This window comes from Panicum virgatum, chromosome 9N (assembly GCF_016808335.1).
Source record: "Panicum virgatum strain AP13 chromosome 9N, P.virgatum_v5, whole genome shotgun sequence".
Lineage (NCBI taxonomy): Eukaryota > Viridiplantae > Streptophyta > Magnoliopsida > Poales > Poaceae > Panicum > Panicum virgatum.
In genome coordinates this window covers 55,601,010-55,743,470 of record NC_053153.1, presented here as the reverse complement: position 1 = coordinate 55,743,470, position 142,461 = coordinate 55,601,010, and the positions used below count along the sequence as shown (strand labels likewise).

Below are 142,461 nucleotides of genomic sequence, written 5' to 3'. Positions count from 1 at the left end.
AGCAAGGCTTATCCGACTAGAATATACTTAGTCCTCTAACTAGACATGCAAGGCTTTTGGTTGGAGGGGTTGTTCTTGCCGAAAAGCAACAAAGAATGTCCTTATTTTCATATTTTAGCTTTCAAGTTCTAGTTCAATTAACCATTCTACATTAGCATCTATCCAATAACATACATGCTAGAAAACAATTATCTTTCATCATCCAACAAGATTCATCATTATAATCTCCACTTGTTACTCTATGTGGCAGAAGTATTAAGCACTCTCAATATCTGTGAGAGACGGATGATTCGAATCGAATTTGTTAACCTTGCAAGGCAGACCTAAACACACATCACGTGGTTACTCCCAGAGTCACACGTGCAACATTTCCCCTTTCTTTTCGGGTCGTGGATCAGGGTCACCAACCTCGACTACAGAGTATGACGACTCTGCACCCGCATGTGCGTGCATGAGAAATGACGTTCAAAGAGGGTGAAAGTAAAGTCCACTTGCCGGGCCAATTAGGTACTTATGCTTACCGATTACCATATTTCTCGGCATGTGGTTAGTACATTCAAATGCTTTACCACCACTACCACACACTGCGGCCTTATCAAATTTCACTATAAGACGGGGCATCAGAAGTACCACAGCCCCGCCCGCAGACCTTATAGTTGCAGCATGTAGTAAACATCCAACTCCTATAATTCTCGCGAGTGATAGAAAATCACTCGACTTCTACCGAACCATTAGTATAGCCAACTAGTGACCTACTGTTATTGCCATAAATTAACATGGTTAATTAATGGGCCGCGAGCAAGTTGGGCTTAAAGCAGGAATTAAAGAAGGCTTGTGAATCGGCTCTTGCGTGAGTGTTTGGGCCATGTGGGCCATGTATCTTTAGATTTAGTTCAGTTTGGGTTAGAGATAGAGTCCGATTTGGACATGTTGGTTTAGATTGTTTTCCAAGTCTTCGGACTATAAATATGTACCCTATGATATTCGTAAAGAGAACGACATCACATCTCGCAACAACAATTCTCGGCGCACCGCCACCCCTAATCCTAGGGTTTCATCCAAGTAAGCGCCATGCTGCCCTGATCACTTCTTATGATCAGGGCAGCATTGTTCTTACTTTTACCTTGGTATTACTCGTCTGAAGTATTTTTTATGGCGAGTAGTGCTAGTTATCCTGGTATTCGTAGCATGACCTTTAGTAGATCTATCATGCTCTAGTTGTTGATCATCTACGAATATCATGTTATCTCTGCGTGATCATGTATTAATCTTATACTAATTCTCGTTGCATAGAGTTAGTCGCGTAGAGATAACACCCTGCTTCTTTTCTATCTAGTAGATCTAATCTGTTATGGTTTGTTCTTATACATAAGAATCGGCTTAATATCTGCTAGTTTAGGCCTTGCAAACGGGTTGGACGATCCGGCGACGTATTAGATGCTTTGCTTTGATCTTAATAGGGATTGATCCGGGAATCGGCTTTCGCTTATTCTTAGGCCTCTTTTCTAGCTAAAGTTTGGTTATCTATTACGCTCGTTCGGCCTAATTATGTGTAGGATGTTCCGATCTAGCAGTGAAGCTTTTACTGTTGTGGATTGGATTAACTAGATCTAATTGAAGCAGTTTTTGCAGTTATTTGCTTTATCTATTAACATCCAGATATGCAGATCTGATCTGACACCGAGACTCGATCGGCTCTTTAAAGCCGATGCAAGAGTCGTCCCGGGGAGCCGACCACGGCTCGGACTAATGTTTACATATGTTTGTGCATGCAGCCAAACCATCAAAAGCATGTTTGCACCTTACTGATCGGGTATAGGTCAGGTGGCACGCCCCGCATCTCCGGAAGCGTCGGCGTGTACCTGGATCTGGGCCGTTGACTGAGGGACCGGTGACAGCCAGCGCCCCGGCAGCCTCCCAGCTCTTCGTGTTGCCTGTCGCTACTCGCCGGTGGGTTTTGACCGACAACACCTACACATACTAGTGTTCAAGCATAGGTACCTAGGATCATGCAACTAAGATTCCAATCAACTCCCGTAAACTTAAATGCACAAATAGATAGGAATAATAATAATTTGCATAAATTTAAAATAGATAGGACATGCTCCGGGGCTTGCCTTCCTGAGCGGAGCTAGCCTTGGGCTCTTCTGAACTTTGGTTCAGGTCTTCAGCAATTTCAGTTAGATTAACTTTAGCTTCACGCTGCTCACTCTCGGACTCCGGCACCAGCTCGTACGTACCATCAGCGAGAGTAGTCGAATCTACATGAATGCACATGCATGAGTGGATGATGATAACAAGTTACGATTAAAACACTATAGAGTTGTAATCCAACAACTCAAGTTAAGTGGTACAACATCATATTTATCTCTTTACTGGACAATCATTTATGTTAGTTCATAAAAGGAAACTAGGTGTGGGTTTCAAACCTCATCCATTCAAGCAACTCAAGTAAATCAACATATACTGGTTAAACATGTATATATTCAAAAGTAAAATTACACTTAGCGTCTGGTCGTGAAAATTTTACACAGTAAGAATAACCTAACCAAAAACCTACTGTAAAAATTTCACTACGTTTCATGGAACATAATAATTATGAAAAATGTTTTACTCAGCTACTGCTAGAAACAAGAATAAATTGTACAGGACAAAAATGCAAGTAATGGAAATGAAATTTTAACTAAGTGTTGGTGATATAATGGTGAGCCTACTTTAAAATTTTCAAACCATTTCATACATCTGGTAAATCAGGAAAAATCAATTAAACAGTTACTACTAGCACAAAGAAATAAATCCCCAGACTAGAGAATGTAAGTTCTGGTAATGACCTTTTAACTGAAGATTCGATTCCTTAAAATGAGCGTGTAGTAATGTTTTCAGAATTAAAGGAGCTATCCAGAAAGAATGAAAAATAAGATTCCTTTCTAGAGCATGGATAAAGATAAATTTCTACAGCTAGTTTTATTATGTTTCAGAGGCTCATAATATACCAGCATCAATATGTACCCAAATAAAAGCTCCAGTAAACATATTAGATTTTTCCAGTTATTGAAACTATTTTTCATGATTTAATGTATTTCTCCATACCAAAAATCATTTGGTCCAGTTGGGCTCAATTAAAAATTCTCAAACATTTTCTACAATATTTAGGAACCAAAATAAAGGTACTATAAAAGTTTCAACTCATGAAACATAGTAGAACAACTTGGAGAATAAAACCATTTAACCTAGGCATTAATCAAGATCTATTTCAAAACCTAAGTTAGGAGTGAGCACTGGCCATCAGCCTACACTACTAGCATACAGATCACTGGCCAAAAAATGGTAGACATGCAATGCACAGAGCATGAGATCTAATTAAGTGTCTATTATCCTTGCATTTAACCTAGAGAAAAATACAGTGAGCAAATGAAAAAGTGCATGCAATGAAAGTTGTATATCTAGATACAAGGAACCCAGACAAATTGAGTTTGCATTTTTCTGATTTTTCTACAATTTGATATCAATTTTACAAGTTCGCTGTTTCTGAAAACAAAAGGAAAAACAGACTTGCAGCTAGGCCCCTGGAAATCTAATTCTAATTGCGAAGGGGTCCTTCACCGGAGTACAAAATAGGGGAGGCATTTGGCTGCCAGATTCCGGCGGCGAGGGGGAGTAGGGGAACCGAAAGAGGAGACCAAGAGCTCCCTTTTGGTGGGCTGAATGGGGTCGGGGAGGCCGGATTGGGGGGGGGGGGGGGGCGGGTCGCCGGCGTGCAGGAAAAGGGGGCGGCGGTGGTGAGTGGCGGCAGCGGCACTCCGGCGGCCATGGCGGCGGGGAAAGGGGTTGGAGAGCTTCCTTGGGAGGCGGAGAAGCAATTCTACGGGTCTATTAGGGGATGAATCGACCGGAGGCAGGGTCTCCACGGCGAGCTCCTATGGGGAGGCGACCATGGCAGCAGCGGGTGGTGTTCCGGTGATGTGGGAAGGTGGTGGCAGGGTGCAGGAGGTTCAGGGCGGCGAGGGGGAGCTAGCTAGGGGTCGTTCGAGGCAGAGTGAGGCCGGAGGGGGTGAGCTCCACGGCGGCTATGGAGGGGCGGCGCAAATGGTGGGCGACGGGCGGCTCTAGACGCCGTGGAAAGCTCGGCCTGGCGCTTGGAGCAGGGAGGGGAGTAGAGGGGGAGGTAGGAGGTTTGCTTGCGAAGCAAATGGGAGGGAGGGAGACGCTGTAGGGGCTGGGGCGCGGGGTGAAGGCGCCGGCCGGGCGGCCGAGGAGTCCGACCGTGGCTGCGCGCGGCGCGCCGAGGGCGTGCACGCATGGCGCCTGCGTGGCCGCGGCGATGGGACAGGGCAGATGTGGTCGGCGCCTGGTCGGGGCTTCGCCCTGGCGCGGCTCCTCGCCGGTAGGCATCTCCGGCCGTGTGGCGAGCTACGTCTGCGCGCCGAGCAGAGCAGGTGAGGGAGAGCCGAGAGAGAGAGAAGAGAGAGAAAGAGATTTGACCCGGAATCAATTCAAACTTTTCTCAAAAATTTTCATGGCAACTCAAAAATCTCCAAAACCTAAAGTTGTTCAAAATTCTATTTCCTACAACTTTTATTTTAGCCAAATCTTTATTTGAGCTTTAGTTTTCAAATTAATTTCAAACTCACATTAAAATGACAGAGGTTTTCAAACAAAATTCAAATCTATCTCAAACTCTTGTGTGGCAACTTGAAAAACTATAAACATGAAATTTGTTCAGTATTCAAAACTCTACAACTTTTGTTTTAGGCAAAAGTTTATTTGAGCTATAGTTTGAAAAGTACAGTTAAACTCATTTCGCTAGTGTTTGAATTCCTAACTTAATTTGTTTGAAATTTGAATTACTCAAAAGATAATTGGGGTAGTATTAAGAGTATATCTGATCCTATATGCCTCATGTTAAGTTGAGCACAAAAGTTATAACAATGACATGCAAAGGTTGTATGTCTACACATACACATGCCCACACACACATACATGCTCTTATAAACAAACAACCATTGCATTTAATGACACATGCTAGGATTAATGATGCATGATTTAGGTTTGCTTGTTAATTAGTCCTTCTTAAACACCTAGGGTGTCACAGGTGACTTGAAGATTTTATCCAGAGAGGTTGTTTCTCTGGTTGGGCCGTTGGTTTGAACGGCGGACGGTCCGCCCCTGGGGCGCGGACGGTCCGCCGGTCATTTGATAAAAGTGACCAGAGACGTTTTGTGTCTCTGATGGAATTTAAGGGATAACAGCGGACGGTCCTCCCCAGGGGCGCGGACGGTCCGTGGGTCAGTTGAGAAAATGTCCAGAGACTATTTCTGTCTCTGGTGGGTTGGAATCCATAACCGTGGATGGTCCGGGCGTGGACGGTCCGCCAGGACTGTAACGGCTAGTTCTGATATACAATCATTGCACTCTGATTTATTGGTTTTTAATCATGGACAGTCCGGTTTTTGAACCGCGGACGGTCCGCGATTACACATAAAAGAGTGTAACGGCTAGTTTTTGAGGGGACCTCTATATATACCCTTTGGCCGGTCTTGTGGAGGCTCTCTTGGCCATTTGGACTGCATACTTGATACATTAGAGCTAAGCTTCCCCTCTCTCACATATTCTTGCTTAGAGATTGCATTCTTGAGAGTGTGAGAGCATCCTAGTGCATTGCATCAAGAGTTTGAGCTTTGTGGAATCGAGGTGTGGAGCGGTTTCTTGATTCAAGCCGGCTCAAGATCAAGAGGGTTCTTGATAGAGGAGCGGTTGATTCTTGGAATCCACCTCAATATGGATTAGGGGTGACCGGCAAGTCATCGACACCACGGAAAAAATTCTTGTGTCAAGCTCGGTTATCTCTCTTGCTTATATTGTTTATTGCATTTGCTTTGAGCAATTTACTTTACTAGAGCTTGAATTGTATCTTGTCATCCTAGGTTACAAACCCAAACTAGAGGTAGTAGTAGTACGACATAGGGCTCTCTTGTTTTACTAATTAGATTTCTCTAGTGTTTGTGGTATTAGTTTTAAACCGCCTACTCACCCCCCTCTAGTCGGTGTTCTTGATCCTACACCTCCTCTACTCCCCTCCACCCCCCTCCTCTACCGCCGGCAACTCCTCCCCTCACCTCCCCTCCATTGCCTTCTACGGTGCTGCCTCCCCTCCTCTCCAATACGGCCTCATGGGCCCAGCCTCCCCTCCTCTCCTGCATGGCTGCATGGGCGCGACACAGGCCTCGGGGCCGAGCGGCGGGTGCAGGCCTCCCCTCATCTCCGGCACGGCTGAAACGAACCGGGATTCCCATAAGGCGATCCCGACTCCCTGTAACGTCATGATAGTCCCTGGATCAGACGCTACCACATACAGATTCATCATTTCAAGCAATACCGAAGTCATACCACATAAATAGTACAAACATTGGTTTAATTATTACATAATCTAGGGGATTCAGTACGGTTCTCCCATTACAAGCCCGTTGGGCTAAATTCTCAGAGCAAATAGAAAGCGACAGCGGGACTAGTCTTCAGGGCCTTCATCTTTGGGACTGCTCCTCCACAAGTAGATTTGAGCGTAGCCCGAGCCTCAGTCATACCAACCGTCGTCGTTGGTGTCGAACTCCTCCTTGGATCCTGCATCTTTCCAAGCTATCCCCAAGGATGGGATAGGTTCACATCACCATCCGTATGCAAGCTTTGTGGATGCATCGGTATAAAATTATAGCCAAGAAAAGGTAAAGGGTCTCCTATTTACAAACATATCTCAAATAGATACACAACTCATCCATCATCTCATCACGAGCTGTTCCGACATTCCAGACTCTCGGATCACTCACCCAGTCGGTACGAGAATTCCCTCTCCTCGCACGTCAGCTGCACACCAGCAGGAAAACAATACTAGGGGGTAGAAGTTAAGTAACACTACTCTAGTCAGTGAAGCTGGATCGAGAGTCGTACATGACCGAGTATGTGGCTATACGTATAGTTTTACACCCTGCACGGGTTGTACACCTAGACCCACTCGAATTGTAGCCAGTCAAGAATGACCCTTTCGGATAACGAGACACCGGTCTACTATCATGAAACTAACGGCTACGGCCACCATCCTGCTTTCCCGGCTCTGGGTACGATCTCCCGCGAGAGACCGTCCCGGGACTGTGAAGCCTCTCCCTGCTGTATCGGGTTTCGTGCGGATCAATACCACTTCACGCCAGTACTGGCCCCACCCCCTACACTGATCTCTATCCTCCTGCAGGCTTGGTGCCGTGCGTAGCTAGCTCGAACTAGATCCATCCTCATAAAGGATAAGTGGTGTGCACGCAGGCAAAGTTTCGTCACCAGGTCCTGCTAACTCGGTCCTTACTTGTCGAAACGAGAATCTTCGTCACAAGTGTGTCTCCGCCGCAACGGTCTGCGAACGGCACCCATTAAAAGTATTGCCTCACATACACCTTCCCTATACTATATCAGATCCCGAAGGATCAGTTCCCCCGATGGGAACGCACGTACCTACCATAGGTACTCGCAGAGCATGCCCAACACATGCCCCCAGCCCTCGATCGACAATCGAGTTAAGTTGCTCACTCCTGCGGTATAACCCTATCCACCTTCTCCTTTCATAAAGCACTCCACTCATGCCAAGAATATATCCATATCCCAGTATCCCACTCATAAATTGTACAGTCATATCCTCCTAACCATATAATGGTGGAGTAGATGGTCAAGGAGTTGGTATATAAATGGGTCATGGAGGTTCACTCAACAATATATAAAGCGATAGCAGTTCTAGCATGTGATGTCTATATGAGATAAGAGCAGAGATGGGCGTGAACCTGGTGGTTTTTTGAAAAACTCCCGTGCCTACTGGTACTCCTGGTCCTCCGTCAGCTCCTCAGTGGCGGGCCCTATTTGTAATTACATATAAGTATAGGGGCCAAAGTGCAAATATGCACAAAACTCTCAAATAGGACCCAAATAGCACTCAAAACTTATTCTAACATGTAGATCACGATTTTAGAAAAATTATGAAACTGGTTTCATAATGTTTGGAGCTCCGTTTGATTTATTACGAATTTTTGAAGTTAAAAAGGATTTCTAGAATTAATAAATGATTTTTGGAAAATTAAAATTTAAAATCATCCAGGGACATGTGGCAGCCTCTGGGCGTGCCACGTGGCATGCTGATGTGAGCATGATGTCATCTCGGGGCTCGGCTCTGCTGACATCAGCATGGGCCCATGCTGATGTCAGCGTTGACCGGTCAACGTCGACCGGTCAATGGGTCAATAGCTTGTGGGTCCGGCGGGCCCACATGTCAACCTTGGTGTGTTGCTGACCAACGAGCCCCACGTGTCAGTGCTTGAAAAAGAAAAAGAAAAAGGAACGTGCGACTAGGCCTGATCATAGGTCGGGCCGGGCCGGGTTCGGGTCAGGTCAACAGAAACCCGAAGTTCTTTTTTGTCGGCCTGCGCCCGACCCGACCCGAGCATCGGGCCAAAAATTTTGGCCCATGCCCGCCTGATGCACGACCCGATGGCCCGCGGGCTGACTCAACGGCCCGACCAAGGAGGGCGCTGGCCACCTGCACCTGGCGTCCTGGCTGCACCCTGCTCCCCGCCGTTGCGCTTGGCCATGCTTGGCCGCGCTTGGCCACCTACCGCCGCTCCCGGCCCCATTGTGGTGGCCGCCGGCCGCCGCTCCTGGCCCCATCCTGATCACGCACGGCTGCCCGCCACCGACCTTGGCAGCGTGCGCACCGATATGGACATGCAAGGCGCGACCGGCCACTCGCCGCAGCGCCTGGCCACCTGCCGCCATGCCGCGCCACGCCGCGCCAGGCCGCATGGCCGCCCGCCGCCGACCTTGGCCGCCGATGCTCCTAGGTCCCAGCTGAGATGCGGATCGGAGGTGAGATTCAGATGGTGCACGAGAATGGGGTGGGGGGGAGGGGTGGAGTGGAGTGGGAATTAGGGTTAGAATTTGCTATTTGTGTATCCCTTTGTTGGGATGGGCCATCAAATTCTTTGGGCTGCATAGGAAAGAAGGAGATTTTAATATAATTCTGGGTCGTCGAGCCGACCCACGGGTTTAAATTGCGGCCCAAGCCCGACCCGAATTTCTGGCCAGATCAAAAAAATAGCCCCGCGCCCGACCTGTGCATTTTTCGGGTCGGTTCAGGTCGGGTTTTTCTGGCGGGTCGGTTTAGGTTCATTGGGTCGGGTAGCCCGACCCGTTTCTTCTCCTCGCGCGAAGTCGGCCTGTTGCTCAGCTCGGTCCAGTGGTGCTTCTGAGCCGCGGCCCAACTCTTCTCCTTCTTCTTCTTTTCTTTTTCTTCTCTCTTCTCTCACTGATGACTTGGTCCCGCGTGTCAACACGTTCCTCCTCTCTCTGACAACCAGGCCCCGCCCGTCAGCATCTCCAGGATCTAGTGTGGCGCCTCCCCAATCCTGTGTGTGTGTGTGTGTGTTTGTGCGCGCGCGCGCCATGTGTGTGTATGTGTTTTGCACACAAGGTGCTCAACAGAACGCCCCAAGCCCGTGCGTGCCCAGCCCGTGACATCGTGGCGTGTTCGAGCGCCTAGGCCAAGAAAGGCTCGGCCTTTGGCTGCGCAGCGTGCTCTGCGCAGGCATGCGAGCTTGGCGAGGCGGGCCCGTGGCCTCGATAGCGACACATGCGTGGCAACGGTGGTGTGCGACGGTGGCGATGGCTCGGGTCGGTTCGGCCGGGGCCTAGACAGGGCAAAGGCCCAGCATTGGGTTCCTGAACGCACATGTGCACGCGGCCGGTGCATGGCAAGGCCATGGCGTGGCCGCGGCGGTGGCGGAGTTGACTGGCGGCGATGCGGATCTCGTCTGAGTGTGCCAAAGGGCGGTGTACGATCGGGGCGGGGATGCGCAAGGCAGCGCCTTGGCGTGGGTGGTCCTCGCACACGCGTGGGCCCTGGCATCCTAGGGTCGTGGCGTGGCCACTGCGAGCAAGCTCAGCGCGGCGGCGCTGGGTAAGGGTTACAACGGCGGTTCACTTTGATGGGTCCCTACAGGCGGCACACAAAGGGGCTAGAGGTCCTAGGGACATCTAGGGTTCGGCCATGGCGGCCAAGGCTCACCGGTGTAGAGGAATCGGCGGGGGCAAAGTGCTGCGGAGGAGCTCACCGTCGGGCCTGTGGACAACGGGTCTCAGTGCAACGTTGAGGTGATGCAGGAGGACGTTGAAGCAGTGTCATGACACACAACTGCGTCGACGTCGACGTACGGGCGCTGGCTCGGGGGAGATTCCCGGTGGCGGCGGCTCCTTCTTCCTCCTTCTTGTCTCCTCTATTTCTCCATTCCTTCTCCAATTCCTACGGCGGGGGTGAGGGAAACCTAAATTGGGATCTAGGGTTTGGGGTCCGCGGTGGTGTGGCTCTTATAGGCTGCTGCCAGGGCTCCGGCGAGCCCGGACGCTGAGGAGCGGCGAGGATGGAACGAGGGCGGCGCTGGGGTACGTGGCATGCATCCAGGGCATCTCCGAGTCAGGCTCTGGTTCGCGCGGGGGTCATCAGCGCGGTAGGCGAAAAAGGCGAGCGGAGGCGGGAGGCGTGCACGTCGCGGCGGGAGAAAGAAGAAAGGGGAACAGGGTTCCTGGGTGTGTGGCTGACAGGCAGGCCCGGCCTATTAGCGGGTCGATCGACACGGCGAGAGCGGGCGGTGCTGGGCTGGTTTAGCGATGCGGGTTGGGCCGGCTCGAGCTGTGCGAGTGTGTTCTACGCGCGCGGGTGGAGCTGGGCTGGCAGGATTAGCGGGCTAGGCCGGTGGGTTAGGTGGGTTGGGTAGTTAGGTGGGTTTCGGCCCATTAGTAGTTAGGGGTTAGTTTGGGTTTTGTGTTTAATTTGAATAGCCAATTCAAATTAACCACCACTCAAATTCAAACAAAAATCTTCCAACTAAAATTAAACATGGTAGAGGCATAAGTTCCAAGAGATCCAAATATTTATCACACTAGCATTTAATCCTTAGGTTTAATTTGATTTTTATTTGTGCTAAGAGAAGGATGAGTAGAATTATCTTTGGATTATCCTAACTATTTTACACTCCACACAAATCTTTTTTGAAAATCCACATTTTTGCACTTATAAATATTATACAAATTTACGAGATGTTACAACGGCCTCGTTGGCGCATGCGGCGGCCCGAGCGCGGAGCATGGGCGGTGGCTCACGCGAAGCAGGGGCGTCAACAATCTAGTTCAATGGCCCGTGTGTGGAGCAGGGGCAATGGCGATCTAGTTCGGCGGCCCGAGTGCGGAGCGAGGCAGTGGAGCGTGCGGAGTAGGGGCGGCGACGAGCTAGTTCGGCGACCTAACCAAGGTTCTCGACTCGGTCCGCCGATGGGAAGTTCCTGCCTACTCACACGGGTTCCGCCCTCGATGCGTCTCCCTATCTTTCTTTTGAGCAGGGGCGGTGGCGCACGACGAGCTATTTATTTTTTAAAAATTCTTAAAAAGGGTATCACCACCGCGTGTACAACTGGTGGTCTTTGGTCAACCCAAGACTATTGACCCTAATCCAACAGATCTCGGAACCAGTGGTGATGAGAGTTTTGACCAAAGGTGATAGTAGTCCTGTGTAGAGTGGTGCTACACCAGAAGTTCGTTGTTTGTTTGAGCTTATGATTTTTCACGCTGAGAAGCTAACAGGAAGTTCAAACAAACATCCCCTTAGCGGTCGGATAAGTTTTGTACCCGTAAACAACCTAAAACCAGGGCTCCGTTACGGAAACATTGGATGGCACCAGATCGGTCGATATGCCTACAAGCATGCTGCTTTTTTAGGTTGGGCCGCGGGACCATCGCTCAATGTACAGATCGGAGAGGTAATAAAGAAAAATTGTCCGAATGGACCAAACTATCTTTAGAGCTGCGAAAATCGAAACGATAATTAGTTGAAAACCCCGAGTTATTCACGAGGTTTTTTACCTGCAATTTGATTGGAACAGGAGGATCTCGTATGATCTCATTACTGTATAGGTTCACCCCAGACAGTAAAGTTTGGAGTTCGGCAGGCTAGCTTCCGGCCGGTCCGGCAATATCGCTTTCAGCTAATGCCTGGTTGATGGCAGGAGGGGGTGTAGTCGTGTAGACATGCATATGTACCGGGTCGGCGGGTCATATATTGCATGCATGCGTCATAACGAACGAACGGTAAAGATCCTGCAGCCTTTGCATGATGCATATGCCTGCCATGCATGCTTCCTTGTTGTTGTTGGCGTGCGCAGCAAATTTAATTTTTCCATGGTCCAGTCTATGCACGTATGGTGTGGTCTCCCTTCCATCAAATTAAGAAACGACATGTATCGGTATAAGTAAAGATAACTAATCTTGTTTAAAATAATCTTGTTTAAAATATATGTTTATGTCACAAAAGGTGGTGTATGTCTGCCACCACATACAGATGAACAATGCTTACTCAACACCATCTTGCTATAAATAATGCTACGATATTTCTAACTTTTCCTAATGGTTGGTTTGCAAGTGGACAACGGCACTTAGTATGCTTGGATAACTTCCTACGAATATTCTGGACAATGAGTCTATTGGCAATTAGTTCGTTGGTGATTTGATAAAACTATTAGAAAATATTACTCCCTCTGTTTTTATTTATATGTTATATTAGGTTTGTCCTAAGTCAAACTTCTAGTTTTGACCAAATCTGTAGAAGAATAGAGCAACAACTATTTTAACCAACATCACACTATCAACATATATTTCATGCTGGATTCAATGAAATAAATTTGGTATTTTAGATTGTATTATTTTTTCTATAAATTTGATCAAAGTTTGCTAAGTTTGACTTAAGACAAACCTATGTGATGTAAATAAATACAAAGGGGCCGGGATACAAATTATACTAGAAAACCTTCAAGTCCCTCCGGAAGAAATACTCACTAAACTTTATGATAGTTGGTTTCATGAGGAATTTGCTAAATTTATTTCACATTGTCAATATTTATGATTTTTGTGCTATTCATAATGGAAGCTAAAAATTTTTGACTTCGAACAAAGTGAAATATAATTATATTTTGGGATGGACATGTCTATCCTAAGTTAAAATATTTAATATTTGAATAATGATATGTCTAAGAATAATTATTTCAAATAGAATAAGGTTGTAAGTTATGATAATTGGTTTCATGATAAATCTACTAACACTATAATTGGTCAAATGATAAATTATTTTATGTTGTGAATCTTTACATTTTTTCTTCATAATTAAAGATACAAATTCTTAGTTTTGGATAAACTAAAATATAATTATATTATAGGACCGACAAAGTGATAAACCAAAAAAACCTCGACAAATCCTAATGTGACCAACGACATATCTCTACACCGGTTCTGACAGAATTAGAATTGTGAGCAGCGAATGCCCTAACCTGCACGTAACGTTGCCACCGCTCAGATAGTAGGTAGCGCGTGAACTACTTTAGTAGGGCTCACGAGATCTGTGCATAAAACCACTACGGCTTTTGTCGGCGAGATCCGGGTGCAACATGATACTAAACAAGCACAATTGACTTCCTGTAAGTTGTCATGATACATAGCTTATCCCACTGCCTATCTAGTGCATCCCCATGCCAGCCTCTAGGCTGACACATGATGAAGAGATGAAGCCATTAGGTGACCAAGGTTATATGTCTCTGCATCTCTCATTCTCAGCCGCTGGCCAAGGGGAACAACCGTTAGAGCAAAGCCATCATGCGCGCATATGCCGCGTATGGCCGGTCCGGCTTCCCTATCCTCTCTGCTGTGGGGAGGGAGCACGCAAGCATGCCATGCAGGCTTGCAGAGAGGACCGCAACGTCGTCATAGAATCCCCCCCAATCTCGGGGTTCGAGCCGACGCAGGGCGGTGGGTCACTGACATGTGGTCCTGGCGGGAATTCGAACCCACAGCAATCACGTGGTGTCATGTGCGGCCGCGTAAGGCAATTTCCAGCAGCGCACAGTTGCGAATGCAGAAAACGGATTGTATCCGCACCGTGGCCTAGCGCCCGCATCGCGATGAGAGAAGCCCCTTTCCAGCAGAATACGGACGCGGTCTCGCAAACAGCCGAGACAGTTGCCTCCTGCCAGTGGAGCGCCGGAGCAGGTTGCCTCCCACCAAAAAGGGATGCCTCCCGCCCAGATCGGCTCGTGAAGGTGGCTGTCTGTGGCCGGCAAACGGCGCTAGGCTATTCTCCAACATCGGCGTCGTCGCAGCTCCGGAAGGCATCGGCGACTAGGACGAGTAGCGGCAAGAATCATTGAGGCGACAGACATAATTGGAATTGAAGCGCCAGAGCATCGGATCGAGGTAAGAAAATGGCTTAATATGCATGTATTTGTTGTAAATCGGTGGTTGGATTAGTTGTTCCAGCGGATCCATCGCCCGTCCACCCAGGGCAGGTGCCCAGGCTTGCCATCGGCAGGTTGCAGAGCATTGGTTTTGTTTAATCAGATTTTGCCTGTTCTTTGGACTCTTCTTGCTCTCTCATACACGAACACGACAAATTGCAAAATAATTATGGAGGAGACATGCTTTGGACTGGTTGTTCCTTTGTAGAAATTGATGGATTTATAAAGGGAAATTACTGTTTTGGCAAGAACCCTAACTGTTTACCTGAAATTCTTTTCCCCATTGTCTGAATGTAGAATGGCTTGGAGAAGGAAAAGAGTGCGTGAACTCTTGTCACGGCAATTATTCGACGCCCAGCAGGAGATTGTAACTGGAGCAACAATACTCCAGATAATTGAGGAGGAAGAAGATTGTCCTCGTTGTGGCTCTGAAATTGGGAGGGAGATAGTGCCCAGGGATAGGTACAACGGCTATTGGAGGCTGATGATGGATTATTTTGTCGATCGCCCTGTCTACGGCGAGAAGTTCTTTCTTCGCCGGTTAGTGTTGTTCCTTTGATAGTTCTCTGCAGTTTCCTAGTGTGAATGCTCTGTTTAATGACTCATAGCATTGTTTAATGAATCATACCTTTGTCTACAGCTTCCGAATGTCCACAGCTATGTTCCTTGACATTTGTCATGCTGTTTCGGCCAAGAACAAGTACTTCGAAAGGAAAGTCAACGCCGCAGGCCTACCGGGTTTTGCCACAGTTCAGAAGGTAACTGCTGCATTGCGTATGCTTGCATATGGAGGGCCTGCGGACCGGCTTGATGATTATATTCGTATGGGAGAGAGCACGATCCTTGAGTGTGTCAATGAATTCACTAGGACAGTGGTTGAGCTCTATGGGAAATCATATCTTCGGCCACCCAATGTTGAAGATATTGCTAGACTTCTTCAGAAAGCTGAAGAGAGAGGGGTTCCTGGTATGATCGGTAGTATTGATTGTATGCATTGGGAGTGGGAGAAGTGCCCTACAGCTTGGCACGGCCAGTACAGGGGTCATTTCAAGAAATCCACAATTATTCTTGAGGCTGTAGCAAACTATGACCTTAGAATTTGGCATGCATTCTTTGGCATGCCTGGATCTTGTAATGATATTAATGTCTTACATCGATTGCCAGTGTTTGATGACCTTGCCAGAGGCATTGGACCTGCAGTGAAATTCAAGGTTAACGGGAGGGATTATGATATGGGATATTATCTTGCCGATGGTATCTATCCTCCTTGGGCTACTTTGATCAATGGCGTCTCTAGCCCTCAAAGCAATAAGCACAAGTACTTCACACTTAAACAAGCAGCATACCGAAAGGATGTGGAGCGTACATTTGGTGTGCTGCAAGCAAAGTATGCAATCATAAAAGGACCAGCTCGGAGGTTTAAGCCAGTAGCCCTGAAGTATATAGTTGATTGCACAATCATTCTGCATAATATGGGTATTGATTATGAGAAAGGGATGGAGGAGCTGAGAATTGAAGATTATGATGGCGCAACAATGCCAAGGTTAGATCCTAATCGAAACGTTCCAGAAGTTCGTCAATTGATTGCATGACACCGGCAAATCCAAAGCCGGCCAGCAAATGAACAGCTCAAGGCTGATCTGATAGAGCACATTTGGAACAAGTTCGGGGGTCAGTAGGTTAGTTTTAAATTTTGAATAACATGTACCTCAAGTTTTAAATTTTCAATAACACGTACTTCTTCTCTTAAATTTATTTGACATTGATAGCTAATGCAAGTATGTATGATCACATTCTTTTGTGCAAGAGCATCTCTGAGAATTTTGGAAAGGAAGGTGTGCCATGGAGCAAGTTGCTACATGTATTTTGGTTGCTCACAAACTCAAGGCTCTGAAGTGTCAATGTTAATGGAATGAACTTCAGTCTATAGTATTAACTTAAGTGTCCTTTTATAAGTTTCAGTTTGCTACATACAGTCTGTAGATGGCTTTTCGCTCTGATTTGTACATGGGAAAGGTGCCATCATCTGTCTACAGGTGTTGGTTAGTGTCACACACAGGGACTCTTCAGATAGTTCCTGCACTTATGTCTTGAGTTATGTCCTTGTTTATCTTTTTTTTGTGCCATGATTTGTCCTAAAATCAATGCCAAAATATTGTATACCATATATTCCATTACAATAGCAAGATGTGTGGGTGTTAAACAAACCTGTTACCCATTGATTCGCAGAACAAACGATGAGCTTGTCATGCAATTTGGTCTAAAGATGATAAATTTCTCAACGTCTGAAAATGATATAGGTAGCATACAACACACTATCATCTGAATTCATAACAAAGCAACTAGTTCAACACATATTATTACAGGTAGTGCACACTATTACACCTATTGCCCCCTAGGGCGACTGGAACCATCACCTCTCAGACTCATTGCAGAGATTTGTTTCTGTTTGTTGATGTAGTAGTCCTGAACCCATGGTGACAGCTTCTCGAGATCCATGCTCATGACCCGTTCCTCCCGATCTGCCTTCTGCAGTTCGAGTAGCTCTCTCTGTATCTGCACCTGGTCTTTCTGGACTTGCAACTACTCTTCCTGTAGAGCGAGTTTGCGATCTGAGCGAGAAGCGATGTCCTTGGCTTCTTCCTTGGTTGCAGCCTCAACCCGTACTTCATAAGCATTGCGGTCCATGGACATTTTTTGCAGCACTTCAAGGCAAGCTGAAGAGGTAGTGCTGCTGGTACGCAGCTTCTTTGCCCTGTCCCTGCCATTTGGCCTATCAATTCTAGGCGGGAGTGTGGCATCTGTGCTTTCCTTGGCAGGTTCAGTAGATTGCTCCCCAATGCTTGCAGAATGGAAGCGAGACACTCGTTCCATTTCATCTCATTGCGTAACATGTACCAACAATGAATGAACTTGAAAGTGGATTCGACAATACCCTCATACATCTGGAGGGCGTCTTTGACCTGCACATATATTCACCAGTTTAAACTTGGAGCTCTCTTTTTATTTTAATGTCGCAAAAATGAGAAAGAATGTACTAGGATTTATGCAATGCTAATAGTAGCACTAGAGCGTATAGTTCCTTGCCTTGTCATCTTCACTCTTGCCACTTTGGTTTTTCCTTTCAACCTCAGCGTAGAACCCACAGAATCTGGAAGTATCCTTCTGGATATCGCCCCACCTGTGCTGTAGCGAAGATTTTGACCTTGGGCAGTTGTGTTCTTCGCAGTAAGCTGTTATCCTTGCCCAGTATGATCCCGATGACTGGTTCACTACCACAATAGGATCCTTGCTCATGTTCAAGTATGTTGAGCATAAGATTTCATCCTCCTTTGTGCTGAAGTTCTTCAAACGTTTGGGTCCAAGTCCACCTTTCCTAGGCTTTGCTGGTTTTGCTGGCATAGGTTTCACGTTTTTGGATCCCTGAAAATAGATACCGACAATATAGTCAGTGCAATAACACATTCAACAATGATTTGAGAACACAATTCAATTCTACTAGAATTTCAATGTCGTACCTCAGGAGTGAAGTTGTTAAGTTGCTGATCAGTTGGCATGTAGGTTTCATCTATGTCGATGCCAGGGGGTGTAATTCACCTCACCCAACTATTGAGAAGCAACACCGATTCATTGCCACAAGTTGTCCATTAATTCTCTATCACATATGAAAATTCAGTATGGTGAAGAATAGAGGGTAGCTCGTGGAAATAAACAAATTTGCAGCCACTTGAACACAAACAGAGGGGCATTACATAAACACAACAAATTATTATAACAGAGAAAAATAGATTTCATGTGAGGGAGAGAGAAAAAACCAGGACAGAGAATGTAAAAATAGATTTCAAGTAGACAATTTCTTCATACAGTCTTCATCAATTGGTCAGGAAAAGCATTCAAAGCAGTGGATCTATGGGGAGTATGATATCGCATCCCTGAATCAACTAGTTCCCACATGGGTAAAGAATACCCCACCCTCTGCACTTCATCCACCTCTGCATCAAGCCCTATACCACCAATCCAGACTATGCAGAGCAAAGATCTCACCTTGCAACGACCGTAGCCGGAGCCGACGAAGAACCAGCGCTTCCGGGTGAGGAGGGGTGTTGGGATTGGGTGCGCCGCCGCCGCTTCCGTCGTCCTCTCCTTGCTCCTGTGCTTTCCCGCTGCCGTGCCCTCTTCGATCTTGCCTTGGACTCCAGTTCGAGGTCACCGTGGCCGGGAAAGGGGCGTCGACGCGAGGTTCGCCGAGGGCGGAGAGGAGCGCGAGACAGACGCGTCGGCAGTTGGGTCCGTGTGGATGGGCGGGGAGAGAGAGGATGCGGTGAGGAGAGAGAACGTGTGGATATGCGGTGCGTGGGGGCTAGCTCCTTTTTTACGCGACCGCATCCGCACCCCGCTGCAGAGCGCTATAGTCGCCGCGCGATGCGCATCTGCTCTTTTTTTCCGCATGCGCGACGAGACGGGGGATCTACTGGAAACATGGAAACAGCCTAACGGCAAGGTCGTCTCAGTTCGCAGGGATCCGCAGCGGCAGCGCATCCCCTCCCGCGCTCTGCGCACTGCGTAACGGCGCCTAGATTTGTCTCCACCGAAATCCTCGCTTACTCGGCTCATCGGACGCATGTGCAATGACATGCGGGACCAGCTGGTTTCTGGACCCACATCGCAGGGAGAGGGAGTAGATTCTCGTTACAGAGTGGCGGAATTAATGGCGTCATCACACAGGTGACAGGCGGGTGTAAAAGGGAATGAGAGCCTGCGCCGACGCTGCCACGGCTGCCCCCCTCCGCTGCATGCCTGCAACTGAGCGTGCTGCCGATGCCAGATGGGACCACGGCCTGCTGCTGGGCTGGACCTTAGAGCACTGGTCTGGGCCCCCGCCATATATTACCGTATGGTCCTAATGTTGTCATTGGGGACTACTACTGCATCTGCATGGTTAGAATTGTGCTCACTCTATATTCAACACAACCGAGAGAGCCCAGGTTGGAGCCCCCTATCCCACCTTTTTTTTTGTCTTGAACGAAACAAGCAATATGTTTCAAACAAGACTTCAAATCGACAAGATGGATTGGCATGAGGTCATAAGTCAAATGTTTAGTTCCACATCTGTTTAGGTAATATGTGTTTGTACTTGTATTTTATCCTGGTGGCGAGCAAGGAATTACCAGACAAAACGCATCAAGGAATCTCTTTCAACATAGATGGTCAAAGTTGATCTTTTGTCAACAAGCAAAATACGCCGCTTTATGCTTTTCGTCTTTGCAAGAAATTTCATCGGTGTAAAGTCATAAAGTGTGTGGTCCATGAGAGATACAACCCTGCAATTTGCACAGCCGCTCGCTCTATGAGAGAGCGTGTTGATCCCAGCATATTACGGCACTGGTTGAGCACGCGGGGCTGCTACTCCAAGTAGCCTTGCTTGGCCAAAATTTAGGGTTCATGTGGTTCCGGGATCGAGTAGCTAGCTAGAAGGGAGCAGCAAGTTGTTCGCTTCCAATTTGTGCTGTATTTATTTGGTTCGTTCTAGAATAATGCATCATTTTAAAGTTTATAGTTCTCATGTTGCACTCTATCATAAAGCGGCATTTAAAAGAGAAATTTTACAATGATTGAAAAATTAGGAGCTGTCCATCTGATAAAATTCTATGGTGGTGAAGGTAAGTTCATGGTAAAAGTACCTGAAAGTACCTATTGGTACTTCACAATCATTGTAAATAAAAGAGCTCTTAAAATATATACTTGGTCTTATGTGATTAGCATTTTTCCAACTAACATAATGTTGTGTGAAAAAATATGGATTATAATTAACCCTGCCAAGTTCAAAGTTTAAATTTCTTGATTTAACCACACATATATGAAGCAAACAATGAGCAGCTAATTTTATACGAACTCTGTTATTTAAACTAGCTAGCAGGTGCGCCGAACAATTGCACAACTCGCATATCAACAATCAAGTATGCACCTATTGATGTGTCATCTTTCCTTCATCATCAATTTACACTTTACATTATTACAATCTCTCTTTCTTTCTCAAATCAGTATCCTCTAGGCCTACCATAATATAATAATCTTTTTATTTGTTTGTGCACCACAATTACTTTAACCTCATTCACGTAGTTTTTCCTCTGCTGTACTTATGACTTATTCTTGTTTTCTTTTCAATTCGAATCAAATAACTTGTATTTAGGTTGGAAGGCCAATCATGCCCCCAACAACAATGCAATGCCTTCCATTGTCACTCTCTTAACGCATGTGACCTTGAGCTCCACTTTACCTTTGATCAAACTACGGTTGCGCAAGAAAATAAAAACCAAATTGTAAGTGGGGAATGAGATCAAATATTTTGTACACAAACATGGATGCTAGTTTTCTTTCACTAGCTAGTACTAGGTGGGGGTTCCCTAGCTATCAAAGGATAATGGCCGTAGAAAAGGCTAGCCCCATCGCGAACCAGAAAGTGTTATATACTGTAAGAATATAATATAACATCTCAACGTTTGTGGTACGTGCATCACCAGGAGTATGCCATCGCTATCTGGAACTTATACTTTTTCTCATATTCTTTATCACTTTGCGGCCTGCTCGTGCATTGAAATTAGAAAATGACTCGCAGGGCCATCATCTCTGCCTGTACGATCTAGATGTTGCCCTCACAAGGATCCTTGAAATGTCTCTTCTCGCCCTTCCATTTAATTATTTGGCCAAAAGGGAATAATAATAATGCTAGCCTTGGACCAATTCTAGACCACACTGAAGCTCAATTAAGTGTAGGGTAAGGAGCTGTGGACCTGCTCTCGTGGCTCCAATATGCAACTGTAGGTACCTTGCCGCAGGCTATATATGTGAGATAGACGGCACACACGGTAGATCCCATTTGGATAGACGTGACGACTATTAGATTAGGGCTTGTTTAAATAAAATGAACAACTATAAATATTAATTACTATGCTGATTCTAAAAAATATTATTTTTGTATCACTTAATTAAATAGTTAAAGTAAGCAAGAACTTTGAAGCTAATGTAAGTACCAATATATTCTAAATAGTACATGCTGCTTGTACAACTTTTCTAAGGCCAATTGATCCAGATCTTTTGTACGCAAGAAATATATAGTTTGTATGTGCACAGAGTATTGTCATTTCAAATCAAACTAGGCGTATAGCCTGCGCATTTGCGCGTCTAGTATTGAAAATTCAAAAATTTGCATGTCATTATACCCTTACTTAAAGATTATACTATTTTTTACTATATATAACCCTATTCATTATCGTAAATTATGTCTTATTGTTGTTTAAAACAATTCAAATATGATCTACATATAATAACAATTTGATTTGTTGAGTTTTTAATATTATGCATAAAATTATTCTTATGTTCATTTTATTTTGATTGATGGTTGTTAGCTTTAGTTTTCATTAATAGGATATGTTTGTAACTGAACATAGCTAAATGGTATTTTACATTTAATTTTTCATAATGGCATTGGTGGGTAATTTTTAATTAAGTATAGGAGTATTTTATGCTAATTTTATTATAATGTCAGTGGTGGATAATTTTTTTTTATTTTTCTCTGATTAATGTGAGAATTTCTAGGCCTTGAGAGCGAACGTGGAGGCTCCATTTGTTGGCCAAATAATAAGATAATAGATGAGGTCCAAACCCTTATTTTGTTGTCCAATAATTGTTATCTCCAACTTAATTTTTATTACTGGAGGAAACAACAATGAAATTAACTGAAGTTTAATTAGTCTTACAAAAATATGTGTCCTTTGTGGTTGCTGGGGGAATAGGGTAGAAAGATCTGAAAAAAAGAAAAAAAGATACACCTTGGCTCTGAATAGGGTAGAAATATAGTTTTAAATGGAAATAAACTGAAAAAAAATGGTGGCCTCATGGAGGGGTTTTTATTCTTCCAGTTAATTTGAAATGATGCCTAGCATTTTCAGTTTAGCTTTTAAAATTACGCATCCGTATGTAAAAATTCATGAAGCATAATAAAAAGAAGTAAACAGGGTTTCAATGTACCCTGTGATTCTTCAAATGCTTTTTCTCTTTAAGACTCGGTTTCATATACATATTATATAATCTGTTTTTTATAGATCTATGTATAGGGTGGTCCATACTACGCCAACTATATTGATAATTAAGATAATGACACTCTAGCGAGCAAATATGTCACACGATGTCCTTATGGTGGTTAGGAGCAATTAAATTTCAACATAATCCTTGTCCCTGTTGGAAGTTACAATTATCACCATATGAACATAACACAAGCTAGGTTACTATGCAGGCAGCCCTATAAGACATTCTGAATAAGAGCCGTACCTATATTGGGAGACCAGCTACCTTTGTGCGATGCACTGGTGCATATTAAAGTATAAAAGATGATAATAGTAGAGCATGCACACATCTACACAACAAATATGAGCAGAATTCAATGAAATCTGAATTGACCACAGGAAGTTCCCAGGCCTGAAGGAAGACCACTGGAATATAAGTAGTGTCCTTCTTTTGATTAGTTCTTACTTCTTAGAGTGGGCATGGTTTAGAGCTTGGAGACCTGGACTTCATAACGTTTACTCAAAGAATATTTACCTTTTTTCAGCATCTGGAAGACCAAGGGACGAATTTCTCATGCAGTTTTTTAGTGAGTTCAACAATGGATTAATGTGGCCATAAATATAAATAAATAATTTAACTCAAGTATTTTCCTTATAATACCATTTTTTTGCAGAACATGCCTATTTATATTATTTAGGATTGACACAACAAAAAAAGTTTCACGATCAACATGTGTGTGTGTGTGTGTGTGTGTGTGTGTGTGTGTGTGTGTGTGTGTGTGTGTGTGTGTGTGTGTGTGTGTGTGTGTGTGTGTGTGTGTGATTCCTACTGTTTCAGTGTATATCCTGGTATGGAAGTCTCAAGTAAAGATAATTTGTACTCCGTACTGTAAATAGACAGAATACACAGGCACTTCTTTGTATCCAATATAATATAGTAGTATTCCTGAACTTTCTATACAATGTTTCTATTAATTCTGAAGTATTCGTATGCAACTACATTTGCTGTGTTCTCTCCTCGATCGGTTTTGAAATAGTGATTCCCTAATTTAATCCGCCTAAGCACATTACTTTCTGAAACATGCATGTATGCATGCATTAGAAGGAAATTATTTAATGTTTAAGAACTGAGCCAGCACGATCTCTCTTCAACCTTGTACGGATTACAGAGCTGCAAAATGCAGCAATAGAAGCAGAAGCGGACCAGAATATCAGATGCAGCAGCCTGCACCCTGGCAGCAGGGAAAGAATTGCACAAGAACCAAGCCAAGAAGGATAATACAGCTGCAGAGATGAGGATACAGGAGTAGATATCCATGAAAAGCATCTGATGTTTAGGAGAAAGACTAGGGTCTGACGGACCTGACCTGATCCAGTCATCCAATAACTGCCTCTGCTACCTTGCTTTGGGAGGAGAGCCTTGTGAACTTGCCCGGCCGGAGGGTGCTTCAAGAAACTAAACTAAAAATTTACATGACCCAAACAGTAAGGTACACTCACAATGGGGATTTATTGTTATCATATGCATAGTGCAGTTCTTAGTTTACTGAACTTGGTCAGAGATTGAGAATATGTACAATTACAATGAGCAAGATATACCATATTCTCCAAATAAGGCTCAAAGGAAAGAGAGAAAGCCACACATTAGTTCAGGAAAGCAATAGTGGATTAATATGAGCAAGATATCATCAAGAAATAGTAATCCATCATCAATTATACATGCAGATGCAGTACTGGAGCTATATACCACCAGCTGCTCCACCCAATGCCCTGATCTTGATCAGTTCGCGTGTCAGTGCGTCGTTGCTGGTCTCAATTTCTCCCCTTCTGTGCTAGCTGTTGGTTCTCTTCACAGTCCAAGATCCAAACAGCACGCATCCTTCCCTGCCGTCGAGGAGGATGTTGACGACGATGGCGAGGGCAGCTGCACCAGCGCCGACGCCGTCCGGGTGACTCTGGCACCGTCTTCACCGTCCTGCGGGCAGTCGAGGTTCACCCCGAACAGGCGGACGCGCTTCGACCTTGTCGCCTCCACCGTGGATGCCGCGACGCTCACAGGCACCGACGTGAGCACCACGGCGGCCGGCACCTGCGGGCGCAGGAAGAGCACGTGCCGGCTGCTGGGCGCCGGAGCGGAGGCGCCGTACGCGCTGTAGTCCTGCCACGGGCAGATGGGCACGGACGAGAGCGGCAAGAAGCGCTGCGCCGACGCCAGCGGCGGCTGCAGGAACGCGAGGTCCTGGCGGCGCCGGCGGAAGTCGATGAAGAGGCGGGCGCGCGCGGGGCCCTGGCCGGCGCCGCGCAAGAACAGGACGGTGTCCCCGGCTCCGAGGCGCTTCTCCTTGACGAAGCGGCTCCATCCCTTGGTCATCACGTAGCTCTGGCTGCTGTTCCAGTACGAGTACCGGAACCGCCACGCCTTCCCCGCCCGGTCCTCGAAGCTGAGCACCAGCCCCTTGCCGGCGCCCGCCGCGGCCGCCGCCGACGCGTCCAGCGCGGGGAAGTAGCGCTCCGCGTGCTGCTTGGGGATGACCAGGCGGTTGAGCTTCCCCACATCGCTGGGGGTCACCACCTTCTCGAACATGTGCTCCTTCTCCACCCACGCCGGGCCGCCGCCGCCGCCGCGAGCCCTCTCGGAATCCTCGACCCCGCCGTGCGCGGGCGTGAACTCCATGGGGCCGGGGCTCTCCCCGCTCCCGCGCTCCGGCTGCTGTAGCTGTTGACTTTGACTAGTATGCTACTTCGGGCTGGGATCTGGAGGTATGTAACGGTACTATATGAAGCCAGAAGGGGTTTGGGTAAGATTAGCTCAATATTATATGGGGATACGACTGATCAGTTGAACTAGCTAGGACAGCAGATGATTGGATTGGCTGCTAGATTTGGAGTGCTATTTCGAGAGGATTGGCGATCAAAGATAGTGAAGGTTGGGATCTATCTAGCTCGGGAGCACTTGGAGGTTGCTGCTGCCTTGTTCTGGTGTATGCGGTTTGCAAGATTTTCAGCAAAGGCACTGTATCTGTATGTGCCGATGAGTAGGCATCATGTGTACATGAGATAGGGAGGGGAAAGGTTGGGAAGAGCAACACAGGCCGCCCCAGGCACAGCAAGGTTTCTTAAGGAGGAAGATGAGGAGGCATCTAGCATTCAACTAGTAGCTCGCTCGAGGCCGGCCGGTGGGGAGAAGCAAGAGAGAAGGCGCGCGATCGAGAGCGAGGGGGATCGATCGCTCGATGTGGAGAGGGCCGGGGTGGGGTGGGGCCCACGGGGCGACGAATGATAGGGCTTGAGCTCTGAGCATGCATGTCGCTCTCAGGCAGCCCACTGGGATCCTCTACTAGCTGTAGCGGTCTAGCGGAGGCGGAAGCTAGCTACTAGCTAGCTCAGCTCCTCCGATCCACGGATGGACGGACGGGAATGTGATCTCGGCCGCAGTCGTCGTCGTTCGATCAGCAATTGCGTGTTGACACTTGACGGGCATGATCAATGATGGGATGCAGGCGTGGGGGAAATATCTCTGCTCGTGGCGGATCGTCCATCGGCCGTCGTGGCAGGATAATGGACAGAACCTTTTTTTTCTTCTTCTTTTTTCAGTTTTTTTTTCTCGGAGGCGACGCTTTAATCGTACCCGTCGATCGTGAGGTTGCGCAGCTGAGGAGTTCTGCCATGCCCTGCTCCCCTCCGTGCTGCTAGCAAGGAGAAGCAATAAACTGCAGCAGGCTGCTGCTCCTGCACGCCGTGTCTAGATATATAGCTTCGTTCCTTCTCTAGCAGCTGATGATGGTGTGGGCTCCCGGCCGATTTGTAGCAGCTGGCTTGACACAAATGTGCAAACTGTTGCATCAGTTGTGTTCGCCGGCCGCCGGCAATAGGACGACGACCGGTACGGTGTCGCACGCACATGTGCATACTACGATCGATTTTCTGATTGCCGCCGTGCAATTAAGGGATAAAAAGTAACTTTTAGTAATGTTACTGTTATGACACATCGTTCAGATTAATGATCGGTTATCTACTACTGCTCACCATTCATGATCAGATGAGTGTGCGTGGCTGCGTATTTATTTGACACGGCTATGCGTCATCAGCCAGCAGATACATGGGGCTGTTGATTGATGATTCTTAGGTGCACCTCCAACCCTATTTAGTTCAAACTTTTGTACTAATTTTTCAAATTGAGATATCATTTTAAAGAAGTAGTACAAAATTTTGAACTAAAAAGTGTTGGAGGTGCATCTAAGTGTCACCAATTAATTAACACCCCTACAGATATATACCGCTGCTGCTGCTGATTTTCAATTCTGATGCTGTGGTGTGAATGATAGGTCCCGATCGATCGACTAGGTCTTTCTGGCCTTGCGCACTCGTCTATGTACATGTGCTGAGTACAAAAACATGCAGCCGTTGATATATTCTTCTCATGGATTGAGATTTAAGAATCGTTGTATTTTATGGGTACATGCCTACGTATATTCTTCACATGAAGCCGCCTAGGATCCTAAGTGGACACTCTAAAAAAAAGAGAGAAATCTTATAAATTCTCACAAAAATCAGAAATATCCAGCCATCAATCTAACAAATCTAATTATAATAACCATCGGATTTGTATCTCTTCTAATAAATTACCCACCTCTGCCATTATGAAAATACACTAAAGTAACCCCCTAAACATGTATCTAAATTACCCACCTTTGCCATTATAAAAAAATCTAAAAATCTAAAGTAACCCCCTAATCTTTATGTAAATTACCCACCTATGTCATTATAAAAATAATACAAATATCCCCCTAATTTTGCACATAAATTATCCAATTATGTCATTATTATTAGAAGTTAAATTACTCCTAAATATGAATATAAATTATAAATTATAAATTATATAATTATAGGTGCACCGATATAAAATTCTAAAATTACTATTTCTATCATTATTAATTTATTATTTATATTATCGTTCATATAAAAGTACTACCCACGATATATGTCACCATATATACATGTATGATGGAAGAGATAAGAATACCAATTCACAAACAAATAGTTTGACTAAATATATATGGAATACATATGGAGGTGTGATGCAAAATAAAATCTATTGTAATTAGATAATGATAAATATATATTTTAGAGTATGTGTTAGAATATTTAATAGATGAAAAAGGATGTGAGATAGATAACTATAATTATTGATCTCAATCTTATATTAATTCTAATTAGCCTGTGCGGGAGCACGGGTTGATAGACTAGTACTTGAATAATACAGAGAAAAGGCCATTTGTATTCACCAAGATCGCTAATGTAGATAGTACTCACTGTTTGTTTTAACAAGACGTATTTTATTTGCGTTGTCAATACTAGGATTTAACCAACAATTGATGTGATAATATATTCATACGCCCTCAGTCAGTATCACCGTACCTGACGTATGTTTAGGACAAAAGAAAAGACTGGATTTTAAAGACTAGAAACTAGTTTTAATTTTTCCTAATTTAAAGTCAACTAATAGTGACCGGAGGAGTATTAAAGTATTTTTAATACGAGTCTAATAACATCACGTTTGTGTTAAGAATCCTATATTAATAGAGAAATTATTAGTCAAAGTGTGTTGTCCTAACAAAATGAAACAAGCCAATGGACCGAACACCATACAACTTTAATTTGATTTCTCAGTTATAGTTGAAGTGAGCTGGGAAGACGCTTATACCGCGTTTTGCAAAAAAAACAAAAGAAGAAGAAGAAGTTAAAGAAAAGTGAGCCTGTGAGAGATGGAACTTTATGTGAATGTTTCTTGGCCATTTCTTTCTAGAAAAAAGGAGATGAAAGCAAAAGGCTAGATTCTTGACCGCCTAAGCCCCAGTTGCGTGATAGAATCACCTATACTACTGATGAGGAGGGGATGTATGTATTGGGTCAAATACTGCTGAATTGCATGCCCTTCTGGGCACTTGCAAATCAAATGGATATCTAAGCTAGCTAGATGCATGCACTGAGCCACTGATAGAGAGATCCTCCATACAGCTCGCGCTTCGATCTTCCACTCGGATTGGTCAAGCACTCGAGATACTTTGACCGGTGCAGAGAGCGAGCTGTAGCAGATGGAGCATGCATGGCGCGTGATTTGCACAAGTGGGTCATAGTGGAGGTCCCAGGATCAAAGATGATCGTCGACACACACACACACACACACACACACACACACACACACACACACACACACACACACACACACACACACACACACACACACACACACACAAAACATTAATCATCTGGCCCGTGGAGATAAGATCATGCGGCTTGCATTTTCATAACCCTAATAACCGGCCTGCCTGCTGGCCTCGCACAGTCCAAGAGCGCGGCAGATTCCGTGGGGGGGGGGGGGGGGGGGGGGGGACCGGCCCGGCCGGAGTGCGCGTACGAGCATATGATATTATTGGCACACACACACACCAGTTGAAAAGCTCTGGTGATGAAGTTAATTTGATGCGGACAAATGTGCAGGTGAAGCGAACAGTGCTTAACTGTATCTCCATGCTATTTTCTGCAGTTCCAAGCTATCTTCAAATAATAAAATCTGAGGCTTCAAGTAAACGCGTCCTTACTTCTTCTCATAGATCCTGTGTACTGGTATAGCTAGTCATATCGAACATGAATGAACATGTGTTTTGGCAGCAAGTACAGGCGTCTTAAGATCTCAAGGCGACCTTTTTTGACCTTCTTGATCGAGGTCCACACATGCATGTGTCTTGTTTTGAGGATAATAAGATATAGATGAATGAATATACTAGGTTATCAGTTCTAGACACCCAATACCTGCAATCATAATGCTCAAAGACGCAAACCATGCAGCGATCATAGCACATACACACAATCTATGGGTAAAGAGAAGCCAGCAGGGTGAAATAAAGCAGGAGGGGACAGGGAAGGCAGGCAGCTAAACAAAGATTGGTGCGTGTGGGGGCCGGGTTAAAACATAGTTTGCACATGTAAAGCAAGGGGAGAAGGAAAAGGTACAGGACAAGCATATATGTTCGTTTATTGTAATGGAATGTTGCAGCATTTTTTTTGTTTAATCTCGCCACACACCACGCAAGCACCTTTTGGACTTCTGTTGTCAGATATTCCGAACAGAAATTCCTTAAATTATTTACAATTTTGTAGGAACGTTCTATTTTTCCCAGGGCGATCGACCTGCCTCTGCAAAGAGAGAGGAGCGACCACTACTTTTAGAAGCGGGTGACGACATCATGGTCCCCGAGAAATGCATTTTTAGGTGCAGCGTCATCATCCGTCCCTAGAAATGGCCACTACTTCCAAGGGCGGGTGATGACATCAACAACTTCCAAAAATGCGCGGTGCCATCACCCGTCATTCCTGGAAATGGCCACTATTTTCAGGGGTGGGTGATGGCATCAACTGCTCCTAGAAATATATTTTTAGAGGCGATTAATGCTATCACCCACTCTAAAAATGATTTTCAGGGGTGGTTGACATTTTTAGAGGCGGTTGAAGCCATCACCCATCCTCAGAATAATTTTTAGGGATGGGTGATGGCATGACCCACCCCTACAAATGATCTCACGCAAAAAAAAAATCATAAATTTTTCATATGATCTTGAATGAAGCCAAACTTTATAACAAAATTGTAGAGGTTGACAAGATCTCTAGTATCAAAATCTACAAGTTCTGATTTTTTTTTCAAACAACCTTGTATGTAGAGTAGTTCCATATCAAATTTGTAATAGTAAGATATAAAATTTTCTAGTTTATACATTATTTATTTAGAACTGTTAGGGATCACAAGATCATTTGCTGTTGTGCCCTGCATATAACTATGACTATATATAATATCTCATACAACTCAAGTCATAAGTTTCCACAATCGTCTTTCTAAAAAATAAGTTTCCACAATCTTAAAATTTGTATACACTAAAAAATCTTTGGCATATTTTTCTATATCTATAATTTACAGTAACTGTAGTGTAGAAGTTTGGTTTGGTTCTGCTATATTTAAAGATTTAAATAAATTTTTGGAATAAAATAGAAAAATATGTTTAGGGTCAGGTGATGGTGTCACCCGCCATGGATTTCTAGGGGCAGTCACCTGCACCCGCTCCTGAGTTTACCCCACCTCTAAAAATCTTTGTTGTAGTAGTGCGCATCTCCCACATCAACCATCTAAGTGTGAATGCCATACTCTACATTTGTAGCACTCCTGTAGAATATGCAAACAAAAAAAAACATCCTAGCTATACTTAAGAAAAGAAACATAAAACAAATGCTTGCATCATATGAGAAGGTTCGTTATTATTTAATTGATTCTGAATCGGGTTTATTCGTCTTGAGCTTCACATGCACACATTTATCATGGAACCATGCACGTGATCTTGTCCCTGACTGTGCTACAATCCTTTTTCCTGATATATGCGTATCCTAAATATATGCTAGCTTCCGTATCAATTGTGTACCACATATGCCGTACTGATTATGTGCTGCTCATTCATAGTGTCCCAGGTCTGTCCAGAATAAACAGCCGTACATGCATGCATGCGTAGCCTCCACATAATTGTAATAACGATCTGGAAGACCGAATTGAAGATGGTAATACTAAAGCAATACTAATCGAGTGAATGAGCATTCAAGCATCATGCCATAGCTTTACAAATGCGATGCAAGCTTTTTGTACCAATCTAGCAGCTAGCTAGAGAGCTACGCTATCTTCTTAGCTTCTGTGTGTCTCTGTTAGCATAAGTACATTGATACTGTCATCTCTCCATCTCCAGCATGGGAATCGAAGGGGGAGAGAGAAAGAGGAAGGAGGATCGCGTCAAGAGGTCCCCATGATGCGTGCCGCCGGAGGTAGGGCTCGCCATGGATGGAGAGCGCGCGGCGTTCGTGGTGGGGGAAGATCTAGCTGCTTAGGTAGCCATGCCAGCCACGCAGCTAGGTTAGCTAGGGCACGCATTGAGTAATGGTCGTTGATCAAAGGTGAGTAGGGGACCCCTTGGTGAAGGCGACAGATCAGTACAGCACTACAGCATGAGAGAGTGAGGAAAGCGATCGAGATGGAGAAGGTAGCTAGTACTACCAGTGCAATTGCACATGTATTATGGTGCTGTATGTGCATGCATCCTCCGCAGAGCATCTCGATAGTACTCCCTTCGACTATCAATGCAAGCATGTATGTATGTGCATGTATCAGTCTATCAGAAAGAAATAACATGTAGATTTCGACTATTAATATTTCTTAAAGCATACTGTCATCAATTTGCACTAAATCATCTGTGTAGGCGCACTGTATTATCTACAAGGTTGTCGTATGCAACTTTTACACAATTAACACTACATGTGTGTGTATTTATAAACATTACGGACATGTCCTTATTGCGGCATCCTTTTGCTCTAGCCATTTTTTTTCCATATATTTGTGCTCTAACTCTAAGCAACGTGGCTCAATGAGTTCGGAACGACTCCACTATCCAAAGCATATGACTTTCATTGTCACAAAAATTCCCGGATTGACGAATCGAGGAACGTGGTATGTTGTTTAAAAGTGATTTTAGCACTCACTACCCAGAATCCCCTGTTTGCCCAGTAACTAAAGTTTTGCTGAGTGTACAATTTCGGGCACTCGGCAATTATACACTCGGCAAATACTCTCTTTGCCTAGTGCGGGAGCGAGGGGGCTTGGCAAACCCGCTCTTTGTCGAGTGTCACCTAAGCAGCACTCGGCAAAGTCGGGCATGTGCCGCGTCCGTGTGGGCGCAGCACAGCCGGCGAGTGCCCGTTAGTGGCACTCGGCAAAGTAGTGGTTTGCTGAGTGTTTTTACAATCGCACATGAAAGGCTCTTTCATGTGCACTCAGGATCATGTGTTTGCCGAGTGTCAAGGTTGAGGCACTTGGCAAAGGTTGCTTTTTTGCCTAGTATTTTTATCTTGACACTCGGCAAAGGAGGAGGGTTTGTCAAGTGCCATACCTAGAGCACTCGGGAAAGGGGGAGGCTTTACTTTGCCGAGTGCCTTGCCGTGGCACTCGGCAAAGTCCCCGTCACTGTCACTTGGCCGTATCCCTACCTTTTCTCGCCGAGAGCCGTTTTAGCACTTGGCAAAAGTTTTGCCAAGTGCCTGACAAAAAGAACTCGGCAAAGATCTCTTTGCAATTATTTTGGTCGTCGTGTGACCTATGCTGGGGGCGGTACAAGGCAAACCATTTGCCGAGTGTAATATAGTCTTTTGCCCAGTGCCTCCGGCACTTGGCAAATAGCCTGTAACCGTAGTGATTATTGGGATGAAAATGCACCCGCCGCGGTCCCGGTATGGAAATGGTGTTCCCGGAACGAGGAACGCACGCGTGGCACTGTACCACGTTGCCGGCGACTGTGTTATCAAAACATGACTTCCGGAGTATCCAATCTTTTAACTGATGAAGCTTACTCGATCATTACTACCCTGGCTGTTTTATTTTAATTATGGGCATGAAAGATTTTGCCCTCTATTGATTTTTCCTAAAATGATCAGACAAGTGACAAGAATTGCTTATATATACACTATATTTTGAGACAGCCCCTTTCCCGTCCCCGATCCCAAAGTTCAATTCAACAATTCTCGATACAATACACCTCGGTAGCAGTTAGCCTTTTCGAAGCACCGAATCCGCCGTCAGTCGATGCGACCTTGATCTCTCCTGGTTAAGCTGTAACGCCTGGCACCAGTCGCAGCTTTGTTACCCCCTGGAGGCTGGAGGGATCATGCCATCATGGTCAGCTGCAGACACGCTCACGCAGCTGGCTCAACGGAAAGAATCTTGGAGAGTCAAAACATTTCAAAATTTAACTAAAATTATAAAGAAAAGCATAAAAATTTATGACATTAAATAAGAATACTATAGAAATATAGCTAACAAAAAATCTAATGATACTTAAGTGGTATCATAAATATTATTATCTTGTTATATAAATTTAGTCAAATTTGAAAAAATTTGATTCTTCAAATTTTTTGAAATAACTTATAATTTGAAACGGACGAGGGAGTATAGCAAGGGCCTCCTCCCGCGCAGGCGGTTCGCAGTTCGCACAATACACCACCTCCAACGGGCACCGAGACCACCAGCTAGCTCGAGCCGCCGTGTACGCCCCCGCGCGGTGCGGTGCCATCCCCCATGCGCGGCCGCCAGGCCAGGACACGTACCGCGTGGCGCCCGGCCGGCCGGCCCACACCTCACCCGGTCACCCCCAAGGTTTTTTTATCCGACCGATTCCACCGAACCGCCGGCCACTGGTTCCGGTTAACCGGTCCGGTTTGACCGGTTACCGGTAAAAACCGGTCAAACTCAAATTTGAATTCAAAACCCGCAATTATACCGGTTTCGAACGGCTAACCGTCCGGTTAGACCGGTTTACCGGTCCGGTTTGACCGATTACCGGTCGGTTTGACCGGTAACCGGTCGGTTTAGATTAAATTCAATTTTTTTCTTTTTTAGTTTAAATTCAAATGCCCGCAAAGTATACTAAATGAATGTTTGTATAATATATTTTAGCCTAAATGAACCCTCCAACCCTGTTTTGTACTACTTTTACATTGTATTTGTATACTTTTGTATGCACGTTTTTTTGTTTAACTTCAAATGCTCGCAAAGTATACTAAATGAACGAATATTTGAAAAAATTTGACACCATTATATTCGTCGCAATTTAAAGTATTTTTAAGAATTTTTTGGAATTTTTTCATTTTTTGAAATTCAAATTTAAAATTTGAATTTGGCCCGGTTTGAAACCGGCCGGAACCGGAACCGGTCCGGGCCGGTTAGACCGGTAACCGCGGTAACCGGACCGGTTCCGACCGGTTTTTTTAACCCTGGTCACCCCTCGCGTGGGCCTCGGCCTCTGTCCCTGCCTCTTCTGCCTGCGGTGGCCGGCCGGCCGGCCAGCCCAGCTGCACACGCCAGCGGCGCAGCGCGCCATCATCGTCAATTCGTCATCGACAGCGCGGGGGGGGGGGGGGGGGGGCACAATGCCGCCGGCTCTCTCGCTCGCGTCCTGCCGCGCGCGGCTGCGTGCGCCTCCTGCCGGCCCGCAGACCGCAGCCAGCTCCCTCTCCGGCCTGCTGCGGTGGGGATGCCGACCGCGGCTGTGGGCCGCGCCCAGCCGGCCGGCTAGGAGCCTAGGACGACGATACATCATCCGCATGATCCTGTCCTGTGCATCTGTACCTGCACGGCTGTACGGCTGAGGAGCGGAGCCTTCCGGACCTTTCTGTTGTACGCCTCCTGTAGCCGTAGGTGCTGCGCTGTACTGTACGTACGGGGGACGGGTACGTTCGTCCAGCGGCCTGCGGCCGGTGCCATGGCATACGCGACGGGCGTGCTCTGCCGCTGCCTGCCAGCTGGAGCGAGAGGCGTCGGTGTTTCTGAGCGTGCCGATCGGCTATTAGGTCCCCGTCCTCTGCTAGGGTCAACGTAGCCCCTGCCCGTGCTCCTCCGGTCTTTGCCGTGTCCGGGCTGCCTGAACAGATGGACGAACCTGCAGTGATGTCGATCCTTGCATCGCACTACGTCTCCGTATCATACGTGAGCCACAAAGCTGCGAGCAGTGAGCGTCGCTAGTGCAGCTGCCTGCAGCGAGTGATCTACGCCGTCGGCTGTGCTCGTGCCGTCGTCATCCATCAGTCCATCGCCAAGTTGTCGACCCCGCCACCCAGGTTCCGTCCTGGACGTGCTGGAAAGAAGCAATCTGATTGATGGGCATGTGAACGAGATCGATCTTCTGATGTGTGTGCAACGGTGACGACGCGACATTGTTCTGCACCGTCGTCGTTGTGCACAGGCTCTTGAATGCAACGGTAGATCTCGATCCCAGGCCTCTGTGGCGGACAGCAACAGGATCTTCCCCCACAGACCGTGCCCAACTTAAATGGAAACCGGCCGCCTGGCTGCTTACACAAGTTGCGAGCCGCATTAGTACAGTACCAGCGTACCGGCTCTGCTCCGCTCCGGAGCGAGAATGCTCCGGAGCTATTCAATTGCCAGAGGTAGACGGCACAGTAAAAACTACAAACAACAGAATCTGAATCACTGTAGAAGTGAGGATCAACAAAAGCAGGGTGAAAGGCCTGCACAGCCAACTGAGGAAAGAGCGATAAGAGAAGCAATATTGATACAAGAAACCAATGGCAACGGGAAGTAAATATATACAATAGTTCATGTCAACTCCAGTACATATAAGTATCACTTTTAGTTAACTTCTGGATACATCCACAAAGATAGGGCAGACGCGGTTGTTCTACATGATCACCAGTTATGCAGATTATTGGACAAACAGAAAAGGTGGGAAAGGGAGGATATATAATAGCATATTTACAAGCAGCATCAGCACTTCAAGGCAGCATGAGCTCAAACAATAGCGTTTCAGTTTATGGCTTGTTTCTGCTGCCTATTTGCCAGGATGGAAGAAATTCTCCTTCAGCACATGCTCCCATTCTGAGGGTGTACTGCCATACTGGTGACCTGGAGAGGAGATTAGGTGCGTATCATGAGACCCTTCTGTGCAAACATGAGAGTTGCCAGCAGTTTCAAGCAACACATGGTCTTCAACATGTACTGCGCCTTCAATGTTCGCTTCATCAGATGTAGCTTTGCACCCCTTGGGGGTAGATGCTTCTGCCGAACCACCTATCTCGTTGTTCTCCCTGGCACAGGTTCCATCACCAGATGTGTCTATGCCACCAATTGAATCTTTTCCTCCCAAGCAATGTGCCAAATCATCAGACAGAATAAGCTTCCAGCACTGCTCGGCGGGTACTTTAGTGTTGGTAATGCCTCCATTGGCCATGACACTAAGGTCAACCTCATTCAATCGGTCAATACATGCTTCTTCCTGCTCCTTGCTGTTATCACCCATTGAGGTTATATTATCAGGTCGGGACTTCAAAATTCTCAGCCTAGCCATAACAGCATCATCAACCCCACCTTCTACAGTTGTGCTTTCATTGAGTGGTTGCTTACTGCTCTCCTGATCCAAAAAGGTTACATTATTAGGACGGGACTCCAAAATTCTCAGCCTAGCCATAACAGCATCATCAACATTGTCTGCTCTGTTTGTACTTGCATCTAGCTGGTGCCTGATGCTTTCCTGACTTGAAAAGGTTTTACTGTCGGGGTGGGGCTTCAAAACTTTCAGCGTAGCCAAAACAGCATCTTCAACTGCATTTGATTTCTTGCTCGCTTCTTGCTGCTCCTCACAGTCAATCTCACCAAAGGAGCTAACATTATCTAAACGAGACTGCAAAACTTTAAACCGGGCAAACACATCAGCTTCAAGACCATTGAAAATGCTCCTATTTACACCAGGAGATTGCCTGTCACCAGAATCTTCTCCCTGGCCCTGCAAGGCCGCAGTGCATGTAAAGCTTTCTTTCCCATGGTTTTGTGGTTTACCACTGGATATGGATGAGTTGGAGTCTTTACTGCCTCCCAATGAGTCAGGAACTGCATTAGCAAAAGATTTAAATATATTAAGAAAAATTCAGCATACACAGAATATCCTAGACCCATTTGAATATTATTCAGTATTTCAGTGTGCTGTTGTGACCTTTCTCTGTCGCGAGCTTCATACGAGCTTGTTGAAGCTCATATTTGAGTTTACATGCTGAAGCTTCTGCTTCAATCCACAAGTTTCTGTAAATTGAAGCCTGAGAAACCTCAGTGTCATCAGGCAACTTATTGTCCAGGTGATTAGTAAGAACCTGAAAGGAAAAGTTTAATGTAATGTATATACTAGAGAAGAAATGGTGGTACTAATTCAAATTAAGCAGCAGCATGATGTTTCAAATAGTGGCTGAAGTTACCTGTGAAACAGTGGTCTTAAATTCTGAATCAGAATTCTCCTGTGCCGAGTGTGCATGCATTTCCATCCAAAAGTTGTTCCTTGGACAATTAATATTTTTGAATTTCGTTTTACTCGAGTTGCACAAGCCATCATCATTTTTTTGTTCAACCTTGGAGAAGACAGAAACAGAAATGAGTCAAGGCTCGAAACAAACAGGGAGATTTATCTATATTTAATGTCTGGGGACTGGAAAACACCATAATACGTCCATTTCTTGATTCATATTTTAAGTTTGTGCCACATTACATCTTGGAATACTATTACACGGTATACAAGAGACACCATATAAAAGCCTTTCAAGATCATACCTTGCTTCTTTTGGAACTGGCAGCTGCAAGATTTTGAACCACTGACTGCAGAAGCTCCTCTACATCATCCAGCAACAAAGAACCACCCTTGCAGGTCGATAGAAGCACCAATGACAGATTGTGTATTAGTTTCAGAAATATTGCCCGAGTGCTAGAGCTTGAGTCGCAGGACATATTCAGCATATTCCCCTCGACACTTGGATAACATTGAGAAGGGTCTTCACCTCTTTTCTGTGTGCTTTCTTCTCTCTCCACTGCTACGGAAGAACTATGTTCATGTGGGCTTCCAGTTGTTAAATGATCAGCATCAACACTAGGATTAATAGCAATAGGATTTAACACACTTTTACCCGTAACTTCGTTAATCCTTGCTGGAAGGCTGCCATCATGTTCAGCCAGAAGTTTGGGTTTGCTAGCAGGACAAGAACTTTCCGGTCGACTCAAAGATATCACATTCTTAGAATCTTCTCTAGAATCATAGCATTTCTGTGTTCTAGAATGTTCTTTGTAAGGCAGATAGCTAGCATGAGTAGCCATGTCATTATGAACCTTGACATCGACTGGTGGTACTTCTTTATGATCTTCGGAGGTTTTACATCTTGTAGGCAACTTGAACGCCTTAAAAGGGTCATTCTCAAAACCTGATGCTTCCTGGCATTCGGGGAATCGCCCTGGATATTCAGAACTCAACTCAGGAACCTTCTGGCTTTGATGTGAACTGATGTAGCCTACTGTTCCTATCACAGTATGAGGAGCATCATTCTTTTCCGTGATACCAAATGAAGGCTGGTATGAAGCTGGTGTGCCCTTCCAACAAGGTGAATCAACACTGGTGTTATTAACCTCAAGCAACTCAGATGAAAAGTCGCGAGGCTGAACAAATCCAACATCAGGTGAAAAAAGCTTGGAATTGAAACCTCCCAAATCATGTTTTGTTTCAGCAGATTCTTGTGTAGGCCTCCCATTCCCTAAATGCTCAGAACCAGCATGGTTCTCTCCAAGAGAACTGAGTGGATAGTTACCCACAGTTGCCACATTGTCAGAGTTGCTCCATTTTCCATGCTGTTTATCAGCAGTTTGATATCCAAGATCCTTTTGTTCATTCCACACGCAATCAAAATAATCAAGATTGATTCTACAAGGATTCATATATGAAGAAAGGGAGAACCCAATAGTGTCATTCGTCAATGGAACTGCTGTTTTGGCCATTTCAGATGAATCGACATATTGTGTAGAAAAGATGTGAGGTTGTGCATCTGCTGAACATGACGAAAGCTGTGTCATGTATTTGTCATACGTAGAACCAAAATGATATTGCATTAAATCCTGACGTGGGGGATATCCTGTGTCCTCGGCACCTGAATGATCAAGCAATTTACTCACAAAGGCATTCTGTTGCTGATGAAACACTGACGATCCAAAATCATTACTGAGGGCCTCTGAACTTTCTGGGCAGATTCCTGGCTGCTTCTCACTTATCGAGTTTGAGCTCTTTGATCTCAGGGAATGTGCGCCCACAAAGTTGCTGAAGTGGTTCCTTGAGTATATGCCATAGGGACTACTATGCGAAGCCTCACCTATAATATGTTCAGCATTGCCAGAAATCATGAAACAATCAGAAAGGGTGTACGGCCATGGTTTAGATCAAGTCACATAATTATGCATACCAATTAAGTAGTGAGTATTTGGAAATTGTCATATACAGATGCTAAATATCCAGTTAAAATTTATTGACAAAGCCCAGCATCATCCTCCCCCTAGCACCCAACCACAGTCAACAGAAAACCAAAAGGCTAATCTAGCTACCAAGCTTAAGTTATACATCCAAAACTGTAAAATTGAAAAGGCACTAATCTAGATGGGAAGCTTCAGTTGTTCAGACATCCATCCCAAGCTGTAAAATTGGAAAGGAACTAATCGAACTGGGATGCTTCAGCTATCCGTCCCAAAATGTAGAATTGAAAAGGCGCCAATATAGCTTGGAAGCTTCAGTTATCCATCCCATCCCAAAATGTAAAATTGAAAAGGTGCTTATATAGTCAGGACGGTTCTGTTATACATTCCAAATTGAAAATGCACTAATATAGCTGGGAAGCTTCAGTTATCCAATGGAAACTGAATTGAAGAGAGCTTCAGTTATTGAAAAGCATGTTCTCTCTGAACCCCCCAAATACTTGAACACGCTGGATTATCTAAGTACAGGACACTAATTGTTGGATATCGATCACGCACCGCACAGATATACCGGTATAACGTTTGGGTCAAGCCACCACAACGTCTCACCCTACAATCACATGGATTACACGCAACACATGAAACAAAAGGCAATACCCAGATGCGACTCCCAAGCCATCGCATCGCGTCTAGCACCTACCGAACACACGCGAACAAGTGTGGGCCCTTGACACCGACACGGCGGGCAGGGGTCGTTCTGTTACCTTGATAGCCCGGCGGCGTGGCGGCGGGGGCCATGTAGCTCGCGGGAGGCTCCATCCACGACGCGCCGGCCCAGTCCCCGCCCGCGGCGTAGACGGACGGGGCGGTGGGCAGATCGCGGCCGGGGCCCACCGGATCGGCGGGCGGGAAGGGCGCGGCGGAGGGGGAGAGGGAGGAGGAGAAGGCCGCGCGCTGAGGCGGAGGCGGCGGGGAGCGCCGGTGGTCGCCGGAGTAGGGCAGCATCGCGCCTGGGCGCGGGCGGTGGCGGTGGCGGTGCGGATGGGGAAAGTGGCACGGGGTTTGGGCAGGGAGGACGATGGAGTGTGGCGTACGATGGTGGCGAGGTGCGTGCGTCTCCTGGTGGAGGTGGAGACGTGGCGTGGTCCGGCGAGCAGGAGAGGAGCGAGTAGATGGGCCCGAAATGGGTCGTAGTAGGTGGAGTGGAGCCCAGCACAACAAAGAATCGCGCATCCTTTGGGCCAGGCCGTATATGTAGCATTTAATCGAGGAGATTGTGAACTTGAGCCCTGCCGTATATGTATTTTTAAAAAAAAATAAGGCCGTATATTCGCCCATTCACTTGATGATGAGCTACCTCTTACCTCCTCTTGTAGTTGCACTGAACATCTTATTTCCGATTCTAACGGACTAGATCCCTAGAACAAGGTGGTTCACTAGACAAAGGCCCTGTTTAGTTCCCTAGCGCTAGGTAGCGCTAGAAACTGTAGTTAACTTTGACCATTAATTACGAGTGTCAAACTAAGTCAGTTTACAACCTGCGCTATGAACCTTAAAGAATCTAATAAGGCTTTTAACTGCGTAATTAGAGAATAGTTACTGTAGCATCACTATAGCCAATCATCGATTAAACAAACAATGCCAAGCCAAAGCAGCTTGGATCTGAAGGTGGCGCTTATGCAAGGGTACAGAAGAGAAGGACAGTGACTCCAACAACACGAGCCAAAATACGAGATGCATTTATTGTTTTGCATCACGCACAGTCGTTGCTTCACCCACGCAAAATTCGTTGTCTCCAACAACGCGAGGCACATCCACGCCGCGGACGGTCTGCCTTTTCAAGATGATGGTGGCCGAGCGCCGTCGCAGGAGGAGGAGAGGGAGGCCCGCCGCGCACATCCTCGCCCGCCGGTGCAGCCCCGCGCCGCCGCCGGAGCTCCGCCCACCCCCGGATCGATGTGCCGTCGCCGCAGCCCCGCCACTGCTCCTCCGTCGGCCTGGAGCGGGAGAGGCAGCCCGGACTGCTCCTTCCTCCGCCGCCGTGGAGGGGTCGGCGGCCGGCGGAGTAGCACAGCCTCCTCCGTGCCTCCCGCCCCGGCGACGAGGTGGAGGCCGGGTACGCCGCGCCGGTCCGGCCGCTCCCCGCCCTCGCTCGGCGTTCGGCTCCGATGGCGGCGGCCACCGCAGAGGCGCAAGAGGAAAGCGCAATCAATGAGGTCGGCGTCGCTGCCGAGGGCCGCGACGGTGAAGGGGAGCGCAGAGGCGCCGGAGCCGGAGAGTGGGCGGTGGGAGGACGGGAGGGCACGGGCGAAGGCGGAGATGCCGGAGCGGGAGGTGAAGGCGATCGCGGCGAAGGGATCCAGGGCGCCGAGCAGGAGGAAGGCGGAGGCGGTCGGGGTCGTGCGGCTGGACGGCGACGGTGGGCACGGGGATCGGGCGCACGCCGCGCCGCCGCAGGAGCGCGCCCAGGCGGCCGCCGTAGGCGCCTCCGCCGCCCGTCTGTGGCGTCGTATGCCTTCGAGGAGAGAGGGATTGCAATTTTGCATCGCCTCTCTCCTCGAACGCAAACTGCCTCGCGTGATGCCTTGCGCTGTTGGATCCGATGCCTCGCGTGAACAGTACACTTTGGAGAGGCAAAAATGAATTTGCCGTCTCTATTGGGGTCAGTCTTATTCCATTTTCTTAGTCTGGTGAAGATCTGTTGATAAATTAAGATACTGTGTGGTGATAGAAAAGATCAAATAGGCTGCGTGGCCAGATGCAGAAAAAAAAAGAAAAAGTTTGGGATATCAGAAGGAAAGACAGACAGGGTACAAGGGATGCATGAGCGAAATTGCTTCGTCAGTAAGTCTGAATTCATTGCTAGCTTTATGATGTTCTCTGCTGCTTTTCAATTACTATACTGTTACTGTTCGTCCTCTAAATGTAGAAACAGAAAATTAATGTCAAGCACTGTGCTCGTATTATTTCTCCCGAAAGTATTCTCTTTTCCCCTGTCGCAAATCCACTTTTTATTGTCGGTTCAGTTCAGATCAGATTCGTGACGGGGGACCAGGGATAGCGCCTCGAAGTTCACCGTGGCTCTTTTGAAACAGAGTGGGCACCTTCCTTAACTGTGCTGCTGACTTTGAAGTTTTTTCGTTCAAGCAAATGTTACGAAAAACGGAAAAATGTAAAGATACGAAATCTGCTGGTAGTTAGTTCAAAGTTCAAACACGCGAGCAGTAATAATGAAGTCGGAAGAAGTATTTAACACCACAGTTTGCAAAAAGCACAAACCTTTCTTTAACAAAATACCAATCTCGTGAACCTTCTTAACCTTGTTTTTTTTCTTGGGATTCTTCTTAACCATGTTGAGCCTAAAGAGATGGCCAAAACATTCACAAAATTCTCTTCGGCAACTATATAACATTTTCTCCATATTCTTGCACGTGACGCCGACACTGGAAGCCAAGCACTGACATGGATACGCAGAAAAGGAAGAGCTGCGCAGATCATTAGTTATTTTGGCTTTTCTAAATTAATTCATAGTTTTTGCTATATCTAGATATGTGTAGCAAAGACTATCCGACTATGAATTTAGCAAATCAAAATGAGTAATAATTTGAAACATAGGAAGTAATAATATATATTCTTTGCTTCGACCAAGCAGCGTGTATATAAAACCAGACCACACGTTGGTTCCACTATTTCGTACCAAGCGCGAGAGCCACGCATGGCGGACGTGGTCTCCGACCTGGTGCTGTCCTTCTTCTGCTGCTGCTTCTACGCTCCCGGCGACCTCCGCGGCGCCGGCGGCGCGCACCCCTACGGCGGCGGCCACGCCCACCCGGCCGGCCGCAACGCAGCGTGCTGCCACCGCGCCGCCAGCGGCCGGGGCAGGCGCGTGTCCCTGCAGGTGCGCGCTAGCTCACTCCAGATCATCTCCACCACCATTATTTCTTCTGCAGCTCATGTGAAGCTCGATCCTGAAATCCAGACGGTGGAGCTCAAGGTCCGGATGTGCTGCGACGGCTGCGAGCGTCTGGTAAGACAAGCTCTCCGAAACCTCCGAGGTATGGCTCTGGTCTCACTTCGTGTGGCCGGGAGCGACTCCGAGCCGCTCGCTAGATCTGTGGATCACCTGATGCTGATGGTCCTGTGATGTGGCTGCCGGCCAGGAGTGGACAGCGTGGAGGTGAGCGTGCCGATCGAGAAGGTGACGGTGACGGGCTACGTGGACCGGGCGGAGGTGCTGCGCGAGGTGCGGCGGAGCGGGAGGAAGGCGGAGTTCTGGCCGCTGTGGTTCACGTCCCCGAGGAGTTACTTTGTAACACCCTGCCTCACGGATAGTTCGCTTTGGGCAGCGGAAGGTCCACGACGGCCCTGTTTCACCTGCTCCGTGACCGAGGATCATCGGTCGCCGCTACGTGCCGGCTATCGAGCCCCGTACGCCGAATTGAATGCGAGCACATCCCTTCCACCCACCCCGCGCCCATTTTCTTTCTCGGTTCGCTCTCCCCCTCTCTTCCGACGCCATGGACGGAGCTTGAGCTCCTTCCGTTCGCCGGCCGAATCCGCGAGTTCCCCTCCATAGATTTCAAATCCCTCGCACCCAAAGCTTAACCACCATCCTAGCTTCCTCCTCAACCTCTCAAACCATAGCCACGACCCCTACCTCGCCGGGAATCCTGGATTCCCCGGCCGCCGGTTCGAGTTTCGCCCAAATTTGACCTCACCGTAGAACTCCATCGCCCGGCCACCATTTCTTCCGTCCAAGGGTTCGAATCGACTGTGTAAGGATCGATGGACCAAGAGGGGGGTGAATTGGGTCTTTTTCAAATTTCTAAGACAAAATAAAGCAACATTAACCTATGCAATACTAGTAAGGCTCAATTCACCAACCGACTAACTAAGCAAACTACACAAGCTATAAAGGATATAACAAGATATGAAAACTAAGCAAGGTAGAGATAAGTTATGATCTTTAAGGTCAAGCACATGAATAATTGCATGAAAGTAAGTGCTTGAAAGTAAAGAGTGAGCAAGAGACAACCGGATTTTTTTTCCCGTGGTGTCGATGTGTTGGCACACACCCCTAATCCACGTTGTGTCACTCACTAAGAGTCTTGTCACCTCCCATGTCACCGAGACGAGGGCGCTCACTAAGAGTCTCCATTCACCATTCCGGCATGGTGGAGCTCAAGCCACGTACAAACTTCTTCGGGCTCCCACAATCCTTCGCAAGCTCCTGAAGAAACACCTTCAATCACTAAGATTGCCTAGATACTGTCAATCACCAAGAGTAACAAGCTAGGGCCTTCACTTGAGCAAGAACCGATCACCAAGAACGGATGCACACAAGCTTCTCTCTACTCAAGTTCTTAGTCTTGTTTCTTGAATGATTGAATGAACAAATGTGTGGAAGATAAAGCTCAAGGTGGCTCTCAACTACAGTATGAGTGTATGAATATTGTCTGGTGTCAAGAGACCTCAAAATGACCCATTGGAGGGATATATATATAGGCAGCTCACGTGGATAGAGCCGTTGGAGAAAAGCTGCCAGAAAAGTGCTTAACGCCGGTTAATCCGACGAACCTCCAATAGCCAGCGTCGGTTTAACCGATGAATGTAAACTGTCCATTTGGAAAACTAACGACGTATCATCGGTTTAACCAGTGAGTGTAGTTGTCCACTGATCAACTGAAAAACCAACTCTCTAGACAACTGCACCGACGTTAACTCAAATCCATCGTCGGTTTAACCGGTGAGTATAACTTCTAAAATTTCTGGAAAAACCAACTCTCTGGAATATTGCACCGACGTTAATTTTCAAATAGCATCGGTTTAATCGGTGTATATAACCTTGAAACACCCTGAAAAACCAACGTTCTGGACAAATGCACCGATGTTGATTTCAAATATCGTCGGTTTAACCGGTGTATGTACTTGTCCAGACTCTGCTAACTGCATTTAACCGACGTATATAAAAATGGGGTCGTCGGTTAAACCGGTGTATAGACTTTTTCTGATTTTGCCTTTTCTGATTTGAGTCTTGAATGAAATCCAAATATTCTTGAGATATAAGTTGAAAACCACTTATTTGAACTTCTTTAGAACCTGAGTGACCATAGTGTGCATCCATTTTTGATTGACCATGTCCATGCTCAAGTTACTTAGCCTTAACCCCTCTTAATAGTGCGACCTCTACAAAACTATAAAACATATACTAACCTAAGTGTCCTTCTCAACCTTACGACACTTAGGACTAGAAAGATCCTTAGTCTTGATATATATTTGAGTTGAATACCGAGATCGCCTTTTTGAATAATGAAATTTGAGGGGCTTCTTTAACATATGACCAAATGAGCGATAATGATTCATTAAGCTGCACAAACTCATTAGTCACAATAATGGTTGTCATTAATCACCGAAACATACCTAGAGGGTCTAGATGCTTACAATCTCTCCCTTTTTGGTGATTGATGACAACACAAACAATAACTTAAACGAGAGAGCGAGAAAGGTAAACAGGATAAACTCAAGCAAACTCGAAAAAGAACCAAAGAGCTCAACGGCTCAAACGGAATCCATAGATATGTCTCAACACACAGCATACGCAAGAGTCAAATGTACATATCCATGAACTAACATCAAATGAGATATAAAACATCAAGTCCTGTAACTACGAGCTCTCTCTAGCTCTACCCTCCCCCTGACTCCAACTCCCCCTAACTCTCTCCCCCTTTGGCATCAAAGCACCAAAAAGGCGAGCTACGGGTCCGGCTGTCGCGGCACGGCGACGAAGCGGTCCGGGTCGTCGTCGTCGGACGGAGAGCCCTCGGTGACGGACGGGAGCTGCTAGTCTGAGCTGACTGGGGGTGTGGCTGTCGTGGAGGCTCTCGTACTGGCACTACTGGAAGAGGGTCCGTAGAAGTGGTAACCGGGTCAGCAGAAGAAGTGTCAATATCTGAAGTCGTGAGTGCTGAAGCTGCCGGATGTGTCGACTGCGGAACTATAGACTCCTCTCCTCCTCCTCCCCCTGAAAGTGATGCCTGTGGTACGACGGGGAGGGCGACTGACTGAACCGCTGACGGTGAGTCTTGAAAGAGCGTAGTCGCTGGCAGTGGCGAGAAGAGCGGACGACCGGCAGACCCAAGGAGTGCGGACATCGAGAACGTGGTCTCCGGTGTCGTCGAAATAGCTGGGGCTGCAGTAGGGGCTGGAGCTGGAGTGACTGCAAGCTGAGGTGCTCCAACACCCTGAAGTCCTAGCTGCTGCGGGGCGAGTCCGGTGTGAGTGTAAAGCTGTGTGATCATCCCGAACATCGCCATCATGCACTGCTGCATCTGCTGGAACTGAGCGTCTGTCCTTTTGTGAAACACGGTCAATGAGCCCGACAAAACGCTCCTCAGCTGCAGCACGCTCTCGGGCAGCCTCCCTCTGAATGGCTGCAAGCTGAGCCTCATGGGCTCTCCTGGCCTCCTCCTATGCTATCCGATTCTCTCTCTGCTGAGTGACAAGCTGCTGAAGGAGAGAGGTGAGCTCGGACGGCTGAGTCACCTGGGACTCTGAGACAGTAGCAGCTGCTAGTGACGAAGGAGCTGGCTCTCTGGACCCTCCTGCCTCGTGGTCGTGACTGGCTGGTGCTGCAGGAAAGTACTCGTCATCCTCGGAGGAGTCTGACTCCAGCTCAGACCAGTGAATCTCATCATCTCCTCCGGGAAGCTGTGCCTCGGCTGCTAGCAGTGCCTCGTCCTCCTGTGCCACTCGGGCATGCACCTCAGGTGACAGCCGTGCCATAGCGGCTCTGTCTGCCTGTATGCCCCTCCTCCTGTCCTGTGGTGCTGTGGGACGGTAGACTGGAAACCTGGGGGCCTCATCCTGACGGTAAACTGCACTGATGGGTGACTCATCTGGCACGATCATAGAGCAGATATAACTGATCCAGTGAACATAAGGAAACTGGCGTACAACACCCATCCCATCAGAGATCACATCCTCGATCTCAGCCAAAATGAAGTCGACAATGTCAAAAGGCTCGTGAGTGAGTATGTGTAGAAGTAGCAGCTGCTGCAGGCCTGTGAACCCCTCTGGGTAGCCACTCCTCAGTAGCAAAGTCCTCCGGAGTGCCATGTGAACTGCGTACGCCTATGGGGTCAGCAAACTAGGGACTCTGGCGTACGAGGCTGGAAACGGCTGGCGGAAACACTAAGAGATCGCCTCGTGAGAAGGTGCACTCCCGCCAATCATCGCCCTGCAAGGTGGATCTGCATCTCCGTATACCCTCTCGTGCAGGGAGACATCGACCAAGTCGACTCCGAGGATCCCTGCAATGGTCGCTCTCGACAAACCAAAGACCTGGCCTCCAAACACGAAGTGTACGGCTCTGCGCTCGGGAGCTATCCAGGCTGTGGCATAGAACACTCTGACCCAGTCCTCAATATATCTGTTCTGGTCCATCTCAAGTAGCATGGGCAGACCTCTAAAGTGTGCAAAGTGCTCTCTAACATCTGCTCCCCCTGCGGCTGTCCTCAGTGAGACCCAGCCGAGCACTCTGTGTGGAAAGATCCGATGTCCCCGCCTCTGATAGGTCTCGTAGAAACTGGCCTGAAAAAGCGTCCAGAACCTACGGTCCACCCTGCTGTCACGTGTCTTAGGGAACCAGTCCTCCTCTGCTACGCTCCACCTGAGCCTCTTGACCTTCGCCGCATTGGCCTTGGTCAAGTTCTGGAGCAGCACACCTGGCTCCAGACGCACAACAGTGTATATACGGAACACTGCGCGCTCGGCCTCTAGGGCCTCGGCTCTGCGAGCTGCTGTAGCTGCAGCTGTGGACCTGCGAGGCTCCTGTGGCTGGTGACCTCCTCGCGTCCTCGGTCCAGTGCGACGCTCGGTCGCTGATGAAGTCTCTGCTGCTGGGGACGTCTGCCGAGTGCGGCCAGACCGTCGTGGAGTTGGTGACCCCTGACTACTCTGCCCCTGAGACTGCTCTGACTGCGCTGCATCTGAAACTGCATCTGAATCTGAGCGATCTGACTCTGCTGCTGCCTCAGTCGTGGCCTTGGTGGCCCTGGCACCTCGGACTCAACCCATACCTCGGCCTCTGCCTCTGCCCCTGACTGGCTGCTCCCTGATACTGAACGGACGAGCACGGCCTGATGCCTGCTCCTCGGCGGCCTTGGCCACCATCTCGTCCCTCTCGGCCTCTCTCTCTGCGCGGGTCCGCTTGCGGACGGGCTTCTCGACAACAACCTCCTTCCCCTTCCTCTTCTCGCGACCCATCTCGACTGGCGGTGGCTAGATCGTGGCGCGGGAGTGCGGGAACGCGAACGCGGCGCGAAAGCAGTGCAAAAAGCGGCTCGGGCAATTCGTCGAGCAAATGGCGTGCGCGGTGTGAATGCGCGAGTGGAGCACAAGCAATGCGAGCGGCGGCGATGCGTGGGCGTCGGCGTGGTGTGGGAGGTGTGGCTCAGAGCGCGTGGTGGCGGTGCGGAGTGGCTAGCGGCGGCGGCGAGCAGCAAGCGCGGGCGGTGGCACACGAGCGGCGTGGGCGCGCGAGGGCGGAGCGCGAGTGGCGGTGGTGCAGGCTGCGCGTGGCGGCGGCTTGGGCCTGCGGCGTTCAGGCGGGCGGCGCATGGAGCGTGCGGCGGCGGCTGCGTGGATCAGCGATGGTGGCATGCAGGCAAGCGCAGGTGCGGAGCGGCGGCGGTTGCGTGGGCGAGAACGAGCGGCGGCGCGGAAAAAGTGAGAAGAGTACGCGGGCAAGAGATATATGACAAGTGGAACCTGCGATTTTTCTTAACGCCGGTTAAATTGATGCTTAGGTTTAGAATGCCGGTTGATTGCATCGGTTCAGTTCACCCGAGACTCCAGCAGAAATTCATCTGAACGCCGGTTGATCCGACGATATGCATTTTGAACTCGCCGGTTGAACGCTGCTATCACCAGTTGATTATTAGGTCAGATCAGTGTTATGTTCACCGGTTGATCCGATGCTCTGACTTTTGCATACGCCGGTTGAACGCTTGGATTTGTCTGAGCTGAGACGGAACTTAGTAACGCCGGTTAAACCGATGGGTATAGATCCATTAGGCGTCGGTTTAACCGGTGAACCCGAAAACCCTTCACTCAGCTCACTCTTCTATGCTAAGTCCAATAAACTTATAAAATTCAACTAAACTCAAGTTAATGGACTTGCATAGGCGACTTTACCCCTCAAAATACTTAGGATAGCACACTAGCTTAGTAATTTTTCTTTTCAAATACAAGGAAAAAGCCGCAAAGCGAGACAAAGCGCCAAATAAAATGTATGAGCCATGTCATAGGAATATTGAAGATAGAGAGCTTCAAACTCATTATGACATGACTCACTAGGCAATAACGCACCTAACACTTTGCTCTTTTCACTTTTCATGAATTAAGATCTTGCATATGAAACAAGTCTCATTTTCATCAAGTGATCTCCTTTGTGACCCTTACGCATGCAATGATGGTGCAAGCTATAACCACATGCGAAAGAAGAGTAAACATGAAGTGCACATCTATATGACAAGAAATGCATAACAAGAATTTAAGTTCTACTTGTCAAGTTTGAACCCACGGGAAGCTTCTTCATGATGAGCCTTACTACAAGCCTAGAGGAAAACAAGTGGACCACCACCTCTAGCTAAACCCATGCTCATCACTATCTTACCATGGTTAGACAAGTGTCCTATATGTATGCATTTTTCTATATGACATAGCAACTTACATGACGTTTACCGCATCTAATACATTAAGCTCATTCCTTAGCCTTACAAATGTACTCTCGTCTAATGGTTTTGTGAATATATCCGCCAATTGCTCCTCGGATCTCACACCTTGAAGAGATATGTCTCATTTAGCTTCGTGATCACGCAAGAAGTGATGGCGAATATCAATGTGATTTGTGTGAGAGTGTTGAACCGGATTTTTGGCAATTTTTACGGCACTTTCATTGTCACAAAGGAGTGGAATCCTATCTAGTTTCACACCAAAATCCAAAAGGGTTTGCTTCATATATAGGATTTGGGCACAACATGCAACGGCCGCTATATATTCCGCTTCCGCGGTGGACAAAGCCACGAAATTTTGCTTCTTACTCGACCAAGAAACTAGAGAACGCCCAAGCAAGTAGCAACCCCCGGAGGTACTCTTGCGATCCACACGGCTTCCGGCAAAATCCGAATCCGAGTATCCCAAGAGATCTAAGCTAGCGCCTTTGGGGTACCACAAGCCTATGCTTGGGGTGTGCTTGAGATACCGAAGGATCCTATTCATAGCCGAGAGGTGTGATTCCTTTGGGTTTGCTTGAAAGCGGGCACACAAGCACACACTAAATATTATATCGGGCCTAGATGCGGTAAGGTAAAGCAAAGACCCTATCATAGAATGATAGAGGGATTGATCAACCGGTTTACCTTCCATATCCAAGTCGAGATGCCCATTGGTTGCCATGGGTGTCTTGATCGGCTTGCATTCATCCATCTTGAATTTCTTCAAGATATCTTTAGTATACTTTTCTTGATGGATGAATTTCCCTTCCTTCAATTGTTTGACTTGAAAACCAAGGAAGAAGGTCAATTCGCCGATCATGGACATCTCGAATTCCATAGACATCATGGTAGCAAACTCATGGCTTAGTAAATCATTAGTTGAGCCAAAGATAATATCGTCAACATAGATTTGACAAATGAAAAGGTCCCCGTTGATGTCTTTTGTGAACAATGTGGTGTCCACCCTCCCGATCTTGAAGCCTTGCATGATTAGGAAGTCACGAAGACTCTCATACCAAGCCCTTGGAGCTTGTTTGAGCCCATAGAGTGCCTTGTGCAACCTATAAACATGGTTAGGATTCCTCGGATCTTCAAACCCGGGAGGCTGCTCAACATAAACAAGTTCGTTAATAACTTTATTTAAGAATGCACTTTTCACATCCATTTGATATAATTTGATATTATGTTGTGAAGAGTAAGCAAGAAGGATGCGGATAGTTTCAAGTCTTGCGACCGGAGCAAAAGTTTCACCAAAATCCAAACCTTCGACTTGAGAAAACTCTTTTGCCACAAGTCTTGCTTTGTTGCGTATCACCACCCCATGTTCATCTTGCTTGTTTTGGAAGACCCACTTAGTGCCAATGATATTCTTGTTTTTCGAAGGAGTTTCGAGGACCCAAACTTCATTGCGGGTGAAGTTGTTTAATTCTTCTTGCATGGCCATCACCCAATCCAAGTCCTCAAGCGCTTCCTCTATGCTAGTGGGTTCAATACAAGAAACAAACGAGTAATATTCACAAAATGAAGCATGCTTAGAGCGAGTTCTTACTCCCTTGGAAGGACTTCCAATGATTTGACCAATTGGATGATCCTTGGAGATACGACCATGTTTCACTAGCGGTACATGCGTGGATGTTTGTTGGGGTGGATCATGGGTGACTTGTGCTTGTGGTGGAACATTTTGCTCTTCTTGTTCTTGGACTTGGGGTGTTGGCGTTGGAACACTTTCTTGAGGTTGTGGATCATCTTTTTCTTGATCTTCATCCACTTGGGGTGCCGTGGACGTGCTTGGTGTAGATGAAGAAGGTCCTCCCCCTTGATCATTGCCTTCATGCACCTCTTCCGGCTTGATATCCCCAATGGACATCTTCTTCAAAGCTTCATCAATCTCCTCATCACCTACATTGTCATAGCCAACAACCTCCTCTTGGGAGCCATTAGATTCATCAAACTCCACATCACATGTTTCTTCAACTAACCCAGAGGTTTGATTGAATACTCTATATGCTTTGGAGTTTGATGCATAACCAAGAAAGATTCCTTCATCACATCTACTCTCAAACTTACCGAGTCTTTTCTTCTTATAAATGAAGCATTTGCAACCAAAGACTCGAAAGTAGGATATGTTTGGTTTCTTCCCGGTGATGAGTTCATATGGCGTTTTCTTGAGGAGTCGGTGGGGATACACTCGGTTGGATGCATGGTAAGCCATATTGATTGCTTCCGCCCAAAACTTCTCGGACGTGCCATAATCATCCAACATTGCTCTTGCTAGAGTGATTAGTGGTTTGTTCTTTCTCTCCACCACTCCATTTTGTTGAGGCGTGTAGGTGGCGGAGAACTCATGCTTGATGCCCTCTTCATCGCATCATTCTTCAATCTTCATATTCTTGAACTCATGGAGCTTGTTTGCTTTGAAGAGAAATCCACCAAGTAAATGTTGCCATGCCTAAACCCCATGAATACCAATGACTTGTCTTCTTCAAGAGTTACTACAACACCATTCTTGTCAAAGGTACACATTAGTCCAAGATCACATAATTGAGCAAATGAAATAAGATTAAAACTAAGTGCTTCTACAAACAAGACATTAGAAATAGATAAATCTTTTGAAATTGCTATTCTACCCAAACCTAAAACTTTTCCCCTTGAGTTATCACCATAGGTGACATGTTCGTGATCGCCGGGTTCTTCAAGAGATGTGAACATGCTATCTTTGCCGGTCATGTGTTGAGAGCAACCGCTATCAAGTACCCAATGTTTTCCACTGGCTTTGTAGTTCACCTACACACATGAGAATTCACTTTTGAGTTTTTGGAACCCAAACAAGCTTTGGGCCTTGCACATGTGTGACAAGAGTTTTTGGGACCCAAAGTTGCTTGGGGAGCTTCTTCTTTGACTCCTTAGTGATTTTGCCAATGAATTTGGCATTCACCTTGCCCTTCACTTTACTCAAAAGAAAATGGTTATTTTGAAACATTGATGAGTAATTCTTTGGTAAAGTGGGAAGAGGGCGTGATGGTAAGGTGCACTCCCTAGTGTGGTGTCCGGTGACTTGGCAATGTTGGCAATATGAACCAACTTCCTTGATGAAGCTAGTCTTGATCTCCGGAGAAGGAGTAGTGCCTTGATTTGGCTCCGGAAATGAACCAAGACCTCTCTAGCCATAGTCACGAGCATTGTTGAAGAGAATTTCCTTGTGGATGTATTCTCCTCTTGAGAGTTTCTCCACACTACTCTTGAGGCTTGCCACTTGATCCATCAATTCCTTTTCCCTAGAAGGAGCAAGCTCGGGCACAATATTAGTAGCACTTGCATCAATGAGTAGGTCATCACATGAAGTAGAAGCATTGACCTTTTCAATAGTTTCATTGACAAAGTTCTCAAGACTCGGGTCAATTGCTTCATAGGCAAATTCAAGTTCTTGATATTTGTGAGTCAACTCCCTATGCTCTTGTTTAAGCTTTTTGTGGCTCTCTTCAACTTGCTTAGCAAGTACAAGTGACTCATTATGCTTTTTGAGCAAGTCATTGTACTTGCCAAGCAAATCGGAGTGGGCAAGCTCTAACTTGGCATGAGTGCTCTCAAGAATCTTGACTTTGCCCTTTTGCCTCTTGATAACGGATGTATACTCATTAATGAGGTTAGTAAACTCATAAGGGTCAAGCTCATCATCACTATCATCTTCACTCTCACATATCTTAGAGTTACCTTTGGCCTTGAGGCACATGGGAGCTGGAGGTAGCGATGGTTCTTCATTGGTGAGAGCGATGGTGACAATGTCTTCTTCATCACTTGAATCTTCACTAGATGAGACATCGGTCACCCATTCTTGTTTTTCCACCAAGAAGCTTCTCTTGATGTGGCCTTTCTTCTTTGGGAAGAGCTTGGTTTTCTTGTCATGGCTCTTCTTCTTCCCAAGCTTCTTGTTCTTCTTCATCATCATCGCTTGAATCATGGCGATGCTTGCTTTTGTTGTCCTTCTTTCTCTTGTCCGGCTTGGGGCAATCGGGAGAGATGTAACCTTTTTCTCCACAATTGTAGCATGTTTTGTTCTTGACATCTTCCCTTGGCCGGAACATTCTTCTTTTGGGGTCAAAGTTGTAACCCTTCTTGTTTATCTTGTCGCTCAAGCGTGTGAACTTTTTCATCATGAGAGCAAGTTCTCCATCTTCTTCATCATCGGATGAGCTTTCATGATGATCTTCTTCTTCATTGCTTAAGCTTGATTCTTTCTTGATCATCTTGAGCTTGCGGTTCTTGTTGGCCTTGGTTTTGAGAGCGATAGTTTTGCTTGTAGTTGGCTCTTCGGACATACCAAGGATACCCATTTCATGAGCGCGAATTTCGCCCACAAGCTCTCCCACTTCCATCGTATCAAGATTCTCCTTTTGAAGCATAGCATTGATGATGTTGTACTTGGGCTTCGGAAGGAGCATGAGAATCTTGCGGTTGATGGAGCCACTGTCAATTTTAGATACTTCAAGAGCATTAATGTCCTTGACAATGACATTCAAGCGAGAATACATATCATTGCAATTTTCAAGAGCTAGCATCTTAAAGGAATCATACTTAGCTCTAAACAAGTGATATTTTTGCTCACGAACTTTTGTGGAGCCTTCATGAATTTCAATGAGCTCTTTCCAAATATCACTTGCTAAGTTCATGCCATTAACTCTAGCAAAGACTTCCTCACTAATAGCTTCGAAAATTGCATTTCTAGCCTTACCATTCCACTTTAATTGTTCCGAGGTGGGAGTTCTGGTGAACCCGGTCTTTGTTGCTAACCACACTTCGGGGTCAATCGCATCAAGGTATGCGACCATGCGAACTTTCCAATAAGCAAAGTTCTTGCCCTCGAAGTGAGGCGGCGAACCACCCATCTTGGCCATAGCTCTAGGCGGTGAAGCCTAATGATCCAAATGAGCAACGAGGCTCTGATACCAATTGTAAGGATCGATGGACCAAGAGGGGGGGTGAATTGGGCCTTTTTCAAATTTCTAAGAAAAAGTAAAGCAACCTTAACCTATGCAATACTAGTAAGGCTCAATTCACTAACCGGCTAACTAAGCAAACTACACAAGCTATAAAGGATATAACAAGATATGAAAACTAAGCAAGGTAGAGCTAAGTTATGATCTCTAAGGCCAAGCACATGACTAATTGCATGAAAGTAAGTGCTTGAAAGTAAAGAGTGGGCATGAAAGTATGATCTCTGGACAATTGCACCGACGTTAATTTTCAAATAGCGTCGGTTTAACCGGTGTATATAACCTTGAAACACCCTAAAAAACCAACGTTCTGGACAACTGCACCGACGTTGATTTCAAATATCATCGGTTTAACTGGTGTATGTACTTGTCCAGACTCTGATAACTGCGTTTAACCGACGTATAGAAAAATGAAGTCGTCGGTTAAACCAGTGTATAGACTTTTTCTGATTTTGCCTTTTCTGATTTTAGTCTTGAAAGAAATCTAAATATTCTTGAGATATAAGTTGAAAACCACTTATTTGAACTTCTTTAGAACCTGAGTGACCATAGTGTGCATCCATTTTTGATTGACCATGTCCATGCTCAAGTTACTTAGCCTTAACCCCTCTTAATAGTGCGACCTCTACAAAACTATAAAACCTATACTAACCTAAGTGTCCTTCTCAACCTTACGACACTTAGGACTAGAAAGATCCTTAGTCTTGATATATATTTGAGTTGAATACCGAGATCGCCTTTTTGAATAATGAAATTTGAGGGGCCTCTTTAACATATGACCAAATGAGCGATAATGATTCATTAAGCTGCACAAACTCATTAGTCACAATAATGGTTGTCATTAATCACTGAAACATACCTAGAGGGCCTAGATGCTTACAGACTGTAAGTAATCCGTTAATGCTCGTGCTCCCCTCGTTCCTCCACGTTCATGTTGTTTCCACGCATGTTCTCGACAAAGTCATTTTTACCGCCACGGGCCGCACGTCGCCGACTAGGTTTGGCCTGATATCTTCGCGTGCGTCACCCATGCCCTGTGTGCGCCTTTTCGAGTAGATGGTGTAGTGCTAGCCTCGCCGTTGGTCGGGCTACCGTCGGTGGGAGCGGAGCGCTGCGGCGCCGCGCCGGCCTCACTGGTGGTGGCGCACGGTGTCAAAAGACAGGAATCGCGGACGGTCCGCCTAGGAGGGCCGGACAGTCCGCAGGTCAGGTTAGAAGTTGTCCAGAGACGATGTTGTCTCTGGTGGGTTTCGCAGAGTTGAACTACGGACGATCCGCTAGTGAGAGCGGATAGTCCACCGTAGAGTCTAGAATTTTGTCCAGAGACGTCGTCGTCTCTGGTGGATGGGGCAGAGTGAACTGCGGACGGTCCGCCAAGGAGGGCCGGACGGTCCGCCGTAGAGTTTAAAATTTGTTCAGAGGCGTCGTTGCCTTTGGTGGTTTTGCAGAGTTGAAATGCGGACGACCCGCTATTTTGGAGCGGACAGTCCGCCCTATAGTTTTGAAGTTGCCCAGAGATGTAGTCGGTTCTGGTGGGTCTGCAGAGTAGTACTGCGGACGGTCCGCCACTTGGGCGCGGACAGTCCGCAGGACATTTAAAAATTCGAAGTATAGTAATGGTATAATATGAGCTGCACTTAATGGTACCATATGCATTCATGTAGCATCCGCAGTTGAGGGTGCCGTATATGAGGTGATTGCGGCACCGCAGGAGAAGCCGGATCAAACCCAAGAAGAAAGGCGTGAGAACCCGGCCCAAGGCCCGTCTGACCCTAGCTCTGAGCAACAGCCCGAAGGCAAGCCCCGGTGCGCGACCTACTATTTTAAATTATGAAACATTATATAGCTATTACTTGTGCATTACATTTCAGGAATTGTTTGGAACCTTAGTTGCATGATCCCTAAGTTTCCTGGGCCTTATATTAATATGTGTAGGTCGATAGCACTGCTATGCTTAATAGTACTCGGTAGAAGTCGAGTAATTTCCTATTACTCGTGAGCTATAGGATGTCTTTATATTCCAGCAATACGAACTACTGAACCCAAGAATGAAAGGAAATGGAAGTGGAGACCTGGCGGAAAAAAAGGTTTAGTCCGTCTATGTCGGTCAAGGACCGATCCGTTGTCGGCAGTGCTAATCGGGGATGGAATTGTACTAACCGCATGCCGGGAGTAGGAGGTAGTCGAAACCGGTAAGCCTAGTACTGCCTCGCTTCGAAAGTACGGAACTTCTACCCACCCCTTAGGGTAGTCGAGTGGCTGCGGAGAAGTGGGATGCAAATGTTTACTTTTGGTGGTCTCTCGTAGGGCTCCGTGACTATATGCAGGTGGGGTGGTTCTGTAGTTCGCGGCGGGGAGGGGAATGGTTGGCTCGTATCGTCCGACGGGGCAAATGCGTGCCATGTTGGTTAGGTCCACCTTGCAAGGTTAAATCGAATCGATTCGCCGTGTCTCGCGGATATGAGGGTCTCAATCTCTTTGTCGCCTCGTAGAAATGAATTCGAAATATTAGTGATAAATGATGGAACTATTTTGAATCATTATTGTAGTGCTCCAACATGATTGCTGTAGATATGCCAATATTAGATTATAGTCTTTCTATATAGAACATGTGGCTAAAATATTGAAAGTAAGGATCCAACTATAGAAGTTTTTCTGCAAAACAACTCACTAGCCAGAAAGTTGTGCATGTCTAGATAGAGGCTATGTATACCCATAGTCGGGTAAGACTTGCTGAGTATTAGTATACTCAGGGTTTGTTGCCACAATTATTTCAGGACACCCGGACGTTGACTTCTGTCCCTACTGCGTTAAGTTTATCCGCCGGGACGCCGAGGGATGGGAGGTTGTGGAGCCAGACGCTTAGTTAGGGGACTCCTCGGTGTACACTTGTGGTAGTTGGAGGCCTTTTCTCTCTGTTCAAACCTGAATTTCAGTAATGTAAAATTTGTAAATTATGTATGTATTCAAACTTGGTTTGTAAAACTTATGGCAGAGTCTTGTGGATATTGCTGTATTTTCAATTATATGTCGTGCTTGTACCATCTGCGCTCATCTTCGCGTGGGACAATCGGTGTTGTTTTGATCGGGACGTGGGCTGAGAAAGGACTGTCAAATTAAACCATTAAGCTAATGCGCCTGATGTGTTTAAATGACGGCCATTACTCTTAATTTAGAATTTTAATTTGGCGGTTCCATCACAGTTGGTATCAGAGCTGAAATGCACCGAGGGTGGTATGGGCATGACTAATTTCAATGTTTCCAAAAGTATAAATTTTTTATTGGAAAGAGCGTAGGGCGAGCATGCATCTCATTTTGTAGTGTTTTGGGGATTTGCCCCTAGGAGTTGATAGAGGTGTGAGTTTAAGGCCTTAAAGACCTTTGTAGAGAAAGTTCGGGTCGTAAGATTTTATAGGTGTGGCGAAGTATTGCGGAAGCGCTGTCGGCCATATTGGCGACACAATCGGGCAGTTCAAACGTGTTATGCGGACAGTCCGATCATGAGACGCGGACGGTCCACCGGCCGTTAAGAAAAATACACAGAACCATTTGAAACCGAGTTGGGTAGGCACAATGTGAAGCGGACAGTCCGCTAAAGGGTAGCGGACGGTCCGGTGAGCTGAAATTCCTTCATTGCGGACGGTCCGCCCTAGTAAACCAGACAGTCCGCCATACATTTTTCGGCTGGACCAGGGCAGCCCGGTCAGACCGATTGAACTGAGCCAGTCAGACCGCCTGGCCCCGCCTGCAAGTATTACGCAGAATTGTTTTTAAAGCTCTACATTCTGCAATGTGTCATGAATAGAAAAATTAGTCGCTATCGGGATTGTTTTATTTAATCTAGATGGTGGAACTAATCCGGTCTTGGATAAATGCAGAATGGCAGACGGCGCTGCGGGAGCGCCACCACCACCCCTTGATTTGGTGCAGGCCATTGCGGCCATACTCACTGGGCGTGACGAGCAGATGGCGCTCCTCCGTCGGCTTGTGGAGCAGGGGGCAGCACCACGGCCAGGACACCACCCGCCACCTGTTCCTGGGGACCCAGCCGCTGCTATTTCACAAGGCAGACGAGCCGTTGGAGGCCGACAGCTGGCTTAAGACCATAGAGTCCAAGTTCACTCTGTACCCATACAATGAGGGGGACAAGGCAGGATTCGCAGCTCAGCGGCTCAGGAGTCCCGCACGTGCGTGGTGGGACAACCACGTGGCCATGTTTCCTGCTGGCACTTGATTCACTTGGGCGGAGTTCAAAGAAGCTTTCAGGGCACACCATGTCCCAGCAGGGGTGCTCAGAAGAAAGCTCATGGAGTTTCTGGCCCTAAAGCAGGGCAACCATAGTGTGATACAATATGCTCAGACATTCAACACCCTATCCCAATATACTGGGTATCACGTGAATACAGATGAGAAAAAGCAGGCTTGCTTCAGGCAGGGACTTAGTAGCAAGCTCCAAGATGACCTGGCAATGTTCAAATTCAACACTTTTAGTGAGCTAGTCAATGGGGCTATCATCAGGAGGATGCCCATCTAGCTCATAAAGCAGAAAAGAAAAGAAAGACACCGGCAGCGGGGTCCTCTAGCAACAACCCACAGAGATTCCGCCTTGTGCAGTCTGGGCCATAGCGAGCCCCCTTCCAACACCAGCCTGTGTACAGGCCGTCACAGCAGTAGTGGGGATATCAGCCACCTCAGCAGCCACAGCCACAGGGGGTAGCTAGACCTCCTGTTCCTCAGCAGAGTGAGCAGAAGATTTGGGTGCAATAGCAGGGGGTGCGCCCAAATTTATTCCCATGCTACAACTGTGGACAGCTTGGACACTTTGCACGTAGTTGCCCTATGCCACTGAAGCAAGGTCAGCAATCCAGTTAGCCGAATCAGAAGAACAAAATGGTTCATTTCAAGCCGGGGCAAGTGCACTACACAACCCTCGAGGAGATTCCGGAGGGAGCGCCAGTGATGACGGGTATGTTTTCAGTTAATAATCACACCGTTGTAGTACTATTTGATTCTGGTGCATCTCACTCATTTATTAGCAAGGAATGTGTGAGTAGACTTAGGTTGGAAGTGGAAAGTGTATCAAGGTCATACAATATTCATTCACCCGGGGGACACTTAATTACCAATCAACTTGTTAGGCAAGTACCTTTGCAGTTACAAGATAAGATTTTTGAAACACAGCTTATAGTGTTGCCAAACCAGAAAATGGATATTATTCTTGGCATGAATTGGATGGGGGTTCATGGAGTCGTTCTGGACACTCTTTCTCAGTCTGTGCATATCAACTTCCCTAATCATGGTTTTATGGCCTTGAATCTGAGGGACCATATGCCTTTCGCACACATGGTGAACCAGGTTGAGCCCAAGACTCTGGCTGAGATGCCAGTGGTGTGTGAATACCCGGATGTTTTTTCGGATGACTTACCGGGAATGCCACCAGATCGCAAGCCTGAATTTGCTATTGAGTTGCAACCGGGAACGGCACCAATTTCCCGAAGACCTTATCGGATGCCACCCAATGAGCTGGCGGAGTTAAAGAACCAATTACAAGAACTGCTTGATAAGGGCTATATCCGTCCTAGCACGTCACCTTGGGGCTGTCCTGCACTCTTTGTGAAAAAGAAAGATCAAAACCTCTGGTTGTGAGTGGATTATAGACTTTTGAATGCCGTCACAATCAAGAATAAATATCCACTTCCCCGGATTGACATTCTGTTTGATCAGCTATTCGGTGCCAAGATATTTTCAAAAATCGACCTCCGCTCTGGTTATCATCAGATAAAAATTAGAGCTGAGGATATTCTCAAGACAGCCTTCTCCACCAGATACGGGCTTTATGAGTACCTGGTCATGTCATTTGGACTAACAAATGTCCCTGCTCATTTTATGTATCTCATGAACTCGGTATTCATGCCTGAGCTAGATAAGTTTGTCGTGGTTTTCATTGACGACATTCTTATATATTCCAAGAATGAAGAGGAGCATGCAGAGCATCTTCGCATTGTGCTTCAGCGCCTGCGGGAACACAAGTTGTATGCCAAATTCAGTAAATGTGATTTCTGGCTCATGGAGGTCCAATTCTTGGGCCATATCATTTCAAAAGATGGAATCTCTGTTGATCCTAGCAAGATTCAGGATGTCCTGAATTGGAAGGCTCCTACTTCCGTTCCAGAGATCCGGAGTTTTCTTGGGCTAGCAGGTTATTATCGCTGGTTTGTACCGGACTTCTCCAAAATCGCTAGGCCCATGACGGAATTTCTTAAGAAAGGGGTAAAGTTTGTTTGGGACGATAAATGTGAACATGCTTTCTAGACTTGAGAAAGTTATTGACGTCGGCCCCTGTCTTGGCTCAGCCGGACATTACTCAGCCTTTTGATGTTTATTGTGATGCATCAGGTACGAGTCTTGGCCACGTTCTCATTCCTGCCTTTGGCTTAGCCAGATATTGCTCTGTCCTTGACATTTTTGTGTAATGCATTAGGTACGGGCCTCGGCTGCGTCCTTATGCAAGATCAACGGGTGATTGCTTATGCTTCCAGAGCTCTCAGGCGGCATGAGGAGAATTATGCTACTCATGACTTGGAGCTAGCAGCTGTGGTCCATGCATTGAAAATCTGGCGATATTATCTTCTAGGTAATCCGATTCATATATATTCAAACCACAAGAGTTTCAAATATATTTTCATTCAGAGCGAGCTGAATTTGAGCCAGAGACGGTGGTTAGAGTTAATTAAGGATTATGACCTAGAGATCCATTATCACCCGGGCAAGGCTAATGTTGTAGCCGATGTGCTGAGTCACAAAGCCAGTTGCAGTTGCATCTCAGCCACAGGGGTGCATGCAACCCTAAGCCAAGAAATGGAGAAGTTGAATTTGACCATTGTAGCTGAGGGTACACTTACCAACCTTACTCTCACTCCAACACTCTGGGATCGGATTATTACTGCTCAGAAAAATGATGTGGGCATGGACAAGATTAGACAAAGGTTCGGTGAAGGTGATCCAAGGGTCCAATGTTTTCATCAGGATAATGAGGGGGTGCTATGGTTTGGAAATCGATTAGTGGTACCTAAGGATTTTGAGCTCCGAAAACAAATTTTGGATGAGGCCCATCTCTCAAGATATTCCATTCACCCGGGCAGCAATAAAATGTACCAAGATTTAAAACAACAATTTTGGTGGACAAGGATGAAGCGGAAAATTGCCAAATATGTGTCTGAGTGTGACACATGCAGATGGGTTAAAACAAGTCACTTGAGGTCAGCCGATCCTCTGCAACCATTGAATATCCCTTCATGGAAGTGGGAGGATATTAGTATGGATTTCATTATCGGCCTACCCAAAACTTCAAAGGGGTATGATTCGATATGGGTTATTGTGGATCGTCTCACTAAATCGGCTAATTTTCTACCGGTAAAAACAACACACATGGCAAAACAATATGCTCAATTGTATATGGATCGCATCGTAAGACTTCATGGAATTCCAAGGACCGTTATTTTAGACTGTGGTGCCCAATTTATTGCCCAGTTCTGGGAGCACTTTCATGCCGCCCTGGGTACTCAACTGATCCGTAGTTCAGCCTATCATCCTCAGACAGATGGTCAAACAGAGAGAATTAATCAGATTCTGGAGGATATGCTCAGAGCATGTGCACTCACCTACAGTCAGAAGTGGGATGAATCTCTACCCTTAGCTGAGTTCGCTTATAATAATAGCTATCAAGAGAACATCAGGATGTCTATTTTGAGGCGCTATATGGGCGAAGGTGTAGAACCCCATTGAACTGGTCAGAAGTTGGTGAAAGAAATTTCTTCGGGCCTGATTTGGTTAGTGAGGCGGAAGAACAAGTCTGGTTTATACAGGAGAATTTGAAAATAGCCCAAACTCGACAGAAAAGTTATGCGGACAAGAAACGTCAATCAGTTTCATTCCAAGTGGGAGATCATGCCTATTTGCGGGTATCTCCAATGAAAGGGGTCCAACAGTTCGGAGTGAAGGGAAAGCTCGCATCTCGCTATGTTGGGTCTTTTCCTATCATTGAGTGGTGTGGGACGGTAGCATATCGCCTAGAACTTCTTGCCCAATTATCCGCGGTTCATAATATTTTTCATGTCTCTCAACTCAGGAAATGCCTCCGTGTTCCAGAAAAGGTGATTGACATAGAGAAGTTGCAACTAGAGCCCGATCTTGTCTATCCTGAGTATCCAATCAAAATTGTGGATCACAAGACCAGGGTCACTCGGAATCAAACCAGGGTCACTCCAAGCGCGAAGCCACTTGGGATACGGAAGAATTCGTGCAATCCAAGTGTCCTGAGTTGCTGCAAGCTTATCGAGGTACCTAACTTTTCGCTCCTGTTTCAATTAGCAACTTCACTCTAAATCTCAGGACGAGATTTCTTTAAGGGGAAGGATTGTAACACCCTGCCTCACGGACAGTCCGCTTTGAGTGGCAGACGGTCCGCGACGGCCCTGTTTCACCTGCTCCGTGACCGAGGATCATCGGTCGCCGCCACGTGCCGGCCATCCCGTACGCCGAATTGAAGGCGAGCACATCCCTTCCACACACACCCCGCGCCCATTCTCTCTCTCTCTCTCGCTCGCTCTCTCTCTCTCTCTCTCTTGGTTCACTCTCCCCCTATCTCCCGACACCATGGACGGAGCTTGAGCTCCTTCCGTTCGCCGGCCGAATTCGCGAGTTCCCCTCCATGGATTTCAAATTCCCCACACCCAAAGCTTAACCACCATCCTAGCTTCCTCCTCAACCTCTCAAACCATAGCCACGACCCCCACCTCACCGGGAATCCTAGATTCCCCGGCCGCCAGTTGGAGTTTCGCCCAAATTTGACCTCACCGTAGAACTCCATCGCCCGCCCAGTTCGAATCGACTGTAAGTAATTCGTTAATGCTCGTGCTCCCCTCGTTCCTCCATGTTCACATTATTTCCATGCACGTTCTCGACAAAGTCATTTTTACCGCCACGGGCCGCACGTCGCCGACTAGGTTTGGCTTGATATATTCGCGTGCATCACCCATGCCCGTGTGCGCCTTTTCGAGTAGATGGTGTCGTGCTAGCCTCGCCGTTAGTCGGGCTACCATCTGCGGGAGTGGAGCGCCGCGGCACCGCACCGGCCTCACTGGTGGCGGCGCGCGGTGTCAAAAGACAGGAATCGCGGACGGTCCGCCTAGGATGGTGAAGCGTCCCCTCATAAGAGAAGACTTAAAAGTGATACAATATCAGTCCCAGGAGTCTGATAACAGTTTTATTACATCAGATGGTACATCATCGTACAACTCTACGCGGAAGAGGGCAGAGTCTGATAACAGTTTTATTACATCAGATGGTACATCATCGTACAACTCTACGCGGAAGTGGGAAGTGAAGCGCCACTATCGCGAGGATAACCACTAACACCCACACAATGACATTAACTACGATGAGGGGGTCATCAGAGTCTTGCGCCATACGGAACATCCTGCGGGTGACCCTATCCACAGGCAAGGTTGGGTGCAGGACGGAACCTCTATTCAAGGTCTTCGGGAACGAATCTGGACTGGGGTGAGTACAAACGTACTTAGTAAGTCCAACCACACCCACGGAGGGGTATAAACAGAATATAATGCACAGGGTAAATCAAGTATAAGGCTAGGGTTTAATTTACGGAAAGCTAATTTTTATGCAGGGGTTCATTTGAAAGAAAGGATTTTCAACGCAGGTTTTCTTGTACCGAGTAAGGCGTAGTGTTGATCCACACAGGATCCAAGTTTTAAGTTGCTACCGGACTCCTCATCCGCCATAGCACACGGCACAACTGCCGGACACTTTTCCAAAACCACTAACGCCAACCCGTCTATTCCTAGAAGAAACACTAGTTATGTAACCACACTGTAACTCGTCAAGTATCATGGGCACGGCTATTCGAATAGATTTTAATTCTGCAGAGGTGTGCAACTTTACCCACAAGCGGGGTACCACAGCACGATCACCTTAGTGTCGGTGCAGATTCCAACAAAGCCATTACCCACCTTAGCTAGACCTGACTAGCCACCACGGGATCCACCAAGGTGCCATTGACCTAACTCCGAGGTTTAACCGGGGCATAAGTCACACAGAGCTTATCCCTTCTCCTTAGGCACCCGTTGCTCTCAGGTCTCCTGATGACTATCAGACTAACTAGTGGGGTTTATGCTAAGCCGTTGCCCATACCACGGTCGAGTGGTTTGCACGATAGTGGAGTTAGGCAAGATGACACACCAACTCGGTCCTTAGTTGTGACAGGATGGATATCTCCCTTTCTTGCTCAACCACACAGGTACGAGCACACCATTTGGCAAATTACACAGAAATGCCCTCCATCCCATCTAAACTCATCTTTCGAAAATTCCACATTTTTTCCTTCCCACACACTCACATGTTTTCCCTTTATAAAATAAGTTGTATCGTGTTTAAGGTCCTAAATGTTCTAGCAGCGATTAACGTCCAAACAAATCACATTCAGACATTAATCTAGGTGGTCAAGGAATGGTTATAACAAATCAAGGGGTGGCTATCCAACCATGTTTTCAGCGGGCAAAACATATGCAGTTTTATAAAACGGGCCAATAGGTTGTGTTTATAAAAACTAGGACAAAGCATGCATCAAAGGATGAGATTGAACTTGTCGTTCTCAAAGTCTTCCGGGAAGTCCTGATCGAGGTACTGTCCTTCAGGTTCGGGGTCGCAGAACTGGTCCTCGTTCACTTGCTCGCAGTACTACTCGTCGACAGGTTCTCCCTCGTTCACACCATGATCTACGACGCACACAAACAAGCACACAATCAAGAAAAATAAATAAAGGTTTTATCGCTGAGCTCAATTCGGAAACAATTAAGATATGAGGATAAGAGTAATATGTTTTTGGTGGTTTTGTAATGGCATGGCCAAAAATATGTTAGGAATGGCGTGGTAAAGTTTCAGGTCGATCGGAGGATGTTTGGCGCATAAAATGATAAGTTAACGGGGTGTTTAGGGCTAAACGGTGGTTCAGGGACTTGTTTGTAATTAGTGACAGGGCTTGATTATAATTTTTGGAAAGATCAGGGAGGCCCTAGAAAATAGGTAGGGGTCTATTCATAGATATGTTATATAGTGGAAGGGTTTGTTTTGGAATATAATAAAGGAGGGGTTTCTTTTGCAAAATGGTTAGAAAGGTGGAAGGGCTCTTAATCGAATAGAGGGAAGGGGAGGGGCCTTTGGGAAAATTTGCCCCTCCTTCTTCTTCCTCCCGACGGGGCAAAATAGGGGAAGGGGATCAGGGCGCCGGCGGCGCCTGAGCCGGCAGCCCTGGGGCACGACGGCGGGCGGGAGCTGGGGTGAAAGGGGAAGGGGGCCGCGGGGAATCGTTTCCCCCTCTTGATTTGGGCAGAGGCGGTCTGCAGGGGCGGCACCATGGCAGCGGGCGGTGGCCGGCGGCCGGCGTGTGCAGCGGCGGCACTGCGAGGCCCGGCAACGGCTACGGTCAGGGGGAAACGTCGAGGGAGGCAAGGGTATTCTATTGCCCCCTCACCTTGGACTGGAATGGAGCGAGGAGGCGGTGCGACGATGGCCTGCGGCGGCGGGCGGAGGATCTCGTAGCGGCAGCGCTGCACAGCTTGGGAGGAGGTTAGAGGTGGCTGTCGGCGTTGTGGTAGTGGGGAAGCGGCGTAGGGGCCTATTTATAGGCCTGGAAGGCGGTGGAGAAGAGGGAACGCGTCGGTGGCCGGCCGGCGGGCTCGGCGGAGCATCATTAATGGCGCGGGACGGGCCGCTGTGCTTGTCGGCGTTGCAGAGCGGTGGCGCGGGCGGCGAGGCGGCCACAGTGCGATGGGACAGGTCAGGCAGCGATGAGGCGGTGCTGTGCAGGGGCGAGCGGCGTAGCGAGTTCTCCGGGCACGCGGAGCCCGTGGGGGCGGCCGGCGGCAAAGGCAGGGCACGCACATGGCTCTGCTCGCTGGCGGACGCGGGAGCTCGGGCGTCGAGGCAGGCGAGCGGCACGGCGGCTAGCCGAGGCGGGGTGGCAGGGGGCGGGAGGTGTCGAACTGCGAGCGGCGAGCGGCGTGGCGGGTGGCTCGGCCGCGTGGTGCACGCGTGAGCAGGGGCGCGCGCGTGCCGCGCGTGGGGGTCGGCCGGGAGTAGGGGTGCGCGCGTGCGCGTGGATAGGAGCGGGGAGCGACCGGGGTGAGGGCGGTGGCCGGCGATCGGCGCGCGTCACGCGTGTGGGAGCACGGCAAAGGAGAGGAAGGAGAGAGAGGGAGGGAAAAGAAAATAAAAAGGGAAAAGGTAAAAGAAAAATGGAGAAAAATAAAAGAGAGAAAGAGAGAGACGGCGGAAATAGCGGCGGTGACCGCGACCGGACGCGCACGCGCGCCGGTCGGGTGTGACGCGTGAGACGAGGGCGAACAGGGAGATGGGACAGTGATGGACTCGGATGTCGGGACTGGTTTATCTGGAGATCGGGCGGGAAAGGTCTGAGCTCAACGATGAAAAAGTTTTGAGAAATATTAGCGCGTGATTTACTTTGGTAAATTTTTCGGGATTTCACAAACCTACCCCACTTAAAATGAATCTCGTCCTCGAGATTCGGCTGGTTCCTAAATAGATGGGGAAATTCTTTCTTCAAAGCATCTTCAAGCGCCCATGTAGCTTCTTCTACTCTGTGCCTGCTCCACTGAACTCTGCAAATCCGTACTTCGGAGTTTCTTGTCCTCCTAGTGACAGTGTCCAAAATCTTGACAGGTATTTCCTGGTACCGAAGGTCTATTTGTAGATTTATTTCTTCTTCTGGCACATGCTCCTTCTCAGGTACTCTCAAACATCTCCTTAGCTGGGACACACGGAACACCGGGTGTATATCCGACATTCCTTTTGGTAGCTCCAGTCGGTATGCTACGGCTCCGACTTTCTTCAGAACTTGGTACGGTCCAATGTACCGAGGGGCCAGCTTTCCTTGTACTTGAAATCTTCGAGTTCCCCTAATAGGTGAAACTTTAAGGTAGACGAACTCTCCCGGGTTGAAGCTTATTTCTCGTCTCTTCTTGTCTACGTAGCTCTTCTGTCGAGACTGGGCGGCCTTCAGTTTTTCTCTAATCTCGGCCACTCTTTCTTCGGCTTCCTTTATGAGTGCGGGTCCAACTAGGGCACATTCTCCAACTTCTGACCACATCAGAGGAGTCCTGCATTTTCTCCCATAAAGAGCTTCAAATGGTGACATGCCTAAACTCGCTTGATAACCGTTGTTGTATGAAAATTCCGCATAGGGTAAACTCTGCTCCCAATCTTTGCAATAGGTAAGGACACATGCTCTCAACATATCCTCCATAATCTGATTCACCCTTTCTGCCTGGCCATCCATTTGTGGGTGATAAGCGGAGCTGAAATCCAATTTGGTGCCCATGGCATTATGCAAGCTTTTCCAAAACCTAGAGGTGAATTGGGTCCCTCTATCTGAAACGATTCTGCTAGGCACATCATGCAACTTTACTATATTTTCCACATAAAGCTTAGCTAGCTTTTCTCCATCGTAATTGGTCCGTACGGGTATGAAATGAGCCGCTTTAGTGAGTCGGTCCACTATTACCCATATGGAGTCATGTCCTTTCTGTGTTCTGGGCAAACCCACTACAAAGTCCATTCCTATCTCATCCCATTTCCAAACCGGGATGGGTAGGGGTTACAACAATCCTGCTGGGTTCTGATGTTCGGCCTTGATCCTTTGACAAGTATCACAATGGGCGACAAATCGTGCAATATCCGCCTTCATACCTTTTCACCAATACTTTTGTTTTAAATCCATATACATCTTGGTGGATCCTTGGTGGATGGAGTAGGCCGAGTTATGGGCTTCATCCATAATTATCTACCGGAAGTCTCCTTCCTGGGGCACACAAATTCTATTTTTATACCATAAAGTTCCCTCATTATCCACTCTAAAGTCTAGTGCCTTATTCTCCTGTCTGCATTCGGATTTCCATCAAGTCCTTGTCCGAACTTTGGGCTTTTCTTATTATGTCCTCCAGAGTGGGTTGAATGCTCATCTTGCGAATGGAACCTCGAGGGACAATGTGCACATTCAATCGTGCCATCTCTTCATGCAGATGGGCATCCTTGGGTCGATAAGATTTCCGGCTTAAGGCATCAGCTACCACATTAGCTTTGCCTGGATGGTAATGAATTTTCACATTATAATCCTTAACCAGTTCTAACCACCTTCTTTGCCTTAAGTTTAAATCTGGCTGGGTGAAAATATACTTCAAACTCTTATGGTCGGTATGGATCTCGCACTTATTTCCAATTAGATAATGTCTCCAAATCTTGAGGGCATGCACTACGGCTACAAACTCCAGATCATGGGTTGGGTAATTCTGCTCATGAGGCCTGAGCTGTCGAGAAGCATAAGCTACTACCTTCCCGTCTTGCATGAGTACGCAACCCAATCCTTGTCGGGATGCATCACAATAAATGATAAAATCCCGATGAATATTCGGTAGGGTCAGCACTGGGGCGGTTGTCAACTTACTCTTCAATTCTTGAAAACTTCTTTCACATGACTCTGTCTAGGTGAGTTTCTTAACCTTCTTGACCAGCTCTGTCATGGGCCGGGCTATCTTGGAAAATTCTTCGATGAACCTCCAATAATACCCAGCTAATCAAAGAAAGCTTCTTATTTCACTAACATTGGTCAGTTGCTGCCAGTTGGAGACTGCTTCGACCTTCTCAGGGTCCACTGCTACTCCTTCTGCGATCAGAATATGACCAAGGAAAGCTACTTTCTCAAGCCAGAATTCACACTTGCTGAATTTAGCATATAGTTTATGTACTCTCAGCTTTTCCAACACTACCCGCAGATGTTGCTCGTGTTCCTGGACACTCTTGGAGTAAATAAGTATGTCGTCGATAAAGACTACGACAAACTTATCTAACTCGTCCATAAACACCTTGTTCATGAGATTCATGAAATAAGCAGGTGCATTGGTGAGTCTAAAAGACATCACCGTAAACTCAAACTGCCTGTAACGGGTGACAAAAGCTGTCTTTGGGATGTTGCTTTCTCTAATCTTGAGCTGAAAGTATCATGACCTTAGATCAATCTTGGAGAAGTACTTGGCTCCTTTTAGTTGATCGAAAAGGTCATCAATCCTGAGGAGGGGGTACTTATTCTTGATGGTAACTTCGTTCAGTGCCCGGTAATCTACACACAATCTCATACTCCCATCCTTCTTCTTGATAAATAGGACTGGGGCTCCCCAAGGTGACGAGCTTGGTCTGATGAAGCCAATCCGTTGTAGTTCTTACAGTTGCTTCTTTAATTCTGCCAATTCAGAGGCTGCCATCCTATAGGGTCTCTTGGCTATAGGAGAGGTTCCGGGTACAAGGTCGATGACAAACTCTATATCCCTATCTGGTGGCATTCCGGGAAGTTCTTCAAGGAAAATATCTGGGTATTCATTTACTACCGGGACTTCTTCCAAAGACTTAGCTTCCATGCTAAACACCATTGGTTCAGATCCACTTCCCCGGGTATGGCACACCATTGGGTCAGATCCACTTCCCCGGGTATGGCAGGTCACTCGTACTCCTTCTGAGTTCATTAGGTGTACCACCTTGTCAGTACAACCTATGAGACCATTGTATCGGCTTAACCAGTCCATTCTAAGGATCACGTCTATTCCCTTAGACTTAAGTACTACTAGGCCTGTTAGAAATTCTACCCCACTTAAATTGATCCTTAACCGTAGACAACCTAGTTGACACTTGATGTCACCTCCAGGCGTCCGGGTTAATAGGGGTGTTTTTAGTAGTACCGTTGGTATATTGTGCTTTTCCACAAAACTTGAGGATATGAACGAGTGTGACGCTCCAGAATCAAATAGTACTGTTGCAAGAGCTGAGCTGACTAGATACTCACCGAGCACTACGCCCTGAGCTCCTTGAGCCTCCTGCGCGTTGATGTGGTTGACGTGGGCTCATCTAAATGACTGCTGGGGCTGCCTCATCTGCTGACTGTTGTTGTTGGTGTTGTTGTTGCGGATGGGCACTCGGTTGGCACCTGATAGAACCGGCCTTGGTCCATTCACCGAGTTGGAGAAGGCTGAGGCTGCCGGCTTGTTGTTGGCATATGGGCAGTTAGCAATGAAATGCCCTGTCTCACTGCAGTTGAAACAGGCCCTAGCATTGCTGTTGTTGGTGGTGACTTGGCTGGCATTGCTCTGCGGGGCCTTCATGGTGTTCTGGCTTCTGAACTGTGTGTTAGGGGTTTGGAATCCTGTCACTTGCGACTGGGTCCTATACTGCATTGGGGCCTGATATCTTGGTGCCGTATAGCTGGAGTTCCTTGGCTTATGGAAGTGGTCCTGCTGGCGGGCTTTGCTTTCCAGGAACATGATCTTGTTATCCTTCCTTTCTTCAGTTTTGACCCTTTCTGTGAGAATGGCCTTGTTCATCAGAGTGTTGAAATCCAGGTAGATCTGAGGGGTACGCAAGGTCCGAAGTTCTGGGTTCAATCCCTTCTTGAACATGTCCTGCTTCTTTTCATCATCGTCCACTTCCTCTGGTGCATAACGGGATAACTCCATGAACTGGTGGGTGTACTCTTTTACTGACATGCTTCCTTACTGCAGTGCGCGGAACTCATTTGCCTTGCGCTTCATGGTGGCTGAGGGGATATGATAGCGGCGGAATTCCTTCACAAATTCTTTCCAAGTGATGGTGGAGGCATCTTCGGTAGCGGCACAGTAATTCTCCCACCAGGCTAAGGTAGTTCTAGTGAGTTGGTGAGCTGCCAGGAGAACTTTGTCTCGATCTTGACATTCGAACGGCTCGAGCTTCCTTTGGATCACACGCAGCCAGTCGTCTGCATCCAAGGGGTTGCTGGATCCGGCAAAGGTGGGCGGCTTGGTCCTCAGAAAAGCTGTCAGCTTGTCATTCATGGTCTGCTCTCGTGGTCGCTTGTTGACGAGGGCATTGGCCAGTGTTTCCAGTATGAGGGTCTGGTTGTGTATTATCTGTGCCAGGTCCCCGAGGGGTGGTGGTGGTGGCAGTGGCACTTCTCCTTGATTTTCTCCTCTATTCTGGCCCACTTCCTGTTCTTCCTGGGGAGGGTTCTGTCCATTAGGCTGTCCTCTCGCGCCAGCGGCTGCAGGGGTCCGGTTGCGGGAGGCCCTCGTACCGCTTCGGGAAGCCATCTGTAGATTGGGTAGAGTTTTTGTGAGATTGGGATTAGAATTAAGTGATGTTTAAGTTGTTTAATTCGTATTTTTGAAGAAAAAAAGAATCAACCTTCCGCCGGAAAGCACACCACTAACAAGCACACAACAAGCACAAACAACTTTATTACTGCAAGGGAGGGTGCAACACGGGGACAAGACTAAAACGCGTACTACACGTCCGGGTACAGGATCACACTTAAGGGTACAACTTAAGCCGAAGGGGTTGGGGTGGCTTCGGGGCATGCTACTCACGGGGCGATCCTTCTTCAGAGTGTGCGAGCAGTCCTTGCTCGCCGTTCTCTGGGTTCCCGTTTTCCAAGGGTTGTCCAGCAGCTTCCCCTTCAACGGCGGCAGTAGGCCCTTCAGGGTTCTCGGGCGGGGCTTGTGGGGTTCTCAAGAGTGGTCCCCATCCTATGACGGGCGTCCCGAGTAGAACATGGTCTTCCACAATTGCCAGGATTGGCGTTCCACTTCTGGTCCATTCTTGCATACGCCGGTCTTGTGCTTGCTTGAGGCTCTCCTGGGCAACCGCTTCGCTGCTGACCGCGGCTGCGGCTCTTGCCTCGGCTTGGGCTGCCCGGATTTGTTGCAGTCTTACTGCGAGCTCTGCTTGCTCGGCTCGATGGGTCTGCTCCCTCAGGATGCTGGCTTGCTCATCAAAGAGCTGATCCAAGGAGGCCAGGTAGGTAGTCACTTGGTACAAGGGGTCTTCTTCATGGCGGCGTCGTTCCAGGTTTCTCATACGAGCTTCCCAAACTGGGGTTCTGATGGCCGGAGGGAAGAACCTCATTGGTGTGGGGGCTAGGTATCCTTCAAAAATCTGGCACAAATAACGGAGTGCCTTCCTGACGGCCAAGGGATAGGTGTCTTGGTGCCTGAAACCTGTGGCGGTCACTCGCCATGGCTGAATATCGGAGTAGCGGTCACTTCTGGCGATGACCAGGATTACCCTGCAGCGGAGGGTACCATGGTGCTCGTACTCTCTGTTGTAGTACCTTGGGCATTCCGTAACGCCAAGGCTCTCCAGGGCATTGATCAAAAGGCTGGGGAAGCCAGGTGTAGCTTGGCAATTGCTCTGGGTCCATCCTTCCTCAACCATCTGAAAGCAAAGATAGGGTGAACAAGCTTGCACAATTATTTGGATACAAAGGGGATATATGGTACTTATTATTACAACATGGTGGGGTACAGTTTCCATGGATACACGATTATTAGGATAGAGTTCTAGCTTGGAGTGCTACTCCTATCATGGGGACTCTTCCTCGATCTGGATAGGGCGCTTCTTTGGTGGAAGACACTGCTCCATCACATCATCTTCGGTCTAAGTACCCCTACCCCAATGGGTCTCTTCGGGTTCTTCTTCTATCCACCCACCTACTCCTCTGCGAGCCTCGTGTTCTTGCCATTGGGCTTGGAGAGCAGCTAGGGAATACTCGACTCGTACGGCTCTTGTCCGTTGTTCCTCCATTTTTTGGATTGCCTTTTCTGCCCTATGGATTTGTTGCTTCAGTTGTGCCGCCTGTTTGCAGTAGAGCTCATTCAGGCCGGTGAGGTACATGGATAGGTGGGAGACCGTATCTTCTAGGTTTTCTTCTTCTCTTCCAAGTCCTCTCATCCGGGCAATCCATGAGCGTCCTCTTCCTCCAGTAGGCGAGAAAAATCCCATAGGAGTACGCTGAAGGTGATGCTTGTAGACCATGCGCAGACGTCGCAGGGCTTTTCGGGCGGCTTTTCGGTAGGTGTCAGGGAAGCGAAAGCCAGTGGTGGAGATGAACCAGGGGTCCACGTCAGGGTAGCGGGTGCTTTTTCCCACGAAGATCATCATGTCGCATGGAAGAGTGCCCCTAGAGTCGTACTCCCGGTAGACATACTCTGGTGGGTCCACAACTCCGACGCGTTCCAGGCTGAGTAGCAATAACTTAGGAAGGCCGGGCTCTGCGTGGCAGATTCTGCCACTCCATCCATTGTCAGCCATCTGGAATAGGGCAAGGGCCAATGGTGAGTGTGTGATTGGAAAAAGGATTAACAAGAAAGTCATAATGTGGAAAGACTTGAAAAAGGGGTCTCGATCATAGGGTCACGTCCTACGGCCAACCTACGGCTCTGATACCACTTGAAGCATCCCCTCATAAGAGAAGACTTAAAAGTGATATAATATTAGTCCCAGGAGGCTGATAACACTTTTATTACATCAGATGGTACATCACCGTACAACTCTACGCGGAAGTGGACAGTGAAGCGCCACTATCGCGAGGATAACCACTAACACCCACACAATGACATTAACTACGAAGAGGGGGTCATCAGAGTCTTGCGCCATACGGAACTTCCTGCGGGTGACCCTATCCACAGGCAAGGTTGGGTGCAGGACGGAACCTCTACTCAACGACTTCGGGAACGAAGTCTGGATCTTCCTCTGTAAAAATTAGGAATGGGGTGAGTACAAACGTACTCAGCAAGTCCAACCACACCCACGGAGGGGTATAAATAGAATATAATGCACAGGATAAATCAAGGATAAGGCTAGGGTTTAATTTACGGAAAGCTAATTTTTATGCTGGGGTTCATTTGAAAGAAAGGATTTACAACGCAGGTTTTCTTGTACCAAGTAAGGCGTAGTGTTGATCCACACAGGATCCAAGTTTTAAGTTGCTACCGGACTCCTCATCCGCCGTAGCACACGGCACAACTGTCGGACACTTTTCCAAAACCACTCACGCCAACCCGTCCATTCCCTGAAGAAACACTAGTTATGTGACCACACCGTAACTCGCCCAGTACCGTGGGCATGGCTATTCGAATATATTTTAACTCTGCAGAGGTGTGCAACTTTACCCATAAGCGGGGTACCACAGCACGATCACCTTAGTGTCGGTGCAGATCTCAACAAAGCCATTACCCACCTTAGCTAGACCTGACTAGCCACCACGGGATCCACCAAGGGGCCATTGAGCTAACTCCGAGGTTTAACCGGGGCATAAGTCACACAGAGCTTATCCCTTCTCCTTAGTCACCCGTTGCTCTCAGCTCTCCTGATGGCTATCATACTAACTAGTGGGTTTTTGCTAAGCCATTGCCCATACAACGGTCGAGTGGTTTGCACGATAGTGGAGCTAGGCAAGATGACACACCAACTCGGTCCTTAGTCGTGACAGGATGGATATCTCCCTTCTTTACTCAACCACACAGGTACGAGCACACCATTCGGCAAATTACACAGAAATGCCCTCCATCCCATCTAAACTCATCTTTCAAATATTCCACATTTTTCTCTTCACACACACTCACACGTTTTCCCTTTATAAAATAAGTTGTATCGTGTTTAAGGTCCTAAGCGTTCTAGCAGTGATTAACGTCCAAACAAATCACATTCAGATATTAATCTATGTGGTCAACGAATGGTTATAACAAATCATGGAGTGCCTATCCAACCATATTTTCAGCAGGCAAAACATATGCAGTTTTATAAAACAGGCCAATAGGTTTTGTTTATAAAAACTAGGACAAAGCATGCATCAAAGGATGAGATTGAACTTGCCGTTCGCAAAGTCTTCTGGGAAGTCCTGATCGAGGTACTGTCCTTCGGGTTCGGGGTCACAGAACTGGTCTTCGTTCACTTGCTCGCAGTACTGCTCGTTGACAGGTTCTCCCTCATTCATACCGTGATCTACGACGCACACAAACAAGCACACAATCAAGAAAAATAAATAAAGGTTTTATCGCTGAGCTCGATTCGGAAACAATTAAGATATGAGGATAAGAGTAATATTTTTTTGGGTGGTTTTCTAATGGCATGGCCAAAACTATGTTAAGAATGGCGTGGTAAAGTTTCAGGTCGATCGGAGGATTTTTGGCGCATGAAATGATAAGTTAACGGGGTGTTTAGGGCTAAACAATGGTTCAAGGACTTGTTTGTAATTAGTGACAGGGCTTGATTATAACTTTTGGAAAGATCAGGGAGGCCCTAGAAAATAGGTAGGGGTCTATTTATAAATATGTTATATAGTGGAAGGGTTTGTTTTGGAATATAATAAAGGAGGGGTTTCTTTTGCAAAATGGTTAGAAAGGTGGAAGGGCTCTTAATCGAATAGAGGGAAGGGGAGGGGCCTTTGGGCAAATTTGCCCCTCCTTCTTCTTTCTCTCGACGGGACAAAATAGGGGAAGGGGATCAGGGCACCGGTGGCGCCTGAGCCGGCGGCCCTAGGGCACGACGGCGGGCGGGAGCCGGGGGGATAGGGGAAGGGGCCCGCGGGGAATCGTTTCCCCCTCTTGATTTGGGCAGAGGCGGTCTGCAGGGGCGGCACCATGGCAGCGGCCGGTGGCCGGCGTGTGCGGCGGTGGCACTGCGAGACCCGGCAGCAGCTAGGGTTAGGGGGAAACGTCGAGGGAGGCGAGGGCATTCTATTGCCCCCTCACCTTGGACTGGAATGGAGCGAGGAGGCGGCGCGACGATGGCCTGCGGCGGCGGGCGGAGGAGCTCAGAGCGGCGGCGCTGCGCAGCTTGGGAGGAGGCTAGAGGCGGCGTAAGGGCCTATTTATAGGCGTGGAAGGCGGTGGACAGGTGGAAACGCGCCGGTGGCTGGCCGGCGGGCTCGGCGGAGCACCATTAATGGCGTGGGGGAGGGCTACTGTGCTTGTCGGCGTCGCGGAGCGATGGCGCGGGCGGCGAGGCGGCCACAGTGCGACGGGACAGGTTAGGCAGCGAGGAGGCGGTGCTGTGTAGGGGCGAGCGACGCGGCGAGTTCTCCGGGCACGCGGAGCGTGTGGGGGCGGGCGGCGGCGAAGGCGGGGCACGCACGTGGCTCTACTCGCTGGCGGATGCGGGAGCTCGGGCGTCGAGGCAGGCGAGCGGCACGGCGGCTTAGCGAGGCGGGGTGGCAGGGGGCGGGCGGCGTCAAGCTGCGAGCGCATGGTGCACGCGTAGGCAGGGTCGCGCGCGTGCGGGTGCCGCGCGTGGGGTTGGCCGGGAGCAGGGGTGCGCACGTGCGCGTGGACAGGAGCGGGGAGCGGCCAGGGTGACGGCGGTGGCCGGCGAGCAACGCGCGTCGCGCGTGCGGGAGCGTGGCAGAGGAGAGGAAGGAAAGAGAGAGGGAGGGAAAAGAAAAGAAAAAGGTAAAAGGTAAAAGAAAATTAGAGAAAAAGAAAAGAGAGAAAGAGAGAGAGACGGCGGAAATCGCGGCGGCGACCGCGACCGGACGCGCACGCGCGCCGGTCGGGCGTGACGCGCAGGACGAGGGCGAACAGGGAGACGGGACAGCGATGGTCTCGGATGTCGGGACCGGTTTATCGGGAGATCGGGCGGGAAAGGTATGAGCTCAACGATGAAAAAGTTTTGAGAAATATTAGCGCGTGATTTACTTTGGTAAAATTTTTGGGATGTCACAAAGGGCCGGACAGTCCGCAGGTCAGGTTAGAAGTTGTCCAGAGATGATGTTGTCTCTGGTGGGTTTCGCAGGGTTGAACTGCGGACGATCCGCTAGTGGAGAGCGGACGATCCGCTAGTGGAGAGAGGACAGTCCGCCGTAGAGTCTAGAATTTTGTCCAGAGACGTCGTCGTCTCTGGTGGATGAGCAGAGTGAACTGCGGATGGTCCGCCAAGGAGGGCCGGACGGTCCACCGTAGAGTTTAAAATTTGTCCAGAGGCGGTGTTGCCTCTGGTGGTTTTGCGGAGTTGAAACGCGAACGGCCAGCTATTTTGGAGCGAACAGTCCGCCCAATTGTTTTGAAGTTGCCCAGAGACGTAGTCGGTTCTGGTGGATCTGCAGAGTAGTACTACAGACTGTCACACCCTGAAATTTTTGAATTTCAGGATGTGATTAAAATTAAAAATAAAACAACAATTTTCTCATAGTTTTAAAATTTTCTCAATATTTAATTTTCTTCACAGGGAATTTAGTAAGAATAAAAATTAGTTGTTTTTCTAAGTCTAAATGAGGTTGTTTGTTTGCACTCATGCCGCTTTGCATTGTTTTATTTCTTGTGGTTTGATTTGAATTTGAATTCGTGGAGTTTAAATTCAAATCAAATTTGTTGAATCTTTTTGCAAAAAGAAAAAAAAGAAAAAACATTTTCGGCCCAAACCAACAGCCCGGCCCGTTTTTCTTTTCTCTGCAGTCCGATGCACCACCAGACTCTTCTCTTGGCACAAGCCAAAAATCTCCTCTCCATTCCTATATAAACACCCGAGCCCCCCTGATTCCTTGCGCTGAGCACCTGCAGGCTGCCGCCGGCCCTAGCCCTCTCTCTTTTCCCTCCTGCATGTGCGTCCTCCCAGGCCGCCGCTGCCCATCGCGCCCTGCGCCCTGTGCCGCCCTGCCAATCTGCTCCCTGCCGCTGTTGCCTGCCGTGCATGCCTGCTCTCCTCCTCCTGCATGCACGTCCCCTGTGCAGCCCTTCCCTGCGTGCGCGCCCCTGTGCTGCATGATGCCTGCTCTGCCCCTGTGCTGCCGCCGTGAGTTTTATTTGTTCCCCTCAAATTGAGGATCTTTGCTACGAGCACAAGACAACGCACCAGAGGAGTTCCAGGCTGATCACCGATCTGCTGTTCCTTCCGGTTTCGATTCCCATCACCACGATTCATCTCTGCCATAGGTAAGCGGTAAAACAGTTTCCCCTCGATCTCACCGTTTTAGATCCGTTTTCGTTCATTCTTGTTGCGTTAGTTTTGTTTTAGTGTAAGCTATCGTTTAGTAGTGCTTTTAGATCGTAGATCTTGTTTTAAAGTAAATATAGATTTAATTTGTTTAATAACTATTTGAAACTAGCCTTTCTAATTAAAAGTAAATTAGAGCTCTATACCGGTTTTCACTAATTAATGTTAATTCGATTAAATATCAACTTAAATGCATCTTTTATATAACCTGTTTAGTTCAAAACCACGTATCATAAAGTTTTACACTTAGATGTTCTCACTTGTCTTTTATTTGCTAGTAAAATAATTAATTGGTATAAGTTATATATAAACTTTATAAATAAAACTTGATTAAGTTCAACTTCATCTTTGTGATATAAATTCATATGAAATATTTATAATTTGAATATTTCTTTCAAATATCCTTTACATGTATTTTTTTTCTTAATTAAAATAAATCCAACTTATAGTTTCTTTCTGTTATAATATAAATCTTTCGGTTGTTGTATCTTTTCAACCCTAGTTCCGTTTTTAGCGTTTTTTGCGCTTTCGTAACCGTAACAGCGAGCCTTGTCTTTTAGTATGTTCTTTTTGAGCTTTTTTCTTTATATTGGTGTATTGTTCTTAGTTGTACTTGTTGTTTTGCTTTGTATGGTTGCTCGTTGATTGCTCCGAGTAGAAGTATCGATGTTCGAAGTTTGAAGGTCAAGTTTTCCATGCAAGCAAGAGCTGAAGAGCAGTAAGAGTAGCTTTTCGTTGGAGAAAGGCAAGTGACCCTAACCATCTTTCTATCTATGCTTTTATTCACAAGATGATATGATTTAATTGGAACATGGAGAACCACCCAAGAAAACCGTACAACCACAATACTAATGGGTTCTGGTCTTGGCTAAGTAATTAGATGAACTATATGTTGTGTTGGGGTTGTTCCGCTTGGTGGTTATGAGTTTGTGTTGTGGAGCGGGTGAAGGAAGCTGCGTTTTCTGAGGGACCGCACGGCAGGGACCAACACATACATATAGGAATTCTTTGTAAAGGCCTCGTAGCGTCCCTATGCAATCACACCTCGGAAGTGTGGTATTGTGCCTGATCAGCACATATGCGTGGTTGGGTTCAAAGTTCTTCGGAACTTTTACGCGAATTGTGGTGAAAGTGTACAACCTCTGCAGAGTTAAAACTAACCGGTTAGCCGTGCTCACGGTCAAGAGCGGCTTGGACCCTCACATGATTAATAAACTTAAAGATGGAATTAAATCATTTTCTGGTTATTTCTTGTGGCCTTGCTGAGTACCAACCATAAGTGTACTCACCCTTACTTATTGCTGCTCAGAAGGAGAAGGTTTATGAAGTCTTTTTGAAGATGATGCTGAGTGCTAGGCGTACGCAACCCCCAGTCGATTGCCTGTGAAGTATGAAGCCTTCGTTTCCAGAATAAGCTGTATAACTCTGATAGTCTTTTATTTATTTTTATTCTCTTTTTCGTGATACTGTTACTGATTATTCACTTATGATGTCTCTATATGTATGAAACTTGATCATGGCATACATATAGCTATGCATTCGGTTTTGTTCTTAAAACCGGGTGTGACACAGACGGTCCGCCACTTGGGCGCGGACAGTTCGCAGGACATTTAAAAATTCGAAGTATAGTAATGGTATAATATGAGCTGCACTTAATGGTACCATATGCATTCATGTAGCATCCGCAGTTGAGGGCGCCGTATATGAGGTGATTGTGGCACCACAGGAGCAGCCGGATCAAGCCCAAGAAGAAAGGCGTGAGAACCCGGCCCAAGGCCCGTCTGACCCTAGCTCTGAGCAACAGCCCGAAGGCAAGCCTCGGTGCACGACCTACTATTTTAAATTATGAAACATTATATAGCTATTACTTGTGCATTACGTTTCATGAATTGTTTGGAATCTTAGTTGCATGATCCCTTGGTTTTCTGGGCCTTATATTAGTATGTGTAGGTCGGTAGCACTGCTATGCTTAATAGTACTCAGTAGAAGTCGAGTAATTTCCTATTACTCGCGAGCTATAGGATGTCTTTATATTCCAGCAATACGAACTACTGAACCCAAGAATGAAAGAAAATGGAAGTGGAGACCAGGCGGAAAAAAAAGGTTTAGTCCGTCTATGTCGATTAAGGACCGATCCGTTGTCGGCAGTGCTGATCGGGGATGGAATTGTACTAACCACATGCCGGGAGTAGGAGGTAGTCGAAACCGGTAAGCCTAGTACTGCCTCGCTTTGAAAGTACAGAACTTCTACCCACCCCTTAGGGTAGTCGAGTGGCCGCGGAGAATTGGGATGCAAATGTTTACTTTTGGTGATCTCTCGTAGGGCTCGGCTGACTATATGCAGGTGGGGCGGTTCTGTAGTTCGCGGCGGGGAGGGGAATGGTTGGCTTGTATCGTCCGACGGGGCAAATGCGTGCCGTGTTGGTTAGGTCCACCTTGCATGGTTAAATCGAATCGATTCGCCGTGTCTCGCGGATATGAGGGCCTCGATCTCTTTGTCGCCTCGTAGAAATGAATTAGAAATATTAGTGATAAATGATGGAACTATTTTGAATCATTATTGTAGTGCTCCAACATGATTGTTGTAGATATGCCAACATTAGATAAGAGTCTTTCTATATAGAATATGTGGCTAAAATATTGAAAGTAAGGATCCAACTATAGAAGTTTTTCTGCAAAACAACCCACTAGCCAGAAAGCCGTGCATGTCTAGATAGAGGCTATGTATACCCATAGTCGGGTAAGTCTTGCCGAGTATTAGTATACTCAGTGTTTATTGCCACAATTATTTCAGGACTCCCGGACATTGACTTCTATCCCTGCTGCGTTAAGTTTATCTGTTGGGACGCCAAGGGATAGGAGGTTGTAGAGCCAGATGCTTAGTTTGGGGACTCCTCGGTGTACACTTGTGGTAGTTGGAGGCCTTTTCCCTCTGTTCGAATCTGAATTTCAGTAATGTAAAGTTTGTAAATTATGTATGTATTCAAACTTGGTTTGTAAAACTTATGGCAGAGTCTTGTGGATATTGCTGTATTTTTCAATTATATGTCGTGCTTGTAATATCTACGCTTATTTTTGCGTGGGACTATCAGTGGTGTTTCGATCGGGACGTAGGCTGAGAAAGGACTGTCAAATTAAACCATTAAACTAATGCGTCCGATATGTTAAAATGACGACCGTTACGTTTAATTGAGAGTTTTAATTTAACTCTGTCGCATATTTCCGCGACAGCGGCGGCTCGTACCACCGCGACAGCTACAACTACCGCCGCCACGGGTACAGCGACGACGGCGACCGGCACGGGCGCATGCGCGAGCCCGCCCGCGGCGCCGGGCCCGCCGGCAACATGTTCAACGACGACGACGTCAACGCCGCCTGCCGGATCATGTGATGTATGAGCCGTGAGCGACGACGAGGATCTTGCCCGTTGCTCTTCTTGTTCTGGGCATGGATTTTTTTTTTTGGAAAATGTTTAGTTTTTTTGGTCATGGTCTCAACCCAATGGATTTAGAACTCGTGGGCCTTTTTGGGTTGTAATGGCCCATTACCAGGAGCTCAGGGCTGAAATTTTTGCACACATTCCTTAATTTGAGCTAAGAAGTCAGAAGTGATCGATATTTCCATCCAATCTGATGCTACATGGATGGATCCACTTGTTCTTTATGGCCCCGTTACTCCCTCTCTTTATTAGATATATGTTTATGAAAAACTAATTAATTTATTTCTAACAAATTAGCTTGTATTAAACGTTATATGTTTAAAATAAATGTTTTTTAAAAAAACATTAACTTGATTAGATAAGTGAGATTATTATTCATATCCTGAAATTTTGCAGCAGATAAAATCCCAATAAAATGATAAATAGATAGGTGAGGAACGTGAACATCCAAGCGCAGAGGGATCCCACCCCCTCCACCTTCCTTCCATTGATCCAAGCGCACTAGCAAATTTTCGTCACCTCCCTAAATAAATAAATAAATAAATAATCGTCTACCTGACCACGACGCGTCCGAACGTCGTCAAGCCCAAGGCGACGAGCGCGGCCCGTCGGCCACCGCTCGGCACACCTGTCGCCGGCCCGCGCCAGCGCAGCGGAAAGTTTAAACTAATCTCGCCGAGCTGGACGCGAGCGCCCCGCTCCCTGCGCCCAGTCCGTGCGCCGCCCACTCGCCTTGTCACCTGTAGTGCCGTGGACCTGACCCACGGAGGGCGGCCGGGCCCTGCACACGTGTCCTGGCCCGCCTCCCCGCGATCTGGTCACCGCCCCGGTGGGCGTCACCCCCCGACCACGCGCGCACGCAACTCGAGGCCCAGGAGGCCAGGGCTCGAACCTTCTCTCCTCCTCGCCTTCGCCTCGGGGCTTCGCCTTCCTTCCTTCCTTCCTCCACGCGAACGAAACCGAAGCCCGAATCCAAATCAATCCTCCCCCACACCCTCCCTCTCGAGGCGCCCCCTTGTCGCCGAGGCCTGATCCGCCTCCCTCTCCGGAGACGCCGCCTCTCCTGGTGGCGTCGGCCCCTTGCCCCTGCCTGTGGGTTGGTCGGTCGGTCGGTTGCCGATGAGGGTGGTGCTGGCGGTGGAGGCCGCGGGCGCGGCGGCCTCGTCGGCCTCGGTGCTCAACGGCGCCGTGGACTGGTGGCGCGACGTCAACGAGTCGCCTCTGTGGCAGGACCGCATCTTCCACGCGCTCGCCGTGCTCTACGGCATCGTCTCCGCCGTCGCGCTGGTAAGCACACCCCCCACCCCACGCCCCCCTTTCGCTACCACGAACCCCCGTGCAGCCCGATCTATCAAAATTGCGCTATGAGATGGTGTTCCGCTCGATTGCCCGCGCTGGTTTGATCTGTGGGCGCGCAATCTTAAGGGAGCTGGGGGGATTGTGGGGGAAATTGAGAGAGGGGCGGCACTGAGAGGTCCGGAATTCTGAATTCGCGGTGCTTGATTTCTCTGGCAGGTCCAATTGATCAGAATCGAGTGCAGGGTGCCTGAGTATGGCTGGACGACGCAGAAGGTGTTCCATTTTCTGAATTTCCTCGTCAATGGCGGTGAGCGAAGCATTTCTGTTGTTTTGCTTTCATTGGCTTTTGTTGTTTGATTTGGTGGACTAATCGGTGTCAATGATTGCTCTCTCTGTTTGCAGTGCGGTCGGTCGTGTTTGTGCTGCGACGCAATGTCCAACTCTTACAGCCTGAGGTTTGTTTCTCATTTCATGATGATTCTATTCTATACTGGTGTGATGTATTTGTTGGAGGAATGGAGTGATGGTTTGAAGCAATTCGGTGCCACAGATAATACAGCATGTGCTTCTCGATATGCCTGGGCTTGCGTTCTTCACAACGTATGCACTTCTGGTGCTGTTCTGGGCAGAGATTTATTATCAGGTAGCTTGTCTCTCAATTTTCTGTATGGTTTCACAATGTCATCGCGCCTCTTAATATGTGATGTTGTTTTCTAGGCACGCGCGATGTCGACTGATGGGCTTAGGCCAACTTTCTATTGGATCAATGGTGTGGTCTATGCAATTCAGGTTACATACTAGACAGACTTGTCATTGAACTCATGTTTTAGGTTGAACTTTCAGAAAGGTTTTATTATGATGTGATGATTTTGTACGATGTGGTGATGGGCAATTTATGGTGATGTACCTCTGACCATTGACCACATCAGAATATGTGAGAGCCTTATAGATGCAAGCTACGAAAGAAAGTGGCAGTCACCAGGCTGGTCGTAGGACCCTGGTCATTTGTTCCAGGCCTGTATACCATAGTTATTAGCCTCTAACAAATCCATTTAGGTGCCACCAATGCTTAAAAATGTTCAGTATCTTAATTGTCTTTAGGGCACACATACTTGATATCAGGATCTTTATCTAAAAAAAGAATCCTTAGGGTCTTAATTTCATGCTGTAATTCTCAACTCTCTGATATCTTGGTATGTACTGGAATAGTCACACTGGCTTATTGTATATACTTTTTGATCCAAGACAAGCAAATCATTCTGTACTAATTTGGCGTCAATGAATTTCAGATAATTTTATGGTTGGTTTTGTGGTGGAAACCAGTTCGAGTTATGGTTATCATGTCAAAGATGTTCTTTGCAGGTAAGTATTGCTTCCTTTCCCTTCTGTGTCAAGCCATCCATATGGACCATTCATTCCTATATAATACTCCCTCCATTTTTATTTTACATGTCGTATTAGGTTTGCCCTAAGTCAAACTTGATTAAATTTGACCAAGTCTATAGAAAAATATAGCACCAACTATACTATCCAACATATGCAATATCAACATATATTTCATGGTGGATCCAATGAAATAAATTTGGTATTGTAGTTATTATTATTATTTTTTCTATAAATTCGGTCAGTTCGCCAAGTTTGACTTAATACAAACCTAATATGACATGTAAATAAAAACAGAGGGAGTATAAAAACGACAAGTCATTAAATCTTGGCATTCATGGAGTGCGGTAGATTTTCATCTCATGTAGTCGAATTATATTTAGAACTTATGGAAATCAATCAAGTCATTATTGGTAGAATTCTTTTTAGCAAATTTCAGAACCCATCTTCATAAAACAATGGTTTGCTGCATCTCTTATTTCCTTACTGCCTTACTGGTGTGGGCTGACTTGAAGACCCCATGTAAAGCTGCATTTAACTTTGTCAATTTGTTGATCTTTTCAGCTGATGACGTGTTATATGCTTTTCAGGTGTATCATTATTTGCAGCTCTTGGGTTTCTTCTCTATGGGGGAAGGTAAATTCTTTTCTGGATGCACTTTGCACTAATGAATGATATATTCACCACTGAAAACATGGAACTGTTCCTTACTCTTTTTAACGGGTGTTGTGTGCCTATATTGGTAAACTCTACTTCTGGACCACCTCTCACAGAAAATTACAGAATCATGCTTTGTAACAACAATTTTACAAGCAATACCAGGATATGTAGCAGTTGTTTTGTGCGCTTGCAATATATTGCTCATTGCATACTGGCATGCAGATATTCCCTGTAACAATACCCTTGTTCTTGATATTTGTAGACGTGTTCTACTATTCTAAGGATGCATGTAGTAGAGCTTAAACCTTCCCGACTGAGATGGCATCTGATGTTGTCATTTTTCCGCAGGTTATTCCTGATGTTGCAGCGTTTCCCTGTAGAATCAAAAGGAAGGCGTAAGAAATTGCAGGAGGTACACTTCGTTTGTGTTGGTCTGAAAACTTTTCAGGGATTTCTATACAAATTATGTGCTAATACTGTATGCTTGTATACCGTAATGCAGGTTGGCTATGTGACTACAATCTGCTTTTCTTGCTTCTTGATCAGATGCGTCATGGTAAGCGCTTGCATTTTCTTTGCACTAGTCTATGCTATTACCAATTTATTTTGGTACTTGGTAGGTAGGTGAGAGGAACCCACTAACTTCGCATGTATATTGCAGATGTGCCTTAATGCATTTGATAAAGCTGCAGATCTTGATGTTCTGAACCATCCGATCCTGAACTTCTTCTATTACTTGGTATGAATGTTTACAGTTAAGCTATTTGCCTTGTCAAGTTCTGCTTGCGTCAATCAGTCATTCAGTTTGCCAATTTTGCTATGACCAAGTGGCATTTGGATATTAAGATATGGACATAACTTATCAACATCCATGCATGCAATTGTTATAGTTTATTATGTAGTATTCTTCAAATCTTAAGCTATGTTGTTGTTGTTGTTGTATTCTTCAAATCTATATGTAGTATTCTTCAAATCAGTGATAGATATCATACAAAACCTAGACTTGTGCTAATATTAATGGTCTGCTTACTTTGCTTAGTTTCACCTTTGAATGGTTTTTGCTGAGTGAAGAAATGTTGTGTGCCTTACATGTTTAATCTTGAAAGAACAATACTCCCTCGTCCCAAATTATTAGTCATTTTAATTTTTCTAGGTGCATAGTTTTTTTTGCTATGTATCTAGATATATATCATGTCTGCATAGCAAAATCGATGTATTTATAAAAGCCAAAATGACTAATAATTTGGGACAGAGGGAGTAACTCAAAAGCATCGAAACCCTGATTTACCATATATCTTTAACATTTTTCACCTTCCAGTCCAGTAACCTGAGTTCTTTTTAATTTACTGACTGAATTCACCTACTCCATTGCAGCTGGTTGAGATCGTGCCTTCAGCTCTGGTGCTCTTCATTCTACGGAAACTGCCTCCAAACCGAGGGATCACGCAGTACCACCCAATCCATTAGAGAGCAGGCCCTGGGCAGACAGGCTGAATGTTATAGTCCATACAGCGTGGTAAATACAGGAAGGCAGTGTGAAAAAGCTACCACCCTTGCTCCTGCTCCCGAGCTTGCCCAGTTTTTTATACGAGGAAAGGTTTTTTAGAATCCCAGGTTGCTATTGTGTGTAAAAGTGCAAATCCCATCTTCAGATCTAGAAAATGTAACTTATATAACTTTGTTCATCTCAGTGCATATCATCTGTACACCACAGCAATTGTTTGCATGTTTATTTCGCAGTAACGGGTCTGTGCACAGCTCACCGAAGCAATGAAACTGTAGAGGAGCGTGATGCCTTTGAAGTTTTGCAAGAATATCGCTGTGCATGCCGATGAACGTACTCGTCTAACCAAGCACAACCCCGGCTGCATGCTCTAACAAAGGACGGCGCGCTGCCGACCGGGCGACGGGCGTGGCGTCAGCCTCGTGCACCCCAGCAGTCCGCGGCTTCCAGCGCTGCCCGTCCCCTGCGCAACCATGCAAGCTACAGCAACAGTTTTGTTCCTGCCTTCCTGGTGCTGGAGAAGGATGAACAGCCCCCGCCCCCCTTTTGTAGGAAAATCAGTAGCTGATTTTGCTGCAAGAGCAATGCAGGAAAGATGTCAGTCACTGAGATTGAGATTGAACAGGCATGCATTCTATGGTGTTGATGATTACAGAAATCTGCAGCAGATCAGCAAGACAATGGTATACAAACTCAATGGTCTCCATTGGCAGCAAAAATTCTGGGTTGTTTATTGAACAGCAAAAGGGACAGTAGCACTTGGAACAGAATTTTGGCATCAAGCATTTATAATATCGAACAGTAAAATTGACATCCATGTTTAGCAATCAGGATTTCATAGAATCTGATGTTTGAATCATATGCTGGCTTCAGTGCAATCAGGCAGGCTAGCCTGCCCATCATCACACAGTAGGAAAGCAAGGGAAAAGTATTACTGATTCAGTTCTAGTGACCAATCGACATCTCTGATCAAAACAAAACTAGCCTAATGATCCTGGAAACATATAGTGGCCTTAGAAATTGATCCTGGAACTAGTGAGATAATAGCTCTAGCTTTTCAAGCAAGACCAAGCAGCCACATCCAAGCTACTTGCTTGCAATATAATCCGAATTAACCACAACTGGTTCTAGTGAGATAATGAAATCCTCATGCTTGCCAGTGGGAACTGACCTCTTTTTGTTGGGAATGCTAATGGGAAAGTAGTACTTCTCATGCTTCATTTCCCTCTTCGTCTTCTGAGAAAGCTGCAGAACAGCCAGCAAACTGTCACTTGCAAAATGTCACCCATATATAATTTAGTGAACTAGTAGAAAAGAGCAGCAATCACTCAGAAATATGCATGGCAAGCCACTTCAGGTTCGAAGGGCAATGCAATGAACATACACTGATACAGTAATACTAATATGCAGTCCCAAAAGTTCAGGCTTCTAAAATCTCGTACACCATTGCGCAGTCATCCCATTTTTCCTGACAAAGCAAATACTAATGTGCGCCCAATAAAACATGCCCCAAACTGAACAGACAAGAATTGTGCAAATGCCTGAACAGCCCTGCAAACGGTAGTAAAATCATAGACTGTCAGCAATCTTCAGATTAGCTTCAGATTATCTGCGCAAGCATGATAATCAAACAGCCATACAGCCATGGAATTGCATACCTAACCTAGTCACATATCAATAACTAGATAGCCAAAACTTATTTATTCATCATGGGTGAATACTCAGTACCTTGTAGTAAGACTAGTAGTAAGATCAGTGAATACTCAAGAAATTATTCATCATGGGTGAATACTCAGTACCTTGTAGTAAGATTGGCAGCAACAGGGGAGGAGCCTGCAACCATTCGTGGAGTCGAATGCAACTGCAAAAAACAATGATGGAACATGTAGTAAGGCTAATCGATCCATGGTATACAGAAAAAAGAAAGGATCCTATCATATCACTCTATCAGATGGAACATATAGTACTCTTCTACAAGATAATAATCCGAAAACACTTCAACCTATAGCAGTATACAGCACTCTTCTACAAGATAATCCGAAAGTAGGCTATTGTTTTAGAACTCCAGCTCTAGCTTTTCAAGCATGACCAAGCTTTTTGTTTTAGAAATTACCAGGGAGGGACATTAATACCTTTCGCTTCTTCCCTGTTCTATGGATTCCTCCCTGTTCTTGACGATGGGGTTGAGGGACCTGGGAAGGGATGGGTGCTGCAACGGAAGTAGGAGTAGTAGGGCTAGGGGAAGCAGCAAGGAGGCCTGGAACCATTCTCTGCGACGGCATACAAGCGGACAGAGACGCCATGGCTTCTTGATGAAACTTGAGGGAGGGCGACGCGTTCTTGCGGTGGTGGTGGGTCGCTGCTGGAGTGACGCTCCGGTGGGTCGCCGTCGGAGTGGACGCTCCGGTGAGTTCTTGTGGCGGCGGTGGCTTGCGGAGGCGGAGGCGGCACAGGACGCGGCGAAGGGAGCAGCACAGGGCGCGGAGGGCGGCGCGACGGAGTGGCGATGGGCGCCGAGGGGCGGAGCAGAGCGGCGCGGCCGCGGAGGGCGCGCCGGCGGCGAGGAAGGAGTGGGGGGGCGCATCGGCGCGGAAGGAGGAAGAGGAGGGGGCCGCGCCGATGAGGGATGCGGGAGAGCAGAGCGGATCTCGCGGAGGGAGGAGGGAGGAGGCCGCGCCGGCCAGGAAGGAGGAGGCGGCGGCGCAAGTGGATCTCGCAGAGCCGCGGAGGCAGTACAGTACAGGCGAGCGCTAGGCGCCGGCTGGCTTTGCGGGCTTTACGGCGCCGCTGGGGACGTCTATTCATCGCTCTACAGGCCGAGCGCCCCCGCCCGCCCCCGCCGACGACCGCCTCCCTCGGCTTCGGCGGCCTCCGCCGCCGCCCTCCACCGCCGCCACACTAACTGAGCTCGCTGCTCAGCCGCCGCCTTCTCTTTGCCCCCGCCGCCGGCACCGCCCACCGGGGGTCCTGCCCCGCCCGGCCGGCTGCGCTCCCGCGCCGCCTCGCCCTCCGCCGGCCGATCCACAGCCGCCGCCGCCCCCGGCTCTCCTCTAGGTCCGGCGGCCATGGAGCCCGCCCCACCCCTAGCAACCCGGAATCCTAAAGCTCCGCCGCCACCCCGGCCGCCGGCGACCTCGCAGGCCGCCGCCCGCACCACCAACCACCCCTGGACCCCAGCAACCCCCCTCCCCTAACCCCGGCGCCAACCACCATCGCGAGCTGGAGGTTGAAGAAGCACAGTGCGCACGGGCCCACCTGCAGAGCGCCGCCTCCCTTCTGCGATAGGTCGCGTTCCAATAGCGCATGCGATGAATAGCCGCTATGCGGGGAAACAGCGCGGATCTGCCCAACAGGCTTGCGGCAGACCCCGCCCCGCTTGCATCCCTACGGGCAGGGCTGGTGCTGGCTGCAAACCGCAGAAAGGAGGTGCCCGGCAAACAGACAACAAAACAGGTGATCACAAGTCTCAAAATTTCTCCGTCAAAGCAGCTCGAGGGATAAGATGTTTATCCTGTCAAAAAACATTCACATTCTCTTTTGGTGCAATTCTACACGCTACTGCTCATGCAGGTTTCGGCCAAAAGATCTACACACTACATGCTTTTATACACAGGTTTTCTGAATGCTAGGGTTACAAGACTATATAGCCTATACAGAGCAGAAAAAAAGGTAATAAACATATTAAGATTCAGAAATGTCTACCTATCTGATTCTATAGTTTCAGGTTTATTTCTCTGTTGTCCTGCTGTTCTGGCGAAGTTTCTGCTCCACGCAAGTCTGTTTCAGTTCCTTGCTGCTCAGGAACAGGCAGTTAGTTTCAGTTCCTCGCTGCTCACGAACAGGTAGTTGTAAAGCAGATCCAGAACTGCCATCCTGAGCCTGATGGTGCATCTATGTTCCTGTTTCACACAAGGCAGTTTCCATCCTTGCTTCTCAGGAACAGGCAGCTCGAGGGATCCTTCAGAACAGCCACCACGAGACTGAGTTGGTGTAGCTGATGCTTCTGCTGCACACAAGTTTATTTCTGCCCCTCCCTACTTGGGAGCAATCAGTCCGTGCGAAACTGCTTCAGAACTGCCATCCTGGAACTGATTTGCTGCATCAATGCCCCTACCTCACACAAGTCTGTTTCCATCCCTCTTCGCTCAGGAATAGGAGGTTAATGAGATGCTTCAGAACTTTCGTTCAAAGCCTGAGATGGTATATCTGATGTTTCTGCTTCACACAAGTCTATTTCCACCCCTTTCCGCTCAGAAACAGGAAGTCCATGAGAAAAGGCACCAGAACTGCTGTCCCACGTAGTACAATGAGATTGATCTGCCCTTTCAGGTGTTGATTTTGAGTCACCCTGGACAGGCAAACTTGATGCTTCAGCTTTGCACCCATCTGTCTTCACCCCTCCCTGCTCAGGAGCATGCAGTTTGTAGGTGAGCTCTCCAGAGCCTCCATGATACTCCTGCCCAGGAAGTTGATCTGCACATTCAGGTCTCATTTTTCTGTTGTCCTGTTGTAGTGAATCTGATGATTCTGCTTCACACCAGTCCCTCTTTGTCCCTCGCTGCTCAGGAGCTAGCCGTTTGCACAGTGCAGTTTCAGAAGCACCATTTTGCACCCAACTGCGACTACGAGGCTCTTCCGTCCGATGGTAAACATACCGTTCACGCCATCCTCCCCTACCTCCCCTCTCAAGACAGGAAGGTCTTCCTCTGCCTCGACTGCCAATTTGACCATGTGGTTCTTGTCGTTGAATACTGCTGAATTGCCTGTCAACTCCATATGACTGGAACCTTTGTTGGAAAGAACTGCTCTGGTACGGATAAGTTACCACGTTCTGGGACTCTGGATAAACAGTCCTATTCTGATACTCCCTGTTGCAGTAGCTTCTTGGATACTGCCATGCATCAAGAACACTATTTTGGCCATGTGATTCTTCCATATGGGCTGATCTAGGAGTATTCCTTCCATTACCTGTTTGAGAACTACTGTGCAGTGGCTCATAATACAACCTGCCGTGGGGTTGGGGCCCAAGATTCTGTTTGGACCATCCTCGATACCCTTCCAAAGAACTATGCTGGTCACTTGAAGCTCTGACTGGAAGTGGAAGCTCATTCCATCTTCTTGGTGGGTCGTTCCTGACAGCCACCATATCGGGCGTTGATGACCAAGACAGCACTCCATTTCCAAGATTTGCGTGGTTATTCCTCTGACAAAGTGCACAAAGAATAATTGTAAAGCATTTGAGTCAACACTCGACAGAGCTTTGCAAGCAATATGGTTTTACGCTGCAAATCTTATGAGGTAAAATTTCCTCCTTTTCTTTATGTAACTTGTAGGGTGTACTACGATTTGAAAAAGCCTTCAAAAGTAAAATATGACCATTATTTTCCTTCAGACCACATTATCAATTGTTAAAAAATCTGTCATATTTATAGATACATGAAATATGAATCTAGAGGTACAAACTTTTAGATACTAAATATGTATATAATATATAATTTGGAAAATTGTTGCTCAAAAACTGTAGACTTTGACCCTTTTCAAATCCTAATACACCCAACATAAATAAAAGGAGCAATATATCACACTCATCTCTATACTCCAATTTCCCACTCCAGGATGTTTCAGGAAGCTGTGTCAGGGCAGAGCGGCACTCTAACAAGATTAGCAGAAAGGATCTGACTGTGCAAGTTGGTGACCCTCATAATGCCTTTACACTTGAACAACTACTCCTATCTGTATCCTCAAGTGAGTAGACTCAAAGAGGAGCAGGAAATTATCACAAACTGTTAGTATAGGGATGTACTAAGTAGTTGTAGAGTTCACTCTATACGATTTTGTTAAAGAGGACAGGAAATTATCAACAATTATCAAGGTTGTAAACACATGCCTAACAAACAGGGTATATGGAGCTCTTTGTCTCACAAAAAAAAATGAGAGGATTTAGATTGCGGAATACCTGTTCTATTTGTTTCCGTGGCTCAGGCTTAGTTACAAGCATGACTGCCTCTGCTATGTCCTTATCAACAAAAGCATCAAAGAAGCATCCACGTCTTTTTGAATCACGGACTAAATCAGCCCATATTGAATTGCTTGCCAGTAAAGTGGTTCCGTTTCCGAGGATCCAAAGGCAGTACCTGTGACAGAAACATAGCAACTACTGACTTGAAATGGTAGTGGGAATGGTGTGTTAACATCACCAAACTAGTACAACGTACTTTGCTCTTGTCAAAGCCACATTAATTCTCCCAGCATCAGATAGAAAGCCTACTTTGCCATCTTTATTGGACCGAACTGTTGAAATCAATATAATATCCTCCTCACCACCTTGAAATCCATCTATAGATTTTACTGTAACAGATAGAAAGTCATGTTTCTCAAACTTTCTTCCAAGTCTATCTTGCAATGCGATTACTTGGGCCGTATAAGGAGATATTACACCAACACTCGTCCTCTGCTTTTTATCAGAGCATTCTACAGTTGTTTTAGACAAAAAAAATACAAAACACTAGTTAGCTTTATTCAAAATCTGGAGAATAGATAAACCTAGTTCATAAAATATTCCTTTCAGAATATTGTTTTAACCGAAACAGAAACATGCTCACCTGATAAAAATAAAAAGAATGAAAAACATGATGATCTTGGTAGTAAGCAATGAAGAATGGTAAACATACGCCTAGGCTAGGATGCATGTGCAGCTGTGTGCTAATTGAACAAATGCAGAGACTAAAAATTATAAATGCATGTTACATTCGTTAACGGCTGCATGGAAATCCAATATTTTTTACTCTAGTAAATGAAGAGGTAATCTCCTATTTTTATCATGTATACTAACACAATAAATATGTAAATTTCCCTAAAAAATTAAATATGCAGACATATGGCCAAAGTACAAGGTCAACCACTTCTTTCCATTAGCAACAGGACAAAGGCCCACCTGTACGAAATATTGATATTAGTGGAACGATAAAATTTTCAGTATTACAGGTCAGACATGACACTATCAATGACCTATTCCATGTTAAAAGGTTATCGAATAGCCTACTGTCATCTTTCAAACATACAGAACACTTTGTCAAACATTAGTAAGTACTAAGTAGTGTTCTCATGGCATCAACCTAAATGTTAGTACTTAGTTCTTTCAGCATGTTATGTGAAGGCTGATGCCTTGAAACGTACCTTTTGCAAGTCTTTCAACTATATTGGCTGCTGCAGCAACCTCAGCCATATTCTTGGAACTCTGACCAAGGCTATCAAGCATCTCCATGTCATTTTCAATATGAATGAACGAATAAGAACCAAAAATAGGACCAGGGAGATAACTCTTGACATAGGTTTCCTGCTTTACAATGGGACCATCTGAAATCCGATGATCATAAAAGTTGGCATTTGGAAATTTGCTGATGCAAGGGTGCATTCTATATTGCACTTCCAGCAAGTGCTTGCTGTAACCCATTGCACACAGTCTCTGATAGAGGCTTCGTCCAAAGTCAGCATCTTTAGCAATCTAGCAAGTCATAGCGAGGCTGTATGAGGAACTATAGAAATCTAAAAATGATTACTGGTAACAGAACATGCGGATGATAAAAAAAGAACATGATGTTCAAAATAATCTCATAACAAATTTATACCTTGCTCTTTACCAATGATGATAGCTGGTTTTCATCCCCAATTAGTAAAACATGTTCTATCCCATGGAGCAATAGAGGAACCAGTGATTCACATTCTTTTAGCTGAGCTGCCTCATCAATGACTAAGATGCTTATAGGCTTCACACTTTGCAGTCTGAACAACTCAAATGAACCAGAAGCAGTGCAAAATATAAGCTTAGCATGTTTCAAACATAAGTCCCGGATTGAAAGCTCATTGTCTTCACAAGGAAGCTGCATCTTCGAAAGAGCCATAAGAGTTTTTATGCAAAGATTTTTAATGTCCAAAGGGCTATCTGAAGAAATATCACATTCATGAAGATCATCAGCGGCGTCATCTATCAGGTCATCATGACTACTAGAAGAACCAGGAAGTTCATCAGCAGGCTTGAAGATTGTAAAAAGAATCTCATCAGAGACATCATCTGCGCTCAGCAACTGCTGCAATTTTTCAACCAAGCTTTTGGCGAGCATCATCCTATCAAAGTTCTTGCCTAGGGAACCCCTTGGTAGATGGTAACAGAATGTATTGATGCATCCTGCCAATTCCTTGGCTAAAGCACTGAATCTACTTGTAAAATACTTCTTAAAGGTAAGGTTGCATGCATTGCTGCGTCCTTGCTGTATATCTACAGACATTCTGTACCGGGAAATGCAATTTATTAGGAATGTTATGACAGAATCCACGCAATACTTCCACCCATTTTTTCGGTTGAAGCAGCTCAACAACTTCTGGACACGATCATCCAAATATATTTTTGTCAAGAACTTGCCCATTTGCAAACGGTCCTTGTTACCAAATAAAATGATGTCGCCTAATGAATATTGTTGTCTTGAAGAGAAGTCCCCAATCAGCTCAAGAAGACGAGAAGCTACTTGCAGGACAGCCATGTTAGTTGGAGCGCATGCAAGAGTTCTTTGTTCCTTCGTCAGAAGCATTTGTAGCATCACTGCAACTGTTGTAGTTTTACCTGTGCCTGGTGGGCCCCAAACTAGCCCAACAGAAGATCTGTGACTGCATTCACTTGCCAAAATGCAACTTGCTACTGCATCAAGCTGTGAGTCATTCAGCTTAAAGTTGCATAGATCGCCCTTGATTTCATAAAGTGAATTATTGCTGCAGTATTTACAATGTCCAGGAGCCTGGAGCACCATTTTGAAAACTTCAGAGTTCAATGAACAAAAGACAACAACATAGGAGTTCCATAAACAAATGACAACTAACGACACACAACTGTGGGATTGTCTGAACAAGGCATGCGGCACATTCATTCAGTGACATATGAAGTTGAAACTACTTAATAAAAAAAGTTGGCAATGTCAATGAAGGCCCTGATGTTCAAAATGATGTTGTGTAATATAACAATAGGGGATGCATATTGTGGTAGTGTAATTATAGGGAGGATCAATTCCAATCCACAATTGCAATATACAGTTAATTAGACTAATTGCTCGGAAGTAAAAAAAAAGATAGGGTTTGATTTCATTAATCATTTCAAATAATTTGAGGTAGTGTGTGACATTCTTGGAATCATTTATGAAGCTCCTAAAGGCACATATCAGTAACATCGGGATGTTAATTAAATGAAAGAATAAATGCAAGTTTGTGAGCAGCAGTGAAACCAAGATTCCAACGTATAGTTCAAAACTATGCAAGTATCTAAAGTATAGATAGATATTTGCTCCATTACGTAAACAATGCAAACTAGAAATTCTTATAAACTTTATTCACATCTCATAACAGATATATAAAAGAAAAGGCAATATATGTGATGATCGAAAGCATACTATCCTTTTGCCAGTCAGATACAACTATGCAACCTAACATGTATACTGCAAACTAGTCAAGGGACTTAACATTGTAACTGAAAAACTCACATAATTGTTTCTGCCCAACATGCTATGGATGATATTTGAATCCATTGTCAAACCCCTTCGAAGCACAACCCAAACACGGTCATATGTTACCATATTAGTTAGGAACATGGCACAGAACGACCATCGCCTTGATGACTCGTGTGTCTTTGTCTCATTTTGTCCATGCTGTCCACTGCACTTTTCAGCTTCGGCTCGTTCTTTTCGGACAATGTTGTGGGCAGATGAGTATCTAGATTTTGAAGCGACTGCTTCTTGATCTAGCATATCCCAAGACTCATCCAAACCTTCAGAATACGACTTATCATACTTATTAACACCCATTTGTCGACGTTCATCTCCTTGTGCCCCAGTCTCCATCAACCGTGATGCCTTAACTGTCATCTTATTGCCCTTAACCTTACTGACCCACACAATGACACATGATTTGGACTGTCTGAGAATATCATATTGATTTGTTGGTCTTGTTTCTGAAATCAATAGCACATCTGCAGCTTTTGGCTTATAGTTATCAATCCCACAACCATGAGATGTTCCCCTCCATCTGCCAAGACTGATCTCGAATGATCCCTTCCCTTTCCTCATTGAATTGACAGAGAGCAGATCTGCATATGGTGCATTAGAGATGTCCTCCATGCTTGAACACATATCATCCCTGACCTCTTCTAAAAGTGGCCCAAAGAACGATGTCATGTACTGCTCCATGGTGTTAAATGTCTCAGGTATCTTCAACACCTGTAAAAACATTCCACTTCCATGAATGCACAGATTTTTTTTTCCCTAGGGGTTTGCAAGAAACCAGTCCATAAAACTTATAAGGCAGTGTGAGCGCATTCAGGAAATTAAGTCCATAAATCTGCTAAAGAATATAAGAAACATTCTATTCATAATGTAACAGAAACATTTTGACTCCAATCGATAAATACCATAGGCAGATAAGGTGAATGAAATGTAAACATTCAGATAGCAGGGTAGTTATAGCCTATGTCAGTGGCACTGTCTAAACCAAACCAGGAGGCCTAGATGTTCTCTCTCAAACCTAGGTGCAATTCGAACAACAGATAATGCATCATCCATAAATCATTCACTGCTGGCGCTAAAAAGAAAAATGAATTCTAAACCAAATTCTCCACCTACGCAAAATGGGGGCACCCAAAACGGCACCACCTATACCTAAAACGGCCCAGGGGACGGGGAGGAATCCCCCATTGACGCCCGAAACCCCAAACGCAGTTCATCAGATCCGCACGGATCATCCGCTACGCACGCACGCCAGGCGCCCAGCACCGATCGGCCGACCAAGAGACGCGGAGCGCGTATAAGCAAGCAAGGGGCTCCTCACCTTTTCGCGGAGCAGGTCCTTGTCGAGGATTTGGTCCACGGACCACGAGAGCACCACCTCGGAGAGGCTCTTTCTCCGCCACCGCCACAGCGCGTCCCCGGGGCCGTCCTTCCCCGGCGGCGGCGCAGCCTGGCGCCGTTCCTCCTCCTCCTCGCCGGGATCCTCGTCGCCGTCGCTTGTGCCGCGCGGGCGCCGCATTTCGCCTTCGGCCCGGCGACGAGCACGCGATGGTACGACCGTACGAGACAACGGCCCGGCGCTCCACGAATCACGAATTGACGATTGGTGGGGGAAATCTGGGTTGGGGAGCTGGGGACGGTTTGGTTTCGGTACGAGGCGGAGAGCCTGTAAGTGAGATTACTGACAGTAATTTAAGTGTAATTCAGTAATTTAAATGTGCCCGTAAACGTCTCTAGCCTATTCGCAGTGGAGATTTCATTGTATGATTTCATAGAGCGACATGTCATCTAAGTACATGTGAGTTTATGAATGAAACAAGATCTTTCAATATAAAATTTCATTTTACGATTTCATAAACTAGCGTGATTATGCATAACTGCATGAAATAAAACTCTATAGCCTCTCGTACAAATTTCAACTTTTTGGAAATAGTTTATACACAGTTTTATCACGCTGAAACTTCTTCCTTATTTCTTTATGAAGTCAGTCTCAATGCAAGTGTTATCAGAGTGTCATGAGTACTAAATATTTAAAAGCAGAAATACTAAGTTGGCAAGAAAATTAAGAGAAGAGACTCGAGTCACCATGATCCCCTAATGGTTTGATTGCCAAGCCAACGACTAGGAATGAAAATAGACGGAAATGGATGGGAAAACCGCTTAATCATTTTTTTTCGTTTTTTATTACAGGAAATGGGAGCGGGAGCGAAATAGCCGGGTACAGAAGCGGAAACAGGATATAATTATTATGAAAACGGGCAGGAATCGAAAAATCTGCTACAATGCATTATTATTTATCACCATTCATTTTGCATGAATATAACACTAGACACTCCTTTACATAATCTAACTTTTTTAAGAAATAATCAATGTTTCTTGTTTCCTACTATTAAACCGTGAAATACATGTATTGATGTTGAGAAACATATATTGATGTTGAGGAACATAAGAGGATATATGGTGTACCTATTTTTTTGGATTTATAAATACAGGACTAATACAGGATTATCTCGGCCAAAAAGGGAATCCCGCAAATATAGACGAGATACGCCTCTTCCCGCTTCCCGTTCCATTTTCGTATTTTTCTGTAAATACGAAACGAACGTGATAAATATAGAAATACGAGCGGAACGTTTCAAAGGTGTGGCCGGTAGGATGACAATTCAAGAGTTTGACATGATTCATCACTTTTGTTTCTCTCTGCATATGTTATTGAGAAATGGTGGAATGGCCTATCATGATTAAGTATAATATGAGCAACAAAGTTTCAGCCGTAACGTCTATCATATCATGATTTATGAGTTAAAATTGTCCTTTCGTCCATCCTATGAGATATATTGTGCTAAATTATAGTATAGGTCTTGCTTGGGTGCAAAGTACTTTTTTTACTTTTAGAAAATTACTATAATTTTGTAAAAAATTCAGTTTGGAGAAGCGGTTGAGTGTTTGGATGCTACAAACTTTGTAGTGCAGTCTCTTGGAGCTTTTAATACTCCGCCAATGGTTTTTCAAAAAAAAACTCCACCCATACGACCATACCTCTTTTTTTTCTAAACTGTACTTCAAAAATTACAGTTCTTGATAGTACGGTTTCTTAAATATCCATTTCTTGATACTACGATTTCTTAAAACAATATCCAATTGGCACTAAGTTTCTACCAACAACTAGTCAAATTAATGTATGGTTAGTTCTCAAATAGTTGTATTATAAATTTAAATTCCAAAGTATCCTTGTGCTAATCTACACAAGTATTTGCCTGGAAATTGATTCACAATGGCTTAGCCACCCAGGCAAACAAAAAATCAAGGCGAATGGAGCACCTAAGCAATTGTCTTCTCTGTGGTGATGATCGAGAAGACTGCTACCATGTGGTCATGCAATGCCCTCATGCAGTGAACCTACACGCAGCTATGAGATTGAGATGGTGCCTCCCAGCTGAGCGAGAACTGAAGTTTACTGGACAAGAATGGCTACTTGGGATTGTTGACACACAACCCGTGGAGCAGGTTGCATGCCTCCTCTTAATCTTCTGGCGAGCCTGGTTCATACGCAACGAGCTCACACACTCGAATAAGAAATTATCACTTGAAGGGTCAGTTTCCTTCCTGGAAAACTACTGGGAGACATTGTGTGGCATTCGACAGTAGGACCCTCCTGACGATAAAGGCAAGAAGCCAGTTGGCTCTATGCCGAGAACTATTGAGGAGTTGGGGAGCATGGTGCCTACGAGATGGTCAGCCCCTAGTAAGGGGTGGATTAAAATTAATGTGGATGTTGCTTTCAAGAAAAATGGGGATGCTAGCTTGGGAGTGGTTATCCGGGATGATGCTGGAAAAGTTGTGCTATCAGCTTGGCGTGTGGTGGCCAATGCTTCAAATGCAGAAGAGGTAGAGATCTTGGCGTGCAAGGAAGGTTTGACTCTTGCTGTGGAGTGGACTCCCTGTCAGACAACTCTAGAGTCAGATTGCTCGTCGGCGATTAAATACTTATCCGATTTGGGTGAACAAAGAACACCTTCAGCCTTCGTTATCAGAGAAGCAAAGAAACTGGCGAGTACACTTCCTGGGATAGTATTTAAGCATGTAAGGAGAGAGCAGAATTACGTAGCGCATGAATTAGCACAACTTGCTAGTAGGTTGTTCCATAGTGCAGTGTGGCGCAATCGCTATCCAGTTTGTGTTGAGCCTTTAGTTGTTCAAGATTGTAACTCTGCCTTGAGTAATTTATAAAGCTCTCTCTTTACCCGCAAAAAAAAAATCTACACAAGTAGCTATACTGTGGAATTACTAAACAAAATTTCAATTATAACTACTGTGCGACTGCTCTGGTTATGGACTCATAATCTACTCTTGTCTTGATGACTTTTCGTTTCATAATGCACCTGAGATAAACGGACGTCAGGCACATCCTCGATCCAACCGTGCTACTGATGAAGTCTATTACCAAATTGTAGTAATCAAACCGACCAAAAATAGAGCGCGACATAACGTCATTTGCACCTGCAATGAAGAGTTCTTTTTAGGACACAAGCTATGAAGAGGTTGACTAGAACTATACAGAGAACAGCCGCATTCAGAGACAGGCCCAGAATCCAGGAGGTGGGTATTCAAAATTTCAAAAGGTGTAGCCCAAATTTGGTAAATTATAATGATAATTTTTTAAGAAATATCAAATTTATCACTAGTCAGCTCACCTTGTGCTCAGACTTGATTTGGCTCAAGCCAGCTTCTGCTTGCTCGTCCATGCCCCATAGGGCACGAACTACTGGAGCGGCGGAGCTGTGGAGGCCCTGTCACCGTGGCGAAGCAATAGTGCCGCACCCTGGCCACACAGCCCACACCGTGCATGCTCGAGCCTTGCGGCCTTGCCTAGCTATGGCGCCAGCCTGGACGCTGCCCCTACTGCCATCCGTCTCCACGGCCGATGAGCCCCTATCTCCATTTGTCCGTTTGGCCTCGTTGCTCGCTCGTTGCCGAGATCGCTGATTTGAGGAGCTAGGGTTGCGGTCTTGCAGCCGGGGATTGGAAACCGAGGGACCGAAGGGGCGCACGGGCGCTTGGCCTAGCGGTCAAGCTGGCTCACTGGCTACTTGACCGCTACTAACTGCTAATGGGCCTGTGGGCCATCGGGTGGGAGAGGGGTGGGACGTGGGCTGAGCATGAAGCAGAAACTAGTTTGAAAACTTGTTATGTTGTGTAATATTCATATTTTGCTTCATATACATATGATACACTAGATGGTATTCAGTTGAATACCCTTGGTATAATATAGGCCTGCCCCTGCCGCATTTGACCTCACACGCTAAATATCGGGACTCTCGAGTCTTCTTTCCCATTGCTACAGTACCCAGCAGCGACTCAAGGGCGATTTCTCATCTCCGCCGATTTGACCGCTAGTCACCTCTTGCGCCCTCGCCGGTGTTGAAGGAGGAGGGGAATCGAACGAATCAGCGATGGATCAGCCTTCCCGGTGGCGGCGGTGAGATGTGCACGGCGTCGGCGGTGGTGTCAGACCCGGGGCAGCGGGACTACTTATAGGCATAGAATGTTCTAGAGTAAGGGATAACTCATGGATGTACCTTACCTCTCTTGTAACTACCCGAATAGGCGTAAAACTAGCTGCAGTATAAAGGAAACTACCCGATTGTGTTGTAGTAGGACTCCAACTATACTCGGCTAGGATTTTCCATGTAAACTTGTCCCCCCCCCCCGATATATAAGAGCGGATATGGACCCCCTCAAAACATCATCAACACCTAAGGCAATACAAACAACCACACAGGACGTAGGATATTACGCAACTCGCGGCCCAAACCAGTCAAAATCTTTGTGTTCCTTGTACCATCGAGTTCCAGAGCAGTCGATTCCTACCTACAAACTTTACTGCTAAGGGTATCCCTAAGCAAGCTTGGCGGTAAACACCGACAACTAGCGCGTCAGGTAGGGGATTCGGCGAGTTCATCGGCGAATTCGATGGCCGGATCTTGCGACGCCAACAATGTGCCCAAGGGCACAACTCTCGTTTTCAGTTTCTGGGCCTGTACAGCTGACGGATCGGGCCGCTTCTCCAGCCACCTTGTCACGCCCAACTCGCCTAAATCGAAAACCATCTTCCAATCCACCGACGTCTGCGAGACCGCAGATCTCGACGGAAAACGAGATCTACTCGAGCTCAGTTCAGATACTACAGGAAACGTGTCAACTCCAACTCGAATTCATGAGTCAGTCGAGTCCGAGACAAACTCTGATTCTGAAAAATTTCACCTTTCCGAAACCCTCAGAAAATACATGGCTTATCTCAAGTCAATTAAACACCCCAAAATCGTCAACCATAAACTACTCGATGGAGTAGATAGGGTCTCACGATCAATAGAGGGATGCATCAAGCTTGCACAATCTACTCTTAGCTCATCTAAAACACAGCAGAACCCAGAAGCATTAAACCCACCACAGGAACGGTCGGGCGATATACTCTCAGGGATCGATCGAGTAGATTCTACGCTCGTCGACTGCATTAAGATGGCTGAAAGCACTTTGCAAAACAAGAAGCAGAATTCGGGAGGAGGAATCTGCAGGAGATCTAGAAAGACAAACCCCCGGCTTGCTCGGATGGGACCGTCTTCCTCCAGGAAACCTCAGAACCCTTCACTGAAAACTGCTCACAGCTGGATTCCTAAATCAACTGACACCCCCGATTCCTTATTCGATCGGGATTTCGATCAGTTCATGAACAGTCTCAACAACGTTGAACCATTCGATGACCTTGAAGACTGGTCAAACAATGTCGACTTGTTCATGGATGCCATGGACCATCCACCCCAGAATGCTGATGCCCTCTGGGAACTGGCCAAACTTAAAATGGAAAAATCCAAAGCTCCTGAACAACTTGGCAAGTCGATATTCGACAAACCCTGGATTAAAGAGCCAGAAGGATTGACCCCCACACAATCATGGCTATATTGGATGAACGAGAACGCCCTCCGTGTGATGGGCATCCCGCTTCTCGCTCACCCAAAGCACACATATTCCAAAATCGGTGGCCTAACCGATTCTGACTCCGATTACTCTTACGACTCAGAGGACGAATTGGATAACCTAATCCAGTACAGCAAGAAAGTCGAATCTAACTCGACTAAGAATTCCAAGTCCGATCAGGACTCCCTTCCAAACTTGGTCATATATGCAACATCGCAAGGATGGACAGTACGCTCGAAGGAGACACAAGATCCTAAGGCTTTGAGCTCCCAGCCGACAGATCTTCCCTTTCAGCAGAGCATCCCGCTAGACCCGTCTTCAAGCAAACAAGATCAAGAAATTCAAAATCTTTGTCGTGAAATCCTCATGGTTCACATCTCTGAAGTCCATCAACCAGAGGATGACTCCGCGGAGCGTCTCAATCTCGACGACTACAATTCTGATGACTTTGACGAGTATCTTTCCGATAACATGGAAACTACTCCCCCCACGGTCACAGAAGTCCAAGCTACTATCAAGCAAGACCGCATGTACATCCTCCAGCAGTAACAGTTATTGTTCAATTGGAAGAGCAGCATGCAGCAGAAGATCTCTACGAGCGTCGTCGCCTGCTTAACCAGAAAAGGGCATTCAGGCGCCAGCGCCTCGCTAACCGCCAGCAAGAACAGCAAGGCGACAACTACGACTACTCCAACAGCGACCTCCGCAATGTGATCAACATTGGTCGTGACACACGCAACGTCACCATCTCAAGGAGAAAGGAGCGTGAGGAAATAGAGGCATACAACCCTTCTTCCAACTACCGCATCCCGGCACATGCTTCTGCATCCTTCAAGAAATGCAAGCCAGCAAGTACCCTTCCCCAGGGTAAACCTCGCACTAAACACCATGGAGAAACATCTCTCGGCGGAGACAGGATCAACAAAACGCTCCTACACAAGTGCTTCATGCACCCAAAGAGCTCTCACATGATCTTCGAGTGCAACTCACTCCGCAAGGCCCTTGGGGTGCACCAGTAAAAGAAACTTTACCTAAAATCTAGTCGACTCCCATGCCGATTAGTTTACCCCCGAATACTTTTTCAATTATGTAAACCATTACTCGCGTCTATGGGCAAGGGGTAGATCTCAAGAGTCAGAGTCTGTCATTTTACAATTGCTGTAATCTCGACAAGTTTTCAATAAAAGTTGATTCCCTCATAAATCGACTACTTTGCTCTCACTCATCTGATCTACACCCCATCACTAATAATACTTTGAAAGCTCTGCTCGATACTAGAGCGGCAATCGAGTAGTTTCCTATGGTTTACCTTGAGTATTCTTACGACAGTTTCATCTTGGGTAACCCGACGGGGTTCATCCTAACAAATCTGTCCTAAGAGTTACTCTAGTCCTTGGTTAGGACACCCTACTCGCTGGCTCGAGTAGGTTTTGGATATTCTTATGACGGTTTCGTCTTGGGTAACCCGACGGGGTTCATCCTAACAGATCTGTCCTAAGAGGTGCTCCAGTCCTTGGTTAGGACACCCTACTCGCTGGCTTGAGTAGGTTTTGGATATTCTTACGACGGTTTCATCTTAGGTAACCCGACGGGGTTCACCCTAACAGATCTGTCCTAAGAGTTACTCCAGTCCTTGGTTAGGACACCCTACTCGCTGGCTCGAGTAGGTTTTGGATATTCTTACGATGGTTTCATCTTGGGTAATCTGACGGGGTTCATCCTAACAAATCTGTCCTAAGAGTTACTCCAGTCCTTGGTTAGGACACCCTACTCGCTGGCTCGAGTAGGTTTTGGATATTCTTATGACGGTTTCGTCTTGGGTAACCTGACGGGGTTCATCCTAACAGATCTGTCCTAAGAGTTACTCCAGTCCTTGGTTAGGACACCCTACTCGCTGGCTCGAGTGGGTTTTGGATATTCTTACGACGGTTTCATCTTGGGTAACCCGACGGGGTTCATCCAAACAGATCTGTTCTAAGAATTACTCCAGTCCTTGGTTAGGACACCCTACTCGCTGGCTCGAGTAGGTTTTTGGATATTCTTATGACGGTTTCATCTTGGGTAACTCGACGGGGTTCATCCTAACGGATCTATCTTAGAAATTACTCCAGTCCTTGGGTAGGACACCTTACTCGCCTCGCTCGAGTAAGCCCGGGATATTTCTAAAATATTTTTGTCTTGGGTAACTTGACGGAGTTCATCCTAACAGGCTTATTTTGGGACATTCTACTCACTGGTTCGAGTAGTTTGTGGATATTTTCATAAAAAGTTTTTCCCACTTGGGTGACCAGATGAGGTCTATCCTAACCGGTCCACTTTGAAAACTATCCCAGAATCCAAGGAGCCTAATTTAAGCTCCAGATTCTCTAAAGTACTCGATATCAATCTCCCGCTTGCTCGAACTACTGAAGATGTTACAACAAGGACCCGCTGCCCTGTGTGCCTATTCAGGTTTCTTCCCCATGATAGGGTCGCCAAAGTTCATAAGGTGTTCCATTTTCTCCTCGTACTTAGAGTAGTTGTCGAGAGATCCCTCGACTGCTTGGACAACCAAACTCACAGGAGCATTGCTCTAAAACAAAAACATCTCTTCTCAAAAGAAATGTCCGATTGGCTACGGCCCATATATTGATTTAGCAAAGTGCTTTTCCCACTTGGTTAATCCCGCGGGATTCAATCCTAACCGGTCAGCACAAGAGTTCTGATTAGAACCACATCACTCGACTCTACTCGAGAATACTCTGCCTCTTGAGGCCATTATGGATACAACTCTTTGTACCCACTATCAAGAGTGAGTAGGCGCGATGCCGACAGAACTCATGCCTTTCGAGTATCATTACTCGACATATAAAAGGATTGCACAATCCTTCCATAAAACAAGTACTCAACATTACACAAATTTAAACATTTGTACATAGTACTTTTGGATCACACACCAAACAATTTTACGAACAGTTCAAGGAGATCCGGACTTGTTCAAGGTCTCCACTATCTTGTCCGCTACGGCGGAGGTCTCTTGCAAATACTGATTGAATTGATCATCAGTGCAATCAGCTTTCGCGCCTTGCCCAAGCAGATCAAGTGGAGTACGTGGCCAGTAGGACTTTACCAACCCGAGTACATGTCCCACGTACTGTCTGGTGGTTGCGGAGACATTACCTTTCAAAGCTTTCGGGTACTTTACGAAGCCTCCCCGCCAACTTGAGCGTTCGTCTTCATTCCCCTCTGGGATCTCCACAAGTCCTGCCACGTCTTGAGCAGCATCCTTCACATCTCTAAGCTCTTCGAGCTCCTGCGACATCAAGTCCCGGGATTCTGACAAGGTTTTTGAGCTGTTGAAGAATTGTTGCCATCTCTTGATCAGAATCCGCCTTGATCTTTTCGAGCTTCTCGATTTCATCTACGTTTCGATACATAAGAATCTTTAGATCCAGTACTAAGCTTTCCTCAATCTTTAATGATTTTGAGCAAGCTGTGTACTCGATTAAAAGAAAAGCTTATAAACACCAGGCAGAACAATCCAGTCGACTGCATCATATATGCTAAAGACTAACCTTTTTTTGGCCTGGGAGAGTTTTTTGATCTTCTCGTGAAGGGCAGCCTTCTCGGACGAGAGCTTTTTCACCTACTCTCTCAGAGCATTTAGCTCTGAATTGTCCCGGGGCTGACTACTCCTCTGCTCTAACACCTCCTGCAAAAAAGTAAAAACAAGAGGATCAGTATACACTACTCGATCTAGTAAAACAAGTACTCGATATATTCGACTACTTACCCCCAACAGCTTGTAAGCAAGCATCACCTTTTCTTGAGGCAGGGCACTTCCCGATGAGACCTGAGAAGTAGTCGCCCGCACCTCGGAGACTGCTTTTTGTGGCACATCTTCGACTCTTCCCACAGTATTCCCTAGATTTTGGGAATCTAGAGGAAAAACCAATCAAAATCAAACGAAGAGAAAACAAAGGGAAAGCTCTCTATCAGTACAAGGCATTATAAGTTTACCTGTAGGGGCATCCTCAGGAAGCTTCTTGCCTCCTCCCTCTTTTGGAAGCTTCTCGCTTCCATCACCCTCTGGGAGTCTTTCATCGCTCCTCTCAGCATCAGGGAGTGGAGAATTCAGAAGCATGGAATTCGCCAACTCCTCCGCCTCATGAGCATCCATCTCTGGAGTGCTCGGAAACTTCTCCACTGATGACTTGGGGGCTGAATCATCTTCAGTTTCCCCACTAGCCTCCAGGAGTGCATTACTAAAAAGACAAGTCAGTTACAATGTACTCGATACAAAGACAACCCTGCAATTACAAGTTTTGAGGAACTTACGTAGGTGCCCTTGTCAAGGCAAGCTTCTTTGCGCCGAATTTAGGGGGCGGCCTAACGATCATGGCCTTGCCACCCGAACTTCCGGCGTTACCTATATTGGAACTGCTCGCCTGTCGAGTAGTAACAGTTCCCTTTGACGGGTCCATTGTGGTAGAAGGGACGGTTTGTCCCACCACAGCATCATCCCCAGATGTTGTAGTCTGTGGCATCTTAGCCACCGGACTTAAAAAGCAAAGGTTCTGAATAAGAACGAGCAAATTGACAAACTTGGCAAAAGCACTCGATTGTGACCAACTAACTACTCACCTGTCATTGGTAGTTTGCGAGGAGCTACGACCCTTCCTCGCAACCGATTGAGTACCCTTGGGATGTCCTAATTGGGTATCTTCACTCGGGCTGGCACTGTGCTCTCTGCCATCATCCCCAGCTGTTTCTCCAGCCTCTGCATCAGCAGTTTCGTCGTCAGAACTAAAGCCTCCAATTTCTGAAGAATCTTTAGAACCAGGCAAAAGCTCGGCATGAGCACTGGGAACAAGGTGGGATGGGTGAAATATGCCTGGCAGAGGAGGACTGCTCCTATATACATTTACATCATCCTGCAAAAGGATCAAAAGTTGTTAGATATATTGTATCTACAAACTACAAGTACTCGAATTGACTACTTATCACTTACCTCCTTTGGAGGATTCAATACCGAAAACGTGTCGAGAAGATGAGGCACGTGTTCCATCTTCTCGAACAGTCGCTGCACTCGATGTAGAGCTTCTCCGTTGGAGATCTCTTTTTCCGAGCATCACGACAGATCATTTTTCCCTTGATACTCGAAGCCAAAAGTTACTTGAGCTTGGAGAGGCTGGATTCTATGCTTCATCCAATGAAAGGCCACAGCCTCTCCGCTTATTCCTCTTTGCTTTAAACTTGCAATCTTTTCCAACAATTCTAGAATTTGGCTTGTATCAAAAGGCTTCTTCAGCCATTCAGCTCTGTTGACGGGGGACCAGCTAGCATGGGTGGAAGACTATTTCCATGATTTTCGACATAAAACCATTTTGGTTTCCAGTCGACTACTTTCTGTGACAACTTGTAAGGGATATAAACCCTATCCATCCTCTGCCTCAGCTGAATCCCTGCTCCACCAACTACATCTAGTCTAGTCGAACTAGTCTGGGGCTTAAGATGAAAAAAAAGGCGGAAGAGTTTAAAATGAGGCTCGATGCCCAGAAAAGCTTCGCACAAATGTACGAAGACAGAAATATGAACAAAAGAGTTTGGGGTAAGATGATGAAGCTGGATCCCGTAATAGTACAGGAGCCCAAAAAAGAAATTGGAGTAAGGAAGACCCAACCCTCGCTCAAAATAGGGAAGAAATCCAACAATCTCACCCGTATTTTCATATGGACAGGCGTCACCTAGTGCGGGACGCTATTGGATTACGGATTTCAAAGGCAAAAAACCCTATTTAACAAGGGATTCTAGGTCAGATTCTGAACTCTTACTAGATTCCCATCCTTCCTCACGGGATGGCTCCGCAACTACGCCCTTCCCCTTGCTCGACTTCTTCGGGGCCATTCGAAAATCCACAGATCGCTTCACGCTCATACACTGGCTAAAATCCTAATGGATTTAGGAGCAAGGGAAAGCAAGGAAATTTTAGATCTGGAAAGCTTGAGGCTAAGAGCAAGAACAGATCTAAACAGTAAAACAAGAATGGCGGTCGGTGGGGTAAAAACCTAGTTACCATTCTATTTTATAGTGGCGGTGGCAACACGGTAAATACCCAGATGGCTAACAGTCAGTTACCAATTCTGGAAATTTTCTGAGACATTTCTTTTTTCTAAGATTACATTCTGGAAAAAGAAAACACTCATATCCCTTAAAAACTAATCGACACATCTTCCTTCTTCTGGGATTACATTCCAAAATAAAGGAAAAGTACTCGACACAGTACAACTACTCGATATTACAACTCAAGTACTTCTTTCCTAAATAACTTTATAGCGACTCGGACTGGCATGCACACCTCCTGGATCTCTTGGAGCTTCTAGTCGAGGCCTATTGCAGCTAGATTGGCCCGAGGCCGTGACAAAGTACAAACTTGTTATTCCATCAAGGGAATAATGATACTCGTATTCTGGGAGAAAAGTTTCAAGAGTTTGGGGGTAGATTACAGTAATCGGCTCGCAAGATCTCTTGTAGCATCTTACAAAGGAATTTCTCCTTCTCCCCGAATACATTGTGACAAGATTAAGTCGCCTTACCAGAGATGTCAGTTCTTGGGCACCTAAAAACAGGCAACCCCAAGGATGAGACACAACAAGACGCAACCCATCGACAGAAAACCTCCCTCATTGGAATATGCAAGGACATCATGTTCAGAATGGATCCGATGAGAGCATTGGGGTTGCAGGATGAGGTAGCAGGGACTTTTCTTGTCACTCGCAAGTTCTCTTCTAGCATCTTTTGCTGGAAAGGACTACACAAATCTCAGGAGGGCGAGAGTAAGAACACCAAATGCAAGCCATAGCTTCAGAATACTTGTGCTTCTGGCAAAGGCCTCTCACCTACCTTTTATAGCCGCAAGGGGTCTTACTGGAGGACAACCCGTGATGCTATAGTGGCAGCATTCACGGTTGCAATAATACAGATTCTCCATACAGTACAGTCCCATGTGAGCGTACAGTAAAGAGATATACATCCCGGGTTTTTTTCTGAGGATATTTCGGGTGCAATCAGTGTGGCATATCCAATTGAATCATTTTTTTTGGGATTTTATCCGAAAAAAGGGTCTTTTTGGATATCGGATCTGATTAAACCTGCAGATATTCTGAAGAATAAAATCGGATGCCACGTCTTATATTCTTAATTCCAAATTTTTGCTCGGGGGCTTCCCGCAGAATAAGGGATTTTGATTTAAGGCTCGGGGGCTGCGAGATATGTGCATCAGAGATTTATTTTTTAAATTTTTTTTGGAAAATAATGAAGGAAAAAGACTGAAGTGACCCTCAGCCTGATTCTGCGATTCAACCTAAGGCTCGAGGGCTACTCAATATGGAGCGCGAGTACTTCGCGCACTATATATGATCAAGATTTCGGGGTTTGAGCACCTCACAGCCTCGAAGCAACCGGAAGTACTTGGAGGACTACTCGACGTATCTGAAGGAAGGCCCAGAAGCAACCAGAAGGACGTTCTGACTACTTGAAGTACTCGAAGATGCCCGGCCAAGTACTCGACACCTGCAGGACTCGGCTACGAAGAGCTCAGGGGCTTGTCAGACCCGGGGTAGCGGGACTGCTTATAGGCATAGAATATTCTAGAGTAAGGGATATCTCATGGATGTACCTTACATCTCTTATAACTACCCGAATAGGCATAGAACTAGCTGCAGTAAAAATGAAACTATCCAATTGTGTTATAGTAGGACTCCAACTGTCCTCGGCTAGGACTTTCCATGTAACCCTGTCCCCCCAATATATAAGGGCGGACAGGGACCCTTTCAAAATATCATCAACACCTAAGGCAATACAAACAACCACACAGAACGTAGGATATTACGCAACTCGTGACCCGAATCTGTCTAAATCTTTGTGATCCTTATACCATCGAGTTTCAGAGCAGTCGATCCCTACCTACAAACCTTACTGCTAAGGGTATCCCTGAGCAGGCTTGGCGATAAACACCGACAGGTGGTGCTGGCAAAGGTGTTGGCATCCCCGATGGTGTCATTGCCGGTGACTCATGGAGGTTAGTAATAATAATTGCTTCCATGGTGGTTTCACTCCATGGGAAGCTCAATAGGTCCTGCTGGTGACTTTTATATCACCGGGTAGGGTTAGATGTTCCTCTTAACTTCTCCAGCGATGGTAGCGGCGACGGGGTCGTCTCCAATGTGGATCGAAAAAGGATAGGTCTCCTCCAAGTGGATTTGGGTGTTGGCATCTTCGGAGGCGCGAGCTTCGGTCCTTCTGTGAGGTCTGCTCCTCCCGGTGGCGTAGGGTTAGGGCTGCCGGTGGAGAGGTTTGCCTACCAACTCACTGAGAAGCCAGGTTGGATTGAGTCCCACCTTCCATGGTGGTTTTGTTTCCCCTCAGGTTCGTCGTCGTCCGGTGGTCTGGGGGCTCCGGTTCTTGTGATGTCAGATTCCTCAGTATTCAACCATGCATTCCAGTCGAGTCGCTCATCACTTACAAAGCAAGTCGGGCTCGACATGGCAACAAAAAAGTTGTGTTGCTTCGTCGGAGAGAAGGTCGGCTTCAAGCACTGTGCTCCACCGCTAGTGGCAAGGAAGACCAAGAGTTTACAAGAACCGAGTTGTAATTGTCTTTGGCCTTGTTTGGGGGAGCTGGAGCTTTTCCAAAAGCTCATATTTGCAGAAGCTCCACATGCTGGTCCGAGTAGCTGCTTTTCAGAGAAGCTTGTCGTTCTGTTTGGCATAGATTGTTGTGTTCAGCTTCTCAGGGAAGGGGCCAACGCGGAGGGGCGGCAGCGCCGTCGGGCTGCGCGGAGGGGAGGAGTTGTACGTCGTCGGCGTGGAGGGGAGGAGCTACGGCGGCCGGCATGGAGGGGAGGGGCGGCGGCGTTGTCAGGCCCCGCGGAGGGGAGGAGTGCCGTCAGGACGCGCGGCGTGGAGGGGAAGGACGGTGGCGGCGGCCGGCGTGGAGGGGAGGAGCTGCAGCGGCCAGCGTGGAGGGGAGGGGCGGCGGCATTGTCGGGCCGCGCGGAGGGGAGGAACGCTGTCAGGACGCGCGACGTGGAGGGAAGGGGCGGCGGCGGCGGCCGGCGCGGATGGGAAGAGTTGCGGCGGCCGGCGTGGAGGGGAGGGGCGGCGGCGTTGTCGGGCCGTGCGGAGGGGAGAAGCGCCGTCAGGCCGCGCGGCGTGGAGGGGAGTGGCGGCGGCGGCGGCCGGCGCGGAGATGTGGGCAGGGGATAGGAGGCGTCGGTCCGAGCAAAAGATTGGGAAGCTGGTCCTCTCCATCTTCTTCGCTTGTAGTGTAAAAGAGGCTTTTAGAGCTTTTCGCTGGTTGGAGAATCTACCCCGTTTGGGGTAGATTGTAACTTTTGGAGTTTTCTGTAGAAACAAAAGCTCCCAAAAACTTAAACAAACAAGGCCTTTATGTTCAAGGGTGTTCTTGTAACTTTTGGGAACCGAGTTGTAATTGTCTTTATGTTCATGGGTGTTCTTATAACTTTTGGGCTGTAACCACCAACATCTTTATGTGAAATATAAGCCCGGTTTCTAAAAAAGAGAGAGAACAGGCGCATTTGCTTCTGGTTCTTTTCTCTTGCAAAATGCCTTGAAAAAGAAAATCACTTGCCAAATAGCTTACAGACATTGAACCTTTGAGTGCTCGTGGACACCACGTTTCTTCACGTGGAGAAACATTTGATTACAAAAACATATCAGTGGACTCGTTTCAGTCCCCAAAATAGCCAGCAATACGACAGGACTAGATAATAACACTGATACTCTAACCGTGTTTGGTTGAATGGTAGGGTCCAACCCGGATGGGTTGCACCCCTTTTTCTGATGTTTGGATGGAGGTTGGAAGGGGTTGGGTCCGACCCGGAGGGAATATTCGGCTCAGATCCGGTTCGGACTTGTCCGCCAAAATCGAGCGGACGAGTCCAACCCCGTTCCCTCCGTCTGGGTTCCGTGACGGGCCGACGACTGGGCGACGGCCACGGCGACGGCGAAGGCGACGGGCGGAGGAGGCCGGGGCGGGCCGCGGCGGCAAGCAGAGGAGGCGGGGCCGGCCGCGGCGGCAGGCGGAGGAGGCCGGGCCGGCCACCCGGCGCCCTCCCGGAGCGAGCAAAGGCCAAGGCGGAGCTCTCCCGCGGAGGCTCGCGCCCGCGGCGGAGCTCGACCGGAGGCTCGCGCCCGCGGCCAGGGAGGGGAGGGAGAAGGGGGGGAGCAGGGGCCGTGGAGGAAGGAGGCCGCGGCGGCGGAGCTCGCCCGCGGAGGCTCGCGCCCGCGGCGGAGCTCGACCGGAGGCTCGCGCCCCCGGCCAGGGAGGGGAGGGAGAAGGGGGGAGGAAGGAGGGCCGCGGCCGTGGAGGAAGGAGGGCCGCGAGCGCCGCGTCCGCCCGACCGGAGGTCGCGCGCGGCGGCCATGGCGACCTCGAGCGCGGCAGCGGCGACCTCAAGTGCGGTGGCAGGGAGGTCCGGCGGGGCGGGGAAGTGGCGGCGGCGGTGCGCGGGCCGCCCTCGGCCTCGGCGGGAGGAGGTTCGGCGGCCGGGGCGCGCGTCGCCCTCGGCGGTGGCGGGGGCGAGGAGGTCGGGCAGCCGGGGGCGCGGGGCGGTGGTGTCGGGAGCGGAGCGGGTAGGAAGAAGAAAGGAGATGGAGAGAGAGGAGACCGACATGTGGGGCCCACTAACGGCCCACTAACAGAATGAATGTTGCCATCCAACTCGTACTCCCAATTCACTCAACCAAAGAATGGATGGGTTGGCTCCATCCCCAAAATCAGACCTACAACCAAACAATGGATGGGTTGGCTCCGTCCCCAAAATGACGGTTGGATCCAACCCAACCCACTCATTCCGCAACCAAACACACGGTAACGGATTCGTTTCAGAGAAATCCAATATCATACACAGTATGATAAAAAGTTCGCCGAGCCTTCACTGTTACAGCTTGGAGTTCGTCGAAGCAAGCGGAACTGCGGAAGCACCGGCGCACCGCACAGACGCGCCCGCACCGCTGCCAACCCAACCGACGCAGAGACATTTTTCCCCCATCCTGACGGCCTCGGAACACGATACACTTGCGCCGGCTCCGGTTGCAGTTGCACCTGCAGCCGCAGGAGAGAGAGAGAGAGAGAGAGAGAGAGAGAGAGAGAGAGAGAGAGAGAGAGAGAGAGAGAGAGAGAGAGAGCACTGGGTGCCCGTAGTCTTCCATCCTGAAACAACACGAGCTAATGCGTGCCCAGCATGCACATGGTCACACGAATTTCTTACATCAAAATCCTGCAAGTGGATTTAGACCAATCAGCGTAAACCACAATTAGAGATCAAACACCAGAAAGTGTGAAGCAGCCATGAAAAGTACACTACTGTTCATCTTCCATCATGGTGAGTCTTGGAAACATTAGAACTACCTCTAAGTGTCTTTCTTCAACTTATTGCTTTCCCTTTTCTCGATTTAGTATAGAACTAACAGTATATGTAGTGTCATAACCCCATCTGTAGCAAAGTCGGAAGGGGCTTGATCTACTCAAGAACAAACTGTACCACATTATCACAGACACAACTTAGGGCTCCATATGATGTATGGGGAAAACGAACCATGGATCAACAATCCAAACAGAAAGTAAACAATGCTCGCTAAAGAAGCATGGCATATTTCAGCACTTGCTTGAAGCAGCATAACTATGACGTTATCTGATTACCATATGGTTTTATATGCCTAATATAGGACAAATAATGCCTTCAGAAACATATTGATTACCTATACCAACTGAAAGGCTGAGCAAAGTGAGTCAAACAAGTCAATGAAATTACTGAGTCAGATTGCTAACAGAATTATATAATGCAGAAATAGCTCGTAAAAAAAATGCAAAATACCAATTAAGTACCTTCTCGATGAACCATTGCAACAAGGACTAGGGCACATTGGGTTTTTTCTGCAGTACTTTCTCAAGCAATGAAGGATGGATGAATTGTGGAGAATCTGCTTCAATTATTTACAGATTCCAGTAACACTAGTTTGCAGCTTACAAAATGAGAACACTAAATATTGGAATAAAGCAAAAAAGAGAAAGCAAGGTTCACAATACAATGCAATGAGCTCCAAATGTCTACAGCTCATTGTAAGACATTTTTTGATTCATTGAAAACCTAGTTTTGTCTAGGAGGCATTTAAGGATCTCATCTGAAGCTAATTACAGATAAGTAAAGGTATGCAATGGAGACCAGAGGCTAACTGAAGAAAAATAACTACATCTTCGTTCATCTGAACAGCAGTGACACATTATAATAGCACTAACTAATTCTTAGTTCTTGTAGAACAGGAGGATTATAGTGACACGTCGCTGTAGTATTAAGCATTTCTAGAACCATCAGTTGCACTCTTGGCATAACCTTTACATACAGTATGGTTGCCGCAACACTCTGTTTGACAACCATTCAGCATGCAGCATAGTCATAGGCTTAGAGACAGGAACAACACAAATCTTAGAACTAGTGATGAAAGGTATTTGGCTATATTAAGATGGAATGGTACAGCTAGAGTCCAATTGATCTCAAATTTGACATGTACGGATAGATCATTTATCAAAATTGGTTCAACTCAATGGTTCCAAGCTGGGAGCATCATTGCGAGATTCAGAGAGGTTTTTGAATTTACCACAACGAAGACAGAAAACACATCCTATTGCCAAACTGGAAAGGTAAATATTTCTTAGCGTCCCACAATCTACATGTCAGAATCACCATCTCAGTTATTTCCCAACAAAAAGTATGCAGTACAACCAGCTCAGTTTGCCATTCAGCAAATAACAGTGTGGTTCTAAGATGTTCCTATTTTACAATCTAAGGTTGAGTGATCCAAGGGTGACTTCTGGCAAGCAACGAAAACATTGAAGGAATCAAAGAACCTTCCTAGTTCACAACAATTTAGTTACCCTGTACTGTTACGGATCAAAAAAACAGGGGGTGGGGACAAACCTGGTCAAGAACCCCCACCCACTCAAATCCTTTGTTGTGACTCAATCACCAATGCATTGAGCACGATATGCAACACAGCGTCATACACCTCGCCATCATAATGCATTCCATCAGCCGTGCATTGCTGCCCGCACCCCTGTGTGAGCTTCCCCACATCAAGCAATAGGAATGGGCCGCCATCACCACGAACAAGACCCCTCTGATCGACCTCGAGGTCATAGGCGCGTAGCATGGTGCCATTCATGTGTGCCCTCTTGGCGTCTGTGTTGAGCATGTGGTTCACTAGGTGCGGCAGGCCGAGCCAGAACATATGCGGCGGCGGCACTGGTAGCGGCGAGCGCAGCGACTTGGCGGCACCCGCGACGGACGCCAGCGCGTCGCCGTAGCTCGTGGCGTCCGTGACGTGAAGCATGTGCCAGAGCCCGGATCCGAGGACGAGCACGTCAGGGACGCGCGGCGCGAGGCGCAAATCCTCGCGGAGCAGCCGCGTGAGGTTGCTCTCGAAGGGCGCCCAGACGAAGTCCACGGAGATGCCCTGAGCCGGCACCGCGGCGCGGTAGTCGCTGTGGCGGCGGAATAGCTCCGATTCAGCGGCCGCCGCCGCGGCCGGGTCGAGCAGTAGGCGCAGCAGCGCAAGCACGAGCAACCGCGCCTGCGAGTCCCCGGCCACCATCACCCAGGACCCGTTGAGCAGCAGCGACGCGTCGTCACGCGACAGCCGCGCGAACCCGCAGGCGGACGCCAGCGAGGGCGGCCACGACCACGTCCGCGCCGTCCCACCTCCCAAGCCTTTAGCGGCGGCGGCGGCGGAGGAGGCGTCAGACCACGACACGCGGTGCAGGAACGGTACGCAGGAGGATCCGGAGGAGACGGCGGCGGCGGACGCGGCGCCAGAGCCGGGGAGGAAGAAGGAGGTGGCGAGGATGTGGGGCACGGAGGGGAGGTAGGGGGAGAGGTGGACCCCGACGGCGAACGAGACGAAGAGCGCGCCGGAGAAGAAGAGCACCTTGTTTCGGCTGAGGTGCCACCCCGCCAGCCCCATGGGCACGAACAGTACGACGCACGCCGCGACCACGCCCGCCTGCGCCGCGGCCGAAACCATCGACCGGCCCGACCGGGCGACCGCCTGCGCCTCAACCCCGTGAGCGCGCGCGCGAGCGGCGAGGCGCCACCAGATCTGGGCCGCGGCGGGGCGGGATCGCGGGCCGCACGGGATTGCGCAGGCAGCCGGCGGGCGGGTGGGCGGCGTGGAGTGGAAGTGAGGGAGGTTAGAGGAGCGCCGCGGCCGCGTCGCTCGGTGGGTTGGTGGGGTTGAGGACGGAGATCGGGGCGGGTCGGCGAGAAGGGAACAGTGGAACGGCAGAGCAGGTGGGGAGGGGACGGGAGGGCGCACCGGCGCCTCGCCGCTTTGGGGCCGTCGGCGTCGGTGCGGGGGACGGGGCCCGGGGGCGTGGCGCGCCGGCGTGGATGCGGGGTCGGGTTAGTTGGTCCCGGCTTGTGTTGGTGCCTGAAAGGTTATCATTCCATTTATGGACTTTGAGATTATCATTTCCATGTATGCAGTTTGTTCCTGCTGTCTCCATCCTAAAAAATATTATTTTAAATTACAGTTAAATCTATCTTATTAAAAATATACAAAGAAGGTAAGGTTATGGATAGCGATGAAAACGGACGGAAAAATCTCATTTCTACTTTCGTTTCTATAATTTTTTTTGCGGAAACGGGATCGAGTTCGGAAAATACGGGTATAGAAACAGGATCAGGTTACGCAGAAGTACGGAATCGAACCAATACGAATGTTGAGCCGAAAAGAATAACGCGATCAAATATTCTCAAGTATACATTAACAAAGTCACAAAATAATATACAGAAGTTATTAGTCCAATATTCACTAGTATGCCATGTGTTAACATGTTAACATGCATACTTAATGATTGGTATATTTTTAAACATATCAATTTTTAGACATATCTTATGTAGATTAAAAATGGGATGAAAAACAAAATAAATACGGATCAATTCCATGTAAAAACGGGATTCCTCATAAACAAACGGAGAAACTTCATTTCTACTTCCATAAATACGAAAACAGAATCCCACGAATATGGAAACGGACGGACAAAAATAGAAAACGGAACGGGTCGGAACAGAAATATTTCAGTCCGTTTTCAACGCTAGTTATGGAGCCAAGTAAATTTCTTATGTAGACATTACTTTTCTGATTTTAATATATCTGCATTTTGCAGAGCAATTAAATTTCTTAGGTAGATGTTATTTTTCTTATTCTAATATATTTGCATCTTTTGACAATGGTGAGAACCAAAATAAATGATGATTTAAATCACAAGTGTTATAGTTCATTAGAAATAATATGTTCATTTTTCCTCCTACTAATGAGTCTCAAATTTTGTAAATGAATAAATTATTTTGGAATGAAGGGAGCAATTCTCAACCGGATCTCGAAGCTGGTGTTTTTCCTCAAAACTTAATTAGTGATCAGAGTACCAAAAAGTTTTTCCTCAAAACTTTTTCACGGTTGAACCAAACACGGCCATTAAACCACTCAGCGCGATCGCCCCCCACCAACGCAGCCCACATATTGAACCAAACAACTCACCGCTCGGTGCTTGATGGTGCCGTAGTGCTCCCGCGTCTACCACTAGCTCTACCAAATGCTCCGTCCAATTGCGCTGACCACTAGCACTGCAGCGATTTTGATCACCTTTCGACTGCTATCCAAGCTAGATAAATAAAACACCAAATCGTGTCAATAGCAGTTAAAACTCATCAACGGAGGTTTCAAATTTCCAAGAAACATAACCGGACAAGCAATCAGGACAGGAGCAGAGCCATGGCCAATTCGGGACGAGGGACGAAGAACACGAATCATACCTCAGAACATCCATTCATTCAATTGATAGGCTACCATACTTCACCATTACAACCATAAACACCAACTATTAAGTTAACACCACAACGCAGCTAGGCACAGGACAGAACCCAGCACATCAACTTCTCTAACCCATCAGGAACCCCAGCTTGCGCCTGCACGCGACACACAGGACGCGGGCGGGAGCCAGGGGCTCAGCCGCCGAAGCCGTAGAGGGTGCGGCCCTGGCGCTTGAGTGCGTAGACGACGTCCATGGCGGTGACGGTCTTGCGGCGGGCGTGCTCCGTGTAGGTCACGGCGTCGCGGATGACGTTCTCGAGGAAGATCTTGAGCACGCCGCGGGTCTCCTCGTAGATCAGCCCGGAGATGCGCTTCACGCCGCCCCTCCTCGCCAGCCTCCGGATCGCCGGCTTCGTGATGCCCTGGATGTTGTCGCGGAGCACCTTCCGATGGCGCTTCGCGCCGCCCTTGCCCAGGCCCTTGCCTCCCTTGCCGCGGCCCGACATGGCTGCTGCTGCGACGACGACCTAGAGCTTGCCCGAGGCGCGGAGGATTCGAGGGATTTGGGAGGAGGAAGATTTGGGGATTTTTTTGCGAGATGGGATTTGGGAGTGATGGGAGCGGGATTTTATAGGAGGCGGGGAAAGGGGACCGATCCGTGGAAAGGTGGTGGGCTGGACGCCGATTGGGTGAGTAGCCGGAGCGCGGATCGTTGGCGTGGCTGCGCGGACGGCGAGATGCTGGTCGATCCGTGGGAGGTGGTACCGCACCGTTGGATGGAAAGAACAGGCGCTGATTGGTTTGGAAGGAGAACCACGGATCGATGACGTGGCGAGTTGTTATGGCGCCCTTGCTTTGTCGAGTGGGCTTTCACAGCAAGTGTGCCTGGATGGGTCGTTCGCGAGCATAGTGTAAAAAGGCCCACGTCGCAAAGACACAAGCCGTACCGCGTTACTAGATGGTTTTATCTTTTAGCTCAAAAAAACAACTACTAGATGGTTTAATCTCACTTGTCTCCCAAAGATTACAAACTTGCACTATCTGTATTCTTGTATAAGTTGTGCTCTAATTTACCTAATCTGACACGATATTCGAGTCAAGATAATAATACATTGTAATAATAACACCATTTTATATTGACATATTGTAATAATAACACTATTTTTCGTTTGGTACGAAAAAATATAATAAAGATATAAATGCTAATAGTTACTAAATGTTAACACTCAACTTAAACTTCTTCAAACATATAATTAATTCAGCTCTACCATCTCGCGAGTTCGCACAGAGCAGGTCCCATCGCACCAGGCAAGTTGCGTTAAAAGAAGCGGTTAGCCTAGCAAGAATCCAAGATGCTGCTTATTAGAATCCTCGTTTTTGCATCCCAGAATCGACCAGTCTTTGCGATCAACGGCCATATACCCATACATATCGACTAAATTTGAGCCGGCTTGAAATAGTTTTTAATTAGCCCACGGTTTTATGCTGTGCTTTGCTTTTCAACCGAAGTGCATGTCATCACAGGTTAAGTAGGACGTCGATGCGACGCTCACACAACGCCAAGGGCCAGGGGCAGACTAGGCAAAGCTTCTACTCTAGCCTCCAGGGGCCAGACGGTGTCGCGGTGACCTCTCGTGCGAATTTAGCAACCTTGATGGAGCGATCTGCGAACGGCGGAGCCGCGGAGGCAACCTCACTGGACTTAACTGCTCAAAAAAAGTTCAAAGTTCACTCGACTTCAGCCGAGAAGAAAGGGTGACCAACTCTTGACGCCTCACCTACTCCCCGGGGTTTGGCCGTCATCACCGTTTCAGAGTTCAGACAAACAAACAAAACACTGGATGATAGGGGCCGGTCTGCGAACGGCGGAGCCAACCTCCCTGGACTTAACAAAGCACGCGCGGCCGGAGGCAGCCGGGCTGGCTGCCGGGCGTCGTCGTGCATGCAGCACAAGTGTGCGTGCGACTAGTCTTGCTGGCTTGCTGCCTGCGTGTGTGCTGTAGCTAGCAGCACTTGAGAACATATCATGCCGCCGGCACAGGATTACAGAGGACCACTGGAGAGATGGAGCCGCCATTGTCGCCCACCGCTGTAACACGTGCTGCAAAACGAGTTTCTTCTTTTCTTTTTTTTTTAATTAAGCAAACTTCAATTCCGTTTTTTCTTGCGGTACTTGGACCCAATTCAAAAAAAAAGTTGCGGTCCTAGAATCAACTTTACTACATGCACGGCGCACCATATGACCGCAGCGATGTGTTCTGTAGTTGTGAACTAACCTTATTTTGTGATAAGACAACTGAAAAACTCTCCTATCTTGCTTACAAGCATGTGTCACCAATAGAAATGTGGAAGGGATACGCTCACCAACAACTACTCGTGTAAAAATCCAGCATTGTTCATAATTTAGAATATTTCAATGCTTTGAGGAGAGGCAATAATGTACAACACATCCTCTCAGTAACTAGTATTCATGCACTTTGTGGCAGGACCATCATATCATATAACCCATGTATTTAGTTGGAATAACATTTCGTGCATGACTACTTGAATTCTTGTAATTATTATGGAAAAGCATGATTAAATATTTTTATAATTCAATGAACAACCCATGAAGCACGGCTACACAATATACAGTCATGCCCCAAATGTGTGTGTTATTGTTGTTTATCATCGCTTAGATAACCTAATTTTTTAATTGATGAGGCATCGATTCCTAATTTCCTTTTTTTTGTCTTGGACAAACATTGATTGCTCAATTTCTCAAGGGAAACAGAAAAATTACACCAACAAACACATGGTTATAATATTAGGTTTATCATGTGGTCATCATATGTTTATAAATGCTAAATACATGTATCATGTTTGAAGTAAATATAAACTCGCTTGGACTTATGACATTAAAAGCCGCCCACAACTTGGACCGTGCCCATATCTTATCATGAACACAGTTCAAAACGAATGAGCATTCGCACACTAAAGCTAGAAATGCATGTCTGTTCTCACATATCTACAAACACTTCGTCAAAAATGATGTATGACTTTTTCAAGAACTTGCCTAAATTCTCGCATGAAAAAATGATGTTCGATTTTTTTTTTGCAAGAACTTGCCTAAATTCTCACACTTCATGTGGGAACCATGCACATTACAATAATACAACATACAATTACTCAAATAGCCATTTACGATTGTTGCATATAACCATTAATCACCCAATTTCTTTCTTCTTTTATCAAACAATATCCCAAAATAAAAAGGTCAGCCTCTTAAGCACCAGGTCCTACCAACAAACACATGGTAAAAATACTACTTACCACATGCTTATAAATAGTTCATTGCCGGTAATAGCTCGCGACTTGGAAAGTTTTAGTACCGATGCTAAATACCTGTACGTCTTTTTAGGAAAGAGAAATTTGCTTGCACTAATTATTTCATAAATCTCTAACAACATGGACCATAGTCATATTTTATCATGAAACAATTTGAAGCTAATAGTTATTACACATCTGATAAAAAAATATGGGCGTGACAACAATATAACATACAACTATGAACTTAAGTATACACATTTATTATCATTGTCTATATCATCCCGGAGTAAGGCCCTGTTTAGTTGTTTATATGTAAACGCAAAAACGCCGTAAACGCATTATTTTACAACGGAATCTTGCTAATTTGAAGTACTAAATGAAGTCTATTTACAAAACTTTTTGCATGGATGAGCTGTAAATCGTGAGACGAATCTAATGAGACTACTTAATCCATGATTTGCAATAGCGATGCTACAGTAACCATCCGCTAATTATTGATTAAACATGGATTAATTAGCATCATTAGATTCGTCTCGCGATTTACAACCCATCTATGCAAAAAGTTTTGCAAATAGACTTCATTTAGTACTTCAAATGACCAATATTCCTTTGCAAATTTTTTTTGCAAAATGAACTAAACAGACCCTAAGTAAAATCCCTCATGATCAATGCTTATACCTGTAGGAATATGAGGTAGCAAAAACAAAATTTTCTACCGCATAAATCAGGATTACTGCAGTTATAGATCACGGGATTACGACTAGACGCGCGGTTGCGGAACTTCTGTAGCGCGTCGGTGTAGTGCAGATGGAAGCCGGCAGTGCAGTTGCGTGAACCTCCTCACGAACAGCTCGTCCTTGTGCAGCAAGCGCAGCACCTTCACGAAGTACACACGTACGGGAAGAAGCTTCACTCTCCGAATTGCTAGATCCGCAATAACGAACTAGAGCTTGATGCTCGGGAGGAAGAGCAGGAAGGAGAAGGGGGCGCAGGCTGCAGAAGGGGGCAGCTAGGGCTGCTGGTTGGGCGCCCCCTCTCCCCTCCTTTTATAGTCCTGGTGGGCTCCCCTAGATGGGCCCTAGTGGGCCCCACCTTGGACGCCCCCTTCAGGTGGGCTGCTCTAAGCCCCCACCTCAAATCCAACCCTATGAGCCTCTCTAGGCCCATTAGTGCATCAAAACCCGGTCTAATTTAGATCTCATCCTCATTAGACTTCTGACCCTTAATTGTGTGACCCTATGGGCTCACGCGTGAGTAGATATGGCCCAGTACTCCTACTGGCCAATAGTTGATAGCGGTCTCTAGCAAGACGTGTCAACTCCTAAGCACGCGCAATTCATATCTGTCGAGCCGTCACAATCTTATACATGTTGTTCCCTTTGCCTCACGATATTTGATCTAGCTCGAAGCCGACCACTCTTTCTCGATCATGTGATTTGGAATCCTTGGTTAACTCTTAACCCTAGCATGACCATGCATTTCTTGATCCGAATCACTCGAGGGGCCTAGAGATATCTCTCTCTTATAAAGAGGGGCAAATAACATCTTGACCGACTATGTCTCACAGCATGCTTCTTGACAGACCCGAAAGCCACCTTTATAACTACCCTGTTACGGTGCAGCATTTGATGGCTCCTAAGTAAGTTGGTTCACATCTTGAGTACATACGACGATCTCAGGTCTTAGGACACAACGTACATATTGTGTAATGAGAAGTCATCATCTCGTGTTGGGTCAATTCAGTCTCATGTCTCACATGAGCCCACATTATTAATTTGACATCCCCATGTCCATGACTTGTGAAACGTAGTCAATCAACTAATACATGTGCTAGTCTAATATTCATGTGTGTCCTCACATGAACTCCGACTAGGAACACTTTAGAATATTCATACAAGTAAAGAGTTTCACAAATACTTCACATAAGCATTAATCAATACAAGTTGACATCTATGAATATTCAAGAAACACTTTATTAATCATGAATACAAGGAAATATGATTGTCTCTAGGGCATATTTCCAACAGTCTACCACTTGCACTAGAGTCAATCTAGAATGTATTTAATACCCATTGCTCTTGTGTGCCTTTCATGCTTGGGCTGTGGAAGGGGTTTTGTCAACGGATCTGAAATGTTCAGGTCCGTGTATATTTTGCATATCTTGATCTCACCACAATCGATGAACTCTCGAATGAGATGAAATCGCCGCATAACGTGTTTGCTCTTCTGGTGATTCTTTGGCTCTTTGGCTTGCGCAATAGCTCCACTGTTATCACAGTAGAGATCCAGCGAGCTAGAGGCATTAGGGAACACACCAAGCTCAATAAGGAACTTCCTTATCCAAACACCTTCCTTCGCAGCTTCCGAAGATGCGATGTACTCGGCTTCTGTTGTAGAATCGGCCACCATTTCCTGCTTGGAACTCTTCCAGCTAACCGCACCACCATTTACTTTGAACACGAAACTGGACTGAGACTTTGAATCGTCTTTGTCGGTTTGGAAGCTAGCATCAGTGTAACCAGTTACAACAAGCTCCTCCTCACCTCCGTAGACTATAAACACATCCTTAGTTCTTCTCAAGTACTTGAGGATGTTTTTCACAGCTGTACTTATCATTGCATACATGATAAATCCAATTGCTGAGTCATATGGAACTTTGCTCATGCGCTCTCACTCATCAGTCATCATAGGACACTGAGTCTTGCTAAGATGTATGCCATGTGACATAGGCAAGAACCCTTTCTTTGCCTCTTTTATGTTGAACCGCTTCAACACTTTGTCAATGTAAGTGTCTTGGATTAATCCTATAAGCCTCTTTGATCTATCTCTATAGATCTTGATGCCCAGTATGTATGCTGCTTCTCCTAAATTCTTCATCAAAAAATTATTTTCAGTGAAGTCTTTACGGACTCAAGCATAGAAATATTATTTCCAATCTGCAGTATGTCATCTACATACATGATTAGAAATGCAACAGAGCTCCCACTTTCCTTCTTGTAAACACAAGCTTCTTCTTCGTTTTTAATGAAGCCAAACCCTTTGACTACTTCATCAAAATGAATATTCCAACTCTGAGATGCTTGCTTTAATCCATAAATGGATTTTTGAAGCTTGCATATCTTTCCAGCATTGGTCGGATCGACAAAACCCTCGGGCTGCAATATATGCATGTCCTCGGTCAGATTTCCATTAAGGAATGCTGTTTTGACATCCATCTGCCATATTTCATAATCGAAATATGTAGCAACAACTAGAATAATCGAACATATTTATGCATCGCTACGGTGAAGCGTCCCCTCAAAGGAGAGGACTTAAATGTGATACAAACATCAGTCACAGGAGGCTGATGCCACATTTATTACATCAGATAGTTCATAACCATACAAACCTTGGAGGACAATCAATACAGATAATGATAATAAGTAGCCAAGCTATGACATAACACTAGACTGCAACCCACATGGGGTCTAACTCGGGCTCAGAGTACTGCGTCAGCGAAAGCATCTCGAACAGGGCCGGTTCCACAGGCAAGGTTGGGTGTAGAATGATAACCCTACTCGGCGTCGTCTGGTACGAAGTCTGGGTCTTCCTCTGTAAAAAGTAAGAATGGGGTGAGTACAAACGTACTCAGCAAGTCCAACCACACCCACGGAGGGGGTTATATCAGAATAATATGCACAGGTAAATTAAGGGTAAGGTTACGGTTTAGTTTGCAGAAAGCTAAATTTTATGCAGGGGTTTATTTAGCAGAAAACATTTTAGAAACCAGTTTTTGTATTGAGTAACACGAGTTCAAGTTTTAAACTGCTACCGGACTCCCCGTCCGTCGTAGCACACGGCACAACTGCCGGACACAATTCCAAAACAACACACTCCAGCCCATCCCAATAAAACACTAGTTATGTGACCACACCGTAACTCGCCCAGTACCGTGGGCACGGCTATTCGAATAGCTTTTAACTCTGCAGAGGTGTGCAACTTTACCCACAAGCGGGTACCAGAACACGAGCACCGAAGTGTCGGTGTAGATCCCGACATAGCCATTACCCACCTTAGCTAAACCTGACTAGACATCACGGGATGCACCAAGGGGTCATCGACCATTCATTTAGGTATAACCAGGCATAAGTCACTCGGGGCTTATCCCTTCTCCTTAGTCACCCGTTGCTCTCAGCTCTCCTAATGGCTATCAAATTAACCAGTGGGATTTATGCTAAGCCGTTGCCCATTCAACGGTCGAGTGGTTTGCACGATAGTGGAGTTAGGTGAGATGACACACCAACTCGGTCCTTAGACACGACAAGATGGATATCTCCCTTCCTTGCCCTGCCACACTGGCACGAGCACACCAAATGGCAAATCCGTAGAAATGTCATCCATCCCGTCTGAACTTTCTTTACAAAAACACCACATTTATCCCATCCCACACGCACACATTTTCTTTATAAAATAAATTGTATTATGAGTAAAGTCCTAAGCGTTCTAATATTGATTAACGTCCAAGCAAAATCAGACATTAATCTAGGTGGTCAAGGAATGGTTATCACAAATCAAGGGGTGGCTATCCAACCGTGTTTTCATGCAAGCAAAACTTATGCAATTTTATAAAACATGCCATTGGGTTGTGTTTATAAAAACTAGGACAGAAACATGCATCAAAGGATGGGATTGAACTTGCCGTATTAGTAGCCTTCGGGGAGGTCCTGTCCTTCAGGCTCGGGGTCGCGGAACTAGTCCTCGTTCCCTTGCTCGCAGTACTGCTCGCTAGCGGGCTCTCCTTCGTTCACACCGTGATCTCGGCCTGGGGCGCAGCGAGGGAGTGGGGCGACGCGGGCCGGAGGCGGCGGCGCCAATGGAGCGTGGCGGCGGTGCTGTGGCTAGGAGGGGCGAGCTGGAGGCGGCGGAGGCGGTTGTGAGGCGGCTGCGGAGCTCGGGGTCCTTTTATAGCCGGGTTAAGGCGGTGTAGTGGCGGTGGCCGGTGAGAGGGGCCGGCGGGCGGTGCGGGGTGCCTTAATGGCGCCCGGCGTCGCGACGCGGCGGCGTGGACAGCGAGGCCGGGGCGACAAGATAGCTCGGGCAGCGGCACGGAGTGCTAGGAGGGGAGCGTGCACGTGGAGGGCCCCAAGGGCGCTGTCGCTTGTCGCGGGGCGGCGGTGTGGTATGGCCGGCGGCGAGGGCGGGCGCTGTGCGTGGCCGCGTGCGCGTGGACGCCGCCGAGCGGAGCGGGGCAGCGGCGGGGCAAGCGCGCAGGCACGTGGGCGCAGGCGAGCGGGTCCGGCGGCCTGGAGTAGCTCGGGTGCCGCGGCGTCGTGGCTCGGCGTGACAGAGGTAGGCCGCGACATCGTGCGCGTGTGCGCGGGCGGGAAGCGGGCCGAGCGAGCTCGGGTGCGCGCGTGCGCGCACTCGCGTGGGAGCAGGCGGGGTGCACGGCCCGAGGGCGCGCACGGGCAGGCCGGGGAGCAGACGTACGCCCGCGTGAGGGGGGACGGTGGGGCGTCGGGCCGGTGCGGCATGCGCGGCGCACCGAACGTGGGCGCGTGCGCGCGAATGCGTGAGCGCTCGCGGTTGAAGGCGCGTACCGCGCACGGGGCGGAGGAGCGGTGGCGAGCTGAGGCGGCCACGCAGGAAGGCGAGGTCGGGGCCGAGGTGCGCGCGTGGAGGAGGGAGGCGGTCGGAGTGGTGTGCGGGACGGAGCCGGAGGAAGAAGGAGAAGGAAGGCGGAGGAAAAAAAAGAAAGGAAAAGAAGAAAAGAAGAAAATTGGATAAGAAAAAGAAAAGAAGGGGAGAGAGAAGGGAAAGAAGGGAGAGGGAGAGAGATTCGCGCCGAAACCGGCGCTCGGTCAGCCACGCGCTTGAGCGCGACGCGCGGGTCGAGGGAGAAACAGGGTGCTGGATACGGGTGTCGGGTTGTTCAGGAGAAATTCTGGGACTAGGGTTCAGGGTTTAAGGGGGAGTCGAGCTCAACGACGAAAAACAACTTTAGCGCACGGTTTATTTTAGTAAATTTTTTTGGGATGTTACAAACCTACTCCACTTAAAATGAATCTTGTCCTCGAGATTCGACTGGTTCCTAAACAGGTGGGGAAATTCCTTCTTCAGAGCGTCTTCGCGTTCCCACATAGCTTCTTCCACTCCGTGTCTGCTCCACTGAACTCTACATATCCGTACTTCGGAGTTTCTGGTTCTCCTAGTGACAGTGTCTAGAATCTTGACCGGTACTTCTTGATATCGTAGGCCTGGCTGTAGATCTATCTTTCTACTGGCACATGTTCCGCTTCGGGTACCCTCAAACATCTCCTTAGCTGCGAGACGTGGAATACTGGATGTATATCTGACATTTCTTCTGGTAGCTCCAAACGGTATGCTACTGTTCCAACTCTCTTCAGAACTCGATATGGTCCAATGTACCGAGGGGCCAATTTTCCTTGTACCTGAAATCTTTGGGTTCCTCGAATAGGTGATACCTTGAGATACACGAAATCTCCTGGGCTGAAACTTATTTCCCGTCTTTTCTTGTCGGCGTAGCTCTTCTGTCGGGACTGGGCTGCTTTTAGCTTTTCTCTAATCTCGGCAACTCTTTCTTCTGCTTCCTTTATGAGGGCGGGCCCGACTAGGGCACGTTCTCCAACTTCTGACCACATCAGAGGGGTCCTGCATTTTCTTCCGTAAAGAGCTTCGAACGGCGACATGCCCAAGCTTGTTTGATACCCGTTGTTGTATGAGAACTCGGCATAGGGTAAACTTTGCTCCCAATCTTTGCCATAAGTGAGGACACATGCTCTCAACATATCTTCCATAATCTGGTTCACCCTTTCGGTCTGGCCATCTGTCTGTGGGTGATAAGCGGAGCTAAAGTCTAGCTTGGTGCCCATGGCTTTATGCAAACTCTTCCAAAATCTAGAGGTGAACTGGGTCCCTCTGTCAGAAACAATACGACTGGGCACACCGTGCAACTTCACTATATTTTCCACATAGAGCTTGGCTAGCTTCTCTCCGCCGTAGTTGGTCCGTACGGGTATGAAGTGAGCCGCTTTAGTGAGTCGGTCCACTATTACCCATATGGAATCATGTCCTTTCTGGGTTCTGGGCAGTCCTACCACAAAATCCATCCCTATTTCATCCCATTTCCAAACCGGAATGGGTAGGGGTTGCAACAATCCTGCCGGCTTCTGGTGTTCAGCTTTGATTCTCTGGCAAGTATCACAACGGGCGACAAATCGTGCAATATCTGCCTTCATCCCACTCCACCAATATTTTTGTCTTAAGTCCATATACATTTTGGTGGATCCTGGGTGAATGGAGTAGGCTGAGTTGTGGGCTTCATCCATGATTATTTGCCTGAAATCTCCCTTCTGGGGCACACAAATTCTATCTTTATACCATAATGTTCCCCTATTATCCACTCTAAAGTCTGGGGTCTTATTTTCTCCGGTCTGCCTCCGGATTTCCATCAGTCCCTTGTCCGATCTTTGGGCTTTCCTAATTCTTTCTTCTAGAGTGGATTGGACGTTTAGTACTTGGCTGGAGCCTCGAGGGACAATGTGCACATTTAATCATGCCATTTCCTCTCGCAAATGGTCATTTTTGGGCCCGTAGGATTTCCGACTAAGGGCGTCGGCCACTACGTTTGCCTTTCCTGGGTGGTAGTGGATTTCCAAGTTATAATCCTTAACCAATTCCAGCCATCTTCTCTGCCTTAGGTTCAGATCTGGCTGGGTGAAGATGTACTTCAGGCTCTTATGGTCGGTATAGATTTCGCACTTATTTCCAATCAAATAATGCCTCCAAATTTTAAGAGCATGCACTATGGCTGCAAGTTCCAAATCATGGGTCGGATAGTTCTGCTCATGAGGCCTGAGCTGGCGGGAAGCATATGCAACAACTTTCCCGTCTTGCATCAGCACGCAACCCAATCCTTGTCGGGACGCATCACAATAGATGACAAAATCCCGATGAATATCCGGCAGGGTTAGTATTGGGGCTATCGTCAATCTTCGCTTCAACTCCTGGAAGCTCCTTTCACACGACTCCGTCCAGGTGAACTTCTTCTCCTTCTTGAGCAGCTCTGTCATGGGCCGGGCTATCTTAGAAAACCCCTCAATGAATCTCCGATAGTACCCAGCTAATCCGAGGAAACTCCTGATCTCACTGACATTGGTTGGTTGCTGCCAATTGGATACTGCTTCGACCTTTTCGGGGTCCACGGCTACTCCTTCTGCGGTGAAAATATGACCAAGGAAGGCTACTTTCTCCAGCCAGAACTCACACTTGCTGAACTTGGCGTATAGCCTATGCACTCTCAGCTTCTCCAGAACTACCCTCAGGTGTTGTTCGTGCTCCTGGATACTCTTCGAGTAAATAAGTATGTCGTCGATGAAGACTACAACAAACTTATCTAACTCGTCCATAAACACTTTGTTCATGAGGTTCATGAAATAGGCAGGTGCATTTGTCAGCCCGAAAGACATCACCGTGAACTCAAACTGCCCATATCGGGTGACAAAGGCTGTCTTCGGGATGTCGCTCTCCCTAATCTTGAGCTGAAAATATCCGGACCTCATATCGATCTTGGAGAAGTATTTGGCTCCTTTTAACTGATCAAAAAGATCATCGATCCTGGGAAGGGGGTACTTGTTCTTAATGGTGACTTCATTTAGTGCCCGGTAATCTACACACAACCTCATACTTCCGTCCTTCTTCTTGACAAATAGAACCGGGGCTCCCCAAGGAGACGAACTTGGCCTGATGAAGCCAATTCGTTGTAGTTCTTCCAGCTGTTTCTTTAATTCTGCTAACTCAGAGGCTGCCATCCTATAGGGTCTCTTGGCTATAGGGGCGGTTCCAGGGACAAGGTCAATAACAAACTCCACATCCCTATCTGGTGGCATACCGGGGAGTTCTTCGGGAAAGACATCTGGGTATTCATTCACTACTGGAACTTGTTCCAAGGGCTTGGCTTCCATGCTAAACACCATCGGGTTTGCTCCACTCTCTCGGGTATGACAGGTCACTCGGACTCCTTCCGGGTTCGTGAGGTGTACCACCTTGTCAGTACATCCTATGAGGCCATTGTGTTTGCTTAGCCAGTCCATTCCGAGGATCACATCTATCCTTTCTGACTTAAGTACCACTAGGTCTGCTAGAAACTCTACCCCACTTAAATTGATCTTTACCCGTAGACAACCCAGTTGACACCTGGTGTCCCCTCCGGGCGTCCGGGTTAATAGGGGTGTTTTTAGTAGTACTGTAGGTATTTTATGTTTCTCCACAAAACTTGAGGATATGAATGAGTGTGATGCTCCAGAATCAAACAGTACTGTTGCAAGAGTTGAGCTGACTAGGTACTCACCGAGTACTACGCCCTGAGCTCCTTGAGCTTCCTTCGCGTCGATGTGGTTGACGCGGGCTCGTCCAAAAGATTGTTGGGGTTGCCTCTGCTGGCTGTTGTTGTTGGTGTTGTTGTTGCCGCGGAGAGGCACTCGGTTGGCACCGGTCAGAACTGGCTTGGGTCCGTTCACTGTGTTGGAGAAAGCTGAAGTAGCCGGCTTGTTCTTGGCATAGGGGCAGTCGGCGATGAAGTGACCCGTCTCACGACAGTTGAAGCAGGCCCTCACATTGCCGTTGTTGTTAGTGACCTGGCTTGCATTACTCTGAGGGGCCCTCATGGTGTTCTGGCTTCTGGGCTGTGTGTTAGGGGCCCGTGGTCCTGTCGCTTGAGACTGAGTTCTGTACTGCATTGGGGCTTGGGGCCTTGGTGCATTGTAGCTGAAGCTTTTGGGCTTCTGGAAACGATCCTGCTGGCGTGACTTGCTCTCCAGGAATTTGCGCTTGTTATCTTTCCTTTCATCAATTTTGGCCTTCTCTGTGAGGATTGCCTTGTTCATCAAGGTGTTGAAATCAGGATAGATCTGAGGGGTGAGCAGGGTCCTGAGTTCTGGGTTTAGTCCCTTTTTGAACATATCCTGCTTTTTCTCGTCGTCGTTCACTTCTTCTGGTGCATAGCGAACCAGCTCCATAAACTGGTGAGTATACTCTTCTACCGTCATACTCCCCTGCTGAAGTGCGCGGAATTCATCTACCTTGCGCTTCATGGTGGCCGAGGGGATGTGATAACGGCGGAACTCCTTCATGAATTCATTCCAAGTGATGGTGGAGGCATCTCTGGCAGCAGCGCAGTAATTCTCCCACCAGGCTAAGGCAGTCCCGGTGAGTTGATGTGCTGCCAGAAGGACTTTATCTCGATCCTGGCACCCAAACGGCTCGAGCTTCCTCTGGATCACACGGAGCCAATCATCTGCATCCAAGGGGTTGCTGGATCCGTCAAAAGTGGGTGGTTTGGCCCTCAGAAAAGCTGCCAGCTTGTCATTAAAGGTCTGCTCTCGTGGCTGCCTGTTCACTAGAGCATTGGCCAGTGTCTCCAGTATGAGAGTCTGGTTATGGATTATTTGTGCCAGGTCCGTGAAGGGTGGTGGTGGTGGTGGTGGCTGCTGTGCATCATGATTTTCTCCTCTGCCCTGACTCACTTCTTGTTCTTCCTGAGGATGGTTTTGCCCGTTAGGATGTACTCCTGCATCAGCGGCTGCAGGGTCCCGGACGCGGGAAGCCCTCGTAACGCTTCGGGAAACCATCTGTAGAACAAGTGGGTTGGGACTAAGATTAGGTGATGTTTAAGTTGTTTAATACGTGAAACAAGGCAGAATCAACCTTCCGCCGAAAGGCACACACACAACAAGCACACAACAAGGCAAACAAGCAACTTTTACTAAAGCGAGGCAGGGTACAACACGGGGACATGACTAGAACGCGTACTACACGTCCGGGTACAAGTTCATACTAGTGACACAACTCAAACCGAAAGACTAGCAGGGTACAATACTAGGGTAGTGTCGGACATCCTACTCGCGAGGCGAGACTTCTTCTGGGGCGGAACGTGCTTCTGGGGGAACAGACGGCTCGCCGTCCCCTGGGTTCCCGTTTTCCAGGGGCTGGGTACTAGTTTCTCTTGTGGTGGCGGCGGTAGACCTTCCAGGGTTCTCGGGTGGGGCTCGAGGGCTTCCAAAGAGCGTTCCCCATCCTATGACGGGTGTCCCGAGTAGAACATGGTCTTCTCCGATGGCCGGAACTGGGGTTCCACTCCTGGTCCATTCTTGCATGCGCCGGTCTCGGGCTTGTCTGAGGCTCTCCTGTGCAACTGCTTCACTGCTGATCGTGGCTGCGGCTCTTGCCTCGGCTTGGGTTGCTCGGACCTGTTGGAGCCTCACCGCGAGATCAGCTTGCTCAGCATGATGGGTCTGCTCCCTCAGCAGGTGGGCTTGTTCATCGAAGAGCTGATCCAAAGCGGCTAGGTAAGTAGTCACTTGGTACAAAGGGTCCACTTCATGGCGGCGCCGTTCCAGACTTCTCATGTGTGCTTCCCAAACTGGGGTTCTGATGGCCGGCGGAAAGAACCTCATTGGCATGGGAGCTCGGTGTTCTTCGAAAATCCGACACAGGTAGCGGAGTGTCTTCCTGATGGCCAAGGGATAGGTGTCTTGGTGCCTAAACCCCATAGCGGTTACACGCCATGACTGGATGTCGGGGTAGCGATCACTTCTTGCGATGACTATGATCACCCTGCAGCGGAGGGTACCATGGTGCTCGTACTCTCTGCTGTAGTACCTTGGGCGTTCCGTGACGCCAAGGTTTTCCAGGGCGTTGATCAACAGGCTGGGAAGGCCAGGTGCAGCTTGGCAGTCGCCCTGGGTCCATCCTTCCTCAGCCATCTGAAAACAAAGATAGGGTGAAAAACTTGCACAATTATTTGGGGTACACAAGGGAGTGGGTGATATTTATTATTACAACATGGTGGAGTACAAACTTCATGGATACATGATTATTAGGGCAAGGTTCCAGCTTGGGGTGCTACTCCTATCATGGGGACTCTTCCTCGATCCTAAGAGGGCGCTTCTTCAGTGGAAGATACTGATCCATCATGTCTTCTTCAGTCTGAGTACCTTTATCCCAGTGGGTTTCTTCGGGTTCTTCTTCCTCGGTCTGAGTACCTACATCCCAATGGGTTTCCATGGGTTCTTCTTCTTCTTCTTCCTCTATCCATCCACCTATTCCTCTGCGAGCCTCATACTCTCGCATTCGGGCTTGGAGGGCGGCTAGGGAATTCTCGGCGCGTGTGGCTCTTGCCTGTTGCTCTTCCAGTTTTGCCTCTTTTTCTTCCATTTGGACTTGGAGGGCGGCTAGGGAATACTCGGCGTGTACGGTGAAGCGTCCCCTCAAAGGAGAGGACTTAAATGTGATACAAATATCAGTCCCAGGAGGTTGATGCCACATTTATAACATCAGATGGTTCATAACCGTACAAACCTTGGAGGACACTCAATACAGATAATGATAATAAGTAGCCAAGCTACGACATAACACCAGACTGCAACCCACATGGGGTCTAACTCGGGCTCAGAGTACTGCGTCAGCGAAAGCATCTCGAACAGGGCCGGTTCCACAGGCAAGGTTGGGTGTAGAATGATAACCCTACTCGGCGTCGTCTGGTACGAAGTCTGGGTCTTCCTCTGTAAAAAGTAAGAATGGGGTGAGTACAAACGTACTCAGCAAGTCCAACCACACCCACGGAGGGGGTTATATCAGAATAATATGCACAGGTAAATCAAGGGTAAGGTTACGGTTTAGTTTGTAGAAAGCTAAATTTTATGCAGGGGTTTATTTAGCAGAAAACATTTCAGAAACCAGTTTTTGTATTGAGTAACACGAGTTCAAGTTTTAAACTGCTACCGGACTCCCCGTCCGTCGTAGCACACGGCACAACTGTCGGACACAATTCCAAAACAACACACTCCAGCCCATCCCAATAAAACAATAGTTATGTGACCACACCGTAACTTGCCCAGTACCGTGGGCACGGCTATTCGAATAGCTTTTAACTCTGCAGAGGTGTGCAACTTTACCCACAAGCGGGTACCAGAACACGAGCACCAAAGTGTCGGTGTAGATCCCGACATAGCCATTACCCACCTTAGCTAAACCTGACTAGACATCACGGGATGCACCAAGGGGTCATCGACCGTTCATTTAGGTATAACCAGGCATAAGTCACTCGGGGCTTATCCCTTCTCCTTAGTCACCCGTTGCTCTCAGCTCTCCTGATGGCTATCAAATTAACCAGTGGGATTTATGCTAAGCCGTTGCCCATTCAACGGTCGAGTGGTTTGCACGATAGTGGAGTTAGGTGAGATGACACACCAACTCGGTCCTTAGACACGACAAGATGGATATCTCCCTTCCTTGCCCTGCCACACTGGCACGAGCACACCAAATGGCAAATCCGTAGAAATGTCATCCATCCCGTCTGAACTTTCTTTACAAAAACACCACATTTATCCCATCCCACACGCACACATTTTCTTTATAAAATAAATTGTATTATGAGTAAAGTCCTAAGCGTTCTAATATTGATTAACGTCCAAGCAAAATCAGACATTAATCTAGGTGGTCAAGGAATGGTTATCACAAATCAAGGGGTGGCTATCCAACCGTGTTTTCATGCAAGTAAAACTTATGCAATTTTATAAAACAGGCCATTGGGTTGTGTTTATAAAAACTAGGACAGAAACATGCATCAAAGGATGGGATTGAACTTGCCGTCTTCATAGCCTTCGGGGAGGTCCTGTCCTTCGGGCTCGGGGTCGTGGAACTGGTCCTCGCTCCCTTGCTCGCAGTACTGCTCGCTAGCGAGCTCTCCTTCGTTCACACCGTGATCTCGGCCTGGGGCGCGGCGAGGGAGCGGGGCAACGCGGGCCGGCGGCGGCAGCGCCAATGGAGCGTGGCGGCAGTGCTGTGGCTAGGAGGGGCGAGCTGGAGGCGGCGGAGGCGGTTGTGAGGCGGCTGCGGAGCTCGGGGTCCTTTTATAGCCCGGTTAAGGCGGTGTAGTGGCGGTGGGCGGTGAGAGGGGCCGGCGGGCGGTGCAGGGTGCCTTAATGGTGCCCGGCGTCGCGACGCGGCGGCGCGGACGGCGAGGCCGGGGCGACAATATAGCTCGGGCAGCGGCACGGAGTGCTAGGAGGGGGGCGTGCACGTGGAGGGCCCCAAGGGCGCTGTCGCTTGTCGCGGGGCGGCGGCGTGGTATGGCCGGCGGCGAGGGCGGGCACTGTGCGTGGCCGCGTGCGCATGGACGCCGCCGAGCGGAGAGGGGCAGCGGCGGGGCAAGCGCGCGGGCACGTGGGCGCAGGCGAGCGGGTCCGGCGGCATGGAGTAGCTCGGGTGCCGCGGCGTCGCGGCTCGGCGTGACAGAGGTAGGCCGCGACGTCGTGCGCGTGTGCGCGGGCGGGAAGCGGGCCGAGCAAGCTCGGGTGCGCGCGTGCGCGCACTCGCATGGGAGCAGGCGGGGTGCTGTAGGGACGAGATGGCGGACTAGAGGGGGGGGTGAATAGTCCTTTCTAAAACTAATTGCGCCGGCTAACCGAAACTTATGCGGAATTGAAACTATTCGCTTAGCCAAGACTACACCCCTCTAACTATAACTCTAAGGCACCTCCAAAAAGATCCTACACAAAGCAAATGGAGTGCCAAGCTAGTAAGAGCTCTCCTAACAATTCTAATGCCAAGTCACACAAGCCTAAGCACTAGTATTTCACAAACCGGGGGAGCTCCTACACAATTCTAATGAGCAAAAGCACAAAGCCAACCTAAGCTCACTAGATGCTCAAGGACAAGGATACACAATCCAAATCCAAGAGCTCAACTTGCTTAGATACACAATCTAAGCAAGAGCAACTAATTAAGCTACACAAGCTAACTAGTTACACTAGGATCTCTACTTCTAGCTACACAAGCAAGAAGATGATTAGCAAGCTACACAAGCTAACTAATCACTAGAGAGCAACTACACAAGCACAAGATATAGATGAATGTAAATACAAGGCTTGTGATTTGGAGAATGCAAACCAACGAGAAGAGTAGACAAAAATGACACGGTGATTTTTATCCCGAGGTTCACTTGGTTGCCACCAAGCTAATCCCCATTGAGACAAACTCCAAGGTTGCCGCCGATCCTCTTGCTAGTGGTGACTCTCAAGTCACACTCTCCCACGTGGAGTGCTCACACCGAGCTCTAGCACATGATCCGGCCGGACCACTTGTTGCTCTTCACGTCTCGCTCAACTAGAGTTGCTCTTTGCGGCTCCCGCGGGGTGAGCACAATACCCCTCACAATCTCTTCTCCGGAGCACCGCACAATCTTCTTGCGAGCTTCAACGGAGCCTCTTGCCACCAAGCCATCTAGGAGGTGGCAACCTCCAAGAGTAACAAGCACACCGGCTTGCAACACGATCACCTAGTGCCACTCGATGCAAACTCTCAAAGCAATCGCACTAGAATCGCTCTCTCACTCGATCGGATGATTACTATCAAGTTAGAGTGAGTAGAGGGCTCTCAAGCACTCTCACACATGGACACCAAGTCCCCAAGGTGCTCAGCAATCTCAAATGGCCGGCCACACCCTCTATTTATAGAGGGAGGCCCCAAACTAGCCGTTACACTCAAAACCCGTGAAAACAGAGTTTTCGCGGACTGTCCGCCTCACAAAAACCGGACCGTCCGCCATTTAAAACCAACGGCTAGAACTGCATTGATTATGTGTCAGAGTCGACCGTTAGAGCCCCGGGCGGACTGTCCGCGCCCCTGGGGCGGACTGTCCGCGGTTCAAAACTTCGAACCAACCGATTTGCAAACGTCTCTGACTAAATCTGGAAGTTACCGGCGGACTGTCCGCTCCCCAGGGGCGGACTGTCCGCAGTTCAAAACGAGAGCACACACAGAAACCGTAGTGTTACTGTCCCAGAATTTTCAGTAGGAGGCGGACTATCCGCCCCCAAGGACCGGACGGTCCACAGTTCATTTTGGACACCCAAGACAGAACAACCAAGTTTCTGCGCCTGTTTCAGCTTTTAAAGGCGGACCGTCCGCCCCCATGGACCGGACGGTCCGCAGGTCATTTTGGTCCACCCGCAGAGCCAAAAACGGTTCTGTTCGAGCTTATCCGAGATAACGGCGGACCGTCCGCCCCCAAGGGCGGACCGTCCGCAGGTCTATTTCCAACAGAAATGTACCTCGGTAAAACGGCCATAACTCTTAGCTTCGATGTCCAAATTTGGTGATTTTGGACTCTATGGAAAGCTAATTCAGAGGGCTACACAACCCAACTAAATACTTGATCCAAAACACAATGGATCAAAGCAGTATTCCACTCCAAGAGACCACCTAATTTCCGGAGAAAACCGAAAAACCTTTCTTGCTTCCCAAAGTTGATCAACATCAACTCCAACTCTTTTTCCTTTGCAAATGTGCCAACACCACCACGTGAACATCACCATGTGCATGTGTGTTATCATTTCACAATCATTTTCAAAGGATTTTCACTTGATCTCACCACGCCACTCGATCCTAGCAACAACGCAATGTTAGATCGCTCAAGTGGCACTAGATGACCGATATGCAAACAAGTTTGCCCCTCTTGATAGTACGGCCATCCATCCTAAATCCGGTCATGCACTTCTCTACACAACCTTTGATCGGTGAAATGAAATGCCCTACAAGTCATACCTTTGCCTTGCGCATTCCGTTTCATCTTCCCAAATATTGATGCCACACAAGCACCAAACTCCATCAAGCCTTTTGATCATCTTCATGAGTCAACACTTGGCTTGATCTTCCTTGAATGATATGATCCACTTCATATCATCACATGACCTCTTTGGTCCATCGATCTTGACCTTGCTCGCTCTTCACCGTTGCCTCGGTCCATCGGCGCCAAATCTTGCCCAAGCTTCACCGCCTCGCGGTCCCTCGCTTCAAAGCCTTGACTTGCCCTTCTCCATTGCAACCAGTCCATCAAGCCAAGCCTTGTCTTGATCTTCTCCACTTTGGTCACATAACTCCATGTCATGTCTCATATGCAATGAGTTCCTCCATCACACTATATGAGCATAGCATCAACCCTTAGTCATTTCTCCTCCATGGCATATGTCGCTCATACTAGTGTCTTTGTGTGGACTAATCTCCTGTGTATCTCAACATAAACACTTATTAGTCCACCTAAGTTGTCACTCAATTACCAAAACCAAACAAGGGCCTTTCAGGTGCACGGCCCGAGGGCGCGCGCGGGCAGGCCGGGGAGCAGACGTGCGCCCGCGTGAGGGCGGACGGTGTGGCGTCGGGCCGGTGCGGCGTGCGCGGCGCACCAAACGTGGGCGCGTGCGCGCGCACGCGTGAGCGCTCGCGGTTGAAGGCGCGTACCGCGCGCGGGGCGGACGAGCAGTGGCGAGCTGAGGCGGCCACGTGGGAAGGCGAGGTCGGGGCCGAGGCGTGCGCGTGGAGGAGGGAGGTGGTCGGAGTGGTGTGCGGGACGGAGCAGGAGGAAGAAGGAGAAGGAAGGAGGGAGCAAAAAAAAAGAAAGGAAAAGAAGAAAAGAAGAAAATGGGAAAAGAAAAAGAAAAGAAGGGGAGAGAGAAGGGAAAGAAGGGAGAGGGAGAGAGATTCGCGACGAAACCGGCGCTCGGTCGGCCACGCGCGGCGCCTGGGCGCGCGTGAGCGCGACGCGCGGGTCGAGGGAGAAACAGGGTGCTGGATACGGGTGTCGGGTTGTTCAGGAGAAATTCTGGGACTAGGGTTCAGGGTTTAAGGGGGAGTCGAGCTCAACGACGAAAAACAACTTTAGCGCACGATTTATTTTAGTAAATTTTTTTGGGATGTTACATACGGGCGAGAAAGTCTCATCATAGTCAACTCCTTGAACTTGTCGAAAACCTTTTGCGACAAGTCGAGCTTTATAGATGTGAACATTTCCATCAATATCTTTCTTTTTCTTATAGATCCATTTGCACTCTATGGTTCTCACACCATCAGGCGGGTCTATCAAATTCCAAACTTGATTTTCCTTCATGGATTTTATTTCGGATTTCATGGCATCTTGCCATGACTTGGAGTCAGGGTCTGCCATCGCCTCTGCATATGTCGCAGGCTCTTCATTGTCTAACAATAATAATTCCCGTGCTGCGCGGAGCTTTGTTGACCTTCGTGGTTGCAGAGGTGCTTCTGTTGCCATAGGCATCTCAACTTGTTCAGCTACATTAGCGTCACTTGTAGAGTCTTGTCCTATTGGCTCATCTCGAACTTCTTCGAGTTGCACCGTTCTTCCATATTTCTCTCCTTTGAGAAACTCTTTCTCTAGGAAAACTCCATTCCGAGCGACAAACACTTTGCCCTCATATCAATTGTAGAAGTAATACCCTAAGGTTTCCTTTGGGTATCCCACGAATATGCACTTATCCGATTTGGGTGCAAGCTTGTTAGACTGGAGTCGTTTGACAAATGCTTCACAACCCCAAATTTTTAGAAAAGACAAACTGGGAGTCTTGCCAGTCCATATCTCATATGGTGTCTTGACTACGGATTTTGATGGCACCCTGTTCAGTGTGAAAGCTGCTGTTTCTAGAGCGTAACCCCAAAATGACAATGGTAATTCCGATTGGCTCATCATTGATCGAACCATGTCCAACAGAGTTCGATTACGTCGCTCGGAAACCCCATTCCTTTGAGGCGTTCCAGGCGGTATAAGTTGTGGAACAATTCCGCAACTCTTCAAATGATCGCTAAATTCGTGACTCAGATATTCGCCCCCACGATCAGATCGCAAGGTTTTAATCTTCTTGCCACACTGATTTTCAACTTCATTCTGAAATTTCTTGAACTTTTCAAACGTTTCAGATTTATGCCTCATCAAGTAGACATAGCCATATCTACTTAAGTCATCAGTAAAAGTAATGAAGTATTGGAATCCTCCTCTAGCAGTCGAGCTCATTGGTCCACACACATCCGTATGTATGAGTTCTTGCAAATCCGATGCTCTCTCTGGAAAACCTGTGAACAGCGTCTTGGTCATCTTGCCCAGCAAACAAGTTTCGCATGTCTCGTATGATTCAAAATCAAACGAACTTAGAAGTCCATCCTCATGGAGCTTCTTCATGCGTTTCTTACTTATATGACCGAGACGACAATGCCACATGTAGGTAGGATTCAAATCATTTAGCCGAGGTCTTTTACCAATTATATTACAGATAGGAGAATCATCAAGATTTAAAATAAATAGTCCATTCTCAATGGACGCCAAAGCCACAAACATATTATTCTTAAAGATCACACAACCATTGTTTTCACTCGTAAAAGAATAATCATCCTTCATCAAACATGAAGGAGATACAATGTTTCGACTCAAACTAGGAACAAAATAACAATTATTAAGCTCCATGAAAAATCCTGATGGTAGGTGTAGTTGCATCGTCCCGACGGCCAAAGTAGCAACTCTTGCATTATTGCCGACGCGGAAGTCAACTTCTCCTCTTTCAACGCTTCTACTCTTTGTCATTCCCTGAATCGAATTGCATATATGAGCAACCGATCCGGTATCAAATACCCAAGAATTAACATAAGAGTCAGTGAGAAATATTTCTATAATATGAACAACAAGCGTACCTGAAGTGAAAGAACGATTCTTCA

General features: G+C 47.4%; 7 protein-coding genes and 1 long non-coding RNA gene across 18 annotated transcripts; 3 read left to right on the top strand and 5 right to left on the bottom strand.

The window, feature by feature from the left end:
- Positions 1 to 24,062: 24,062 nt before the first annotated feature.
- On the bottom strand, positions 24,063 to 25,657 carry LOC120687652 (putative B3 domain-containing protein Os10g0537100). The gene has a single exon (XM_039969682.1). The coding sequence runs from the start codon at positions 25,089 to 25,091 to the stop codon at positions 24,267 to 24,269; it is 825 nt and encodes a 274-aa protein (XP_039825616.1). The 5' UTR covers positions 25,092 to 25,657; the 3' UTR covers positions 24,063 to 24,266.
- Positions 25,658 to 35,565: 9,908 nt separating this feature from the next.
- On the bottom strand, positions 35,566 to 40,419 carry LOC120693500. Its single transcript, XM_039976945.1, has 5 exons — positions 40,046 to 40,419; positions 37,608 to 39,184; positions 37,259 to 37,408; positions 37,003 to 37,156; positions 35,566 to 36,899 (listed from the first exon to the last, which is right to left on the bottom strand). Exons 1-5 carry the CDS (start codon positions 40,284 to 40,286, stop codon positions 35,845 to 35,847), a joined length of 3,177 nt encoding a protein of 1,058 aa, XP_039832879.1. The 5' UTR covers positions 40,287 to 40,419; the 3' UTR covers positions 35,566 to 35,844.
- Positions 40,420 to 42,996: 2,577 nt separating this feature from the next.
- On the top strand, positions 42,997 to 82,315 carry LOC120689139 (heavy metal-associated isoprenylated plant protein 30-like). The gene is made up of 5 exons (XM_039971469.1): positions 42,997 to 43,179; positions 43,261 to 43,336; positions 43,442 to 43,590; positions 53,171 to 53,175; positions 82,156 to 82,315. The coding sequence occupies exons 1-5, from the start codon at positions 42,997 to 42,999 to the stop codon at positions 82,313 to 82,315; spliced, it is 573 nt and encodes a 190-aa protein (XP_039827403.1).
- Positions 82,316 to 83,228: 913 nt separating this feature from the next.
- LOC120689510 (tobamovirus multiplication protein 3-like) lies at positions 83,229 to 87,448 on the top strand. The gene is made up of 11 exons (XM_039971798.1): positions 83,229 to 83,650; positions 83,879 to 83,969; positions 84,065 to 84,117; positions 84,213 to 84,305; positions 84,380 to 84,451; positions 84,952 to 85,024; positions 85,636 to 85,681; positions 86,054 to 86,117; positions 86,208 to 86,261; positions 86,367 to 86,444; positions 87,080 to 87,448. The coding sequence occupies exons 1-11, from the start codon at positions 83,483 to 83,485 to the stop codon at positions 87,170 to 87,172; spliced, it is 885 nt and encodes a 294-aa protein (XP_039827732.1). The 5' UTR covers positions 83,229 to 83,482; the 3' UTR covers positions 87,173 to 87,448.
- Positions 85,704 to 98,388, bottom strand: LOC120689508. Of its 9 annotated transcripts, none has more exons than XR_005681287.1 (12): positions 98,073 to 98,384; positions 96,734 to 97,465; positions 94,838 to 95,998; positions 94,386 to 94,713; positions 93,425 to 93,680; positions 93,166 to 93,343; positions 90,912 to 92,412; positions 89,009 to 89,070; positions 88,594 to 88,760; positions 88,381 to 88,454; positions 87,066 to 87,782; positions 85,704 to 86,079 (listed from the first exon to the last, which is right to left on the bottom strand). XR_005681287.1 is itself a non-coding variant. In XM_039971796.1 (7 exons), exons 1-7 carry the CDS (start codon positions 98,268 to 98,270, stop codon positions 91,369 to 91,371), a joined length of 3,897 nt encoding a protein of 1,298 aa, XP_039827730.1. In that variant the 5' UTR covers positions 98,271 to 98,384; the 3' UTR covers positions 90,682 to 91,368. The 9 variants fall into 9 exon arrangements, 2 of the variants coding, with proteins under 2 accessions (XP_039827730.1, XP_039827731.1); XR_005681285.1 differs by having other exon boundaries at positions 86,994 to 87,182; positions 87,469 to 87,782; positions 88,381 to 88,760; positions 98,073 to 98,382; XR_005681286.1 differs by lacking the exon at positions 88,594 to 88,760 and having other exon boundaries at positions 98,073 to 98,382.
- On the top strand, positions 90,721 to 93,162 carry LOC120689511. The gene is made up of 2 exons (XR_005681290.1): positions 90,721 to 92,507; positions 92,825 to 93,162. It is a non-coding gene; the product is annotated as an uncharacterized LOC120689511 (long non-coding RNA).
- A 16,217-nt stretch (positions 98,389 to 114,605) lies between the features above and the next one.
- LOC120690325 lies at positions 114,606 to 118,377 on the bottom strand. 3 transcript variants are annotated; one of them, XR_005681710.1, is made up of 3 exons: positions 116,706 to 118,377; positions 115,616 to 115,710; positions 114,926 to 115,007 (listed from the first exon to the last, which is right to left on the bottom strand). XR_005681710.1 is itself a non-coding variant. In XM_039972946.1 (2 exons), exon 1 carries the CDS (start codon positions 117,805 to 117,807, stop codon positions 116,728 to 116,730), a length of 1,080 nt encoding a protein of 359 aa, XP_039828880.1. In that variant the 5' UTR covers positions 117,808 to 118,377; the 3' UTR covers positions 114,606 to 115,710; positions 116,706 to 116,727. The 3 variants fall into 3 exon arrangements, 2 of the variants coding, with proteins under 2 accessions (XP_039828880.1, XP_039828882.1); XM_039972946.1 differs by having other exon boundaries at positions 114,606 to 115,710; XM_039972948.1 differs by lacking the exon at positions 115,616 to 115,710 and having other exon boundaries at positions 114,606 to 115,007.
- Positions 118,378 to 119,583: 1,206 nt separating this feature from the next.
- LOC120690326 (histone H4) lies at positions 119,584 to 120,209 on the bottom strand. The gene is made up of 2 exons (XM_039972949.1): positions 119,684 to 120,209; positions 119,584 to 119,650 (listed from the first exon to the last, which is right to left on the bottom strand). The coding sequence occupies exon 1, from the start codon at positions 120,099 to 120,101 to the stop codon at positions 119,790 to 119,792; it is 312 nt and encodes a 103-aa protein (XP_039828883.1). The 5' UTR covers positions 120,102 to 120,209; the 3' UTR covers positions 119,584 to 119,650; positions 119,684 to 119,789.
- Between the last annotated feature and the right edge of the window lie 22,252 nt (positions 120,210 to 142,461).

Excerpts from the sequence above, each read along its gene's own strand:
- LOC120687652 (XM_039969682.1), bottom strand. The coding sequence starts at position 25,091 with ATGGAGTTCACGCCCGCGCACGGCGGGGTCGAGGATTCCGAGAGGGCT.
- LOC120689508 (XM_039971796.1), bottom strand. The coding sequence starts at position 98,270 with ATGCGGCGCCCGCGCGGCACAAGCGACGGCGACGAGGATCCCGGCGAG. Across the intron at positions 94,714-94,837 it reads CATCATTGGTAAAGAGCAAG|ATTGCTAAAGATGCTGACTT; the intron begins GTATAAATTTGT and ends ATGACTTGCTAG. Across the intron at positions 92,413-93,165 it reads CACGGAAACAAATAGAACAG|AGGAATAACCACGCAAATCT; the intron begins GTATTCCGCAAT and ends GCACTTTGTCAG.
- LOC120690326 (XM_039972949.1), bottom strand. The coding sequence starts at position 120,101 with ATGTCGGGCCGCGGCAAGGGAGGCAAGGGCCTGGGCAAGGGCGGCGCG.
- LOC120689510 (XM_039971798.1), top strand. The coding sequence starts at position 83,483 with ATGAGGGTGGTGCTGGCGGTGGAGGCCGCGGGCGCGGCGGCCTCGTCG. Across the intron at positions 85,025-85,635 it reads GTCAAAGATGTTCTTTGCAG|GTGTATCATTATTTGCAGCT; the intron begins GTAAGTATTGCT and ends TATGCTTTTCAG. Across the intron at positions 85,682-86,053 it reads TTTCTTCTCTATGGGGGAAG|GTTATTCCTGATGTTGCAGC; the intron begins GTAAATTCTTTT and ends ATTTTTCCGCAG.
- LOC120693500 (XM_039976945.1), bottom strand. The coding sequence starts at position 40,286 with ATGCTGCCCTACTCCGGCGACCACCGGCGCTCCCCGCCGCCTCCGCCT. Across the intron at positions 37,409-37,607 it reads CCAGTTCCAAAAGAAGCAAG|GTTGAACAAAAAAATGATGA; the intron begins GTATGATCTTGA and ends GTCTTCTCCAAG. Across the intron at positions 37,157-37,258 it reads TTAAGACCACTGTTTCACAG|GTTCTTACTAATCACCTGGA; the intron begins GTAACTTCAGCC and ends TTTTCCTTTCAG.
- LOC120689139 (XM_039971469.1), top strand. The coding sequence starts at position 42,997 with ATGGCGGACGTGGTCTCCGACCTGGTGCTGTCCTTCTTCTGCTGCTGC. Across the intron at positions 43,180-43,260 it reads GCAGGCGCGTGTCCCTGCAG|ACGGTGGAGCTCAAGGTCCG; the intron begins GTGCGCGCTAGC and ends CCTGAAATCCAG. Across the intron at positions 43,337-43,441 it reads AGCTCTCCGAAACCTCCGAG|GAGTGGACAGCGTGGAGGTG; the intron begins GTATGGCTCTGG and ends GCTGCCGGCCAG.
- LOC120690325 (XM_039972946.1), bottom strand. The coding sequence starts at position 117,807 with ATGGTTTCGGCCGCGGCGCAGGCGGGCGTGGTCGCGGCGTGCGTCGTA.